This window comes from Oryx dammah, unplaced genomic scaffold (genome assembly GCF_014754425.2).
Source record: "Oryx dammah isolate SB20612 unplaced genomic scaffold, SCBI_Odam_1.1 HiC_scaffold_19, whole genome shotgun sequence".
Lineage (NCBI taxonomy): Eukaryota > Metazoa > Chordata > Mammalia > Artiodactyla > Bovidae > Oryx > Oryx dammah.
This window is the reverse complement of record NW_024070203.1, coordinates 33,978,002-34,102,854: the sequence shown is the minus strand read 5'-3', so window position 1 is coordinate 34,102,854 and position 124,853 is coordinate 33,978,002. Positions and strand designations below refer to the sequence as shown.

At 44.4% G+C, this 124,853-nt stretch overlaps 4 protein-coding genes across 8 annotated transcripts; 2 read left to right on the top strand and 2 right to left on the bottom strand.

Annotated features, from left to right (window-relative positions):
* Nucleotides 1-7,740: 7,740 nt before the first annotated feature.
* MRPL15 (mitochondrial ribosomal protein L15) lies at nt 7,741-13,862 on the bottom strand. Its single transcript, XM_040261227.1, has 5 exons — nt 13,119-13,862; nt 12,429-12,583; nt 11,739-11,904; nt 9,441-9,564; nt 7,741-9,014 (listed from the first exon to the last, which is right to left on the bottom strand). Exons 1-5 carry the CDS (start codon nt 13,227-13,229, stop codon nt 8,677-8,679), a joined length of 894 nt encoding a protein of 297 aa, XP_040117161.1. The 5' UTR covers nt 13,230-13,862; the 3' UTR covers nt 7,741-8,676.
* A 6,255-nt stretch (nt 13,863-20,117) lies between these two features.
* LYPLA1 (lysophospholipase 1) lies at nt 20,118-37,794 on the top strand. Of its 2 annotated transcripts, XM_040261225.1 has the most exons (9): nt 20,118-20,310; nt 21,269-21,300; nt 26,523-26,588; nt 28,085-28,132; nt 29,889-29,959; nt 31,157-31,230; nt 33,165-33,266; nt 34,153-34,329; nt 36,025-37,794. In XM_040261225.1, exons 1-9 carry the CDS (start codon nt 20,242-20,244, stop codon nt 36,076-36,078), a joined length of 693 nt encoding a protein of 230 aa, XP_040117159.1. In that variant the 5' UTR covers nt 20,118-20,241; the 3' UTR covers nt 36,079-37,794. The 2 variants fall into 2 exon arrangements, with proteins under 2 accessions (XP_040117159.1, XP_040117160.1); XM_040261226.1 differs by lacking the exon at nt 33,165-33,266 and having other exon boundaries at nt 20,131-20,310; nt 36,025-37,787.
* Nucleotides 37,795-44,387: 6,593 nt separating this feature from the next.
* TCEA1 (transcription elongation factor A1) lies at nt 44,388-69,447 on the top strand. Of its 2 annotated transcripts, none has more exons than XM_040261223.1 (10): nt 44,388-44,641; nt 54,621-54,683; nt 56,177-56,282; nt 59,935-60,022; nt 60,892-61,037; nt 62,217-62,273; nt 63,232-63,386; nt 65,520-65,666; nt 66,302-66,373; nt 67,933-69,447. In XM_040261223.1, exons 1-10 carry the CDS (start codon nt 44,579-44,581, stop codon nt 67,939-67,941), a joined length of 906 nt encoding a protein of 301 aa, XP_040117157.1. In that variant the 5' UTR covers nt 44,388-44,578; the 3' UTR covers nt 67,942-69,447. The 2 variants fall into 2 exon arrangements, with proteins under 2 accessions (XP_040117157.1, XP_040117158.1); XM_040261224.1 differs by having other exon boundaries at nt 44,406-44,641; nt 60,895-61,037.
* A 5,500-nt stretch (nt 69,448-74,947) lies between these two features.
* Nucleotides 74,948-122,754, bottom strand: RGS20 (regulator of G protein signaling 20). 3 transcript variants are annotated; one of them, XM_040261219.1, is made up of 6 exons: nt 122,582-122,754; nt 102,604-102,913; nt 81,036-81,184; nt 78,315-78,401; nt 76,873-77,107; nt 74,948-75,832 (listed from the first exon to the last, which is right to left on the bottom strand). In XM_040261219.1, the coding sequence occupies exons 1-6, from the start codon at nt 122,752-122,754 to the stop codon at nt 75,644-75,646; spliced, it is 1,143 nt and encodes a 380-aa protein (XP_040117153.1). In that variant the 3' UTR covers nt 74,948-75,643. The 3 variants fall into 3 exon arrangements, with proteins under 3 accessions (XP_040117153.1, XP_040117154.1, XP_040117155.1); XM_040261220.1 differs by having other exon boundaries at nt 102,604-102,903; nt 122,590-122,754; XM_040261221.1 differs by lacking the exons at nt 102,604-102,913; nt 122,582-122,754 and adding an exon at nt 101,234-101,434.
* Nucleotides 122,755-124,853: the final 2,099 nt, after the last annotated feature.

Here is a 124,853-nt window from a genome sequence, read left to right as displayed (position 1 = left end):
GTACATGTGGTGTGTGTGTATATGGGGGGTGTATATTTAGAGGGTGTATATATGTGTGGGACATGTGTGGTGTGTGTGGTATGTGTGTGGTATGTGGATGTGTGGTGTGTGTGTGTATATGTGGGGTGTGTATATGTGGGGGGGTGTATATGGGGGGATATATATGTGTGTGGTACATGTGTGGTGTGTGTGTGGTGTGTGTGGTGTGTGTGTGAGGTCTGCAGCGACCTCTCCCAGGTCTGGACACATACCCTGTCTCGGAGACCACAGCCACGGGTGCACACCAGGGGCCCACGTGGAAGTGAGACAGGAGCTCTGACAACAGCTTCTCCAACTTCAAACAATAGCCGGCAGCGCCTGGGCTTTCTCTGGAAATCTTCCCTCCATTCCTGGAGATGCGAGCATTTTGGATGCGTTAGGACGGCTCCCTTTCCAATAGCAGGGGATGAGTTTAGTTCCAGTCAATGTGACTCCACAGGGGGACTGGGCTCAGGACCAGCATCCCCAGGGGGTTGGGCTGGGGCCTAATTCTTCATAGAGTCTTAAAAAAAAAAAAAGACAAGGAGGAAATACTGTCAAATCATTCTATTTGCCCAGTATTATACTGATACCAAGCCAGACCAAGACATCACAAAAATCATGAACAAAATACTAGCAAACTAAATCTAAGAACAAAAAAGCAAGTAGGGTTTATCAATGATCTGCAAGGCTTGTTCAATATATCTGAAAATCAATGTGACACCCCCCAGATAGAATAAAATACAAAAACCACATGATCATTTCGAAGACACAGAAAAAGAAATGGACAAAATTCAACATCAACTGATGATGAAAACACTCAAGAAAACAGCTGAGGTTTCTTTAACTAATGCCATAAGACCTATTACAAGAGTCAGAACTGAACAAGCTGGCCCTGCAAGTGGTGAGAACGAGGAGTACATGGGATCTTGCTCAGGGGTGGGAGGGGGATGAAAAATGGTTAAAAGACTTTAGACAACAGCCTGCTATGTGATGTAGGCGTTTACTCATGAGCAAAGGAAGCACACACCCAGAGACTGGTACACAAATGTTCGTGGCAGCTTGATCTGTGATAGACAAAAACTATAAACGAGGCAATTACCCTTCTCCAGGTGGATGAATAAGCAGATTGTGTAATGGAACACGTGTGCTGCAGTGGGAAAGAATGCACTACTTATACACACGTCAGCGTGCAGAGGTCTGAAGCTTATCATGATGGTGGCAGGCCATGGCACAGCCACGAGACGGAGAGGCACTCAGCAATCAAAGGGCAGAACCACCTGCAGAAACAGTGGCATGGCTAAGCCCTCCACAGGCCTTGTGCCAAGTGAAGAAAGCCACACTCAGGATGCTCCAAAGCCCAGGAGGGAAATTCTGGAAAAGGCAAAATCATGGGGACAGAAGTCAGATCACTGGTTGCCACGCGTTAGGATATGAGGGAAGGAACTGATTAGAAATGGACAAGCGGTAACCATGGAGAGGGTAGTTGAGTGTATAAATGTGTCACAACTCAGTTGGACACCTGAACACCTTTCCTGGACATAACTCATGTCTCGATAAGCCAGAGTTCTTAGGAAAAGACATTGGCAGTATTTATTGGAGAGACACGGGCGTCAGCCAGGCCACAGAGGAGGAGGACAGAGTTGACTCTACAGTGGAAAGGGCCCTGTGGAAAGTTTTGCCAGCAAGTCCACAGCTGTGGACTTTGGCCACCTGATGCGAAGAGCCAACTCATTAGAAAAGACCCTGATGCTGGGAAAGATTGAAGGCAGAAGGAGAAGGGGAAGACAGAGGACGAGACGGTTGGATGGTATCACCGACTCAATGGACATGAGTTTGAGCAAGCTCCGGGAGATGGTGAAGGACAGGGAAGCCTGGTGTGCTGCAGTCCATGGGGCCACAAAGAGTTGGACACAGCTGGGTGACTGAACAACCACAGCGGTGGGAAGAAGGCAGACGGTACACACAAAGCTGTGAGGACGCCAAAGGAGAGGCGTGAAGACTGATACAACACACACACCACCCCCGACTGGCCTCTCCCGCTGGGGACGAGAATTTCTTTCCTGCAGAGGGACTGTGCAACGCTTTGAGCCTGGGTTTACAAGGATTAGCAAGATCATGGCTACTTCTGTGATTGATTCAGAGCAGTGAGCGCTGCCAGGCTCTGACGAAAGCATGCATTGGGGCTTAGGCTTAGTGGATGACAGACGTCTTATCCCAACCCACTTAACCCACCAGGTTCTGCCTTTTGGTCTCAAAAGGATTTATTCTTTGAAAGATGCAAGTGTCTAGAGCTCACTAAAACAAACAGAAAAACCTCCTCTTTAAAAACCTTTTAAAATGCTTTCAATGTGAAAGTAAGTATTTAAAAAATGTAACCTCATAAAACCTAGACTAGTAGCATTCAAATTTATTTACAAGATAAGAGACCAGAAGGCAAAACCTAGTATTTCTTGATGTCTTCCAACAGTACCCAGGTTATTCTGTAATTCACAAGGAACTTAAATCCTGAGCCAGAAATGCTGACAACTGCTCTGCACAGTAAATGTGTTTCCCATTTCACATCTGGGGAAACTCAAGTGTCAATACATCCTCTGTGGTGACCAGCACGGAGCAGCATGGGTTAGAAGGTCAAGTGCAGTCTGATCTCTGCCCTTTGGCCAAGTGAGCAGGTCAGGAAGATCCCCTGGAGAAGTGAATGACTAAGTAATATATTTATATAAAAGAAATTAAAATTACTTTGATGCTTATAAAACTATAAGATATACACAGGGCTTCCCCGGAACCTCAGAGGTAAAGAATCTGTCTGCAATTCAGGAGATGAAGGTTCAATCCCTGGTTCAGGAAGATCCCCTGGAGAAGGAAATGGCAACCCACTCCAGTATTCTTGCTTGGGAAATCCCATGGACAGAGGAGCCTCGTGGGCTACAGTCCAAGGCATCGCAAGAGTTGGACCTGACTGAGTGACTGAACAATAAACAATCACATAAGAGGTGGGCCACGTAAGATGCTTAATTCATGAACACTTAAGAGGCACTTCTGTACCAGGCGCAGTGGGAAGTGCTTCACACACTGGATATGTTAGGATGTCATTATCCTGCATTTTTCAGATGGTGAAGTGGAGGCTCAGAGAGGTTAAGCAGTGATCACATAACTAGTACTAGATTCTGAGCCCAGGAAAATTCTCCTGACCAGTTTGCACACTGGCCTCTGTGCCTGGAGCCTCTGCCCAGGTAACTGAGTGAGTCTCCTGCCCAGGTAACCCAGTGAGTCCCTAGCCACAGGAGACAGGAGTGAGTGTTGCAGTTAGAGGATGCGCCCCAGGTCAGCTGGCTTCCGTGAAAGCCTAGATCAGCACCGAGGTTCACAGACGTAAGGCTGCGCCATGCACGCCATAGCCAATCCCCCTGACACAGCACAGGATCTACGCTCACTGACGCCAGGGAGTGTGCTTTGTTCTGACACATGCTCAGCAGCTGCTGTCGGACACTTGCTCTGCCACTGCAGTCTACCCACAACCCAAAGAACAAAGGGACATTAAAAGAGGAAAAGGGGAAATCCCTGATGCGCCAGTGGTTAGGACTCCATGCTCTCACTGCCAAGGGGCGTGGGTTCGATCTCTGGTCGGGGAACTAAGAACCCCCAAGCCAAGAGGCATGGCCAAAGAAAAGGAAAATAAGCCAAAGCAATTCACAGTAATTACTTTCAGGCACTAAAAGATCTTTTCTAACCCATATCAACTGAAGACTTCTCTGCAGACACGCACAGGCCACGTCTGGTGAGAACAGGCTTAAGTCACACCAGGCAGGACTGGGATGTAGACGGAGGGCATGTGGCTTTCCTACTTAGATCTGCTGCCTTGGAAATGGCCTGGCACAGGGCACTGGTACATAACGCGGCTCCAGTCTCTCTGCTGACCCGGATGAGAGCAGAGTGGACAGACTCTGTGGAACGTGCCTGCGCTGGCTGAGAATGAGCTGCGGGACTACGAGATTAAGGCCAGGATACAGCTGTTTGTGACTAAGCCCCGTGCCCCGAGCAAGTGCTCCCCAGCGTGACGCATCACCAGGCACCTGTTTCCTGTTTTCATTCTTCCCTTTATCGTTCTCTCCTGACTTCCCTCCACCTGGAGGGCCCAAGACCACCAGCTTCAGCAAGTCTGGTGTCTGCCTGCCTCCTCCTCCACTCTCACTGCGGCTCCGGGTAGCTGAGTCATTTACGGGCACGGGGGACACTCTAAGGGCCTCTTGAGTACTTCCTGGGGCTGGAAGCTGAGATCCCATCATCCACTTGCCCGTGATTACTTTCTCCCTTCATGTCTCCTGAAGAACTGCCTGTCGGGGCCCCTCCAACACGGCTGTGAACTGAATCACAAGCCAAGCTCCGGCAGCACGGCCAGGGAGTGGGGGTGGGTGGTGGTAGTAGCCCACCCACAGCGAGGTCCACTCTGCAGAGACAAGTGGTCCACTCCAGATGGACACAGGACAGGATGTGCTTAAATGTAAGGAAGTTCATTTCTGCACAAAAGGTTGAGGTCATAGAAGCCTTCCTCAGCCCAAGACAACTCAATCATCATGGTATTTGAGCCTGTGCTACAAACAGTACGTGTCACCACACTTCAGCCAGGAAGGTGAAGGGACTTATCTAATGGACCCTGTATGAATGGCTTGTTAGTTAATCAGTCCTGTCCGACTCTGTGCGACCCCATGACTGTATCCAGCCAGGCTCCTCTGTCCATGGGATTCTACAGGCAAGAACACTGGAGCAGGGTGCCATTTCCTTCTCCAGATCTTCCTGACTCAGGGATCGAACCCAGGTCTCCTCATTACAGGTGAACTCTTCACCATCTGAGCCACCAGGGAGGGCTATGTGAATAGCTTAGTTAAGAATAAGAGTAGACATCATTTAGAAGTGGACATTTAATTTCCAAATACATGGGGTTTTTGTTTTTTACATGGGGTTTTATATGTTTGATATTAATTTCTCATTTAAATGCTTTCTTCTCTGCAATCACCCTGTGTTTTTTTTCAGTCTAACTTCAATGAGGCCTTCAACGGCTGAGTCAAGTATCTCTCTCAGTAAAGGCCACATTGCACTTGAAAATATGTGGGTTATTTTCAAGTTACTTTTGATATTGATTTCTAACACAATTCCACAATGATAGGAGAACAGACTGTAATGTTTCAATACTTTTAGACTCTCACACTTATGCACCTTTGTCTATGTCCCTGGATATGTTCCAGGGTCTCCTAGCTTATAGTCTAAGGAAACTTCAAATTTGGATACTATTGTTGTGTGAAAACTGTACAAACCTTAAAAACAGACTGGTTCCAAATAGGAAAAGGAGTACGTCAAGGCTGTATATTGTCACCCTATTTATTTAACTTATATGCAGAGTACATCATGAGAAACGCTGGACTGGAAGAAACATAAGCTGGAATCAAGATTGCCGGGAGAAATATCAATAACCTCAGATATGCAGATGACACCACCCTTATGGTAGAAAGTGAAAAGGAACTAAAAAGCCTCTTGATGAAAGTGAAAGAGGAGAGTGAAAAAGTTGGCTCAAAGCTCAACATTCAGAAAACAAAGATCATGGCATCCGATCCCATCACTTCATGGGAAATAGATGGGGAAACAGTGGAAACAGTGTCAGACTTTATTTTGGGGGGCTCCAAAATCACTGCAGATGGTGAAATTAAAAGACGCTTACTCCTTGGAAGAAAAGTTATGACCAACCTAGATAGTATATTCAAAAGCAGAGACATTACTTTGCCGACTAAGGTCCGTCTAGTCAAGGCTATGGTTTTTCCACTGGTCATGTATGGATGTGAGAGTTGGACTGTGAAGAAGGCTGAGTGCCAAAGAATTGATGCTTTTGAACTGTGGTGTTGGAGAAGACTCTTGAGAGTCCCTTGGACTGCAAGGAGATCCAACCAGTCCATTCTGAAGGAGATCAACCCTGGGATTTCTTTGGATGGAATGATGCTAAAGCTGAAACTCCACTACTTTGGCCACCTCGTGCGAAGAGTTGACTCATTGGAAAAGACTTTGATGTTGGGAGGGATTGGGGGCAGGAGGAGAAGGGGACGACTGAGGATGAGATGGCTGGATGGTATCACTGACTCGATGGACGTAAGTCTGAGCAAACTCTGGGAGTTGGTGATGGACAGGGAGGCCTGGCGTGCTGCGACTCATGAGGTTGCAGAGTCGGACACGACTGAGTGACTGAACTGAACTGACTGTTGCATGAAAACTGTACAAATCTTAATTATGTTGAGTTGGTTCATAGTGCTTAAGACTCCAAACCAACCAGTGGTTCTCTCACCTCTGGAAGTAGGTCAGGAACCAGTAACAGTAAGACAATATTAGACTTCAGTATTACATAATTTCAAAACAGGCATTGGCTGTTTTCACGATAGAAAGTTTCTGAGGACCTTTCCCCGTGACTTTAAAAAATGAAAATGTATTCTCTTAATGAATCACTGTAATCATCAAAAACATGCTTTCTGTGTACCTTGCTGTTTGCTTTGCAATGTATCACCTCTCTTCTTCCACATACAGTATTCCAATATAACTTTTAGAATCTAACACAGGCAGCCTAAGACGATTTGATGGTCAAAATGTTTAGAAAAAGGAGGCATGGAAAACAGTAGATGGTGTCTGGTTCTTTATCATTACTCTCCTTCAAAAACATCGTTCTTACCCAGCTTGATGAATTAATCACTTAAGTTTTATAACTTATTGAACAGAATAGTGAATATACCATTAAGCACATGCTTTTGTATGTGACTTCATGGACTGCAGCCAACCAGGGTTCTGAGTCCATGGAATTCTCCAGGATAGAATACTGGAATGGGTTGCCCTTTCTCCCTCCGAAGGATCTTCCTGACCCAGGACTCAAACCCAGGTATCCTGCACCTCCCTGCGTTAGCAGGCAGGTTCTTTACCACTGAGCCACCTCAGAAACCCCTACTATTAAGCACAGAAATAATGAATTCTGCACTTCTTTTGATGTTTGTCTAATTAAGTCAATTAACCTCAGGGTTGAAGTTTGGTCAATACCAGAGAGGCATCAACCCCCACTGCTGGTTGTTAACATTCCCACTCGTGATTCACCCATCACAACAGGGTTTTTCAGCTGAGAACACAAGCTGCCAAAGAAAAGACTTCAGCCCCTTGTGTTAGAAAAGGGCTGTAGCCAAGCTTTGGCCAGTGTAGTGCAGGTTTTATGTGGCAGCTTCCAGACTCGTCTTGGGGAAAGCAGCTCCGTGTGGGTTCTATTTGGGTCATAAAGATGCACCTCTCTCTAGGACTGGGGGAAGCCAGCGACTGAGAGACCAGTCGACCCTACAATGACTGCCACACTTCATTTGAGAGAACAAGAAACATGATCTCATTCAAAGCCACTGAGACCTGGGGCTCCAATCAGTGGAGCCAAATCTAATCCCAACACTGCCAGCTCTGGTCACTGGGTGTCCTGGAAAAAAAAGCGTGTTTTACAATTGTTGCCTATCCTCTGAAATTCACAGGTGACTATCAGAGAAGGTAATCCTAGTACTGATTCTTATGAGTTCTGGATACTATGAAATGGCTTAATAACAAGCCAAACTAAATAATCCTGCATAAACTGAAATATCCTCTTGGTACATAAATTACTTCATCAATTTAATACTATACCAGCAATATCTGAGGTAGATAAATTGACAAAATAATGCACTGTTTAGGTTTTTAAAAAAAATTTTAATAAAATAAATAGGAATCATTTTAATTCTACTGTAGAATTACCAGGAATTATTCAAGATTTAATTGCATCAGGATAAATTAAGCTTCCACGTGGTTTAGATACAACAGATCTTTGCAAAGCTAAAAAAGTTCACTGACTGCTAAACCTTTTACATTAACAGTTTAATTTTCACGTTACCAACTGTTCTTATAGCTTATATAACCACTGACCATTTTCTTCAAAATCATTTAAAATGATTGCAAAACAAAGGTTTCCAAAGTCTAGGAAATAAGTAAAATTATATCAATTGGAACATTTACCTTCTTCAAAGAAAAAATGTTAATGGCTTGATCATTTTTGACAGCTTTGTCAGAGTTGAGAAAAATGAATTCACTTGGAATTTTCATTTCAATCTTGCCAGCAAATACTGCAATACTTAGAAACTATTCACCAGCCTTACACTCACATCCAGCATCTTCATCAGTCTGGGTTGAAGGCTTACTGTCTCTACTCTGGGTAAGAGGTTCCTCAGGGCTAACCAAGAGGCACACCAGCTCATCAGCAGCCCTCGGACTCCAACCGACCGAGAGGACAACAAAGCAAGCCCAGCCCATCTGCATTCATTCTGATTTGCAACAATAAGACAAGACCTGAATGGGAAGATGATGGAAAACTCAAGAGGAAATGGTCTAATTGCTGCCCACTCCCTCGGGCAGTGTGCCAGTGAGCTTGGGTTGCTGAGACACACACAGATCCACATCTTCCACGCAGTTCTTGCTTACTATATTTTTAATTTTGATTAAAAAAAAAAAAGATGTGATTTCACAGAAAACATCATCCTCCTCAGAAACACAAACTGAGCCGATGCAGTGCGAGACACGTGTCACCGCCCCTTCCAGTGCCCTCCTACCACTGGCTCCCCTGGACGGAGCTCAGGAGCTGTAGTACTCAAGCAGCTTCTCATCCGTAGGTTTCAGAATCTTCTTGTCTGCCATGTTCACCACCCATCCGGGAGCCAGACCAAAGAAAATCTGCCGTGGATCTTTTCGAGTACTGAGCATTTTGAAGAGTTCGTCTTTAGTGATGTCGGGTAAAATATAGCCATACTTCTTGGCGAGCTCCAGTCTCGCTTCGGGAAATCTGGCGGGATCCGCCAGGTAGCCTCGATTCCTCGCGTCAGTGTAGTAGGGGACTAATGCCTCAGGGGGGAGCATCCGCTTGGGAATGGGTTGTCCACGGAGAAAGAATGGGATGGGTTTGCACAGAATTTCTAAAAAACATTTTTAATAAAGAGAGAGATGCAAATACTGGTGATATATATACTGGTTTTCTCTTAATGATATTCTTTTAATTATTAAAGTATTTCCAAGATGAGAGCTTAATTCCAAAAACTTTAACTTAGTAGACTTAAGTAAACAAACGGAAACACTTGATCTTCAAAAGTTTGCATCTTGAAGGTCAAAGTCACTCCTGGGTTACCAACAATTAGTGAATTTCTAAACATAGGATATTTAAGCTCCAGGGTTTTTTTTTTTTTTTCTAAGAAATTTTATGACATACTAGCTGAGGTGTATCAGAAGACAGAGCCCCACCAGCCACACCACTAGCAGAAATTCCCAAAACAGGAACCTAGGTGTCTGAACAAGTCAAACCCTGGTGAGGCAGTCGACACAAGGCCCCAAGAGGACAAGCTTACCCAGGCTTCGTGGGTCGTAGAAGGCGGTCGTGACGACACCCCCGTTCTTCTCAATGGCAGCGATGGCCAGCTCAGAAGCCAGCTGAACTTCTATGTTAACTTTTGCCTTAAAGGTGTCAGCGCCCTGTCATCCGTCAAAACAAAGTGTGTGAGGAGATGCTGGGCTGCCAGCAAACTAATCATTAGGGCCTCCTCCCTGCCCTGTTTTCTCCTCTGGAGTGCCTCCAGCCCAGCAGCTACTCCTACTTTAACATCTCTGCTTTGAGGTCCTATGAAACACCACCAAATCGTTCCTCATTTCTTTAGGCCACCCTATTTTCCTAGTTTTCATTCCCTAAGAGCAGGGATGATAAGACTTCCATCTTACATATTCAGCAGGCATCATCGTAAGCACCCATTCCCAACACCTCCTTAATAGCAGATTGTTTAGCCCTCAAAACAACTCTAAACCAACAGAATTACTGTGACTCCAATGCCATAGATGGTGGCACAGAGAGCCTGGGCAACCTGCCCAAGAACATAAAGCAAGGGAGCCTAGTCCCAGTGGCTGTGTTCCTAACCACAACATTATGTCATGTGATACAGACAGACACTTACCGGAAATTCCTGACCCACAAGTAAGCAAGAGGCCAAGAGATGGTTTAAACAGGGGGACAAGCACGCTGAAGCCAACGGAAGAACAAAACAGCTGAGCTCTGGAGGGCCAGCCCTCTTGAGCGAAAGAGGCAGAGACAAGAGAAGTAAAAATAGTTCTGAACTTTTTTAAAGTCCTGTCTTTGGTCACTTTCACTAATTTCAAAACAGAGTCCAACAAAAATAAAGAGATAGTGGCACTACCATTCTTTTTGCAGTGGTAAAAAGTTTTCTGCTATTTTCATGTGGTTGAAACAAGGTGGTTCCCAGTTTCAAAATATTCCATCAATTGTAAGACACATTTCTCCCTTCTCTGATACTGGTAGAGATTTTTACAATCAATGGGACCTTTGACTCAATAAAACAAGGTCTTGCCACTTTACATGACATTTCTCATTACTATCCATAGACTGCTTAACCATTTCCCTGTCTCTGGACACTAGTGTTAGTTCCAGCATTTTCAGTGCTGTAAGAAGCCTATTCAGTATTTCTTTATATCAATTAAGTTTCTTTTATCTTGTTTTACCTTAGGACACATGTTCCTAAATTGGTGATTTTATGCTGAAAAGATCAAAACCATCTTATTACCCAATACTGACTGCAAATCTGAAATCCAGAAAAGGGCAACTGGTTTACAAAGATGTAAATGATGAATAACTGTACATACTCAACCAACAGATTTCAGAATGATTTTGCTAGTTTAATAGACCTATGTCCAAAGCTGTTGGGATGTGCAGTTTAAGGTCTCATGAGGTCATGGGTTTTTCTGTATGTTACTTTATAACCGTGTTCCTTGATATGCCTAAAGTAGAATACTGAGGCTTAATCCTGTATTTGGTATTCTCTCTTCAAATAATTTATTTGGAAAACTTTTATCGACAAGTTTACTTTTTCAAAGATCTGAAAGGTTTTCCCATAAACTATGCTTCCCTCTAGTGGACACTAAATTAGTCACTTACACAGCAATCAACTGTATCATTGACACAGAAGAAAAAGGGGGTGGGGGGCATTAGTTGATTAGCAATGTACAGGTTCATTTGCCTATAAAACTCCTGGCCAACTTCTCTAAATAGAAAACCTCTTCCCTACAATCAGAACTGGCTTTCATTCATCCCTTTCTTCCATAAATACTGAGTGACTATCACAAGCCAGTATTTCCAAGGTTGAAAATACAGCAATGAGTCAAAGCACCTGCACTCAAAAAAACTGACATTACAGTGAGAAAGACAATGAAAAATGCCTGCACTGCTTGGTAATAAATATCAGGTGTTCATATATTCAAAGAAAAATCCTTTGGGGCACAATAAGGCAGACCGTCAGATACAAGAGTGTTCCTTTATAAAGAACATCTCCATAATAAAAATAATTTAAGCCTCAAATAATTTGGAAGGGGAAAAAAAAAGTTAAAAAGATCCTCCTACTAGGATGACATCTGAACAGAGAACCAAAGAGAGTGAGGGAGCAAGCTGAATGGATACACAGGAAGAACACCCAGGACAAGGGAACAGTGGCTTTCTAAAACCACAACTGAATATAACACAATCAACCACTACATAATGGTTACAACTCGAAAGAGATAAAACTAAAGGAGGCACAGTGTTGATTATATGGAAATCAGAAACAGTCATCTACGAAACTTACCAAAAAAATTTAATTCAGACCTACCTCCTCTACCAGCTGGACTCCATAGTCCCTTTTAGATGGCTGGATGGTAACACCTCGCCCGTTGACCAGCTGGGTTAAGTCAATAGGTTGTGTGGGATCGACGCGGCCCAGGTCAATCAGGTACTGCAGCCTATTGAGACTCAAAGGCTGATATTGGCGTCTGAAGCTACAAAAAAAGCAGCAACAGATGGAAAACTCAGCCAGACTTATCTTCCTATAAGACCTCCAGATAAACACAGAGCTCTGTCCCGTGCTTTCCTGCATCAATTTAGTTGGTTTAAAATAAAACTCCTACATTTACTTCACTCATTTATACAAATAAATACGTGAAAAATTTAACATACTATCTGAATTATGCATTAATGGATCTCAAAGTAAGAGCAGTTACCATTTACTGGGTGACGACAGTGGGCCAGAGTTTTAAACATAAAATCATTCTAAACCTCCGGAGCACGCACCATTACGTCCATTCTGCAAGTCTGGGTGTAACCTCTGGCTTTTTTCCTCTACTAAGTCAAGCTAAACTTCATTACCAAAAATGGTTCAAAGGAAGGGTAGCAAAAGTTTGCTTTAAAGAAGTGGATTTAAATTTCTACCAAGCTATCATTTGGTGATTCTCAGAATCACAAAATTTTACACTAAGAAGCAAAGCAAAGCAAAAAAATTAAACCACAAACAAAGCAAACTTACCTGTGTCCTTCATTAAACCCGTATTTTGGGATTCGAAGGTAAAATGGAGTCTGGCCTCCTTCAAAGCCCAGCCGGGGCCGGGTTCCTCTCTGCCGTTCTCCTTTGTGGCCCCTGCCACACTTCCTACCTCTTCTCTGACCTCTTCGCCGTCTTTCCTGGAGAGAAGAATGTTTTATGAGCTGCAGATGCACTTTTTAAAGTATATTTCACCTCTGCGCTGTCAGTTGGTAAGGCCCTCATTCATCCTTCCAGCCAGCAAAGAGCCAAACCCACTACGTGCCAGGCACTATTCGAACTGCTCTGAGGTCAAGACACCAAATTATAAAGAAAACTTTTTTCTTACTTGGCGAAAGCAACGAGTTGATTTTTAAGGTGACAGTATGCCCATAACAGCTCGTCTAGCTGTGTTCAGTGACTTGCAGAACGTAAAATATCTTTCCCCTGAAGATAAAGGTATAATAGAAAAGCACTTCATGCTAACCCAATATTGAATGAGACAACCATCTGCACTTCCTGCGACCTCGCTCCCCGCCCAGGTTAACGCGATTACTCCTCTAAACCTGACCTGAGAGCTGGGACTACCGGGGCAGGCTTCTCGAATCACTCAAGAGCAGGGGCTCACAGGCCCCTCGTTCCCGCAGCGCCTCTAGAACCGCGACCCCAGGACTCCCGCGCCATCCCCAGCCTTACCGGTTTCCTGGAGCCCGGGTTCGGCCTCAGGTTAGACAGGCTCACACGAGGTAGGGCCCGAAGCAGGTCCAGGGCCCAGGGCCCTGCTGCGCCCCGCACCGGACCGGCCATGACCCGCTTGCAGGAGACGCCGCAAGGGCGCCTGGCACCCAAACCCACGTGATCTCGGGCGCTGCTTTACGGCCGCGGCCCCGCCCCCGTCGTGCAGCAGGAGTGCAGCGCCGCCGCCCTCGGGGCACGCCGGGAGCCGGTCTCCATCCAGGCGGCGGCGGGTACGCTAGGCTATCTTCTCCGAGCTGAGCTGGCTTTGTGTTTAGTTCACTGGGGATGAGACCATATTTTGAGAGATCGTGCCTTGTTCTTGGCTTGGAATGTGCTGCGTTTTCTTTCGCCGCACAAACACCTGTTGAAACGCTGCGCGTTGTAGGCCTTGGTATCACTGCTGTGCTGTCTCACAGTCTGATGCTTAGAGAGGCAAGGTCTTCTCCAAGCGCCACGTGGAGCCCAGAATAGTATACTCGGAGCTGAAGTTCCGGTTTGGAGCTGGGAGCTGGGCTGATTATACGCCCTGTCAACTGAAAAATTGTACAACACAGAGCTGTGAGTTATTTGGGGCAAAATGAGAGCTATAGCCTAGAAGACAACCACTCAGCTCTGAGAAACAGTTCCGAAGAGGGTGAGGGGAGGTCGGCTTATATGTTATTTTAGTGAAGTCAGGAGTCATTGGAAAAGATCCTGATGCTGAGAAAGGTTGAAGGCAGGAGAAGGGGACGACAGAGGATGAGATGGTTGGATGGCATCACCGACTGGATGGACGTGAGTTTGCGCAAGCTCCAGGAGTTGGTGATGGACAGGGAAGCCTGGCGTGCAGTTGGACACGTCTGAGCAATTGAAATGGAGTCAAGCACATTTTGCAGAGGCTCCTGCTAGTAAGGAGGAGCAGGTGTCCCCATTAATGATTTCACTGCTTTTCTAGACACAAGGAAAGTCAAGAATTTGGGCTTGTAAAATCTGAAATATCTGAATATATGAAGGCCTGTTCTGTCAGTTTTTCCCAGAACACAGATTCCTCACTCCTGATCTCAGACCTGAACTCTGAGGTGAGGGAGGTGTTGAAAGACAGGGGCTGCAGTGGCTCCTGACTTCATCCTTGTAGAGGCAGATAGTGCCTTTCAGTTGGCAACTCTGAGATATAATAGTACCCAGAGTGGAGCTATTACCACTGGCTGGCTGATACCAACCTGTGCTTGAGTCAACTCTGCACCTCACCCAAGTGCACTTGGTGCTCTGACCAAGTCAGAGATGCTGACTTCACTTGCTGTTAATGAAGGAGCCACCCTGGCTTGGTTCATTAACTAAACAACCCCTTGTTGGGTAGATGTTATTACCTTTGACAGACTTGGCAAGGCTGGTTCACTTCAGTTCAGTCGCTCAGTCGTGTCCGACTCTTTGCGACCCCATGAATCGCAGCACACCAGGCCTCCCTGTCCATCACCATCTCCCAGAGTTCACTCAGACTCACGTCCATCGAGTCCGTGATGACATCCAGCCATCTCATCCTGGGTCGTCCCCTTCTCCTCCTGCGCCCCCAATCTCTCCCAGCATCAGAGTCTTTTCCAATGAGTCAGCTCTTCACATGAGGTGGCCAAAGTACTGGAGCTTCAGCTTTAGCATCATTCCTTCCAAAGAAATCCCAGGGTTGATCTCCTTCATATTGGACTGGTTGGATCTCCTTGCAGTCCAAGGGACTCTCAAGAGTCTTCTCCAACACCACAGTTCAAACGCATCAATTCTTCGGCGCTCAGCTTTCTTCACAGTCCAACTCTCACATCCATACATGACCACAGGAAAAACCATAGCCTTGACTAGACAGACCTTAGTCGGCAAAGTAATGTCTCTGCTTTTGAATATACTATCTAGGTTGGTCATAACTTTTCTTCCAAGGAGTAAGTGTCTTTTAATTTCATGGCTGCAGTCACCATCTGCAGTGATTTTGGAGCCCCCCAAAATAAAGTCTGACACTGTTTCTACTGTTTCCCCATCTATTTCCCATGAAGTGATGGTAGCTTAACCAAATTCTAATAGTAAGCAGCCAGGATTCATACACTGCCTCTTACTACGTAACTAGTATTTTTTTTAAAAATAGTATAAAGTTGAATATCTGCAGCCCAAAGTACATTATTTTCACTCAGAAATATCAGCTTCCTTATTTTTGTCTTAAGTGAGTGTGATACAGACCATGCCCCGTTCCTGTACTGTTTTTTTTTTTTTTGTTTCACCCTCTTGCTGGGGGTTTGTTCCTACTGGTGATCACAAGTAGTGAAGGTGGAAATAAAATTTTGGAGGGCAGCTATTTCTATGTTTAGCTAAGCCTTTTTGAAGTTATTTTAAATCAAGTGTAAAAAGCAAAAGGGGATTCCCTGGTAGTTCAGTGGTTAAGATTCTGAGTTTTCAACTGCTGGGCCTGGGGTTCCAGCTTTGGTCAGGGAACTCAGATCCCACAAGTTGTATGTGTCAGGGCAAAAAAAAAAAGACTACAGAGAAAGTTGCATTCATTCCTTTATTTGAGCAATATTTGAGCAAGCTACTGAACTTGTTACAAAAATATACACGGAGGAAGTCAAAAGTTTTGTTTCCAGATTATTTGAAGGTAAGGGAGATCTTCCAAAAATGAGTACTTTTGAAAAGTTAAAAAAATCCTTTTGTAAAGCTAATAGCACAAATACTTTCAAGAGGGAGCGGACATATGTATACCTGTAGCTGATTCATGTTGATATGTGGCAGAAAACAACAAAATTCTGTAAAGCAATTATCCTTCAATTGAAAAATAAATTAAAAAAAAAAAGAAATACAAGTATGTGAGTTCCGTAAAACTGTGAAGATACAAGACTAGACTCTATTTAGAAATATAGAAAGAAATACAGTGAAAAAATAAAAGCTAGTTCCTGACCTTAAGGCTTCTCAGTTCAATATATTTCATCATCTTTCTGTTAGAAATTTCATACTTCTGGGAAGAAAACTGCAAAATATGTTGCAAAATGTGTCCTAATCTCCAGAAAGAAGCACAATTTTCCCCCTTATCTAGAAAAATCATAGTTTTCACTAAGTAATGAGCTTCTGGGTGAGTGTTCATTTCCAATATTGTTTTTTATCATCAAAAAAATTTCTATTGAATAAATGAGATATAGTAACCATAAAACAGTGTGCTGCACTTCTGGGAAGTAGACGCTTTCTGTTGTATAGGTTATGTAATGTTATTGGTGGACATCGGTTAATAATAGTATAAGTAATAATTGTTTGTGGTTAGCTGTAGACTCCAATTTATCCCATAGCAACATGTTGACCAAGCATATAAAAGTGAAAATAATTTGATGAGTCTCACCTATGTTTTAAGAATGTAAAATTAAGGGGGTATGGTGAATAAGTTATAAGTCATTGATCTTTATGCCTATAGAAGTTTTACATCATCATTATCATTGCAAGAAAATGTTTATGAACTACCCACATGCTTGGGGTGTTGTGCTACCCCTGTTTAAACCACATTAAGGAGACCTTATAATAAGAAAACACCTCAGCAACTATTTAAGTTCATCCTGACTCCAGCCCTGGTTAATAGTGACCATTGAGTCATGTAAAAGAATGAAGTGGGACTTCCCTGGCAGTCTGGTGGTTAAGACTCCATGCTCCCACTTCAGGGAGCAAGGGTTTGATTCATGGTGGGAGAAATAAGATCCCACATGATGATCATTAAAAATTAAAACAGCATTAAATATGGATTTTGAGGGGATAAATTTGACAAAATATTAGGCCAATGGGGCTTCCCTGGTAGCTCAGTTGGTAAAGAATCTGTCTGCAATGCAGGAGACCCCAGTTCGATTCCTGGGTCAGGAAGATCCCCTGGAGAAGGGATAGGCTACGCACACCAGTATTCTTGTGCTTTCATTGTGGCTCAGCTGGTAAAGAATCCGCCTGCAATGCGGGAGACCTGGGTTCGATCCTTGGGTTGGGAAGATCCCCTAGAGAAGGGAACGGCTGCCTACCCCAGTATTCTGGCCTGGAGAATTCCATGGACTATACAGTCCATGGGGTCGCAAAGAATTGGACATGACTGAGCAACTTTCATGCTATTCAGTTCTATATGGTAAAAAGTATAAAACATTACTGACAGAAATCCAACATTACCAAAATTAATATCTATCAGTTCTTAGATCAAAAGTTTCAGTTGTCAGATTTCCTCAAATTGGTCTGTAGACTCATGAGCCTCTCAATGAAAATCCCAAAAGCCACACACACCCCTTTTTTAAAAATCAGCATCAATTTAAGAGTTTTGAGAGCCTACAAAATTTTAAGCACTCAGATTCAGGACAAGAATGATTGAAAAAACAAAAAAAAACCATGTATAAGACCTTCAACTTTCAGCATTTTGGCTATCATGTGAGTAATGTGAAGTTTTTTGGTTTTTTAAAAAAATCTTTGCTCACATCTTCCTTACCCTGGACTCCCTAAGGACTGTTAAAAACAAAATTCAAACTGGGGCTCCGTAACAACCTAGAAGGCTGGGATGTTGGGGGAAGGTGGGAGGGATGTTCGAGTGGGAGGGGACATGGGTAAACCTATGGTTGATTCATGTTGATGTTTGGTAGAAACCAATGCAATACTGTAAAGCAATTGTCCTTCAGTTAAAAAAAAAAACACATAACTTCAACTGAGTAAATTAAAAACTAATGGCTTTATGCAACCATTCACAAATTGGGCAGCATCCCATATGGCAAATAGAAAGGAGGTCTGAAGAGCTGCACAGACAGAGGACTTTTAGAGGTAGAAAGAAGGTGGGAACAAGAGTTCAGTCGCTCAGTCGTGTCTGACTCTTTGTGACCCCATGGACTGCAGCATGCCAGGCTTCTCTGTCCATCACCAACTCCCAGAGGTTGCTCAAAATCATGTCCAAGTCAGTGCTTCATCCAACCAACTCATCCTCTGTCGTCCCCTTCTGCCTTCAATCTTGCCCAGCATCAGGGTGTTTTCCAATGAGTTGGCCCTTCACATCAGATGGCCAAAGTATTGGAGTTTCAGCTTCACCATCAGTCCTTCCAATGAATACTCAGGATTGATTTCCTTTAGCATTGACTGGTTGGATCTCCTTGCAGTTCAAGGGACTCTCAAGAGTCTTCTCCAACACCACAGTTCAAAAGCATCAGTTCTTCAGCGCTCAGCTTTCACATCCATACGTGACTATTGGAAAAACCATAGCTTTGACTAGACGGACCTTTGTCGGCAAAGTAATGTCTCTGCTTTTTAATATGCTATCTAGGTTGGTCACAGCTTTCTTCCAAGGAGCAAGTGTCTTAATTTCACGGCTGCAGTTACCATCTGCTGTGATTTTTGGAGCCCCCCAAAATAAAGTCAGCCACTGTTTCCGTTGTTTCCCCATCTATTTGCCATGAAGTGATGGGACCGGATGCCATATTAGTATTTTGAATGTTGAGTTTTAAGCCAGCCTTTTCACCCTCCTCTTTCATCAAGAGGGAGCAGATTAACTCATTTTTGGGGGGAGATGGAAGGGATCCTATCAGGCTCTCTAACACCCTCATGCCCACCAGGAAACTCCAGACTGATTCTGACATCTTGCCAGAGACTGAAACAGACAAGTTCAGGTAGTGAGTTTCGTTTGGTGATGAAGTGGGCTTGGCAGAAAGGGCTTGGTTCCATTTGGGGCTGGTTGTTACTTCTGACAGATTGCGTTTATCTTTCAGGGCTTCCCCGATGGCTCGGTTAAAGAATCTGCCTGCAATGCAGGACACACAACTTCGCTCTCTGGGTCAGGAAGACCCAGACCTCCTCCTTAGAGGAGGAAACGAGCAACCCACTCCAGTATTCTTGCCTGGAGAATCCCATGGACAGAGGTTCCTGGCAGGCCTCAGTCCATGGGGCCGACTTAGCATCTAGACAACAACAATATAGCTTTAAATTTCTCCACTAGATTAGGACAATGTCATTTGCCGTCTGGTTCTACAAGAATGAAGTCAACAGTCCCTGACCTTCGATACCCCCTGAAAGGAGTTCAGGGTGGAGATCAAGAATGAGGCATCCAGGGACTTACCTGGTGGCTCAGACAGTAAAGAAGGAAGCATCTGTGTTTCAGGAGAAAACTCGAAGAACAGGCCTTCAGATAGTAGATACTTCGAGGTGAAAATTTTTATGAATCCAAACTAGTATCCTCCCACCTTCAGAAAAGCACCAAAACCGTATTTTCTCCTGACTACCAGCAACCTACAGAAATGCTGCTTGACCGTCTCAACGCTTGGACCAAAATCGTATAGATGATGACCTCGCCCACGCCCCCCATTCCAGAGATGCTCCTCAGCGCTCAGAGGCTGTGTCCCAGGGTACAGTCCTTAGTGAGCTCCCAAACAAAACGGGACCATAGGTCACAAGTTGTGGCTTTTCACCAGTGGTCAGTCGTAACCTTCCGAAGGTCAGGGCATTCTCACTTTTAAGTGTGCCCGTCTCTGCTCCTCCCAGACCCCACCAGGTAGTAGAGAGGCATTGGGCCCCCTCCCGTGGTCGGGTGCCTAAATCAGTATTAACTCCACATCCGCCCACCGGTGAACCGTGGAAACCCGGTGACAACCGTTTCCCTCTCCAGCTGCAGTTTAGAGGAGGAGGGGAGCGGACCCCCGAAGTAAACAGTGGAGCGGCCCCTAAAAGAAACGCCGCGAAAGCTGCCCCAAGTCCCCACCTTCGCAGGGCGGAGACGCGATGCCCGGGGTCGGCAGTGACCGCGCGCCCCGGCCCGCCAGGCCCTCCGCCCGCATGGAGCATGCGCGGCCCGCGCGCGGAGGTCAGCTCTGGCAGCCCGCGGCCGCAGCCAACCGGGCGCCACTCGGCGGGACATTGTGACGCGCAGGCAGCGGCGCGGAGGGCGGCAGGGACGCGCGGGGCCGGAGGGCGGTGCGGGGCCGGAGGGCGGTGCGGGGCCGGAGGGCGGTGCGGGGCCGGGGGGCGCGCACGCGCCGGAGCGCGCGCCCGTGGGCGGGCCCGACTCGCCGCTCGCACGCCCTTGGGCCCGGCCGGGCGCCCGCTCCGCCTTCCGCTTCCGACGCGCGGCCGCTGGAGCCGGTGTATGTGCGGCAATAACATGTCGGCTCCGCTGCCCGCCATCGTGCCTGCCGCCCGGAAGGCCACCGCCGCGGTGAGTGCGGGCGCGGGCGCGCGCCGGGGAGCCCGCGGGCCGGGAGGAGGGGGTGGGACGCCTGGCCGGTGGGTCGGGTGCGGTCGGGCGGGGGTGATAGACGCCGCCTGGCCCGGGTGTGTGCGGAGGGCGCGGGGTCACGGCGAGCGGGAGGCTGTTTTCCCACCCTCGAGCTCCCATCCCCATCCTGAGCCCCCGGCCCCGTGTACCCATTCTGAGCTCCTAGCCCAGATCCCCGTGTCCCCATCCTGAGCCCGTGCCCCGATCCCCTTGTCCCCAATCCTGAGGCCCCAGTCCCGATCCACTTGTCCCCATCCTGAACCTCCAGCCCGAACCCCCGTCCCATCCTGAGCCCCCCGCCCACATCCAGAGTCCCCCACCCGCCCCCGGCCCCAGGACCTCCCCCACCCCGCCCGGCACCCCACTCCCAGGCCCCCGTGTGAGCGGACGGCGCCCCAGCCCCAGGCAGCTCTGGAGCAGGTTTCTGCCTGTCTGTGGATGGGAAAGGCCTTAAGCCCCCAGGAACAGGACTTTATTTTCGCACCTCAGACCCCTTATCTCAGAGTTTGAAGGCTTAGTGTCGTTTCCGATCAGGGGTGCCACTGCTTAGGAAACTTGTGCGTGAGGATCTCAAACTTTTACCCCGGGAAGCTCCTTTTTTGTGATGGAAAAATTCTGCCGTGTAGGTGAGACTCTCACGGTCTGACCTGAAAGAGACAGCTGTGTTCTGTAGAATGTGATCGTTTGCCCAGAAGCATGTCTAACTGGAACCTCAAGAAGTGCTAAAACCCCACGTAAGTTAAGTATTTTTGCCGCTTCAGCGAGGTCTGTGGAGATAATTAACTTGCTGAAGGCAGTGTTCTGTGACTCCTGGTATCCAGCTTAACCAGAGCGCCGGGCTGTGACATTCTGGTGGTTTCTTGGGGTGTTAATCAGTCATTGCTCTCTTCTCTTCTAGGTGATCTTCCTTCATGGATTGGGAGACACAGGGTAGGTACCATCCTTAGTACCCTGATGAACGAGGTCATGCACCCCTACAGGAGCAAGAATTCACTGTTGAAGAACTCTAGGATTGTATAAAAAAAACTGCTAGTTATATTTCTTACACTTGGATCATGAGATAGAATCCTGTCTTTTTTGATTCCCAGCCCTACCCCCTGCAGTTTCCCCCATCCTCTTAATTTGTCATGCATCAACTCCTGTTTCTGGAACATATTAAAACTGCAAACTCCTCCTTGAGTTGCCATGGATACTGGATGCCAGAGTTGGAAGGTATGTTTGTAGAGCTTGCACTTGAGAACTTTCTGGAGGTGAAATTTCAAGGCAGTTTGAGAAGAACTGGTGGATTTTGTGTAGTGAGATACTAGCAATGTGAGTATTCTGAGTGAAATCTTAGATGTTCTGTTCAAAAATCAGTTGAAGGGCAGAGGATACAGTTTAAAGATTTGTTCGGAGGCTTATCAGACACATGGCTTTAGCCCTGTGGTTTATCTGTCACTCAGCTTTTCTCTGTATTGAGAGCTTTTTTGCAGGGGAAGCCGGGGAGCTACGCCAGGTCTTAGTTGCGCCGACCCAGGATCTTTGTTGTAGTGGGCAAGATCTTCCTTGCTGCATGAGGATCTAATTCCCTGAACAGGGCTCAAACCCAGGCCCCCTGCATTAAGAGCTCCCAGTGTTAACCCCTGGACCACCAGAGAAGTCCTGAGGCTTTTTAAAATTTAAATCCAGGATTATCTGTTTGAAATGTCAGTCAAATTGTTGTTATAAAATTGTTACAAAATTACAGAATTGGAGGGAAAGTGAAACAAATAAATTTTGATAAAGGAGCCAAGACACTATTGAGTCTTTACAAGGAGGCACTGAGCTAGAATTAGATTGTCTTAAAAGCGATTGATTCCAAGTATCCTTTTAGGCCTCCCAAGTGGAGGTCCATGCCTTACATGGAGTTATGGGAAGGGTTATAGGGCTTTATGGTCAACAGGTAGTCCTATGAAAAAGACTTGTTTTCCTCTTTATTTACCCATCTATCTATCTAATCCAGAGGTTTTTAGAGAAGCCCTATTTTATTACCTGACAGAGAGCATCTTGGTCCCCTGCAACTTTACCAATAAAGAGTTTTGAAGCTTGAAGAATCAGGCCACGAGAAAAAAGCTTTATTTGGAGGAAGGTTCTGTGTGGACCCCAGTGTAGCCAGATACTTTAGACAGAAGTTAAGAGTGAGATGGTGATGAAAATGACCACCGTGAGATTATAAAGGCTGAGAGCAGCTGTGACATCTTGACTAAGAGTGAAGTTTATATAAAAAATTAGAAGTCTGAAGGACAAAAATTAGAGGTCTCAGTTCTGACAGTGCTTGGTGGGGTGGCACCAAAGAAAGCTGACATTTAACTGGTTCCATTAACACGAGAAAATTCGGCACCAGCCTATCTGACAAATGGTAATTCAGTGTTTAAGATAGTTTTTGGAGAACTGAAGTTCTTTTGTCAGGTTGACTTGCAGGGTGAAGAGGATTAAGCGATTCAGTTTGTTGCTATAAAAATGGGCAGTTTTTTTTTTTTTTTTTTTTGGTTAAGGTTCTTTTTTGCAGGGCCAGCCAAGGTGTGCTGTCTTAACTTGAATCTAGCAGTCTACGTCCTGTAGATTCCTCATGAAAAGTGTTTGGTGGCCAAATGAGATTGGGAGACCCTGTGTAATTCCATATTTTCTCAATTCCCATATGTCATTTTCCCCACATTTTTATGTTTCTGAGATTGGTATTCATCTTATATGTGTTTATTGTGATGGTGATTTTTTTTTTTAATAAAAAGATTTTTTTCAGTGGTGCCACTTAGATTATATCTTCATGTCAAGGGAATATGATATGGCTTATTCTCCCTTTGAAGCTTTACTGTATGGGCACTAGCATGTTTAAAGCTCTGAAAAGTTCTGCAAGAAACACATCTGACCACATGTTCCTCTGCATAACCTGTGTAATAAAATGTGTTAGTCCACACTATATTGCCTGAGATCAGTTTTCCTTCCAAAATAAAGATAGCTTTTGTTATGATTATGGAAGTGTTACATTTGTCTTATAAAAAAATTCAGATTCAGATATATTTGAGAAGAGAATGAAATCAGTTGAAATCCTACAACACAAGAGATAAATACTTTTGAAAGTATTTTTAACTTTTTTTTTTTTTTAATACGTTCAAAGGTATAGAAGAGTTGCAAGAATAAAGGGGCTTCCCAGGTGACTCAGTGGTAACTGAGTGACTCAGTGGTGACTCAGTCAGGAGTCAGTGATTCCTGACTCCACCTGCCAGGAGAGGAGACTGGTTCGATCCCTGGTCGGGAAGATCCCCTGCAGGAAGAAATGGCTATCCGTTCGAGTATGCTTGCTGGGATAATCCCATGGACAGAGGAGCCTCGTGGACTCCAGTCCATAGGGTCGCAAAGAGGTGGACACGACTGAGTGACTGAGCATATGCTAGAATAAAACAGATTCCTCGATTCCTTCTACTCAGATTCACTGAGCTCTCTCTAACATGTTACTGTGTTTGCCTAAACTTGGAAAAGTTGTCAGTACCATGGTTCTTTACTTCCCAACTTTAGCACTTACCTCCTAAGCACGAGCACAGTCTCCTGTATAACCACAGAACAGTGTCTGCTTCAGGAAGTGTAGCACTTCTTTAATGTTCTTATCGGTCTACCCTGTTACCTAACAGACCTTGGCAGCTGCCCCAGTAATGTCCTTTGTAGTAATCCTCTCCGCTTGCCCTTCAGTCCCTGCCGCGCTGCCCTGAGCAGCTGCAGCGCTTGAGTCTCTTTTAATCTGGGACAGTCCCTCTGCTCCTCTCTGGTGTTCAGGATGTCTACCTTTCTGCACGGATGGGACTGGTCCCTCGTTTAGGTTTGTGTGGCACTTCCTTACATGGAGGTTCAGCCACATTTATTGCCTCACGCTGGGAGCCAGATGGGGTCCTCTGTCCCATTACTGATGCCGCCCCGGGTCACTCGGTGAAGATGGTCTCTTCGTTTGGGGCTTCTCTGCCGCCATGTTTTCCCTGTGTGGTAAGCGCAAGTCGTGAGGAGGTGCTTTTAAAGGATGCAAATCGTACAACGGACTTTCACCCAGGGCTTTTTGCGTGGGTGAGTCTCACTGGAGGCAGGTGTTAGTGTGACGTGGTTCTCTAACTGCCACTCCCCTGGTGTTTTTGGCTTGACCCTCCTCACTTCTGTCATGTGGACTCATAGAATCACTTAACAGGTTATGTTCCATCATTGTGTAAAATTTTAGCTGCTTCTATTAAAATAACTTTACAGTTACATGAAAGTTACAGAAGTAGTATTTAGAGGTCCATGGCAACTCACTCCAGTATTCTTGCCTGGAGAATCCCATGGACAGAGGAGCCTGGTAGGTTACAGTCCACGGGGTCGCAAAGAGTCAGACATGACTGAGCGACTTGACTTTGCCCTTCACTCAGATTACCCAGTTGTTAACATTTCTCACACATTCAAGAATAAAGTTGCAGGCCTGTTGCCTCATTACTCTACAGAGCTGCAGTGTGTTTTGTAAGCAGAAGGCACGGCCATGTGGCCACAGCATACCCATCAGTCAGGCCATTCGTGTTGAACCGAAGCTCCCGTCAAACCCACTGTCCACAGTCACATCCCTCTGCTCTGACCAGCAGTGTCCTTTGTGGGTCCAGATCACAAGTGAGTTAGTCAGGTTGAGCTGTCAAATCTCCTGAGGCTCCTTCAGTCTGGATCGGTCCATCTTCTTAGCTTTGGTGACCTGGACCTTTCTCCCCGACGAACCAGTTCCTGGGTGGGGTGGCCCTCGGTCTGGTTTATGTGACTTCTCGCTTTTGGTAGGGACACCGCAGAGGGTGCCATGCGGGTCCCGGGCCCACACTGGGTTGATTTTTGTGCCTCTGACGATAATTTTATGTTTCACTACCTGGTTAAGATAGTGTCTACCAAGTGTCTCCAGAATAAAATTAGTAAGTATAATTGCACTTAAAAAGTATTTGGTGGGGAGATGCTTTGATTTCATAAAAATGTCTGTTTCTCATCCATTTTTCACCTTTGGATTTAGCATCCATTAATGATTGCTGTCTGCATCTGTTATTGTGATGGTTGCCAAATAGTGATCTTCTAAAACATTCCTTCATTCTGTGTGTATTCACTGGCAGTCTACAATATCGTTTCAGCCCTCTCTGTGTTTGCCTTTTCAGTGAGGTTTCTGTGTCCTTAACCCTTTTGGGGAAGGTGGATTAAAATAGAGAAGTAGTTAACAGAAAAGCAGTTAATGTTTATTTCAAAACCATTTTATCCAAAAAAGGCTTAAGTTACTTTTATTTTACCCTTTAGTAGAGGTAATGGGGCTTCCCTGGTGGCTCAGTAGTAAAGAATCCGCCTGCAATGCAGGAGCCACAGGAGATGTGGGTTCAATCCCTGAGTCGGGAAGATCCCCTGGAGGAGGGCGTGGCAAACCCATTCCAGTATTCTTGCCTGGAGAATCCCATGGACAGAGGAGCCTGGCAGGCCACAGTTCATAGGGTCACAAAGAGCTGGACACAACCTAAGCAACTGTGCACACAGAGGTAACATGTAGAAAGTACCAGGTGTAACGTCAAGTGTAAGCAAGTAGGGACCTGTGTGTTTGTAGTGCGATCCCATTCTTGTTAAATCTGTGTTTACCTCTCCAGAGATAGCATGCAGAATTTGGAAAAAAATATGTTAAAAGATTAACTGTTTATTTCTGGCTGGAAGGATTTTGATAATGTTTATATTTTTCTAGTTTTTCTGTTACTCCATTTTGAACATACATATGTCCACATTTGCACAAGGAGCGAATGTTAAAGTTGTTTTACTTTTGATGGTGTAGTAGCAAAAGAGAGATAGCAGACAGTTGCTTTACCCCTCTGATGGTTTTTTCTTCGTATAAAATGAATTATATCATCTATCTTGGCTATTTTGTTAGGCACATGGTTGGAAGATTATAGAGTTTAAAAAAATACACTTTGTAGATTTGAAAGCCCAGTGAAGTATATGAAAGAGAAAACAGTGCTCTCTGGTAAAGCTGAAATCACACGCTTTGGGTTATTTCTAGGTTGGCAGTGCTTTTTTAAGGGGTGAAAATTTATCCTTACAAATGTAAGTAACTATTTATTCTGTTACTAACTAACAGGACTGTAAAACAGTATCTAATGGCGTTACTTCTCCACCAGGCATGGATGGGCAGAAGCCTTTGCCGGGATCAGAAGCGCTCACATCAAATACATCTGCCCGCATGCGTAAGTGTTTTCAGTTTTCAGACTTGCAATTTGGAGTCCAGAGAAGAAGCATCATGATAGCTGTACTTTTCCAGAAAAGCATTTGTATATGTTCAGCTTCAAACTAAAGATTAGTAAGTTCTTTAAAACATAAATGTGACCTGGTTACCTTGAATTTTTCTTCCTTTTTTTTTTTTAAATTGAGAAATTTAAAATAATGTTCCCTTGGATTGAACTCACAGCCAGGAAAATTCCTGTAGATACACAGATACCTGTTAAGCTCTGAGGATATCCGTGAACTGTCTCTGAAGGGGATTTACCTGTCAGGTTTGTGACTAACTTGAAAACCCTTTCAAATTCCATCAACTAGAGACAGTATGATGCAGCACGGAGAGAACACATACTTTGGAGTGTGTAAGATACGGCTTTGAATCCTGAAAGTATTTGTAGGTGTCCAAAAGATACTAGTAAGTTTTGAGCAAATTCAGAAAGTCCCTGAGATGAGCAGGTCTTAGATCAGAGGGTGCTGAGGAGTGGTAGCCGTGGAGAAGCCAGTGGGATGAAACAAGTGCTGACGGGTCAGTAGTTCGGCCTTGGAAGTGGTCATAGCAGCAGAGTGGATAAGTACGAAAGAGGAAGAATATCTGAGACTAGGTAAGAAAAGGTTCCCTCCTCTTCTTATCCTGTAATACAGGCTTCATCTTAACCGTTGTCAGCAACAGCTGCATAATGTGGCCAGAGTTGCTGTGTGCTTCTTAATGACTCAGGCCAGAAACAGGATTCTTGATGCTGCTGGAATTTCTGCTCTTGTTAATTGGCCCCCAGATTGAATTTGGTATAAACCTATCTTTGAACCTAGGGAAGCAAGTTTATGTCCTCAAGGAAATTTCACTGAGATTTTGTGACATCTAAGGTGGACTTGTTTCTCAAGTAAGAAGGATGGTGGTGAGATACAGTTAGAGTGAGTCTGTTTTCTCCTTTGGTACCTGGCTCCAGGCGGGTGGTCCAACATTGTCAGCACAGAACTGAGTTGGGTATAGTGGACACTCAGGCAAAGCTTATGTTTTCCTTATTTATTTAGAGGTCTTGTAAGCAGGTAAGAACTAGAAAATCAGCACACATGTCATTTGAGCCTACGAGAATCGACGTCACCTTTTCTGTGCAGTAAGTTGCTTGCATCCCTTCCCCACCCTTAGCCAGTCTGACATTTCCAGCCATGTTGGCCACTGTTTTCTTTCTCACGTCTGGTCTGAAAGTATCGAGTAAAGGTGTAGATAAAGAAAGATATTTCTTTGCCAACTTTAGTCCATCCCAGTGGCCGCTCTTGTCTCAAGAACCATTTGGAGAGTGTGGAGCAGAGAGTTGTACAGGTGTGTGTGCAGCTAAGCAGATCATCTGTTTAAAATTGCACACTCTATGTTGTGTGAGCCTCAAGTAATTATCTGCAAAAGATGATGTTGACTAGGTTCTGTGCTATGGTGTATTATTCTTGTTTTTCTTTTTTCCTCCCCATGTAGGCCGGTTATGCCTGTAACATTAAATATGAACATGGCCATGCCATCATGGTAAGTAAGACTTCACTAATTTACTAAGAACTTTTTACTTAGGGTTTTTTTTGTGTGTGTAAATTTTTCTTGTTTTTGTTTTAATTAGAATTGCTTTTGCGTACATCAATTTTTAATGAACTGTCTTTAAGTTGCAAAGTTCTAAAGTGAAATGTAACCTTTATTTCACTGTCTTGGTTCTCATGATTTAGATTCAGGGGTAAACTTAAGGAGCTGCGACAGCAGGTAGAGGAAGAGGAGGGAGTGGGTGGGTACAAATGCCGCAGAGTCTCAGCACTTGACACACCTTTGCTCACTGCCGTGACCAGACGGGGTGTCCACCTCCTGCCTCGGCTTCTTGGCAAGCTGGTGGGTGTGTAGGGAGACCACTTCCTGATGAGCCCTCTGGGGGTCTTCAGGGTGCCAGGTGTTCCCCGTGTGCTTCACAGTCGCTCCTTTGTTCTCTGAGCCGCGTCCAGGCCACGTGTTCTTCCTGCTGCTCTGAGAGCCCTGCCCTCAGGTCTGCTCAGAAATGACGACTCCGACCCCCGGGTCCTGTTTTCCTTTTTCCTCCAGCTCCTGCCGACGTCTTACCTTTCTGGTGACTGGGGGATCCGATGTCCGTAGCCCATTCACAGCCTTGAGTGGCTGTTGCTTCCAGGACTCTTCTTTTCCCGCTGACCTTTTCCTCTCTCAGCCTCAGGCACCCACATCTCCCCTGGGCTCTGCCATCTGGAGCTGCCCCATCTCTGAAGGCACTTAGCCCAGACCTAACCAGCAGGCATACTTGTTCCTGCTTGTTTGCTCCCCTGTCTCCACACTCCTGTCAAGACATCGTGGGGACTCTGGTGTGTTGCCACCTTATCCTCTGCTTGTCCCCACCCCCTCTAACTCACCTGAACGTTCATCTGTGTCTATGGGAGATTTCTTGGCAACTCTCACAGGTTCCTGCCCACGATGGCCTCTGATTCTTGTGTCTTCCCTCTCTGACAGAATCCCTGTCTGGCATCAAGACTTCCACCTCACATTGCTCCTGACCGTAGTCTGAGCACGTAGTAGATAGCGGGGCAGACCCAGATTCAGGGCCAAGTGGTGATAGGCTCTCCAGACTGTGGTGGAGGCGGCCTGAGGGCCTTGTGCAGCAGGTGCAGGCCTTGTGCGCGAGGTGCCGCACTGGTGCAGGGCTCTCCAGCCAGTGGACTTAGGATGACTAGGAGGGAAGTGAGGAGATGGCATCTATTCGGGTGTCTCAAGGGCTGAAGATTCCTCCCCAGGTGTCAGGTTAGCCTGGGTCATTCTGCAGGTGTTTCTAACTTTAAATTATGTGACAGTGACTTTCTAATAGCATCTGCATCTACTTAGTGCAAAAGGAACTCACAGGATGTCAGATTCACACATTTAAGTTGACTCTTTGGCCTGCAGAGACAGTTGTTATTTAGTCATTAAGTTGTATCTGACTCTTTGTGACTCCATGGACTGTAGCCCACCAGGCTCCCCTGTCCTTGGAACTCTCTAGGCAAGAATGCCGGAGTGGGGTGCCATGCCCTTCTTCAGGGGATCTTCCTGGTCCAGGGATCAAACCCACGTCTCCTGTGTCTCCTGCATCGGCAAGTGGATTCTTTACCATCTGAGCTATCTGGGAAGCCCAGAAACAGTTTAGTTTGAATTTAATGTTCTAGAGAATATTTCTGGTTAGCATTTTTTCTCTGAAGTTACCATCAAAGGTAGATATTCTTAGAATCAAACAATTCTTTTAGGACTTTGCTTTGTTTTCCAGGTTTGACATTATTGGGCTTTCGCCAGATTCACTGGAGGATGAAACTGGAATTAAACAGGCAGCAGAAAATGGTAAGTAAGGAAAGTTTTATAGTAGATTCGGTTGTTATATTGCTGATGAAAACTATGCAGCTGTCTAAACTCAGGTGGTGGCACTATGCCACTCTTTTCTGATCACTCTTACCTTGTTGGACTGTTAATTATGGTCCATGAAGATGAGGTGGATGGGGAGGAATGGCGTTTTATCAAACTTGAATGCTGTCAGATGCATCATTTTGCTTTCATTGATGTAGGCAAACAGAGAAAGTCACAGAATATTTCATACTTGTGGCCAGTTAAATTTGGAAATTTTCATCTTAAAAAGGTGAAACTCCTACATATATATCAAAAGTGAAAGGAGATAAATTTGTAAAAAGGTGCAGTTATTCTCATAGTATTATAAAGAAAAATGGATCTATAGGGAGTTACCGAGTAATATAGTTAGTGATATGTGTTGAAATATTTTGCGGAAACAAAAGAATTCATCTGTTTCCCCACCTGCCCCCCCCCCACATTATTTATGGCTATAGGGAAAATTAATACTGTGTTTGGGGGTTTTAAATAATAAGGCAAATTATTCAAGCACTGTAAATCACAACCCGTGTAAAGTACTTAACTATCTATGATTTTAAAATAACAGCTTTTAGGTACAAATGCCCATGGACGGAGGAGCCTGGTGGGCTGCAGTCCATGGGGTGGCTAAGAGTCGGCCACGACTGAGCAACTTCACTTTCACTTTTCACTTTCCTGCATTGGAGAAGGAAAGGGTGACCCACTCCAGTGTTCTTGCCTGGAGAATCCCAGGGACCAAGGAGCCTGGAGGGGTGCCGTCTATGGGGTCACACAGAGTCGGACGCAACTGAAGCGATTTAGCAGCAGCAGCCTGGGGTTCATTGGAGAGAAAGAACTATAGAATGTATATGAGCAGAATGGACCATGGATAAAGGAATATTCATATCCCTCTACACTGATGAGAGAAAAAACTGCTTTACAAGTCACGTAACATAATTGAACAGTTTAAGCAGTGCCTACAAAATTGAGTTCTAGAAAATACATTCTAATTTTGTATTTTAAGAGAGTGCTTCAAGTTGTTCACTTCTTTTGACCTTTAATACACTGATACAATTTAAATAGGAAAAAATTAATAATGGAAAAGCACATCAGTGGACTTATCTTTGAAAGTATTGGTGATTTAATTTTTGGTGATTTTATTTTTTATGTTATTTTTAGTAAAAGCTTTGATAGATCAAGAGGTGAAGAACGGCATTCCTTCTAACAGAATTATTTTGGGAGGATTTTCTCAGGTAAGATAAAAGTTTGGGTGGTGTGTCATTGGTGTATTTGTCTAGAGGTCTCAATCCTTTATTTTATGGGAGTCCTGTTTTTGGAAGATGTTATAGAATATGATGTACTCCTTACCTTTAATGCTGAATTAAGTTTGATTGGACTGGGAAGTTCTCCTTTTCTAGTTTTCTCTGTCAGTGATAGGCTTTACTCTAAAGATTACGACTTGAAAGTCAGTTTATTTAAAGAAATCAATTGGAGCCTGGAATGTGTTTTTCTTGAGTAACCACAGCGCACACGTAACTATCTGTTAACAGTGTGTGCCCCTCTAGATAAAACTGCTGAAACACAGGTATGAGGCCCTGTCCCAGGAGGAGATGACTGATGGGAAATAAGGTCAAAGAAAAGAAAAATCCCTTCCTTCTTTTTCTCACAAATTCCCAGCAGTCGAGCCCCACAGACCCCCTGGAATCCCAGTCGGGTGGGATCAGAGTAGGGGCCCCGACAAAGGAGACCCCAGTTGGGGGGCTGCGCCAGCCACTTGCTGACCACCCCTGCGTCTGTGCTGGTCCCAAGGTCAGGGCTGCTCCAGCCACACCCCGTGTTCGAGAATTCCTCTGTGGTTCCCATTCTGGAGTAGATGGTTCTGGTGAGGGGAGCCAAGTCAGTCTTGGTGATATCATTCTGTCTTCTTTTTTCTTGTTATGCAGAACAGGTTTTAGATAAAAGTGTATGATGTTTACTTTTGGCATCTTTCTTCTCTTCCTGTACTTTTTCTCCCACCTGCAGTACTTTTTCTACAGTTATGACATACTGATGTTTACATCTTAATTTCAGCTCATCACCTGTTTGCCATGTCACCCCCCACCACCCCCTCAAACTGCCCTCACTGCCAATCTGTAAATCCTCCAAGGCAACAGTTTAGCATCCAGACGACCTGAATTAGGGCAGTGTCGGAATTATGGAATCATTTAGAAGTTAGAATTGAGTGGAAACATAGGTTGTTGATATGATACAATAAAAAGACGCGCTGTTGATGTGGTATTTGTTGGAAGTCACGGGCAATGTACATTGTAGTGCACACACTGTGACATAAATGTGGTTCTAGGAATGAACACTTGGTTCAGACAGGAGTCTGTCAAGGAGATTCGTTGATTAGAGCAGGCAGAAACTAAATCCTAACATCTTAGGCAAGAAAGAGTAAGTTACGAGTCTGGGGTCACATCCCAGAAGCCAGCGATGAGAATGAAGCCAGGCTGTCACAGGCAGCTCAGACTCAGGTAGCTCTCCCCCGGCATCTGCCTCTCTGCCCGTCGGCCTCACTTGCCTCGCCATCTGTGGTTGGCCTCTGCTTCCTCTCGCTTTTCCCATTCTTGAGCTTACATATTACGTTACAGTTCCAGCCACATAGAGCGTGACAGTCACCGAATTTCTCAGATGAGAAAGGCTCTTACCTCCTTGTGTGGCCCTGGAAGCTGTGGGCCAGAGTGAATACAGGCTTCAGGCCTTGGCGGGGGGGTTGTGAGCTCCTGGTCAGTGCTCCCGAGGTGTCCTCCAGACAGTCCTTATCATCCGGAATTCTTGTTTTGGAAAGTAATACCAGTTTAAGACCAGATTTGATTTTCTATCCAAGACTTTGCAGAGAGGATAGTGACTATAAATTTGGACTACCCCTCAAGCATTGTCAGGGCAGCCATGAACTTTGCTGTTCAAACTGCGTCTTGGCTGGTTGGGGCGTCACTGGGGTCTCATGACTGTCTTCAAGGTGGAGAGTCAAGTCCTGGAGGACGTGCTGCTGGGGGGTGCGTGTGTTTTTACCAGTTTGCCTAATTTCATTAGATGTCAGCCATCCAGTGTGACTTTTTTCCTAACAGATGGTATTGATAACAAGAATCACTCCCACCGCTCTTGGCAGCAGATCCGCCCCCACTGACTCTGCCTGTTGTCTCTCCAGGGAGGAGCTTTATCTCTGTACACGGCTCTGACCACACAGCAGAAGCTGGCCGGCGTCACCGCTCTCAGCTGCTGGCTGCCACTGCGGGCTTCGTTTCCACAGGTGCCTGACGCATGCGTGCAGCGGGGCATTGCTGAGCTCTGAGATGGCAGATATTGTTGAGAACAGCCCCATATTAGTAGTAGTAATATACTTAAATTTTTAGGGTGGTTTTAGGTTTACAACAAATTGAGCTGTAAGTACAGAAAGTATCTGTTTACTTTGTGATGTACTTATTTAGACTTTATCTGCACACCACACTGCCTTTACTGTGGATTGCAGAAAATGGAAGAAATGAGTGAGTCCTTAAAACAAGAAAGAAAGACGTCCCTGCTGTCATGAATTCTATATTTGATGTCTTTGATACACTGTAAGATTTATATCAAAAATTAGGGCTATTTTTAATACATAGAAATAATGTTTTTGGAATGCTCAGTATGCTCTGTGCTTAATAGCAGAATTTTGCCAGAGAATGTAGTTTTTAAATACTCAATATGTAAAGCAGTACATAATACACACAAAGGATAAGGACATTTTCAAATTCATCTTTAAATCTAGCGTTTTCTTTTTTCCTTGTCACTATATAGTAACTCTTTGGTGTCTTGCACATAGTGTTGTTTATTAACCTTCTTATTTAAATCAAGTAAGAGCTGAGAAGAACATGATTCAGCTAAAACATACTGAGTCCAGACACTGGACATATGACTAGGATACAATGTGCTTCGAGGAACTGATTCATTAGGAGAACCTTTAATACAAGCAGGGTGATCCTGTGTCCTTTAAATGAGGAGGTGGGGGGCACAGGGATGGAGGGCGTCTCATTTCTGTGGCCAGATGTCACCTGTGATGTCAGAACATGCCGTGTGATCCTCGCCCGTCTCTGGTTGTACGCACCTGACACGGCGCGCCACCCCTTTGAGTGAGTAACACAGCTCTGTCCTGTCTGCAGGGCCCTATTGGTGGCGTGAACAGAGACATTTCTATTCTTCAGTGCCACGGGGACCTGGATCCTCTAGTCCCCCTGATGTTCGGTTCTCTCACTGCTGAGAAGCTGAAGACATTGGTGAATCCAGCCAATGTGACCTTCAGAACCTACGCAGGCATGATGCACAGTTCGTGTCAACAGGTAAACGACGGGAAGCAGCGATGACAGGCATACCTCTGCAACTTTTTGCATGTGATATTTTTAGGATAAATAACATTTGATGGCTTGGGGGTTTAAAAGAAGTTAATGAATGAATTCACATTGAACCATAGGTAGTAGGACTTAGATCAAAGTTTATTTTAATTCAGCATTCTTTCATCAACTTCCCACTTGCAAACATCGTACGTAATTCAAGGACAAAAAACATTCCTTTATTAAAATCTAAAGTAGATTAAATCAAATGAGAATTTTTAATAGGGAAGAAGAGTATATATCCAAGTGACTATATAGTGAGCAGACTGTGATATATGTTACATTAGAAGTTTTTTACCGTGGTGGATTCATGTCAATGTATGGCAAAACCAATACAGAATTGTAAAGTAAAATAAAAAATAAATAAATACATTAAAAAGAAAAAAAGAAGTTTTTTAAAAGTTCTCTGAAAAGCTGAGAAGGATGAGCGCTTGTTAAGAATGAAGGACGTCAGGATAGGTTCAGAGGCTCTAAAAGGCCGAGACTAAAAACTGACTGCTCAGCACCAAGGCAGTCCAAGTTAACATTTTTTGCACCTGTCAGCCTGGCTAAATCATGTACTTTAAGGGCAGAGAAGGCAAGTAGTTAAGATTTATCCAGAAGGACGGGGGACCTAGGACTCTAGGTGTGACTGAGAAGGCAGTTGAACCCCTGATGACGTATCAGATTTGGCAAGGCTGGCAGCCAGATCCCAGGAGGGAGGGGCTGCAGGTCGAAGCCAGTGGTCTTCACAGCAGGCATCCTGTCACAGGTGCCCTGAGCTTAGCACACACACCCCCAAGCCAGGACCCCAAACTCAGTGCCTCTGGGTCAGCACACTGAGGACTCGGGGTGCACCTGGGCACCTGTGTTTGTGTGGAGGGGACCTCTGCACTAAATGGGAGGACAATGGATGGACGGCTTGAGGCAGAAAGTGAGAGGCGGTGGGGCTGGAGGAGGTGGCATCGCAGGGACCTTTGGGACCACAGAGGATGTACAGTAGGCTGGAGGTGATACCGGTGAAGGGTCTCTGTGTGCTGGGGTGTGGATCTGTGAGGTCAGACACCGGGGGTAACAGCAGGGAGCCTGTTCTGGGCCAGTGATAAGGTGGAGCCACGGGTAGGAGGCATGGAGCCACGTCCTCGGGAATGGGCTCACTTCCACGGCTCTCTAGGCCTGTCTTGGGCACCTGCCCTCCCTCCTTCAGGTGGCTGCTTGTGTGTGATTCCTCATGAAGGCACAGAGTGCTTGGTGCTACTGGTATAGCATCGTCGTTTTAGTGGGGGGGGGGTGTTAAAAGCTGGGCACTGAGGCTTAGCTGACAATAGTTGTGTGTGTGTATCATGTCTTCTCCAGGTGGTTATTGTCACTTCTCAACCCCCCTTCCCCCTGACCCCCAGCAGAACAAAGTGCATACCATTTTCCTGGGACTTCATAACACGAGAGCAGTCATTGAACGTATTAATACAATCATCACTATCATCGTAGAAAGTATTCCCAGATTTCTGTTGGTGCTTCATTTCTCTGTCACCGCTTTTTATGTAACTGTAGTAAAACTGTGGTTTCACCTTATCTGTGCACACCATGGATTTAGTTAGCAGAATTTAGTAGGGATTTCATTTCTGATTTGTGTAACTGCTTATCAGACCTCTTCATTCCAAACAGGAAATGATGGACATCAAGCAGTTCATTGATAAGCTCCTACCTCCCATTGACTGACGCCGCCAAGAGGCCTTGTGTAGAAGTGCACACCAGCATCGTCCAGTGGAGCACACACTTCTTCCTGTGCCCGACCTTGAAACCTCTAATGTTTGCAGTGTTAAAACGTTTTGCAAATATACACCAATGACACAGACTAAATAAATCTCCTCGTGGGAAATGTATGATCTTTGACATTTCTCTATATGTATTTGTATGATATGATCCAGGATGCACTAGTATTAAAATAGATGAAGCAGCCAGCTTCTTTCTCCCAAATGTAATTCAGCAAAATCATAAAATACTGCAACCGGACTTTTTTTTACTACATCACTTGAAAATTACTAGTATGCTTAATGAAAACTTGTTCAAGTGTAAATGAGCATTTAAGACATAAAGGGTTTATACGTGCTGTGACTTAGGACTATGGTCATATCCCCAAATTACATAGTCACCATGCAGTATCCATATTTTTATATATGTGTTCTTATATACTTAATGATTATAATATTAAGAATGAGGTGTTATTACATTATTCCTTATAAGAGGGATAATGCTTCTAAGTGTCCATAAAGAGTAATATTGCTCTCTAGAATTAATGGCCCTTTTATTTTGGGGACCAGGTTTTTCTTTGCTGAATATAATTTCTGTTCTATTTATCTTTTTTCCTCTCTAGAAATATGTTCTTTCTTCTTTTTATCCTTCATAACAGACCAAATAATTGCCTCCTTGCCATAGACACCTGCAGTCAATATATGCTGTAATTTGACATTCTGAATCACAGAAGTGGTGGAGTAAAAATGTATTGATACTTATCGAAAGAAACCTGACATCCCTTCAGAGTTTGTACACTACTTCCTAAACTGGAGTTTAGTCCACATTTTGGACCTTTAGAGTTACTAGAATCTTCAGTGCAGGAAATGAAAATAATTCTGTGGTTGTATTTTCCTGTAATTAACTGAAAGAATAGTTAGTTCATATTCTAGTATGTTCTGGAATATTTAAAACTGATCTTAAAATCTGTAATCTCTAAGATGATTTGCTCTAAGGTGATTCTCCTCATAGCACAGAATTTACTTATTCTGCACATATGTTTGAAACTGACTGCTGTAGGAAATGAGCAATCATTTCAAAAATTTTGCTTTATTCTTCTCTGCCAACAGACTCATTTAAAATTTTCACTGTAGTCAAATGATATTTTTAAGTTAGCTTTTGTGCAAATGTAAAAATAGCAATTATTTGATTTTAAATAATCAGATTTTTCAAACTATCGGTTAAAATTACTTGAAAATAAATTTATGGGTAACAAAAGTCAGAACTCAATACATGTGGTGTAGTTACCACACAGTTTAATACATACCAAAAGTGTACACTTGATATTTCTGAGCTGGTCATTTTTCTGCTGTATTCCAGCTGACTAGGAAAGTGTTAGGATGGCATCTTCATAAATGGGTGCTATTTGATGATGGAAATGACTTGGTATGGACTATACAGAGCATGTGAATAATGAAGCCATATGTTTATGTCTGGATTCACAGTTTTTAAACAATCATTTACTAAGTCATTTTGCTTTACCTTGAAGAATATAAACTGTTGTTTCACTGACACAAATCAGCAAGATCTAACTTATGGCAAGAAATATTCCATTGAAATACTGTGCTGTAACGTGGAAAAATGTAAATCTTTTTCACGGTTTCTATCAATGTGAAATAAAATTGAATTCTGACTTTGCTGTGACTGGCTCTTTGGAATATCTTTGACTTTTGAATTTGCCTTGGAATGGCTGTACAGAAAAGGAGGAAGACGATGATGCAGTTACAGGAATACAGGTGGAGAGAGCAGATTGATGGTGGAGTGGAGTCAAGTGGGAGCCAGTGTTAATGAGCTAAAAAAATCTCCAGTTTGATCTTAAGGGTTCCTGGCCTATTGAAGTTTTCTGTGGTGTCTCCTTCTGTCTTCTCCTTTCAAATAGTTCAGGATTTTAAAATTAGTGTCATAAATCAGTTATCCAAGTGGTTTTTTCTCCTTTTATTTCACTGCTATTTCTTTGTTTTCCCTGTAAAGGAATCCTGTCTGCCTTTTAAACAGTCCTTTGGCTTTTGATTTTGAATCAAGTGACCAGCTAACCTTTTTGTGAGGCTGCTTGTTCCAGTTGAGGGTGGCCTTCCTGCTTAAGAGAGTTCTGTGCTGAAATCTTGTCTCCAGCTTTAGCTCTTAGATTTATCCTTCACAGCAGTGGCTTATTTCATGTGATAACCTTTGATTTCACCATCCTTTTGAAACTCTTGGTTCAAAATAGGTGTGGTCCAAGCATGATTTTGTTTTAAGTCTGTCTACAGATAACAACAGTGTCTTACTAAAACTTATGTGCTTAGTCCATTCCAGGCAGACACTGTACTAGGCATTTTATATCCTTTAGTCATATAGTCCTCACATCAACCTTATCTTCATTTTCCAGAAGAGGAAACATACTTGGAGAGATGAAGTGTTTGCCCCCGGTCCCAGAGCTGATATGTGTAGAAGCCAGGGTTCAAAATGATGTGTTTTCCTTACCCTGTAGTCCCCTGCCATGCTCTGTGCCCCCGGGAGGTAATTCAAATACTTCTAAACATTAAAAAAAAAAAAAAAACTTGTTTCATATCATTCAAAACACCAAGTAATGCCGAATAGACGGATAAAATTCAGCTTGCCCTAAATAAATTGCATCCTCCAAAGCGCAGAAAGAACAGAAAAGGAACCTAAACCCCACAGGCCACACCTAATTTGGGGGCTCAGAAATAACTCACCATGATGAAGCAGGCATCCTTTCAGGGGCTCCGTTCTGTCACAGGGTGAACCAGAGAAAAATCTGACTCCTGGGAAGGGATAGGAGGAATTTTTCTGTCTTGGCTTGGGCTCTGACAGCAAAAAAGTGGGGAGCCTTTCCCTTGAAACCACAAGCTTTCCTCACAGATACTTGGATTCTGAATTTGTACTGTTAATATGGCCTGGAAACACATAAGCTTCTAATGAACAAGAATTTCCCTGGAAAGGTCCATGGTGGTTCAGTGGCTAGGGCTCTGTGCTTTCACTGCCAGTGGCCAGGGTTCATTCAAATCCTGGTCAGGGAACTACGATCCCACAAGCCTCAGGGTGCAGCCAAAAAAAAATTTTCCTGGGACTGTGTCTGCCCCTCTGGTACCCGGAAGAGGCAAACAGATTCTCTCATAGACAGTGATGTATTCTCAGCCCAGGTTGGTTAGTTAGCCCTGCCAAAAGTGAGCTCAGCACCCCTAAAGGACAAACCTGATGAGAAAACTACCTGCACAGGTGAGTACCAGGTACACAAAAGGCAGAGGGATCACTGGGTTCTCAGGAACGTGAAGAGACTGATGGTATGAGAGAGTTCAACCAACCAGAGGGAAGGACAGACAGGTGAAAGCACACAGTATCAGAAAAAGCAAACTTGTAGACACACAACATAAACACTCAAGTGAGAAATCTTCATGGAGAAGGACTATTTATGATGGTATTTATGATGGGGTAAAATACGTGAAACAACCCCATGTGGAATAAAAGTCGCCCAGCTAAATAAATTACTCTTCACTTGTACAATGGCTTGTTATACAGCTGTTAAAAAAAAATTAATTTGGGAAAGATTCAGAATACATTACTGATAAAGAAGTATGAAACACAAAGGGGTGGAGAAAGTAACACCCATATATTTCACTTGGCTAGGATTTGCATGAAAAAAAAGAAACCCATATGTGAGAAGGATGTGAAGAATCTGATAAAACAGGTTACACAGCATGACTGGGGCAGGGATGCAGCCGGTAAGGACAGGAAGGGAGCAGGCCAGGCTTGGATATACTTTTTTTTATTCTTCAGATTTTTTTAAAAATTGTGGTTAAATATAACAAAATTTACCATTTAAACCACTTTCAAAGTATACAGTTCAGTAGCGTGTGCAACCATCACCACCGTACACCTCCAGAACTTTAATCAGCTTCCCAAACTGAAACCCCACACTCCTTGAGTTTAAATTGTAATATATGACCTACAAAAAATACTCAAATAGATGAGTTAAACTGCATATTAAACACAGAAGACTTGTATGCATGAAACTGGTATGAAAGAAACTCATTAGAAGAAATTCGAGGGAGCAAAAGCAAGCGTGAGAGACTGGAAAAGTAAAATGAAAAGGTCCAACCTAAAGTTTCATGGAAGCTGCAGAGCACAGAATGGCAGAGAAGCAATACTTGAAGATAAAATGACTTGACATTTTTCCAGACTTCAGGAAAGGTAAGAAATCTTAGATTCAGGAAGCAACATGAGTTACTAACAGAAGAAACAAAACTAAGGCTCTAGGGGCTTCCCTTGTGGTCCAGTGGTTAAGAATCCGCCTTTCAACGCAGGGGATGTGGGTTCCATCCCTGGGCAAGGAGCTGAGATCCCACATGACACACGGCCTGCCTGTGTGCCACAACCAAGACCCAGTGGAGCCAAAAAAGAAAAAAAAATTAATTAAAAAAAAAACCCAAAGTCTCTAAAGAGACATTTCATGGTGAGAAGCAAAACTGAATACCACAGAAAAAGATTCTTTTTTAGAAAAAGATCTTAACAGCAACCAGAGAGAGCCTACTTGAAGAGTCGCATCACACTTTAACAAAAACACCACCAGAGGTCAGAAGATAAAGGAATAACATAAAAGTGGAAGAGAAGGATAACTGATAAACTTAGAGGTGAACTCATTTTACAGTGAGGGCAAAAGAAAACCACTTTGATATAGAAAGTTTATGAGAATAAAGAAGAAAAAAGAATTAAAGGAAAGGAGAGATGCAAAGAATGGGCAGAGTGATAAACATTTGGGTAACTCAACAAGCAATGGCTACATGAATCTAACTAACTTGGGAGCTGAAACATGGTTAAAAATGACCTAAAAGTCAAGGAACTAGCAAGGAACATGTGAAAACCAAAATTAAAAATACAATACTATTTACCATTGCCCCAAAGAAGAAAGAATACCTAGGTGTATACCTAAGTAGAAATCAATGATGAAAAGATAATTTTAAATCTAAAATGAAATAAAGAGAAAAGGGCATGGTTCAAATTACTCTTTCACCCAAATAACTGAGCTAGAACAATATCTGACATCCTAGTATAGAGGAAACATTATTAGGTGGTGAGTTTTGATTAGTGATGGTTAAATTGGGTGTGGGGTATGTCTGCAAACTGCACGAGATGGTTCAGTTCAGTTCAGTCGCTCAGTCGCGTCCAACTCTTTGCAACCCCATGAATCGCAGCACGCCAGGCCCTCCCTGTCCATCACCAACTCCCGGAGTTCACTCAGATTCATGTCCATCGAGTCAGAGATGCCATCCAGCCATCTCATCCTCTGTCGTCCCCTTCTCCTCCTGCCCCCAATCCCTCGCAGCATCAAAGTCTTTTCCAATGAGTCAACTCTTTGCATGAGGTGGCCAAAGTACTGGAGTTTCAGCTTTAGCACCATTTCTTCCAAAGAAATCCCAGGGTTGATCTCCTTCAGAATGGACTGGTTGGATCTCCCTGCAGTCCAAGGGACTCTCCAACACCACAGTTCAAAAGCATCAATTCTTCAGCGCTCAGCTTTCTTCACAGTCCAACTCTCACATCCATACATGACTACTGGAAAAACCATAGCCTTGACTAGACAGCCTTAGTCGGCAAAGTAATGTCTCTGCTTTTGAATATGCTATCTAGGTTGGTCATAACTTTTCTTCGAAGGAGTAAGCTTTAATTTCATGGCTGCAGTCACCATCTGCAGTGATTTTGGAGCCCCAAAAAAGAAAGTCTGACACTGTTTCCACTGTTTCCCCATCTATTTCCCATGAAGGGATCGGATGCTATGATCTTCGTTTTCTGAATGTTGAGCTTTAAGCCAACTTTTTCACTCTCCTCTTTCACTTTCATCAAGAGGCTTTTAGTTCCTCTTCACTTTCTGCCATAAGGGTGGTGTCATCTGCATATCTGAGGTGATTGATATTTCTCCCAGCAATCTTGATTCCAGCTTGTGTTTCTTCCAGTCCAGTGTTTCTCATGATGTACTCTGCATAGAAGTTAAATAAGCAGGGTGACAATATACAGCCTTGACGTACTCCTTTTCCTATTTGGACCAGTCTGTTGTTCCATGTCCAGTTCTAACTGTTGCTTCCTGACCTGCATACAGATTTCTCAAGAGGCAGGTCAGGTGGTCTGGTATTCCCATCTCTTTCAGAATTTTCCACAGTTTATTGTGATCCACACAGTCAAAGGCTTTGGCATAGTCAATAAAGCAGAAATATATATTTTTCTGGAACTCTCTTGCTTTTTCCATGATCCAGAGGATGTTGGCAATTTGATCTCTGTTTCTTCTGCCTTTTCTAAAACCAGCTTGAACATCGGGAAGTTCACGGTTCACATATTGCTGAAGCCTGGCTTGGAGAATTTTGAGCATTACTTTACTAGTGTGGGAGATGAGTGCAATTGTGCAGTAGTTTGAGCATTCTTTGGCATTACCTTTCTTTGGGATTGGAATGAAAACTGACCTTTTCCAGTCCTGTGGCCACTGCTGAGTTTTCCAAATTTGCTGGCATATTGACCTTTTAGAATTAACACCCAAAAAAGATGTCCTTTTCATTATAGGGGACTGGAATGCAAAAGTAGGAAGTCAAGAAACACCTGGAGTAACAGGCAAATTTGGCCTTGGAATGCGGAATGAAGCAGGGCAAAGACTAATAGAGTTTTGCCAAGAAAATGCCCTGGTCATAGCAAACACCCTCTTCCAACAACACAAGAGAAGACTCTACACATGGACATCACCAGATGGTCAACACGGAAATCAGATTGATTATATTCTCTGCAGCCAAACAAGACCAGGAGTTGACTGTGGCTCAGATCATGAACTCCTTATTACCAAATTCAGACTTAAATTGAAGAAAGTAGGGAAAACTGCTAGACCATTCAGGTATGACCTAAATCAAATCCCTTATGATTATACAGTGGAAGTGAGAAATAGATTTAAGGGCCTAGATCTGATAGAGTGCCTGATGAACTATGGAATGAAGTTCGTGACATCATACAGGAGACAGGGATCAAGACCATCCCCATGGAAAAGAAATGCAAAAAAGAAAAATGGCTGTCTGTGAGGCCTTACAAATAGCTGTGAAAAGAAGAGAAGCGAAAAGCAAAGGAGAAAAGGAAAGATATAAGCATCTGAATGCAGAGTTCCAAAGAATAGCAAGAAGAGATAAGAAAGCCTTCTTTAGCAATCAATGCAAAGAAATAGAGGAAAAGAACAGAATGGGAAAGACTATAAATCTCTTCAAAAAAATTAGAGATACCAAGGGAACATTTCATGCAAAGATGGGCTGGATAAAGGACAGAAATGGTATGGAACTAACAGAAGCAGAAGATATTAAGAAGAGGTAGCAAGAATACACAGAAGAACTGTACAGAAAAGATCTTCACGACCCAGATAATCACGATGGTGTTGATCACTCATCTAGAGCCAGACATCCTGGAATGTGAAGTCAAGTGGGCCTTAGAAAGCATCACTATGAACAAAGCTAGTGGAGGTGATGGAATTCCAGTAGAGCTATTTCAAGTCCTGAAAGATGATGCTGTGAAAGTGCTGCACTCAATATGCCAGCACGAGACGGTAGTCCAGGGTATTAACTGGACAAAGATCTACGGAAGGAGCCTACACTCTCCAGAATTGATTATTTCGATTTTCTACCTCGGTTTTGGGTTGTTAGTCATAACTTTTTACATTTCAACTTCCTCACTTATCTTCAGAGCAGGTGAGACGCCTTCATCAATTTCCTTGATGAGACCGTTACTGTCAACGACTATTCTACTATATTCAAGGTACAGCGACCAACATTCTGAGTCAGGAAACAAGATTGGGTCCCCGTCCTCACGGCGTTTACAAACGACTTTAAAGAGGAAACTCTTACAACGGCCACATCCTTACGATACAACGATCTATTGAGGGGGATGGAGAATCCAATTTCCAGGCAGCGGTCGACGGCGGGAAAAAAGCTGGGGTTCTCACCACGTTCCATCCTCCAAAGCCGCCGGGGCTGGGGGACCCCAGGGGGTGGTCTCTGCGGGCGCCACGGCTCGTGGACGGGAGACCAGCGGGACCCGAGCACCAGGAGACCGCGGTGGGGCGGGGTGGGGGCGGGGCCGCAGGGCGCGCGCGCGAAGGTCGGCGGCACAACCCGCCCACTTTCACGACAGCAGGCGAAGACCTGCTGCCCGTCGGGCCTGTAGCCCAGCTGGTCTCTGTCGATTGGTGACGCCTGCTCGGCGCGCGCGCCGTTCGATTGGCTCTGCCTGCGGGGGAGGAGCGCCGCCGCCTCTGCCGCCGCTGCCGCTGCCGCCGCCGCGGGCTCGGTCGGTGAGGAAGCGCCTGGGCACGGCCTGCTGAGGCGCCTCGCAGACGCCTGGGCTCGCCCGCCGCCCGCCAGCTTCGCGCACTTCCCGTCCCACACGGCCGGCGCGGGGCAGGCCCGCCGGAGCCATGGAGGACGAGGTGATCCGCATTGCCAAGAAGATGGACAAGATGGTGCAGAAGAAGAACGCGGTGAGCGCGGCGGGCGGCGCGGGCCGGAGCGAGGCCGGGTGGCGGGCGGGGACCGGACGCGGGAGCCTGGCGGCCTGACGGGGTTTGCGGCCCGCGCCGCCCGCCCTCCCTGCGTGACACCAGCGAGGCCTCGTCCTGGGGCGGGGGCCCTCGAGGGAGTCCTGACCCGCGTCCTGGGGAGAAAGTCCCGGGGTAGGGGTCCTGTCCCGCGTCCTTGGTAGGGGAGGCCTGGGGGGCGAGTTCTGTCCCACGTCGCGGGGAGAGGGTCCCGGGGTGGGAGTCCTAACCCGCGTCCTTGGGAGGGTGTCTTGGGAGCGGTGTCCTGCCCCGCATCGCGGGGAGGGGACCCTGGAGAGGGAGGTCCTGGGGAGGTGTCTTGTCCCGCATCCTGGGGAGGGGTCCCGGGGCGGGAGTCCTATCCCGCCTTCTTGGGAGAGGGTTCTGGTGGAGTGGGGTTGTCCTATCCTACATCTTGGGGAGGGGGTCACGGGACGGGAGTCCTATCCTGCGTCCTTGAGAGGGGTCTTGGGAGGGGTGTCCTGTCCCGCGTCGCGGAGAAGGGGCCCTGGGGTGGAGTCCTGGGGGGACCCACGTCCCGGGGAGGGGTTCCCGGGGCAGGAGTCCTATCCCGTGTTCTTGGGAGAGGGTTCTGGTAGCGGGGGGTGCTCTGTCCCACATCCCGGGCACGGGGTTTCGGGGGTGGGGAGTTCCATCCCGCGGCCGAGGGCCCGCTCGGAGCGCTGAGGCCCCTGGGGCTGGGGCAGCCGGGTGAACTTCATCGAGGCGTTCTCACTATAAACTTGACGGTGGCCGAGCCTCTTGGCTTAGCCCAAGAGTACAGACAGCCCTCGCTGTTTGAAAGAATCCGTTCTCATTTTCCGGGCTTGTTGGCTAAAAACGAGAAAACTTCGAACAGCGGTTTGTGATCTGTTTCAGACACGAAGCTGATAAAGCAAAACGTGAAATTCCCGGATCATTTTTTTTTTTTTGGAAAGGGCTAAACATGCCGTGGATTATCTCAACTGTCTTCCATGTTTGTTTAGCAATTAAAAAGGTAAACGATGCCAGTGTGTTTGGCAAGCTGCTAAACTTTTTTTTAAGTGGATCTCCTTAGGCAGTAGAGTGCAGAAGGGCTGTGTCTAAGGCACACACCCTGACGAGAGTGTGCTGCTGGGCGGGTTTGCACAAGTGTCCTGGCTGGGCCTCTCTGGGCGCTTTACTGTTGATGCCAGCAGCGTTTTCTGTCACTGATAACGTGTTTATGTGGATGTGTTCTCTTGTGGTTTGTATGAGATGTCCCAGTTTCTGCATTTCTGTCCACCTGCCTGTGCCACTTTCAGTCCCTTGCTTCAGAGCTGTCTGTTGTTGTGTCGCTCAATGGTGTCCGCTCTTTGTGATCCCATGGACTTCAGCACTCCAGGCTTCCCTGTCCTTCACTGCAAAGCCGTCTTTTTTCAGCTAAACTGAATTCTCAAACTAACTGGAGAGAGGAAAGGGGTGCTCTGGTTTGTATAGCACTTTAGAGGAAAGCACTTTACAAAGCATCTGTGCAGTGGCATTTTGGGAATCCAGACATAGCTGTGCTGCATCCATTTTACAGAGTAAGAAACCAAGTCAGGCCAAGTAGTTCCCTAGCTTCCATGAAGGGTACACTGTAGATTAAGCCAGGAGCTGAGTGTTCTGCTGGACTGCATGCCAAAGCAGGAAGCAATCTTAAACACCGAATTCTTCAGGCTTCAAACTTAGTCTCTTCCTCTTTTCCTTTCACAGGTGCATTGCCTAGCATGTGATTTCATAGCCTGTTAATCTGCATTTGCAATTTTAGACTTTTAAAGTATTTCCTGTTTGTTTTCTGTTCTAGACAGTTGCCTTTGCTATTTGTTTTTTCACAGGCCATTCATTGCCTGATGCAACTGATGAATTCTGGGTATTTCATTGGCTGAACATTTCTGTTATTTTGCTTAAATTGGCAAGTTTTTTTCTCTGTCTGGGGAACGCTCAGTTCAGTTCAGTCGCTCAGTCGTGTCTGACTCTTTGCAACCCCATGAATCGCAGCACGCCAGGCCTCCCTGTCCATCACCAACTCCCAGAGTTTACTCAGACTCATGTCCATCGAGTCAGTGATGCCATCCAGCCATCTCATCTTCGGTCGTCCCCTTCTCCTCCTGCCCCCAATCCCTCCCAGCATCAGAGTCTTTTCCAATGAGTCAACTCTTTGCATGAGGAATTTCAGCTTCAGCATTAGTCCTTCCGATAGGGAATGCTGTTGCTGTTAAGTCGCTTCAGTTGTGTCCAACTCTGTGCAACCCCATAGACGGCAGCCCACCAGGCTCCCCCATCCCTGGGATTCTCCAGGCAAGAACACTGGAGTGGGTTGCCATTTCCTTCTCCAATGCATGAAAGTGAAAAGTGAAGTCTCTCAGTCGTGTCCGACTCTGCAACCCCATGGACTGCAGCCCACCAGGCTCCTCCGTCCGTGGGATTTTCCAGGCAAGAGTACTGGAGTGGGGTGCCATCGCCTTCTCCGACAATAGAAGCGTAGCCTAGGGGAAAAGGCTGTTAGTTGGATAATTTTTTTCTCTAACTTGGGCTATATAATGTATCCTTTAATCATGTAGTGATGCTTGTGTTTGTTTCCTTTCCTTGTAAGATATTTCCTAAAAATGAGGAATTTCCTAATGAGCAAGTATTGAGAAGACCAGTTTATGCTTATCTGCAGTTCTCAAATTATAAGGACATAATGCGTCAACAGAAGAATGAGAAGTATCACAAATAAGCCTCAAGTCTCATTTTTCTTCTCACATCTTCTATTTTTCTAGTAGTACAAAACTTTACCAATATAAAAGCTTGCCCCCCCGCCCCACCCTCAAAGGTAAAATTGACTGGCTCTTTTACGTTTTTCCTTCTCTCTTTTCCTGTCTGTGTTACAGAAATTCAAATAGGCAGATGAAATAAAGAAAGGGAAACAGTCTAAATGACTCTCCCTCCCGGCCCACCAGCAGCCCATGAAAGCTTTTTAAGTTGTTCAGTAATTTAACAGAAGCTGTTCTGAGGAATTGTAGGATTATGATAGATTTGTTTCTTTTTCGTGTGTGTGGCTTCCAGATTTTCTCTACAAGCTATTTTTTATACTGTTTTTATACTATGAAAAAATGAACTTTGCTAAAAAAATAATAGTTTTCCTCTGAATTGAAGTTTAAGTGCCGTTGTTAGTGCTTTACTATCATAGTAAAAATCGTAGGTGTCGCTTTTAAGTAATAATAAAAACAGCTTCCATTTATTGAGTTATCACTGTGAGCTAGGAATTCTTCTCAGTACCTACCTTATCTGATTTATTCCTCAGACAGTTTATTGAGCTAAGTCTTAATCTCTATTCTAAAAATGAGGAAATTGGGCTTCCCTGTCGGTTCAGTGGCTAAGACTCCATGAGTTTGATCCCTTTTGGGGAATCTAAGATCCTACATGCCATGCAGTGCAGCCAAAAAATAAATAAATAAAAATATATTAAAAAAAAATAAAAATGAGGAAGTGAAGTATTTAGACGCTTGAGTGAATTCTCAAGTCTAATAGCTACAGAGTGGCCAAATGAAGATATAAATCTGAATCTGTTTTGCATCAAAGTCAGTACCACTCTGTTCAAGCATCTACCACTCCAAGCATCTCTCTAGAATCTGGGTCTTGAACTTTATCTGGGTACATTGGGCAACCAGGGTGTTTGCTGTTGTGGGGCAGACAGGTTTCTCTAAATATCCCCACAATATCCTGACCCTGGTGCTGCCCAGAATGTTGCGCCGTCTGTGCACTTGATCTTAAACAGGGTGCACTTTGAGGCCATGATGAATCATGTGAATTAGTTCTAAATTTTCAGATATTAGCAATTTTTTACATAGATTTTCTTTTTCTTGCCATTTTGACTTAATGTCAGTAAGCAAGTCTGTCTCCTAATCTTGGTTCAAATTCTGACTCTTCTGAACTTTAGCTGTTAGGGTCTAAAATGTTTTTTTGGTAGTAAATTGGATACAATTTAGTAAAGATTAGATGAATATAAAACTCTTGGCAGTACCTAGGATATGAAGGACTGATGTTGAAGCTGAAACTGCAGTACTTTGGCCACCTGATGCGAAGAGCTGACTCATTGGAAAAGACCCTGATGCTGGGAAAAATTGAAGGTGGGAGAAGGGGACGACAGAGGATGAGATGGTTGGATGGTATCACTGACTCAATGGACATGGGTTTGAGTAGACTCTGGGAGTTGGTGATGGACAGGGAGACCCAGCATGCTGCAGTCCGTGGGATCTCAAAGAGTTGGACATGACTGAGCAACTGAACTGAACTGAAAAACATCTTCTGGTTTATCTTTGTAAAGGATTTGTAACACTAGACTTAGAGGAATCAAGTGAGAACTTAGAATTTTCAAGTTCATGGACACATTTAATGCATGATGTTGAGATTTGTTTATTTTTTTCTTCACTGAAGGCTCAGGGCTGAGTAGAATTAAATTGCAAAGAGAGAATCTCCTAGGTGCAGGGATACCTGAAATATGTACATTTCTAAGTCTTGATCTTAGCTGGGTTGGGGAAAAAAACAAACAAACTGTGGTTTCCATATCAGGGTTAGATTAATTAGCATAAATCAGAATTTAGAATGACTACACAGTCTTTGTGCTGCTATTCATGGGGTCGCAAAGAGTTGGACATGACTGAGCGACTGAACTGATATGAACACAATCTTTTATAACAGCTTTATATAGCTGTACAATACAGTTCACCCTTTAAAGTATACAATTCAGTGGTTTTTAATATATTCTCAGATTTGTACAGCTATCACCACTGTCTAATTTTAGAACATTTTCATCACTCCGGATGGAAACTATCTATTAAATAGCCCCTTACATAGTCACCATATCTCCCCCCAACCACTAATCTACGTTCTTTCTCTCTTGATTTGCTTATTCTGAACTTTTCGTGTAAATGAAATCATACAATAAGTGGCCTTTTATTTTTTTCGCTTGGTGTTTTCCAAGTTCATCTGTGTTAACAGCATGTCAATACTGTGTTCCTTTGTGTTGTTGAATAGCATCCCTTTTTTCTGATGGATATATCACATTTTGTTTATTTACTCATCATATAATGGACATTTGGGCATTTTCCACTTTTTTACTATTATGAATAATATAAGCACATTCTTGATCAAGTCTTGGTGTGGACATATATTTTAATTTCTGTCGGGTGTATGCATTTCTATAGGAGTAGAACTGCCAAGTCGTCTGATAACTGTGTCTATGTAGCCTTTGGAGGAACTTCCAGACGGTTTTCCAAAGTTGAACTATTATTCTGCATTATCACCAGTAGCGTGAGGGTTCAAATTTCACCACATCTTCATCAGTACTTGTTATTACGGCTTTTTGATTATAGCTTTTGTATTGAATATAAAGTGGTATCTCATTGTGGTGATTTGCATTTTTCTGATGACTAATGATGAACATTTTTCAGTACTTGGTGTCCTTGCATATTGGAGAAATGTCTGTTCAGATCCTTTACCCACTTTTTTAATTGAGTACTTGTATTACTAAATTGTGAGAGTTCTTTATATTCTGAATGCTGCTGCTGCTGCTAAGTTGCTTCAGTTGTGTGCGACTCTGTGCGACCCCATAAATGGCAGCCCACCAGGCTCCACCATCCCTGGGATTCTCCAGGCAAGAACACTGGAGTGGGTTGCCATTTCCTTCTCCAGTGCATGAAAGTGAAGTCTCTCAGTCATGTCCGACTCTTCTCGACCCCATGGACTACAACCCACCATGCTCCTCCGTTCATGGGATTTTCCAGGCAAGAGTACTGGAGTGGGGTGCCATTGCCTTCTCCATTATATTCTGAATACTAGACCCTTATCAGAGATAGGGTTTGCATATATTATCTCTCATTTTGTGGGCTGTTGTTTCACTATCTTAATAGTGTCTTCTGAAAGATAAAAACTTTTGTTTTTCTGGCTGCATTGTGTGACTTGCAGTATCTTATTTACCCAACCATAGACTGAACCCAGGCCACTCCATGAAAGCACTGAATCTTAACCACTGAACCACTAGGGAATCCCCCAAAGCTTTTAATTTTTATAAAGTTGAGTTTATGTATAAATTTTGTATCTTACCAACCATCTCTCGTATGTCAGGCACTCTAATTTGATACTTCTTAAGTGTTATGTTACCTCATTTGATCATCTTAACTAAAGTTTAGTGTAATATGCTCATCTACACATGAAGAAGCTGAAGCTTGAAAAGGCAAAGTAACATGCCCAAGATCTGACAATTGGGAATTGACAGAGCCTGGATTTTAATCTAGACCTACCATGTACATGTATGCTCTTTGTGTTCTGTGTTGCTCCTCCCCTCTTCCTTGAACAGAAGGCTGTTTGGATCCTGTACAGTCTTGTATGTACTGGGTTCTCATCATACCATATTTTATAAAGCACTTCTCTCTGATGACAGGTAGTAGTACCAAGGGTGTAATAAAGTAGTCTGTAGCTGTTTATCTTTCAGCCAGTACTGTGAACTAAATTTGACTCTGGAAGTTGAGGCAGACTCTTTCTTTCTCTTGCATCATTGTCTGTAGGAGATGCTGCAATCGAATAGACTTGACTTTTAGAAGCAGGTGATGATTAGGGACTGTTCAGTAGTGCTGTTTGCTGGAGCTCACACAGAGCAGAACTGCCCCAAGGGTGGGGCTATAGAATGGACAGAGCAGTGAGGTAAGGCCAGGAAATTGGGCTCTTGTCCCTTTGCAGTACCCATCAGTATTGCCTCGGGCAAATTACTTACCTTCTCTGAATTCAGGGTTTTGGTTTTTTTTCTTAATTGAGGGTTTGAAGTGGAGGCTCAAAGATTTCTGCTTATTTTTAGATTTCTTGAGGTCAGAAAGGGTTTCTGTTTTGCCCATTGCTGTGTCCTCAGCACAGCAGAGAGCTTGGCATGTGGTGTAAATGGGTGTTTGTTAAGGGGGAGTGTGTCATTTGACAGAATGGGGTAAATCTCACTTTTTCTGGTTAGTAGATCATGTGACCTTATGCAAGTTTCTTAACTTCTCTGGGCTTTTAATTTCTCATCTGTAAAATGAGGATAATAGGATTCCTGCTTCCATAGGATTCATTGTAAAGATGAAATGAGATACTCTGTGCAGTGCTTGCCACATAGTAACTCTCAAAAAAGTTTAATTTCCTCATCTGTAAAATGGGGATAATAGGATTCCTACCTCCATAGGGTTCCTTGTAAAGATGAAATGAGCTACTGTATACAGTGCTTGGCACATGGTAACCCTCAAAAAAGTTTTTGTCACTGAATTAACATATAATTGTCTCTTTTTTGCCCTTTTCACCCATCCAGATCATCATATTAATAGTTGTTTAATTCCTAAAGAACCTTGATTGAAATACACATCTTATTTGGTTAGAACACACTGTAATTCTGAGAAAGGTCATACTTTTATCCCATAAGTGTTATTTAACTTTTCCTTCCTTCCATAGCCTATGTCTCTAACCCCAGTCTCACCAAAGAGATCCGAGTGAAAAAGGAGAGTGTGATGAAATTAATGCAAATCTGTTGCTTCCTTCTGTTTGAAAAACAGCTTAGACCTTAAGCCACATTGCTGATGTGTTAGAAAAGTCAACTTTATATGCAACCCAGCTTTATGTAAACCTGAGGAGACCCTGTTTTTTAAGGGACTCTTAGAATTGTGATTCTCTTCACTTTTAATTGATCTTAGGTCAGAAATTTTTCAAAAAGACCACAGAGACTTGAGTAGAAGAAAGATATCTACGGTAGATAAGAGTGCAGGCAAACAGTCTCGTAATCAGAACCTTCAGAGTCTTTAACGTATTTTAGAATTCCAAATTTTCCAGGTTTATAAAGGTATTGGTATAGTACAAACATCACATATTTCATCGTATTGTCAGTGGGAGCTGGGCAGTTCCCGGTAATCAGACATAGGCATTTCTATAGTGAAATGTAACATTCACAGATTAAGTAGGATAAATAGAACTAAATAGCTCTGTACATCTGTTGAGATTAGATGTTACTGCCAAATGAGTTTATTGAAAATCTATGGGAAATCTTTTGTTTTTGAAAGGATTTTGGTTTGGGGATTTGCAGATACAGGATTAAAGACACTTGCTCACAAAAATGGCATGCATATAAAAATTCTTGATTAACAGTAAATTTAAAGTCAGTGTTTTATTTTTTAACAACTCTAATGTTTTACAATTTTTAGTTGTCTCTAAATAAAAAGAAATTATAGAATTTATGGTCAGGAGGAATCTGTAAGAGGTGGATCCTTAAAATCCTTTATAATGACCTGTTTCATAATTTCTATTGAACTTGTTTTTAGCTAGGAGGTTCTGGGTTAAATTAAAGGGATGTATCTGTTGCCAGAAGAAAATTTAATCCTGTTTTATTCTCCAGGGCCATGTCTGTCAACTTTAAGTGGAAGAATTATCTGGCTAGAAACCTTTGCTTGATTTTAAACTTAAGAAATATGGTGATACCATGAGGTTCCATGCTTGTTCCGTGCTCTGGGCTTTCTGTTTTCCCAGGGTGTGGTATGTTTCACTGGTTCATGGAGTACCTAGTTTTCATATTTAAACATTTCAGAAAGCAGAATGAGTTACACGTGTTGCTGGCCAGATGGATGTTGAGATGTACTTTCACAGACAGAACATCCAGCCCAGCCATCGACATCGTGGAGCAGGTGTCAGTGACTTGGAAGGAAATCAGAGTAGTCGGGTGCTCTTGGCCCCCCGAGAAGCTAGTGGGAGAAGAGCAGTTCGGTAAAGGCAGCAGGCTCACACACCCAGAGCCCACCCTGGTGCCTGCAGAGAGCTGATGGTTCAGAGCTCAGAGCTCTTTTATGGATTCTTTTGTGAAATGTTGTGTTACTAGTGTTTTGACACAGCTTTTTGTGGCCTAAAATCCGATATTATGGAATCTGAGTCAGTAGGCAATTCATAAGTGTTAGACTCTGCAAAATAGTTTTAGAACCACCACCTTAGCTAGTTTTGATTATATTTTTCTAGTAAAAGGTAATATGACAAAAATTCCAAGTCTAAAGGAACTGCAAAAGTAAAAAGAAGTGATAAGAAAAGTTTATGATAGTTTAGTAGTTTTATTAGTGGTATGTAGAATAATGATCTGTCCAAATATAGTACATTAAGTCACTATTAGACTAAATGAAATATGATTGATTAAGTTAAATGTATTAGATGAACTGAACGGAACTGAATTGAAATGTGGTTGATTGAATGAGTATCACGTTGGAACGTTGGCCACAAGCTGTAGGTGGCACTGTTGCCTCTCGTGAAATTCCAGCCCCCTTAGCCACAGTGCTATGTCTCATGTCATCGGCTGCATGGGAGCCTTTGATTCTAAATGGGAATCAGAGCCCCAGCAGAAGATGGGCCTGCGAGCTTAACAGAGACCTCACTTCTGGATTTCCTTTCAGAATTTGCTTCTTACCTTGCAAGAACCAGGTAGACAGCACTGTCCTTGAGTCTGAGCTGTGAGGTGCAGAGGCATGGTGAGAATTGTAGAGAAGCATTGCCCCCACCACCATTCTCCCACTCATGCTTCCATAGCTAATTGCCCTACATGGAAGTCTGGGGGTATTATACCACCACAGTGAGAAACATTGCATATTTCTAGTTGGGACACATAAACAAATACTACTGAAAGTAAACTTTCACACGACAACACGTAGTTGCTGGTTGTAACCCAATAAATGGATTTTATGATCCTCTAGTGAGTTGCAGCCTGTTTGGAAAACTCTTTCCTCTCTGTTCTTTTCCTCTTTCATCTATGTATCTGTATCTCTGTATACCATTCTCCTCACATGAATAAATGACTCAGTGAATTGTGGATAGGAAAATACACATTTAAATCTCTGGTTACTCTTTGCTTTACTCTCTGGAGAACTTAGTTTGAAATTATTTTATTTTATAGGCTGGAGCATTGGATTTACTGAAGGAGCTTAAGAATATTCCCATGACCCTGGAACTATTACAGGTATGTGCTAACATATGTCATAATTTTTGAATAGGTAATTGTCATAAAATAACGGAAACATCTTCAATACCAACATAAGTTTTTTGTATTTTCCTCTTATAGTGTAAAACATTATTAACTTGTTTTTGTTTTTTTAAAGATGGTAACATAAATTAGTAATCTACTGAGTTACCATCATAGAAAAATGCTGCCTGCTTTTTTGAAAGGTTTTCTGCATTCAAGTGCATGCCCCACCGGCTGAGAAGGCAGTGCTTTAGACAAGTTGTAAAGCATTCTAAAGTTCTAACAGTTTTTCTTCACTAAGAAAAGTTCTTAGAACATACTATCTTCTACAAGAAAGGAACCACTTTCTGTGGGGAAAATGTCCCCCAAATGCTGATCTCAAACCACATTGGGGTTTTAGAGTGGTGAATCCCCTGTCTGTGTCTGCTGTGGAAACTTCCCCTGCTGTGCTCCACTCTCCGAGAGAGAACACAGGACAGTCCAGTCAGATACATATTCTAGATTCTTCAGCAGCTGCCCCACATCTCTTTGTTGAGTGCATTGAATAATTTAAAAGCAAATCTTAAGGATCCATTTATTTCTCAGCTTTAAAGTTTATAGCAGGGGCTCCCTTTTGTATCTCACTAACAGTTTCTTTTGTTATTTTATTTCTTCCATAACCATATTTTTAAAGATTGTCTACTGACAACCTGAATTTACTAATTAAGTCACCATTTTTTATCTATCATCCATAATTGGCCATCAGGGCCTTTATGTTCTCTCAGCACAGTTTGAAGACAGTTGACGTGTGGGAAAAGAGCATGGATTTTGGAAGCGACAGACCTGGATTAAAATCCCAGTTTTGCCATTTAGTAATGGTGTGCTGCTGGCCAGGTTATTTATTGACACTTCCAGTCTCTTCATCTTTAAAAATAGGGATGATGATCTCGATTTTAAAGGATCTTGGGACGGTTGATGAATATGGGCGCTCCCAGCACGCCCCTGAGCACGTATGCCACCGCAAGTTAAGTTTTCTGTATTCTGTGAAGTCCATTTTTAGTATCTGTGATCGTGTGCTGGTGTTTAACCTCGTGTGGACGGTGGTATTTGTTTAGGTGTCCTCCTTACAAGGTGCAGCACGTGATGCACATAGTCATCTGTACAGGAGAATGTGAAGAAGCAAAGTGGGTGTGTGTGTGAGCCATGGTTGCATCTGCCTGCCTTGCCTACACACACAGACACTCTTTGTTCTGTTCTCTTGTGAGAGAGACCGACTTCATCTTACTAGTTGACCAGCCTCACTTCAGTAGTGAGTTAACATGCCTGCAGATCTCGGTGGTGAGACCCTTGATGTGTGTGTCTTAAGTCGACAGTCTACTGCTAAAAGAATTGATACAGTTGATGTTTTTTCTGTTCTAAAATGAAGAGGCATCTGGAAAACAAGAAAATCAAACAACGAATTGCCTGAAATAAAATTGCTTGTATACATTTTTTTTGTCATTGCCTTGCAGTCCACAAGAATTGGAATGTCAGTGAATGCTATTCGCAAGCAGAGCACAGATGAAGAAGTTACATCTTTAGCAAAGTCCCTCATCAAATCCTGGAAAAAGTTATTAGGTATCTTCCCTTATATATTTATGATCTGGTTTATTCAGACACTGAGTTGTTGAATTTTTTTTTTCTTTTAATGAATATAGGTGTTTTTAAATCTGTACTTTATAATCTGGGCGGGGGCTTTAGTCTGACCTTGAGGGTTCTGCTTTTTAAGCTAGTCAGATTTAACTTTCTTGGCTTTTTTTAATACTTATAATTGGATGGCCTTTTTTTCTTTTTTTGCTACTATTTTTTAATTGAAGGATAATTGCTTTACAGAATTTTTTTTATTTCTGTCATACATCAATAAGAATCAGCCATCGGTAGACCCATGTGCCCTCCCTCCCCATCCCACCCTTCTAGATTGTCACAGAGCCTCCATTTGAGTTCTCCAAGTCATACAGCAAATTCCCATTGGCTATCTATTTTACATATGGTGTTGTAAGTTTCCACATTACTCTCCATACTTCTCACCTCCCTCCTCCCCTGGATTGCCTCATTAAGAAGAAAATTTTTCCCCGAGGGGAAGGTGTCTCACTTTTTGAAAAAAACTATTTCTAACTTAGAGAAAGTTTTCAAAAATAATAAAAATAATTCACGTGTCATTTTTCTAGAGCATTCATCTTTAATATTTGCCATGTTTCTTTTGTCATAGTCTCTCTCCTCTTTTTCTCTTTATGCTTACACTTTATTTTTTCCAAACTACTTGAGAATAGGTGGATCTCTCTTCTTTATTGACTCTTTAAAACTTAAGTGTGTGTTTTCTTGGAACAAGTTTATTTTCTTACGTAATCCTAATACAGGAAATTCGGGCAATTTAACATTGGTACAGTTAATCTGTAGTGCACTGTCATTCCAGTTTTGTCAGTTATCCCAGTAATTACTTTTCCAGCTTTTTTTCTCATCCTTGAGCTTTTTTATGTCTTTTAGGACATTGACTTTTGAAAAACACATGCCCCCTCCTCCTCTCCCTCTGTTGTTGTGTGTAGGGGGCTTGTCTGTTTTTGGCCTGCACAGTGCATGTTGCAGGCTCTTAGTTCCCCAACCAGAGACTGGATCTGGGCCCACTGCAGTGAACGCGCTGAGGCCTAACCAGGACCGCCGTGTTCCCTGTTCGGGCTTTATCTGTCATTTTCTCCTGACTAGATCCGGTTGTGTGTCTGTAGTTGGGGTACTGCGCATGTGTGTCATGTCCTTCTGGGGTGTGTGGTGTACAGAGATAGGACGGTGTTATTTCTGAGACTCAGCCAAGGTGTACAATGCATCACTGATGATTTTTCCTCGTGTCTAATAAGAGTTCTGTGAGAATCATTTTAAGACCCTGAAACTATGGTGCTCCCTGTCAGACCTTCCCCCACCCCCATTTGGTATCCCCCGATTACTGCCCAAACCATTCTTTCCAGTGACAGTTGGAAAATTATGATTTTCTAGTTTTTCTAGTTTTTCTGTTTTCACACATCCTCATTCTGTAAGAAGAACCCTCCTCTTGCCTCCCAGTTCTTTTTCTGTTGTGAATGTGGACGCATAGGTTCCTGTTCTATATAATGGATTATAATCCATTCCTGCTCATATTTATTTTGATATTTACATTGTCCTAGGTTTGACCAGTGGGCACCCCTGCAAACTGGCTTCTGTGTCTCTTTGACAAGCTCCTTGCTTTTTTTTGTTGTTGTTTTTTAACCTCTTTCCTGCATTCTGGCACCACAGAACATGCTGGGCTCTTCTGTCCCAGCCCTGGAACCAGCCATCTCCTGAGCAGTTACCATTCTCATGTGGAGGAGAAAATAAAAGAAGTGAAGCTTTTAAAACTTCATAGATAGAAGCAGTAATAATAAGACCTATTACATATAAGAGCTTGGAAACTAGTAACCAAGAATTGTAAAGCCTGTGAAATTTAGAAAGTTCAGCCTTAAGAAAACTAACCAAATAGACGATCCTGTATTAGATTCCAAACCAGAAAGCATTGCCGTTTAGGTTGTTAGCTAGATTTCTGGGAGATTGCCTACTGCTTCTGGTTAGCACAGTTCTGAATACTTAAGACACACTGTGTGTGGGCCTGTATTAGTGCCCTTAGTCCTCCCAGCTGTCCCGCGTGCTTGGGGCTGCTGTAACCCAAATTCGTGCTGAGACAGTCGAGGGGCTGCTGTAACCCCACTTTGTGCTGAGACAGTCGAGGGACTGAGAGATCAGGTGCCTTGTTTGTGCACAGTAGGAGGGGTGCTGACTGGCTGAGCTAGGGAGTGGTCTGAGCCCTCTGAGCCGGGCTTTGCTGCGTGGCTCACCACCCTCTGCTCAGAGGTTGAAGTGTTTTTACGACCGTTCCTGCCTCTTACTGCCCTGCTTTTTCAGAGGGCCACCCTAGTGCATACTGCACCATGGCAGCGTTACAGCTCCCCCACCAGCACTGGACCTTGTTAGACGGTACTGCCTGATTGTATTACCTGTCCCTGGTGGCTCAGATGGTGAAGAATCCACCTGCAGTATGGGAGACCTGGGCTTGATCTCAGGGTCAGGAAGATCCCTTGGAGAAGGAAATGGCAACCCACTCCAGTATTCTTGCCTGGAGGATCCCATGGACAGAGGAGCCTGGTAGGCTGTACGGTCCATGGGGTTGCAGAGAGTCGGACACTATGCATCATGTGACCTTTCTGAAGCCTTCTACACATCTTGGAAACACGTCTTGGTCCTTGCTCTGTTCTGAAATGTCATCACTGATCCATGGTTTCTTCCTCACGATACCATAGCATCTTCAGGCCTTCCAGGGAATTATAGAGTAAAGGGGACAGTACAGTTGGTCTCTGAGAACTGACGTGTCATGAGGACTGGATTCCCATGATAGTTCTGGAGTTGTGCTTGGGACTGTCTTCTGTCAGTCAGTCCCATCCAGAGTGGCATGTTAGCGTCGTCTGGGGACACTCAAGCCCCCTTCTCCTCTGGGAGCTGGATGGAGTGTTGGGGTGGGAGCTTAGAGCTGCCTGGGCAGTCCTGCCTCAAGGGTGAATGTTCTTCCATGTTCTGTACAGAGGGCAGTGGAGAACTGAGTTATTCATGCAGCTCTAGGACTCGTGTATGGATCAAAAAGTAGACCAAACTAGGGTAGTTCAGGGGCCAAATATTTCTGAACCCAGCTTCATAGCTGTTTTGGTTGATATAAACGTGAATATTTCTTTCCAGTGTTGCCTTCACTCAACCTATTTTATGTACTTTATTTTCCCGTGTCTGATGACTCACTTCTTTAAGTCTTAAAGCTTATGCTTTATTAGTATTAATAACCTGTATTAGTTTTCAGATTATTTAAGATAGAGGAGATGCTAAGTAGGCCTAACTCATGATCCTGAAGTATATTCTATGAAAATCTTCTTTGTTTACTATCTCTGAAATATTTATTTGTATTTTGAGTACCACCTCAAATTTTTTTACTTCATGAAAAATTATCAAAACAACATTGTTATATATACTTTGCACTTTAATTTTCTTAATGTGCAAATGTTTTTTCCATGTACATTTGCTAATAGAATAGCTTGCGTAAACTTCATTTACTTGTTAAAAGCTTAGGATTTTATTGGGGTTTTGTTTTCTTTTTTTGCTTGCATAAATAGCTTGATAACATGTAGTAGTCCTGTTTTTTGTTTTGTTTTAACAAATGCTGAAACTTAGGAATTTTATAAATTTTCAGATGGACCATCAACAGATAAAGACTCTGAAGAAAAGAAAAAAGATACTGCAGTTACATCACAGAATAGCCCTGAAGCAAGAGAGGAAAGGTATTTCACTTCATGGAAGCTCGTGTGTTTTGGGAGACAGGGGTCATGGAGGCTTCAGAAAACACAGGACTGACCTTAGAAGGCCTGTGGAGTTGCCGCCAGGTCCATGCAGGCTGTGTGTGGAGGCCGGCTGGGTTACTGGCAAGGGCAAGGGGCTGCCTACTGGTAGGGAGCGCCAGGTAATGTCCGTGGAGTGAAAGGCAGGATTAGTTTGGCAGAACTAATTGGCGGAAATCTTTACTGTGGTGAAAGTTAACTGAAACTAGTCCGAAAATATTTCAGTAAGAATCTAACACAGCAAGTTAAATCAGGAGTGTTTGACTGGAAGAGTTATTAATTGTTGCAATGGTATTGATGTTTTTAGGGAGAAATTAAGAGATGTTTGTATTTTCATGACTCCTCACTCCATGTGGTTTTTATCCTGAAGCGGTGTCTCATGTATAAGCCTCACTGGTTGTCTGATTGGAGCAGGGTTTGCCAGTGTTTCTCTCTGGTTTTCGTTGAGAGCAATCATAGTCTTTGTGCCCTCCCCTCCTGCCTCTGCTCATAACTGAGGTCCCGTCTTTTCATGTGCTGTATTGAGGCGTAACGTGTGTTTTCTGTATTAAAAATATTGTTTAACGTTTAAAAGGAGGATCAAAGTTAAAAAAATAAAAGACTTGTCTCATCTTTACTAAAAGTTTTAACTTCTTTTTAATCTATATACAGGCAGGTTTTTTGTTTTTCCATTTAAGAGTCACTAGAATACTATTTCATTTATTTAGGCCCAGAACTACTGTTTTTAGAGAGTAATGGTAATGATACTCACTTTAAGAGAGTTTTCCTGACTTCTCTTTTTGTTTTTTTGTGTGTCTGTGTGTATATTCTAGCAGCTCCAGTGGCAACATGAGCAGCAGAAAGGACGAGACCAATGCCCGGGACACGTACGTCTCATCTTTCCCTCGGGCGCCGAGCACTTCTGATTCTGTGCGGTTAAAGTGCAGGGAGATGCTCGCTGCTGCTCTCCGAACAGGAGGTAAATGTTGTTGCTCAGTCCCTTGACCAAGGCCGCCGCTGCCCTGTCCACCTCGTTTCATCCTCTGGGTGGGATCCCGATGGTCGTTGCCCCTCACCGCCCAGCCTAGGGAGAGGCTGTTGTGCCGGACATTACTGAGAGCAGTGAGGCGCAGGCATCCAGGCCTCTGCTTAGTACGTGTGATTCTTAGAAACAATAGGTTCCTTACTTCTGGTTACTGTTCCCCTGAGTCGTAGTTATTTAAACTCTTTTTCACAATCCTTTTTCTCCTCACATTTAATCTGCAAACTCAGTATCCGCCCCCCCTCAGATTGAGAGTTAATGATACATATTATTGTCCTGTTGTTAAATGTTACTATGACATATAATAAGTTTTATATTCATAATTTCATTTCCTGCTTTTTTAAGTGGGAAAGAGATTTTGGTTTATATATGGGAGCTTTAATTTAATCTGGAGGTATTCATTCCTATGTAAAATTTGGCTTTAAAGTTTCATATATAGGAATATGTATTTATTGTCTTCTAAAAATGCATCCTTTTCTATTATCCTGAGCCCTAGTTAGTATGACCTATTTTTCTTCTTACTCTGCCTTTTCTTTACTCTGATTCCTTTATTATCTCTTTATTTTTTCTGGAAGGTATCCTTTGCTTGTATATTCACAATGGTGTCAAGAATCCACTAGATTATTTATCTGTATATTTTCTTGTTTCTTCCTAGTTTCTTTTTGTTCCTTCTGTCGCTTTGAATGTTTGCCTAGAAGTCTTCTGAGTGTGTCCATATATGTGATTGGCCGATGAAATGAATGGTTTCTTTGTGTGGAAGTCTGAGGCGGGAAGGAGACAAGACAGTACTTTGCATAAGTTTCTTTGCTCTCTGTGGGAACAGCCAAAATTTCTGGAGTTGTGAAATGAGGGGTTGCCTGCTGGATGCATGACTCCCCGATTCCTGAGGGATAAGGTATCATCCATGCAGGAGCCCTGTGGACACTATCTGAATCCAGAGGAGGAGCCGAGGGAGTCACAAAGACCAGATTCTAAGGAAACTATACTGAAAGGATTCTTTGTACAGGGCAAGTGGGGCTGAAGAAATAGGAATACAGTTTAATTGGCTCTGTACTGAAATTTCTTTTAATGTGTTGTAATGATTCATTCATGACACTTCTCTGTGTCTGTGTTTAGATGACTACATCGCCATTGGAGCTGACGAGGAAGAATTGGGATCTCAGATTGAGGAAGATATCCTTTGCTTGTATATTCACAATGGTGTCAAGAATCCACTAGATTATTTTTTCTTTCTGTAAAGAAGAGAAAATCTTATTCTACAGTTTCTGTCTTGATTGTTTTGGTGGGAAAAGGAAAGGCTGTCTGTGACATGTTATTCTTGTTTTCCTCTTATGCAAAAGTAAGACACGTAATGGTGATAGTGCTTTTATTTTTCCTCCTTGCAAATTGAGACTAACGTCTCATGGACACGTGCTAGCGAGTGTAAAGTGGGGTCTCACCTTGTGGAGAGGGGGGCCCTCAGCAAAGCATAGAAATCCCTGAGCTTGTCGTCCTGTGCATTCATGCTGGGTGCTTCAGAAAGAGCTCTGGTTGGGGAGAGGGAGTCTTGCACGTGGGTCCGGCAGCAGGGCCATGTGGTGACAGGTGACAGTGTACCGCAGGCCTGTCCTGGCTGAGGGGTGGCTGCTCTAGGGCTGGGCCTCTGCTGGAGCCTGTCCCATTGAGAAAAACCGCCTGCTAACCTGGCTTCTTGCTGAGCCGGAAGGAGATGAACCTCCAGGCCACTACGAACTGTCTTCTATCAGAAGGCCCTCAAGGGAGCTGTGTGGTCTTTTTGAGGCTTTTAGGACCCTTGGCGGAATGCAGATTTGGGCCAGGGAAAGCATGTATAAGTTCAAGCTCTTTTTCTAAAGTTTTCTTACTCAGATTGAATACCTGAGTTACATTTTTAAACCCTTTTAATCTGTGTCACTTGGCATTAAACATTGATAAAGTTTAATAGCATTCATAGCATAAAATCACATTTTTTGCCAGGTACTGATCAGGAAATCAGGCAGAAACAGTGCCTTATTAATTTAATCTGAATTGGAAATACTGCTTAGAAATTTCAGGAATTCTTATCGTGGCAGAATTTGAAAAAAATGATCTTAGGACCTTTATAATTTAACCTTTTTCCTTAATGGCCTAGTACCTATCTATCAAGAAATAAGGAATACAGACATGAAATACAAAAATAGAGTACGAAGTAGGATATCAAATCTTAAGGATGCCAAAAATCCAAATTTAAGGAAAAACGTGCTGTGTGGGAACATTCCTCCTGACTTGTTTGCTAGAATGACAGCAGAGGTGAGTGTATTTGAATAGAACATTTCTGTGGCGGTATTCCATGATGTCAAGTGTAAAGTCTGTTTAAATCATGAAGTACTGAATAAATACTACATCTGTAATAGCTATCCTAGTATACTTTTATACACAGTATATACAGTATACTAGACAAGAACTTAGGTGATTGAATCTGTTAGCATTAGTACTTTGTCCCTTTCATAACTGTACCATGATCTTTGAGTGGTTGCCTTATTAAATTATTGTCAAAAAATAAAAATGTTATTGCAGATTCATGTAGAATCAGAATTAAATTTCCAATTGCAAACAGACTTTGTAACCTCGAAGCTCTTTTCTTGGTTAAATACTATAAGATTGGCTACATCTTATTGACTATCCTTATATTTATTTAGAAAGTGATGCAGAAAATGAAATTCATTGTTTGCTTTTTTAGATGTAGCAGTTCTTAGATATAAGCTGAAGTGTGTCTACAGTCTCACTGTCTTACTGAGCATCCAAGTGAATTTGTCTTTCTATATAACTAATGAAAACTGTTATATTTTTAAGATTCATTTTTCTTAAAACCTCATTAGAATAAGTTTAAACTTTGACAAAGTACAGAGCATAGTGTAATGAAGTCCTATTATCTACCCATCACCTAAGCTTCAAGTATATTAAGTAATTTGTCACTTGTTTATCATCTGTCTCTTCTTTGTTTTCTTTCTTTTCCCCTGAATTATTTTCAAGCAAATTCCAGACATTATATCTTTCCACCTCTCTATCCTTCAGAGAAATCTGTAAAAATCTGACATTTTTATGTAACTACACTCATAGCATCACTGCATCCAGCAAGTCTAGTGATGATTCCTTGGTGTATCTGATATCTGGTTTATAGTCATTGAATGTTCCCGGTTGTACATTTACTTTGTATCAGGATCTGAAGTCTAGATGTCACCTTAAGCTTGGTCTCTTAAGACTGTGTATGAACATAGTTAAGTCTCCTTTTCCAGCCCCCTTTTCTTCCATGACATTGACCTATTGAAGAAACCGGTTTATCTCTTGTGTATCTCACACTGAAATGCCCATTTCTTCCTCATTACACTAATTTTTCTGTCTCCATTCTTTTCTGTGAACTGGAAGCTAGTTTCGTAGGCTTAGATTATATACAGGTTTAACTTTCCCTGCACAAATGGTTCATCAGTGGTCCTTCTTACTTCATACTGCATCACCTCAGGAGACATGTATCTTGTTCTCTTCGGGTGTGGAAATTTATCAGGGACTTGTGTACAGACAGTCTCATCCCTTCTCTGTGAGGTTCTCCACTGGCCTTTCCTCTGCTTGTTCACCCACTGATGATCCTTGCCTGAACTGGTGATGTCATTAGGAACTGCAAAACAGATTTCTAGAATTCTGAAAGTCCTTTCACCTTTCTTAGCTAGACTTCTTTGATAAAGGAGCACTTGCTCTGAGTTTGAGGCCATTGGTTAGGACAGGAAAGGCAGGTGAGTGTGTAATTCTTCCCTTTGGTTAACAGTTGTCAGAAGGAGTCGTTGGCACCCCACTAAACCCCAATGGCGGCTTTTATTGCCATTTTTGCATGTGTTTGTGCTCTACTTTTTAAAGTGTCATTACAGACTTGTGACTTATTTATCCAGTGGGGTTGGTCTTTTCAGTGATTTATCATGGTGGCTGAAGAAATTATCCTCTGTCTGGTCAACGGAGCTCTGTCACGTAGCCCCTCTGTCCAGTGGTGCGCTCACAGTGGTCAGGCAGCTCCCACACTTCCTGGCACAGGACGATACTCTGCCTTTCTTGTGCATTTCTTGACTCAAAACTGGAACCAGACATTCCTCTGAGGCCCCTGGTTCCTTTTCCGGCGGAGGAGGTGGGTGCAGTAGTAGAGTCCATGGTCTGGATACTCCCATCACTGTAGGATTGCATTAAATGCAGTTTTCACATACAGACTTCTGAGTGTTTGGGAAAAATGTAAGAGTAAACAAACTGATGAGTCCTTTGAGGAAAAATATGATATTTCAGTTTCAAAACTTTAAAAGTTGATTTTGATCCTGTTGTTGTTTAACTATTAGAGCATAAACAGCATTCTGCATGTGTGTAGAAGGTGCCTGTAACTGGGTGGTATTGCTGTCCTTGTGATAGGAGATGGCTAGTGATGAGCTCAAAGAGATGCGGAAAAACTTGACCAAAGAAGCCATCAGAGAGCACCAGATGGCCAAGACGGGCGGGACCCAGACAGACTTGTTCACGTGCGGCAAATGTAAAAAGAAGAACTGCACTTACACCCAGGTTTGTGACTGTTAATAGACAGGCTTTCATACTAAGAGGCTTACAACTCCTGTTTCAAGACAAATACCAACTTATTTTCAGTTAGCTGGATTTCTTAGTATTAAGAATGTATCCTTCTACTTGAGATCTCTCTCAAAACTTATCAAAATAACTTTGTGTTTCTAGTTACAGTCTTGTATTAGAGCAGATGTCAAGTTCCTCAGTCACAGAGGATGGGTATTGAAGGCTCTTCTTGCTGTCTGACTTTTAGAAAGGTTTTGGCAGTTTTTATCAGAATGAAGTATTTGTAATTTTTACATTTTTGCAAATTTGTAAGAAAACTGAGAGGTCTTTTAATTAGTATTTCTGTGCTTCTTATGATTAAAATTTTTCATATTTGTTAGCCATTTATCAGTAGTATAATGTGCGAGTTTAGATGATTTTCCCACTTATCTGGGATAAAGATGAGAAGACAAGGACTTTTGTTTGGAAATGTGTGTTCTTTCCTTATTATTTCGCTAATTTGTTAATAGCTTGTTTTAGACTGTTACACATTTTATTGTGCTACCATTGTAGTTGATGTAGGGTATCCTAATTTAAGTTGGATTTTCTGTAGTATTGTGAAAAGCAGTGTTTTTCACCCAACTTTGCCATAGGTACAAACGCGGAGTGCTGATGAACCCATGACAACGTTTGTCGTCTGCAACGAGTGTGGAAACCGGTGGAAGGTAGGGTGCCCGGGGGTTTCCCATTTCACCCGGCTCTGTGGGGTGGTTTCTCCCTGGGGTGGTTACACCGGCTCTTCTCTGGGGGCTGTCCCGTGTGGCCCACGCTCACACTGCCCCATGCTGGGGAGGCTAGGGCTGGCGTCTGTCGTGGATCACACTGTTTGGTACTCTGATAGAACTAGGCAGTGACTTCAGACACTGCCCTCTGCGTGGTCTTGGTGCAGGAGTCAAGGTTGGACCTTAGAGGTGTAGCTCCTGTGTTGCCATCCTGTGCGCACGCTGTCCTTTCAGGCGCTCCCATGCTTGTTCTTCCGGAACACGTACATGTGTGTATGGTTGCATAAATGTTTATCCTGGAAAAACTGCTGTACCTCGTTGAAGTCCAGCCCACTGGTTTCAGTGTTTATTCTAGGAAATCCAGATGAGCACTGCCATGATCTGGTAGGCTTCTCACGAAGCCTTTTGTGCTGCCTGTGTTCTCCTAAATTAGCCCCACACAGGCAAATAATGTTACATGAATGATCCATTCTTCAGTGATTTCTGTGAGCCACAGAAACATCACACCTAAAACAGAGGTGGGGACACGAGGAGTGTGTGACTGGGGGCTCCCACAGGAGGAAGGTGGGCTTTGGAGCCAGACACGCTTTGGGCTCCTTTGCTCCTTACTGTTGCTGAACTGTGATATTCTAACAGACAAATATAAATAAGACCCACATTACAGGTCATGCTGAGTAGTAGAAATGATATATTTAAAAGTGCCTGGTCATTGTTGATGCTCCAAAAATGCTTTATATTTGTGATTAGTTTTCTGTGTGTGTGTGAAAATTCTACAAGCTTCTTTTCAAGTAACAGTCACAGAGGTTAAAGCATTTCCTGAAATTAGAAGTGAACAAAAAAGACAGTGGGCGGAGGGCTCCAGCAGTGTTCCAGGGGTGAGGCCAGTGCCTGTTTTGTTACACACAGAGATTCTGTTCTTGGGCCTGGAGGTTATGGTGCTGACAGTGTCTTCATGGCTTGAAGCAGTGTCTCCTGTCTGGAGCTGGCAGTTTCTTTAACTGGTCTACGGGAGAGATGTTCATGCTGTTCAGTCCTGTTGGGCAAACCTGGTTTTTCCAGCGCTCTCCTGGATTTGTTTAGCATCATGAGGAGGAGGAAGACTGAGTATATCACAGTTTGTATTGAATACAGGCAGTTTGCTGCAAAGTGCTGACACAGTTCCTGTTGGATTTAAGAAAATTCAATGTAATGTAGAAAGCTGATGCCTATGGTGGCTTACTCTGGAGGTTCACATTTGGAATTAATTTTTTTAACCTAAGAATTAAGGAGAGAAATGCTTAATAAGATACTTTATACTATTTCTTTATATATGCTTAGCAGTTCTAAATTGGAAGAGTCAAACACAATATAGGTGACTGTTCATGTCTGGAAACTACAGCATATTTTTAAAAACGTCTCTTTGTTTAGCAGTGTCGTGTATATGCTGTGTTGAACAGGGGAAGGAGGTACATCCCACTGTCTGCATTTAAAGGTCTCACAAAATATTTCTTCTTCTTTGACAGTTCTGTTGAGTTGGAAGCATTGGCAAAACATCTGGACCATTAAGAAGATGGATTTTGTAATTAGCTTTAAAGACTAGGTCAACTAGCTAGTTTTCCTGCAAATCAGATTTTTAAAGTAACTTGCCTCCCTTGGGTTAGTCTCTGGTTTTGACATAGTGTCCCTTCCTTAAATGCCTTCTGTAGTTTCAGGTCAGTAGGGAGACCACATAATGGTATCTGTTTCAAAACTTTTTTTTTTTTTTTTTCATTTTTATAAACCTTTGGCAGTTAATTTTTACCTTTTTTTTCTTCTTAAAAGAAAATGTAACAACTTTTTTACAATATAAAACATACGCAGTAGAATGTTACTCTTCTCAGTTAACACACAAGTGGAAATTACATTTTTTTTCCCTATATTGGCATGTACCTGCAAATATTAAAAAAGGGTAAGAGGCAGTGTAATTATAAGTTTATCAGACATGGTGTGTATTCAAGTAATACTTGACCAGCTTATCTAAATTGTATATAATATTTGAACTAGCATATGAAATTGATTTTAATTATTCTGTTCACAAGTCTGGGATAATTAGATATTATTTTGCATTTGTAACTAACTGTGATCCTCATTTCTTGTAATTTCTTGTACATGTGTATTCTTTGTTCTTAATAGATTTTAGCTTTTGGAAATATGACTTGACTTTGTTGAAATCAGTTTGGTTTGTTGTTTATTTACCTGTTTGACTTTGTAGTGTATTTTAGTTTTGCAGAACACCGTCATAATTTGGTATGCTTTTCATAAATCCCAGACAGGCAAAGAGTGGAAAGTTTGGACCATTTTTACCTTTTGTAGGAAGACACACTGGGAGGAAGATGTTAGCATTTTAAAGTAGTGTGGTTCCTGTGAACAGTTCCTGACTTGACTTTGATTTGGAAATCTGTCCTGACTGAGGACTTTAAGGCTTATATAGATCATTAAGATGTGGTCTTTCCATATGGAGACTGATGGAGCACATTTCTGTCCTAGCTGACTTGCTGCCTCTGTTACACAGGAGTAAGGCTGAGGGACAGACGAGTGCGTGGGCTATAACATGGCCCATGTTTATGGGATGGACCTTGCAGTTACGTGTGTGCCATCTGCTTGGTTGGAAATAAGAATGATCTTACTGGCTGTAGCACATCTTGAATCCCCAGTTACGAGGACCACATCTCATCCTGCTCCATCTCCACTCTCCAACCCCTATGGAAAGACTTCAGCACCAGCTTGCATGCCTCTCATCCCTCCCTTTCCCCACTGCTCACCGCAGGTCAGTTTGATGCAGTAGAGAAGACATCCAGAAGTCCACACGAAGACCCCACATGTAAGAATTGGCCACTGGTGCCATCCCACCTCCACTTTGTCAGGTCACAGAGTAACCTTTTATCACTTGGAAAATAACATGAATTTTTGAAAGAATGAGTGTAAGAAGATTAAAATAGTCCCACTTTTAAGTGAGCCATTTTTAAATTTGTAATTCAATAAAGTTTCTTGTTATTAAACATGTATCACATTTTGTCATTTTATTTGGATATCTATACTTGCTTTATTTTTTGTTTAAAAAGTTCTGCTTTCCCAACTACTAAGGTGTTTTTAAAGTGCAGTTTTAACTAATGGTTGCCTGGTTGTAGGTATGAAGGGACTGTTATCGAGCAGTGGTGCAGAGCACGTTTGCTGTCTCCTCCCTGGACCCCGGAGAGGGATTCAGGCTGGTTCAGAGCAGAGTACATGCGTGCATCCTCTGTGTGCACTCAGTGTGATATGAAAAACCAAACAGGGAGTCTTAGATTGGAAAACGCCAGCCAGTTATAAAGTGACTGGAAGTAAACAGTTCTCAAGGGTAGTATCTTATAATGTCTATTTCTAGGACAAAGCAACTGTGTTAAATTAACATAGAGGAAGTAAGATGTTGCTCAGTCGCTAAGTTGTGTCCGACTCTTTGTGACCCCATGGACTGCAGCACGCCAGACTTCCCTGTCCTTCACCATCTCCCAGAGTTTGCACAAATTTATGTCCATTGAGTCAGTGATGCAATCCAACCATTTCATCCTCTGTCACCCCCTTCTCCTGCCTTCAGTCTTTTCCAGCATCAGGGTCTTTTCCAATGAGTTGGCTGTTCGTATCAGGCGGCCAAAGTATTGCCGCTTCAATGTCAGTTCTTCTAATGAATATTCAGGGTTTATTTCCTTTAGATTGACTGGTTTGATCTCCTTGCTGTTTAAGGGAGTCTCAAGAGTCTTCTCCAGCACCACAGTTCGAAAGCATCAATTCTTTGGAGCTCAGCCTTCTTCATGGTCCAACTCTCACAGGAAAGCTATAACAAACCTAGACAGCATATTATTGAAAGCTGAGACCTCACTTTTCTGGCAGAAGTCCCATATAGTCAAAGCTATGTTTTTTTTTTTTCCAGTAGTCATGTACAGATATGAGAGTTGGATCATAAAGTTAGATGTAGTGACAGTTAATGAAGAACCATCCCCGGAAGGCAGAAAATCACCACCTTGGTTTTCCAGCTCCCCTGAGAGTAATGAGTGTTCGTGTAAGTGTTGGGAAGCCATGGCAAGAGTTCTGACACAAACACATGTGCATCAAAATCTACATGCCTCACAGATGGAACAACATTTAAAGTATTAACATTAGACTTCCACAATGATTGCCTCTAGTTCAAAGTATAATTTGGGGATTTGAGGTATCAAAAACAACAAAGTGATGAGATTTAAGGAGTTTTAGTCAACAGTTACTCTTTCCTGCTCCCTGCAGCCCTCCACCTTCACCCCATTTAACTGTAGGTAGAAAATTAGCCATTCAGGAAGAATTGAGGGACTTCCCTGGTGGTCCAGTGGTCAAGACTTACCTTCCACTGCAGGAGATGTAGGTTTGGTCCCTGGTAAGAAAATTAAGATCACATATGCCATAGGATACAGCCGAAAAGTGAAACAAGAATGTCCCACCAGGAAATGTAAGGTGAATAGTCACTGACGTAAAAATCCACGTGTTTCTCCAAGTTTCAGAAATAAGCAAAGTGCCAACATTGAAGATGCTACTTCATAGTGAGTAGGACAGAGGTACTGCCTGACGAGTTCCTAGGTCACACTGGTTGTGGGGGCTCCCCTCACCCCCTACATAGTTCCTAGGATGAATGACACAGGTGAAACCAGTCCAGTGCAACAGCTGTGATGAGCAGCTGTGAGTTGGGGAAGGTGGAGCCCATGCATTTCTGTGAGAAACTTGTTCACTGCTGTGTTCAGCACCTCAGAGAATGGGTGCACCCAGTGGGGGCTCATGGAATAGTTTTCTTGCTTCTGTTTGTGTTTTATCTCGACTGGGGGAGCTGAGCCATGAAGGCAGTCCCAGGACTGGACCTGGGGGAGGGCAGCTAACCACTGCCGGCAATGTTGTGGACTCAGTTCCAGGAAGAAGTAACAAGCTCCAGCCTTGGGAGGTCTCTTCTGGTGCTCTGGTTCTGCAAAGTGATGCAACAGGTTTATTATTAATTAAAATTTTTATTCAAATCAACCTGTGTACTCTGGTGCTTGTTTATCTAAGTGGTGGATGGAAGGTGAGAGCACAGATGACTGCCTCCAATGACTTCTGATTCCTCTCCCCAGTGCTATAAAAAGACAGCTAATTTTTTTTTTCCTTAATGGCCCCAACTGCAGAGAGAAACAACACTTCATATATGATGTGCCAGAGAGTCTGATTAAATTAGCCCAGGTGTTTCCATAATTGGAAGACAGCTGCTTTGACACGAAAGCGCTTTTCCACTCTTATATGCAGCTGACAGTGTGTATCCAAGTTACCTTTGTAATAATGCTGTTAGAAAGTGTAGCTGATAAAAAAGCAGAATTGTGAGAGCCCTGGGAAGGGAGAGCATTGCTGTATCTCTTGTCTCTCTGGTGCTAGTTCCCAAACGTGATTCATTTAAGGGATACCTCATCCCCATGTGACCTTGCTGGATCTGTCAGTGTTCTGGCCCTCCTCACCTGTGCTCCTCCCTGGGGTTACTGTATGAAAGATGGGATGATAGACAAGTGCTTCCACTGGACAAGCTGAGCCAGGAGGAGCTGCCCCCGGGCTCCCTGTACTTTCTACCCGCTGTGTGCAGAGACCCTCTGTGTGTGATGAGCCAAGGGAAGTTGAGATGGGGAAGGGAGGTCAGGTAGTGGCAGGCATTGCAACTATCCTGGACTCTGCCAATGGAAGCTGGTCCATTTACCTGACGCTAGTTTAAGATAGACTTCTGTAACAAGCAACTGAAAAAAGAAAGATGTTTTCATATTAAATGGTTTAGGATGAATAGTTGAATTCAAAGTAAATGAATGATTCTAAGTAAAAGTGAGATAATACAACATCAAAACCTGTGGGAACACTGCTAAGATTTCCAGTTAAACTACAGAAGTGTTTTTGATTCAGAAGAAGCATTGAAGTCCCAGGTTAATAGCAGGCTGATTTATCTCAAGATTGTTGCATGTACACAGATGACCCTACAGATTCACACACTGGATTTGTTCATGGTGGGCTTCCCTGTTGATGCAGACAGTAAAGAATCTGCTTGCAATGCAGGAAATGGGCATTCAGTCCCTGGGTCAGCAAGATCCCCTGGAGTATTCTTGCCTGGAGAACCCCATGGACAAGGGAGCCTGGTGGGCTACAGTCCATGGGGTTGCAGAGTCAGACACAACTGACACTTCTGGGAGAAATGGAAGGGGCGCTCAAGTGAACCCAGGGAAGAGCTTAGGGTGGGCGGCACATGGGTCGTGAGGGCCAGGTGGCTGGGTTCAGAGCAGGAAGGTAGCACTTGGACATGAGGATGCTCCCCTGCGGATTCTCGGGCGCTGTCAGCCAGTACCAGGTTCCCAGGTGAGAAGGGGTGGACCAGAGCCTGGCGGGAGCTCGGGTCATCTTCCCAAGCTCCCTGTCGCCTAGAGGGCTTCCAGAGCTCAGCTCCTCTCTGGACCAGTACTCACGGCGGCTGCTGTCTCTGCCCCTCACATCTGTCATCCTTACTCGGGTGTAAGCGGCTGCAGGGCAGTGTCGATGCCTCGATCCCTGACATGCTCTCTGTCTAAGGAGAAACATGAGACCCTAGGAGATGGAGTCAGAATCAAGATGCAAACTATCATTATATAGGAAGGATAAGCAACAAGATCCCATTGTAGAGCACAGGGAACTCTATATTCATCATGCTGGGATAAACCATTTGTTGTTCAGTCACTAAGTCCTGTCCAACTCTTTGTGACCTCACATATGCCAGGCTTCCCTGTCCTTCACCATCTCCCAGAGCTTGCTCAAACTCATGTCCACTGAGTCAGTGATGCCATCCAACCATCTCATCCTCTGCCACCCCCTTCTCCTGCCCTCAATCCTTCCCAGTATCAGGGTCTTTTCCAGTGAGTCAGCTCTTCACATCAGGTGGCCAAAGTACTGAAGCTGAGGCTTCAGTATAGCATCAGTGTTTCCAATGAATATTTGGGGTTGGTTTCCTTTAGGATTGACTGGTTTGACCTCCTTGCTATCCAAGGGACTCTCAAGAGTCTTCTCCAGCACCACAGTTTGAAAGCATCAATTCTTTGGTGCTTAACCTTCTCTATGGTCCAACTCTCACATCCGGATAAACCATAGTGAAAAAGAATATACATAGGTACAACTGAATCACTTTGCTGTGCAGCAGAAATCAATTAACACTGTAAATCAACTGTAACAACAACAAAAAAGGACACGAGAGGGTTTAACGTCTTGGAAAGGGGGAAAGAGCACCTTCAGTGGGGCTGGGCTCAGGGGAGGGCATGGATGCTGGTCCACGCAGATGTATAGGTCGTCAGGGCGATGGAGGCTTGGGGGCGCCATGGTCACAGTAAAGGAGGAGGGGAGGTGTTTGCTGAGAATGAGGACCAGGGGCTTGAAGAGTATAATGAAGAAATCTTCAGACTGAAGGGCCAGGGAGGGGGTGACCAAGAGGAAGGCCATCCTGTGAAGGCTGAGGCGCAAGTGTGGTTCAGTCGCTAAGTTGTGTCCAACCCTTTGTGACCTCAGGCTCCTCTGTCCGTCAGATTCTCCAGGCAAGAAGAATACTGAAGGGGGTTGCCATTTCCTTCTCCAGGGAATCTTCCTGACCCAGGGGTTGAACCTGGGTCTCCTGCATTGCATACGGGTTCTTTACTGACTGAGCTTCATGCAAATTACGTTCTGGATGCATTTCTTCCCCACTCATTATAGTGATGGTTTAGATCTGTAAGGCTGTATTTTCACCTGTGAACTATGAATTTATTCTGTTCACCTGTGATAAAAAATAGTGGGCTCTAAAGATGAAATCCTGGTCTGGGAACTAAAAGAGAATCTTGAGTGTGTCTGTACTTAGTTAATCTTCAGTTCAGTTCAGTCGCTCAGTCGTGTCCGACTCTGCGACCCCATGAATCACAGCACACCAGGCCTCCCTGTCCATCACCAACTCCCGGAGTTCACTCAGACTCACGTCCATCAAGTCGGTGATGCCATCCAGCCATCTCATCCTCTGTCGTCCCCTTCTCCTCCTGCCCCCAATCCCTCCCAGCATCAAAGTCTTTTCCAATGAGTCAACTCTTCGCATGAGGTGGCCAAAGTACTGGAGTTTCAGTGTTAGCATCATTTCTTCCAAAGAACACCCAGGATTGATCTCCTTTAGAATGGACTGGTTGGATCTCCTTGCAGTCCAAGGACTCTGCAACACCACAGTTCAAAAACATCAATTCTTCGGTGCTCAGCTTTCTTCACAGTCCAACTCTCACATCCATACATGACCACTGGAAAAACCATAGCCTTGACTAGACGGACCTTTGTTGGCAAAGTAATGTCTCTGCTTTTGAATATGCTATCTAGGTTGGTCATAACCCTCCTCCCAAGGAGTAAGCCTCTTTTAATTTCATGGCTGCAATCACCATCTGCCGTGATTTTGGAGCCCCCCAAAATAAAGTCTGACACTGTTTCCCCATCTATTTCTCAAATAGTTACATGTACAAAAAAAAAAAGGCTGATATAAAACCCTTGTGCTTTATTTTTTTAGAGTGAAAATGCCCATGTTTCTTTCAGTACTAAAAAAGGAAATATGCTTACTTGAATGTTTGTGATGAGTGCCACTAAGTTGAAAATTCATTCTTTAGGTTGGCAGGCTCTGGTAATAAAAAGTAAAGGTAACTTGTCAACAAAAGGATTTTCTAAACACTGCTTCTCTTACCAAACTTTTGAGGCTGATCCAGTTAAGAGCACAGCGTTTTACATCAACCATGTAAGATACACATGAACATATATACGCATTTAGCAATACATACATGTATCCTAAGATACAGCAGGGTACCAATTTTACAAGTAGTGGTCACGTTTTTATAAAATGGGAATCTGGGTCCTGTTTGTTCCCATGATGTACACTTTGAAGGCAATGTGGCATCTTCTTGTGATCCTTTGTCACTTGAGAACACACTACTGTCACCGTAAATGTAACTACACAACCTCTCTACACAGCCATACCCCAGTCTTTCCAAAAGGATCAGGAAAGGTGGCTGCAGTTTTCTTGGTGCATGTATCAGTTTTCTGCAGAGAAAGCGTCTGTTATTAAAACAGCCCGAGCACAACCAGCAGAAGACACTACCGCCTCTAAAGTCCCTGTCCTAGACGGAGCCCACGAGTTCTTGGATTATTTTATTAATAATAAATATCTTTGATATCCTAGGCTTCCACTGCTTTCTCGGATAAGGAGCGGAGCAGGTCTTTGTAAAGAGCGGAGTTCGTGAAGCGGGGGTATGAGTCCCTGTGCATCAGCGTGTAGATCTGCAGCTGGGCATCATCGAAGATGTTCTGGGAGGGCTCAGCCATGCTCCTGTTGATGGTCTCCCGCACGCGTGAGTCCAGGCTGACCTGGCAGAGGCGGGGGAAACACCGGGCTCGTCAGACATGGTCCTCTCTGGACATCCACCCCCGGCTCCCACAGCTTGTTTGGCTTTTTAAAAATCCCAACCAAGCAAGATCATCCCCAGTGCTAAGCTACCAAAGGAGGAACTGAACAGAGAACAGGGATCCCAAACTTCAGAGGTGTTGGAAGCCCCTGGTGGGTTGGTTAAACCGGGTGGAGCCCCTGCAGAGCTTCTGGCTCAGTGGGTCTGGGTGCAGGTGAGAATCTGCATCTCCCATGAGTTCTCGGCGATGCTGGTAAAGTGATGCTTATGGGCGTTGTATTTCTTTTTTAAAAAAAGTTATTTATTTTTAATTGAAGGATAATTGCTTTGTGGTATTGTGTTGGTTTCTGCCAAACATCAACATGAATCAGCCACAGGTTTACCTATGCCCCCTTCCTCTTGAACCTCCTCCCCGTCTCCCTCCCCACCCCACCTCTCTAGCTGGTCACAGAGCACTGGGTTGAGCTCCCTGTGTCATGCAGCAAATTCCCACTGGCCACCTGTTACACATGGTAACAGATATATGTTTCCATGCTACTCTCTAGACTTGTTCCACCCTCTCCACCCCCTGGAGAAGGCACTGCACTCCACTCCAGTACTCTTGCCTGGAAAATCCCATGGACGGAGGAGCCTGGTAGGCTGCAGTCCATGGGGTCTCACAGAGTCGGACACAACTCAACGACTTCACTTAGACTTTTCACTTTCACGCATTGGAGAAGGAAATGGCAACCCACTCCAGTGTTCTTGCCTGGAGAATCCCAGGGACGGGGGAGCCTGGTGGGCTGCCGTCTATGGGGTCGCATAGAGTCGGACACGACTAACGCAACTTAGCAGCAGCAGCAGCAAGGGCACTTGGCACCCATTGGTGGGACCACTGCCCAAGTCTATGATGAGTAGGGGGCAGGGGGGCTCCATATTCTGGAGCAGCAGTAACCGGGCTAGGTGACCAGACACTGAAGGGGTCCTTTGTGCCCATGGCCTCGACCTCTGGCGGGCACCTACCTCCTTAGGAGAGAGGATAGAAATGTAGTCTTCGTATATGACCCTCGCTTTCTCTTCAATCATGGCTTTATTCGCTTCTTTCTTCAGCTCCTCACACGCCATCCAGAAGAGCATGTTCTCCTCGCTGAACTCGGTCCGCAGAAACTCCCGGAATGCGTTCCTGCCCGCGGGCGTGAGCATGAGCTTGTCGAAGGACTGAGCCCAGGCGCTGGCCTCCTCCAGGGTGGGACCCGGGCTGCGGGTGGGAGAAAGGGGTGTGGGGAGCTGCGGGATAGGGAGCTGATGGGAATTCAGCCCTGGACAGATGTCTTTTTCCCTCTGAGAATGAAAATGTGCACCGAGGCCCTTTCAGGCTGAGAAAGACTTGTCCTCATTCCTAAAGCCTTCAGCAAAAATATGGGCATGGATTGAACTGTGTCTCCTAAAAAAGAGATGCTGAAGTCCTGACCCTGGACCTTGTGTTAGAAGTAGGATCTCTGCAGATTTAACCAAGTTAAGATGCGGTCATTAGGGAGGGTCCTCATTCAGTATAACTGGTATTCTTATAAAAAGGGGGATTTGGATACAGACAGACACATGCAGAAAAGGTATGAGTCGATAAGTGAAAATAAGTCCATTGATAATACAAGAAGAAAAAAGGCACTTTTAAATTTGGCATTATGGAAAGTAATTTATATGTTTTTTCCAACTTAAAAAAAAAAAAAAACTTCAAAAAATAATATATTAGCTAAAGCCTAAAAGAAGAGTTAAGAAAAAATGGACCTTTAAAATTTTCCTGAACCTCAACATGATGTGTATTTCATTATGTTCTTTTATTTAAAAAGGTGAATCACATAAAAATAAAATATATCACATGTTTTGCCAAGAAGCATCAATTTATATTTGTGGTTAACAGTCATTAGGTTAATAAATGGCACTGACTTTTCTCCCTGTCACACAATAAATTGAAAGGAATTTGCTGGGATTTCCCTGGTGGTCCAGTGGTTAAGACTCCAAACTCCCAATGCAAGGAGCACAGGTATGGGTTCAATCCCTGGTCAGGGGACTAAGATCCCACATGCAATGTGGTCTAAACATTTTTTTTAATTAAAAAAATAATTAAAAGGAATTGTGCAGAGTGAAAATGTGATGCAACATTATTAAACTGCAGTTAGAGAAACTATTCTGGTGACACATATAATGCAAAACATCAGAAAATTCCAGCTGGGCATCCATAGGATGATGGATGTTCACTAAACTTACTGTGATCATCATTTCATGAGGTATGCAAGTTAAATATTTACGTTGTATGCCGTAGGATTATACAGTGCTGGATGTCAACTGTATCTCACACACACACACAAAAAAAAAAAACATTGGAAGAAGAAAAAATAATAAGGAATTAAAAATAGTAAGGCTGGCATTTCTGTCTATTCAGCAAGCTAAACACTATGAGATTTTACCTTTCTTCACAGGTGGGAAGGTCTTCTGTTCTGACTTCATAGGAAGTCCTTCTAAGTCTTTGTTCCTCCTGGTTTCTTACAGTGAGACTGCACGAAAGGAGATGAGGGTTGAGATCATTCTGTATCAAGTAACAAGTTCCTTGTTTTCTTGACACAAATGACTCTGCTTTGTTTTCTTAAGAAAAGCAAAAGTATGACAAGCAAGTATTAGCAAAATAAATTCTATATATAATACTCTGGTCTACATGAATGAGGGACAGTTGACATTTAGAATAATAATGGTTTTCGTAAAACAAATGAACAGTTAGGTTGTATGCACTTTGGGGCTATTTGTAGTCATTTTGTGTGGACGTCTGTTTTTATTTCTCCTGAGTAGACACTCAGGAGTGGAAATATTGTCACATGGTGACTCTATTTTTAACATTTTGAGGAAGTCCCACACTGTTCTCCTCCAAAGCAGCTGCACCGTGTCACGTTCCCACCAGCAATGCTGGCGGGCTCCAGTTCCTCCACACCCAGACTAGCCCTTACTATTGTCTGTCTTTCTAATTCTAGGCATGTAAGTGGGTATGAAAGGTATCATGCTGTGTGTCTGATTTGCATTTTGCTAATGACCCATGACATTGAGCATCTTTTCAAGTATTTACCAGCTATTTGTCCATCTTCTTTGGAGACATCTTCTTGAGTGATAATTTGACTAAATTTTCTGTTACTTTGCTCCCATACTTTGAAGACATTGCTCTCATCTTTCACAGACGCACATACCACGTGATACTTAGTTTCTGACTGTGATGATGATGTCCAGGCATAGATTTATATTTTATTCATCATAGTTGTTACTAGTAGGAGGAGCCTGCTTTGAGGCCCGACACCACCTGCCCCCCCCCCCCACATACCATCAGTCCCAGACTTTATTCAGGCCACAATCCTGCCTCCTATGCCTCCCAAGGCAGCAGATCGGGGACTGGATAGATAGGATAAATGCCAGCGTCATTCCACTTTCAGGGGACATCTCCGAGCATCTTTCAGGTACCATCTCACTGAGCCTGATGAGCAGAGTGAAAAGTGCAGGAAAAGGGGCTTAAATGTGGTCTTCTTCCCACTAGGGGGTCCTGGACACACGTGGTGCAGGGGCTGCCAACACACCCTTTCCTCCAGTCCCCTGCTGGGTCCTCTAGACTTCTACTCAGGTCCGTAGGCTGGCCTCGAATGCCAGGCCACTCAGCCCTGTATTCCCACCAGAGTCTGGGGTTCTGTCCCGAATAGACAGACCTCCCAGCATTGAGTTCCATCTGTTCTCGGAGGGTCGCACTTCTAGGCCTACCCACCGGAGTGGAGCTTCTTGGAAATTAATGCCAGCCCGAGGCAAGCAGGAGCAGACCAAACAAACTGTCCTGGACTTTTCATTTTCAACCTTCCGGTCCCCTCATCACTTCGTGTGATTCTGTCACTGATCTATCCCAGGGCTGCTTCTTCTGCACGGTCTGGATTGAACTTGCAGTCAAGCCCAAGTACATTACAATGGTTTCATTGACTAAAGCTACACGCATATTTGGTTGGCATGAGGTATGTTTCATATACAAGATTTCAGAGATGCAATCTGATGCCCATGTGATTTCTGAGTGAAAATCATACTCCTTCCTCCAGATCTTCAGCAGTGACTCAAACAGTCAAGTTGTTTCTCTTTTTTTAAGCAATGAATGTGTATCTTCCTCTTCAAGTAAGTTAGCCTATATTTTTAGCTTTTCCTCTCTCTGTCCAGCATAAATTTTAACAATTTTCTTTATTAAAAACAGTATTAATAGAACAGAAGCAGCAGAATATAAAATGTAGGCTCATGCTCTTTCATAACCCTAATCTTTAAGACCCAGATTAAATTGTAACTCCTCCAAAAACTCTATCTCCAAGTAGAAGGCCTTGAGTTCACTCCTTTTTGACAATATAGGCACCATTTTTGCCCAGATATTAACATTCAACTATAAGCTAGCTTAGATTGTTCTTCAGACATTTGATATATATTAGTTAGCCTGATTTCAGGGACTGGATTTTGTCCGTTCAGAGGTAGGATGTCTTTTTTTTTTTTTTAATATTTATTTATTTTCTAAAGTTTAGCAGTGCTGGGTCTTCATTGCTAGGCTGGCTTTTTCTCAAGTTGCGGTGGGTGGTGGCTTCTCTTGTTGTGGAGCACGGACTCTAGGTGCACGGGCTTCAGTAGTTGAGACACACAGGCTCAGTAGTTGCCTTATTGGGGACCCTAGAGTCCATGGGATTCAGTAATTGTGGTTCTCAGGCTCAGCTGCCCCATGGCATGTGGGATCTTCCCAGACCAGGAAACAAACCCGTATCCCCAGCACTGGCAGGCAGATTTGTAGCCACTGGACTACCAGGGAAGACCTTGTGTTTTTAATCACTTGGCTGACCCCAGGCTTAGCTGTAGGAGGCGGGCTCTTTCAGCTGAGGCATATGGGATCTAGTTCCCAGACCAGGGATTGAACCCCGGCCCCCGAATTGGGAGCACAGAGCCCCAGCCACAGGATCCCCAGGGATGCCCTTGTCTTGGTTTTTTGTTTGTTTTGTTTTTGTGGTCCTTTACAAAACCCACATCAGTGTCAGCCATGCAGCAGTTGCTTACAAAGCATTTACTGAATCATCATAAGCTGGCACTGTTCAAGGTACTGTTTTCTTATCAGGAGCATGGTCATAACAAAGCCACCAGCTTACCAAGAACAGCTGCAGCAGCAGCACCAGCAGAAGCAGCAAGCGTTGGACCCCTGGTTCTCTAATCCAGGCTGGCCAGGGGCGCAGGTTGCAGGCTCCTGGGCTGCGCACACCGGCCGCTTCCGCATCTCCGTCCATTCTGACCCCATTGGCTGCCACAGGAGAAGTGGAGTGGAGGGGCAGAGTTAGTATCAGGGAAGCTGGAGATTCCACTGTTTGCGTCATTGAGAAGATGCAGTGTGACTCTATCCTGTCATCTCTGCTAATTCTGGTAAAAGTTGGTCCTTTGAACCTATTCATGCATATGTGTTAAGTCACTTCAGTCATGTCCAACTCTTTGCGACCCTATGGACTTAGCCCGCCAGACTCCTCTGTCCATGGGATTCTCTAGGCAAGAGTACTGGAGTAGGTTGCGATGCCCTCCTCCAGGGGAACTTCTCAACCCAGGGATTGAATCATGTCTCCTGCATTGGCAGGTGGGTTCTTTACCACTAGCGCAACCTGGGCAACCCTTAGAATCCATTCATTTACCATTTATTCACTGTCTAGAATCTGCCATGTGCTGTGATAAATTCTAGTAGCGAAACAATGAATGGAGGTCCCTGTGCTAAACTGCTCACAGTTTGGTCAAGGAGGTGGACGCTGACAGGACATCTCTCGACATCACAGTGAGGACCTCCCACAGGTGCGTTTCCCAGTTTGAGCACCCCCCAACCCCACCCCTGCTGGACCAACATTACGGGGCACGTGGGGGCAACTGCACTGACTGGATCACAGTGGCGAAGCTCTTGGAGCCACGCCTGTGTCCTGCTCAGTGATGCCCTGGGCACACCCAGGAGACGGTGACGCCCCCTCCACAAACGTGCTGCCACCTGCAGAAACGATGCCCTGGCCTTCCTCCCCGGACATGGTGCCACCAGAAACCCCTTCAACCCTCCCCTTTCCTGAGAACTACAGGAATGGCTAGAGGAGAGAACAATAAAAGCAGCATAAGAAAGAGAAATCGCTGAATCCATTTTTAACTTTTGATACAGTGGTTAAAAAATTGTTGGCAGAGTAAAAGGAAAAAAAATTTTAAGTCGTTAAAGAACCTTAAATAGGTCTTTGGAATTAAATTCTGTATTTGTTATTCCATTCCAACATTAGATTTATCTATTCTTACTATTACTTATCTTTTTATGTTATTGGACTTTGTTTTAATTATCATAGTTTTATTATGTATTTTCATATTGAGTAGGCTAAATTCTCTTTATGAATTAAAACTCATTAACAACAGCTTTGGATTAGCCCTCGTCTTTTCATTACACGGGGATGTAAGTTCCAGGACGGAACAAGAGACTCATCAGAGGGTTGTACTGTCCCTCATCCACAGGCAGAACAATGCTCACAACACCTGTCCAGAGCACCAGCCTGGGCAGTCCATCCTCCCAGGTGGACCCAATTCTCACCGCATCAGTGGCATTTCAGTGGAGCCAGAGACAGACAATGCTTTCACTTCATTTAGGATGTGGAGGGGCAAGGACAAGCCAGCACAGTCTCCAGACTAATCAGCTTTGAACCACAGATGCTCTGGGTGACTGTTATTTTCTCAAAGATACTGATGCAACTTGCCTCATTAAAAACAAAATCCCAGGGCTTCCCTGGTGGCTGGTCAAGAATCCACCTGCCAGTGTAGGAGACACAGGTTCAGTCCCTGGTCTGGGAAGATCCCACATGCCGTGGAGCAACTAAGCCAGCGCGCCACAACTACTGAGCCTGTGCTTCAGAGCCCAGGACCTGCAATTCTGAGCCCATGTGTTCTAGAGCCCGTGCTATGCAACAAGAGAAGCCACCAAAATGAGAAACCTGAGCACTGCAACTAGAAAAAACCCTGAACAGCAACAAAGACCCTGCACTGCCAAAAATAAATAAATAATTACATATTTTTAAAAATCCCTCTTGTTTCTCAAAAAAATAAAAAAGGATTTGTGATGTGGTCCTGTCAGCAGGCTTCAAGAGATTCCTGTTTCAACATCTTTGCAAGACTGGGTCTTAAAGTTTGATTTCTGTTCTCTTCATACTTTTCTCCTCTCTTTGAGTCAGTATGGGTATTTTTCATTTCCTGAAAAATAACCCATCCCTCTCATTGCATTTTCAAATTTACTGGGACTTATCATTATAGGTTATCTTAATTATTTGATCAAGACGCTTTCAGGCCCCAGCAACTAGCCTTTGTTTGAGGGTCCAGAGGCTTAGAAGTTAGATGAATGTAAAGCCAATGTCAGTGACCTCAGAAACTGTTTCTATAATTTATGGCAGCCTGAGGCAATGCTAAAAAACAGGTTGGCAGTTTATTAAATGTTCTGTAGTCCACTGGGCTCCTCTGTCCATGGGATTTTCCAGGCAAGAATACCGGAGTGGGTTGCCATTTCTTTCTCCAGGGGATCTTCCCAACCTAGTGACTGAGCCCATGTCTCCTGCTTGGCAGGGAGATTCTTTACCACTGGGCCACCTGGGAAGCCCTATTAAATATTTAGATCTTAATTAAGAGATCATCCTACTCAAACATGGCTTTTCCACTCCCAGGAACCCAACATTTAAGAGAACTCTTTTCAAGATCAAGTAAAGAAAAAAAAAAAAGTAAATTCTTAATCTTGATCAAAATATTTGGTAATTTGGAATTGAAAGGAGCTGCTGCTGCTGCTGCTGCTGCTAAGTCACTTCAGTCGTGTCCGACTCTGTGTGACCCCATAGATGGCAGCCCACCAGGCTCCCCCATCCCTGGGATTCTCTAGGCAAGAATACTGGAGTGGTTTGCTATTTCCTTCTCCAATTGAAAGGAGCAACTAGTTATAAAAAATTTAGCCTAACAGTGACTCTCTCAGAAAAGTTATTTTCTTGTAAACTTCAACTTGGCGGTTGGATTCCATGAATAGATATTTATTTTCATTATGGTTTCCAAATTCTGAAAATAGCCATTATTCAATTACACATAGGGAATATGATGAAAGAACAAGCATTGCACAGGGAAAAAAAAAATCTTCTCTCTTGAAAAGGCCTGATTCTAAGCTGCAGAATCATAGACAAGGGCCTGATAAAGGAGAACCAAGAACCTTCAAGGACACAACATTAAAACCATCCCCAGCGATCTTTAGAAGGATGACCTTACCATCAGTAAGAAGTGATGGGCCCTGAAAGAGTTAAGCCAGAACATAAAGAAATTTGAGAGACAAACTCCCCCTCAAGCCGAGAGTGCTCTCTCTTTATAAGGACACCCTTTATAAGGACAACCTTTACAAGGACACCCTGGTCTTTATAAGGAGACTCTGGTCCAGTGTGGCCTCATCTGCACCTGATTACATCTGCAAAGGCCCTTTTCCAAATAAGGCCACATTTACGAGTGTGAACAATATTCAAGGCTAATTAAGAGAACAATGCTTCATATTTTTATGGGGCTTCACAGATTACAGGAGACTTTCATATATATTACCTCATTTGTATTTTTCCCCACATTTCCATGAGCCAAGAAAGACAGTTATTAGCTCCTCTTCTCAGGTGAAGAAACCAAGGCTTAAAGAGGCTTACCTCATCCCTGAGGTGCCTCGGATGGACCTGTAGCCCAGGTAGCCAGTCTTTCTTCATGCCAGTCTGTCAGTCCAAGGGCCTTCTTCAGAAATTTGACAGCTCAGCACAAACACATGCATTTTTCTTTTTTTCAGATGCCTGCATTTTATAACACACTAATGTGACAATATTTCTAGTTATGATGTTTACTTTGACCTGTACGTGATCTAATCTACTTAATTTTTAGGCCAAGGGAGCTAAGCGACTTTTCCATGGCCCCTTGGCTAGTTGACAGTGTATAAGCGACTAGAATCTACAAACAGCTCACACACACATGCACACACACGTGACTCATGTTATTTCTGATACATTATGCTTCTTCCCTTGAGACTGTACATATTTTACATTTTTAAAAAAAACTGTAACCATTTTTAAAATTGAAGTATAGTTGATTTACAATGTTGTGTTTGTTTCAGATGCCCAGCAGTGATTCGGTTACTTTGAATAATCTTTTCCAGATTCTTTTCCATTGTAGGTTACTATAAGATACTGAATATTGTTCTCTGTGCTATACAGTAGGTCCTTTTTTCCTATTTTATATCCAGATTCTTTACGATCTGAGCCACCAGGGGAGCCCATTTTATATACAGTACTGTGTATGTGTTAATCCCAAACTCATAATTTATCCCTCTCCCCGATCCCATAAGTTTATTTCCTACATCTGTGACTCTATTTCTGTTTGTAAATAAGTTCATTTGTATCATTTTTTAAGATTCCACATGTAAGTGATATCATATGATATTTGTCTTTCTCTGTCTGACTTAATATGATATTTTTATAAACATTAATATATACTTAGGTATTTAGATATTCCAATCAGTTTTTCATTTCTTTTGGCCCCAAATGCAGTTTGGCCCCATTTGCAGTTGCAAATGTAATTGCAGATATAAGATTTCATCAAAGGCAAAACTTTAAATCTGAATTTGAAAACAAAACTTTTTTTTTTTGCCTTGCTGAGCGGTATGTGGGATCTTAGTTCAGCAACCAGGGATCCAGCCCACACCCCCTGCAGTGGACATGTGGAGTCTAACCACTGGACCACCAGGGAAGTTCCAATAAAACTAATTTTTAAAAAAATGAAAATCCCCAATGAAAAAGGGAATACATGCTGATGAATGCTCAACCAGGCTTCCATGCTGAACACAGAGAAATCACAGCTCTGCTGAACTCTTTAATCCTTCTCCCAGCCCCAGAAATAACCATTATTAAGATTTTGATGTGATTCTTTCCAAAACCATTTCTTTATCTCTTTTTTTGGTTGTGCCACGAAGCATCTGGGATCTTAAGTTTACCAACCAGGGATCGAACCCTCAGTTGGAAGTGAGGAATCTTAACCACTGGACTGCTAGGGAAGTCCCTCCAGAACCATTCCTATGATTATAAGAATACATAATTAACTTTAGTTTAAAACACAGTCTTAGTAATGCTTATCTAAACAGCCTCGGATGCTATGTATGACTCTGTGCCTTATGGTTTTGGCTTTAAAAATATATCAGAAGTCTTACTGAATAGGACATGTAGCTCTGACTCCTTCATTTAATAGGTGACTAGGCTCTCATACTTTAGATGCTTCGACATATCATGACACAATTACTCTTCCCCCTAGAGACCATAAAAGATTGGCAGATTTGACTATATAAAAATTCTAAACTTGGGAGCCATGAGCTAATATAAACAAGGCTGCCCCTGCCAAGTGTGGGAAAGTTTAAGTATCAGAAAGAAAATATTAACTGCAAGGAAAAAAACATCAGATGTGTGTGAATCTGTGATTTCACAGTGATGCAAAAACACTCACTGTTACTTTTAGAAAATGTTAGGGAACAAACTGATTTGGAAAACTGGTAAATACTGACAGAGAATCAAGATTTTATCTTATCTTTTCCAACACAAACATGACTCCAGGGTAACCTAAGAGTTGATAAGGAGAAATTTCTCTTTACAAAAGTTTGCTTGTTGTTTAGTTGCTTGGTCGTGTGACTGTAGCCTGCCAGGTTCCTCTGTCCATGAGATTTCCCAGGCAAGAATACTGGAGTGAGCTGCCATTTCCTTCTCCAGGAGATCTTCCCGACCCAGGAATAGAACCTGAGTCTCCTGCATTAGCAGGCAGAGTCTTTACCACTGAGCCACCAAGGAAGTCCCTTACAAAAGTTTACTAGCTAATAAATGGAGATGCTCCCGCCTAGACCATAGTATCTGACCACCTCTCATACACGTTATGGGGCTTCGCTGGTAGCTAAGTGGTAAAGAATCTGCCTCCCAATGCAGGATACATAAGAGACATGGGTTGATCCCTGGGTAGGGAAGATCTCTTTGAGGAGGGCATGGCAACCCACTCCAGTATTCTTGCCTGGGAAATCCCATGGACAGAGGAGCCTGATGGGCTACAGTACATGGGGACGCAAAAGAGTCGGACACGACTGAGTGACTGGGCATCGGCAGCACATTAATTGACTGGGTTTCCTCTCCTAATATTTTATGTGATGCTGGGAAAGATTGAAGGCAGGAGAAGGGGGTGACAGAGGATGAGATGGTTGGATGGCACCACCGATTCAATGGACATGAGTTTGACCAAACTCTGAGAGATTGTGAAGGACGGGGAAGCCTGGTACACTGGAATTATGGGATCTCAAAGAGTCAGACATGACTGAGCGACTGAACAAATACTTTTTAAAAGATTTTTTTTAAGTGGATAATTTTTGAAAGTCTTCATTGAATTTGTTACAGCACTGCTTCTGTTTTTGTTTTGGGTTTTTTGGCCCCAAGGTAGGGTGTGAGATCTTAGCTCCCTGACCACACTCCCTGCACTGCAAGAGGAAGTCTTAAGCACTGGACCACCAGGGAAGTCTCTCCCAGTATTTCTTGGAGCCTGTTCAAAGGGTCAGGTTTTTGTTGCTTCTCTGAATTCAGAACAGAGCTCCTCTCCTCCAAGGCCACACCTGTTCATTTCCCTTTGGCTGTTTCCTAAGCGACTCTCAAGAGGTACCAACATCATCAAGAGAACAGTCTTCCAGGAACATTCTCTGCATCCTCTCGAGACACTCTTTCCCTTGCTCTCTGCAGTAACATTTCTGAGGACTTAGCCCCATTTGCTCCTAATTTTAGCCTCCTTTCGGTCTTTCTGCCTTCTAAGTCTTCCCAGCCTGGGAAAACTCTTTCTATTAATAACATCCTTCCCCCACATGCAGGATGATTTTTCGCAGATGTGTGTTAGTTCTAGGTTCTGCTCCGACCCCGCCTGCAGGGCGAGTGCATCCAGGGAGTGCTCAGTGGTGGTACCTGGTAGAGGGTGGGGTAGGGCTGCCACAGGTTCTCCTTGGGGTCTGGCACTCAGACCCCAAGCAGTGGGGTGGGGTGGAGGAAGCTGTGATCAGGACCCTCTCAGCCCGAGCCCCTCACTCCTGGTAGAACTGGAAAAAATCTAGGGCACAGGCTGGGGAAAGGAACTGTTAGACATCCTTACTCAGTGAGGGAGGAGAGAGCAGTCTGGTATGCCAGGCACGCAGGCTTCCAGAACCCAGAGGAGCTGTTTCTAAGGATGAGTGGCTCTGAGGCTGATGAATCCGACAAGAAGTCTTTTTTGGCTTCTTGTTGTCTTTCATTGAAGAATCTACACAATGGGACTTTCCTCGTAGCTCAGTGGTTAAGAATCCGCCTACCAGTGCAGGGGACACAGGTTTGACCCCTGGTGCAGGAAGTTTCCACATGCCCTGGAGTAACGAAGCCCAGTGTGCCCCAGCTGCTGAGCCTATACATCCGAGAGCTCCACAACAAGAGAAGCCCCTGAAAAGAGAAGTCTGTGCACACAAGTAGGGGGTAGCCCCTGCTCACTGTAACTAGAGAAAACCCTCGCATAGCAATGAAGACTCAGGGAAGGAGGGAAGGAGGAAGAAAGAATATACACAACGGATAGCCAAGGTCCTGCTGTAGAGCACAAGGAACTATCTTCAATATCCTGGGATAAACCATAACGGAAAAGAACATACAAATGAATCACTTTGCTGTACAGTGCAAAGTAACACAACACAGTAAATCAATTGAAAAAGGGAATTTACACAGTGGGGTTTGAAAACCAGACCAACTGAAAGTAGAGGGTGGATGGATCACACAGTGCAGAACTCTCCCTGGAGTTAGCTGCCTACTCTGAAAATAGCAACAGGTGAAGGTGGCTTTCTCTGGATGATATACTCCAGGCATAAACACCAATCAGCTGGTGCCAATTAAGTCACAAACAGGCCCTCAGCCTGCCCAGGGCTCCCACCTGTTGTTATTATTAGCGGCTGAGAAATAAGATGAATCCTATCAACAACGGTGTTTCTACTGTTTTGTGGGATCTTGAAGTCAGCTGATTTTAAGTGTGAGAATCCTGTGGTCTAGTCATCACCAGAAAAAAAATCCAACTCACTCTGGCTCATGAAATGTTAATGAAGAGCTAGAATTACTTGCACTGACTTCAGCAGTTAATAGACCAAAAGTCAAATCAAATCTGTGTCTTCCACTTCACAGGACACAGAAAGCTATCAATGTTTAGTAACCTACCAGTTTTAGCGAAAGATCTTAATGTGTCCTCTAGTTTTCAAATTTTTCTGCCTTTTGGTTTTATTGCCTGAATTATTTCGATCTATTTTAGGGAAAAGCTGGTTCATTATTTTAGTAGGGGAAATCAACTGAGAGTTAAATAATAGACTTTTTAGAATTACAATTACTTCCAGATGGATGATCACATCTGTCCTTACCTTCTAAAATAACTACTTAAGTGACCATCTGTTTTTCAGTAACTTTGAATGGAAATCTTTACTCTTTTGTTTATCTGGTTGTCACCAAGTTTGTAACTTGAACCACATTGAAGGTTTTTAAGACTAGGATAGTGATGTGCTTTTCTTCTGTCATTATTAAATGAACATATTGTATAAATCAACTTTTGCAACTGCCTTTGGGAAATTAAAGTATGATCAGAAGGAAATAAATGAATTATACATGCTTTTACTTGTTCTTTCTTAATACCAATCAACAGTTACAGTGTATTTTGCAAGTACTGATTGAAATGTTGACCGTGGGCATTCCTTACCCCATGAGGCCATGGGATTTCTCAAGGAGACTATAGATGACTGCTTAGCCCAGGGCACCTCTGAAAGAATTCAGCATTTACTAAATCTTTGTCTCTAGGGCTGTTTTAGGCAATCTTCAAACTGGTAAAGAATGTGCCAGGTTTGGGTAAGAATTTCTGCCAACTTTTACCACTTCCTTTCAAAGCAAGGAACACGTGCTTGGTTGCATCCAACTCTTTATGGCCCTGTGGACTGTAGCCCGCCAGACTCCTCTGTCCATGGGATTTCCTAGGCAAGAATACTGGAATGGGTTGCCAGTTCCTCCTCCAGGGGATCTTCCTGACCCAGGGATCAAACCCGAATCTTGTGCATCTCCTACATTGGCGGGTGGATTCTTTACCACTGAGCCACCTGGCTCTCTAAGAATTTCTGAGCAATCATTGCAAATTACAGAAAAAACAGGAATAAATATTTTCAACACAGACAAGTGAATGTCTAAAATCGAACGGGGTTGCAAAAGAAAGGGACTTGGTGGGTGACAGCTGACAGAGGTGGCTTCCTTCTTGAAATGATGCAAATGTGAAAATGTTCTCAAGCGGATAACGGTGATAGTTACTCACTCTGAATCTACTCACAGTCCTTAAACTGCACATGTCTAATGGGTGTCATCTGACATAAGTCACTTGCCTGCACTGTGCTTCTGGTGGCTGTCATTCCTGCTTCCTGTTTCATCAAGTTCACTCAACTCAGGTATAGTAACTAACTGGGCTTCCCTGGTGGCTCAGTGGTAAAGAATCTACCTGCCAGTGGAGATACAGGTTCGATCCCTTGTCTGGGAAGTTCCCCTGGAGGAGGAAGTGGCAACCCACTCCAGTATTCTTGCCTGGGAAATCCCATGGACAAAGGAGCCTGGAGGGCTATAGACCATGGGGTCGCAAAGAGTCAGACACGACTTAGCGACTGAACAACAGCAACGACAACGATAACTAACCGGACAGTGTTCATTTGGTTGGAAATGATAAAGCCATCCCATGACTGAAAGTTGAGACACATCAGAAAAGGAAAGAAAAATATCCAAGGACGAAGGGAGAGAGAAGATGGTAGTGACTAGTGCCTGTGCTGTGCTGCTTGGGGGTAGTGGTGATGCCAAGAACAAAGGTGATGCTGAGGAGACAGGAATGGAGCGTCCCACGGCACTGGAGCATGGTCCCTATGGGGACCAGAGCCTGGCTCCAGAGGGAAATGCTACAGCACAGTCCAGAACCATGGTATCTATCACAAATCTTTAAGTGTGTATTCTGGGGGAAAGTGCCATGGAAATCCTTTCCCTGCATGTCATGTTACAGTGGGGAGTCCAGATGAACACGCTGGGCCAGTGAGATAGCATCCCTGTGCTCTCCTTTATCCACACAGGTTAGCACCGAGGTCAGGAATGCAAGCTCTTTCTTGGTTAAAAGCACTTGAGTGCTCTTTGGCCCAGAGAATTTCGATATTTATAGCCTTTCCTACAATCAACACGGAAGAAGTGGGTTCCCAAAGTGCACCCTGAGAAACAAAAATGAACAGAATGTAACTAACTACAATTCAGATTTTACTTAATAGGGAAGACAGTGGGTGAGCGCAATGAATGCCATATAAGTCCTGATTCTGTTCAGTCTCATATGTATTTCATCTCTACCTCTGGCTTTAAAATCTAAATAAAACCAGAGCCTGGGAGGGTATCATGGATTACGTGTGCTTCAATGAAACCCTGAGAATGTGAATAGAAACTTCACGTGAATGTAAAGCCTCTACAAGTCCACACTTCTATGAAAGTGCCTGAAATGCTGATGAAAGCAGAAGAGCATTAAGAGAGAAACCAGTTTCATCAAGAAGACAAGAGACAATAGACGATGCCAAGGCGGTGAAAAAGGAAACTCGACGCATGGTTAGTGGGAATGTAAGTGGTGTGGCCACTATGGAGAACGATATGTAAGTTCCTCAAAAAACTAAAAATAGAACTACCAGATGATCCAGCAATTCGACTTGACTCAGGTAGATACCCAAAGGACATGAAGACAAGATTTAGATATCTTATCTGCACACCCATGATTACTGCAGTGTTATGCACAGTAGCCAAGATGTTGAAACAACCCAAGTGGCCGTTGAGGATGAGTGGATAAAAAAGAGGTGGTATATATACAGGACTGAATATTATCCAGCCACAAGAAAGGAAGATATTCTCCCATTTGGGAAAAACATGGATGGACCTTGAGAATATGGTGTTAAGTGAGGTAAGTCAGACAGAAAGAAAAGTACTAGATTGTATGGCTTACATGTGGAACCTAAAAAAAGTTCAATCTGTACAAACAGAGACAAATGGTGGTTACCAGGGAAACCCAGAGGGTCCTCCGGAAGCTCCCTTGCAGTCTTGTAGTTTGGTCCAGTCTGCGGGCTCTCCTGACCCATTTGGTGTTTACTGAGCACAAACCTCATCTACATCAGGCCTGGAGGAATATTTGCTGGTTGAAGAACTTCTTTTTCACCAGTTACAGCAGATGGGTTATGAAATGTATTCATGTACATGCAAACCAAGGATAATAAAAGTTACAAAAAGGTGTGTTCGTAAGTCACTAAACCAGGCTTTTCTACTTTCAGTTCTGTCTAGGCAAATTTTTTATCTCTTTTTTTTCCCCCACAAATTCTACTTGTCACCATAGGAAATTCTCCGCGATCTGTGACTAGATGGTAGGGCTGGCTAGTCAGACTTGGCCTCTTGTACACTATCAGTGAGAATTCTCATCTGTGATGACAATCCTATTATAAATGATATGAAATATTCCGTCCCATCCTGTTAAAGTTTTCAGGCTGTAATCTGAATCCCTAAGAGCCGTCACAGTCTGAGTGCCCATCCACAAAATCTTTGTGTGGATCATTTCCCTCTCCTTTCTTCATTATGACTTAAAAAAAATATTTTATATCAAATTTAATAAAATATTTGTACTTAATTATTTCCTGCATCAATTTTTTCTGCATCAATTTTAAAAATTATGTATTTATTTAGGGCGAATAGTTTACAATGTGGTGTCAGTTTCTGCTGTAAAACAAAGTGACTCAGCTGTATGTATTCATAAATCCACACTCTTTTTTTGGATTTCCTTCCCATTTAGGTCGCTGCCTTAGTACTTTGGGGACTTGTTAACTGTCATTACATTTTACCATTCATATGAAAATGCTGAAATGGTGGATACCAAAAGGAAACTTAAATTAGATCCTTTGATTTTATCTCCTATAGGAGATTGTCTTTCACCGAATTCGTGGTCTGTCCTTCTGAATTTTTTTTTTCTTGAGAGTGCCTTATCACTCTAAGAAATGTCATTGTTATTGGTTGAACTTACTTTTTTAGAGGCCGTTTCCTACAAGATCCTGGTAGTGGTACTCCACACTGACATTTAGATTATGGATCAGAAGTAACACTTTGTCTGTAAAGGACTAGAGAGTAAGTCCGGTGGCCGGTGGGCAGTCCGTCTCCAGTTCTCTCCCCCACAGATTTTAGGGGCAGTGACAGAGTTGAGTAGTCGCAATGGAGACCACGTGGCCCTCAAAGCCCAAAATATTTACTCTTTTTATCTAGAATCCAGTCCTGGTTAGTCCGCCTCCTGTGGCCATTAATGGTAATCCTTGACACCAGAATCAAATCTTAACTCCTTATCAGGGCCTGCTTTCTCTCAAGAATTTCCAACCTATGTGCAGTTTCCTCTTTGTCTGAATGAGCAGATGGAGTAGTAAGCACATCTTACTTCTCTTTACTCCGTGGGGCAGTCTCCACACTGACTCATATCTACACCATCCACTCACAGAGCCTCACTCTTCACCCCACAGCTGTACACGGGCCACCTTTAGACAGACTGGGATTGCTTTTTGATGCCCATCAATGGATGCCTCCGGAGTCCTTTTCCAGCAGGTCTGCTGCTGCTGAGAACGGGCTAACAGATACACCAGGACACCTTCACCTCAGTTCCACACTGCCTTCCTGTTCCCAAGACAGTTCTCCAGGGGCTGAGCTGTTGGAATGTTTTTGTCTGCTGTTCCTAGGACGTGTGTGACAGAATCTCTGTTTTGGTTTTCTACAGTTTGCACCAAAATATCTCCTGAATTTTAGGTTCCCCGCCACCCCACACCCTGCTGGCATGAAGTATTAGATGGCTAGATATGCTGAACAAGCAGATCCAAAATTGCAAAAATTCTCACTGAGTTGGAATGTTTAATGCTTATGCATTTTAGACTGTAGGGAACCATAGCCATTCATCTCTTTTTGTGTGACCACATAAAGCAGTCAGACATAGGGAACTAGGAATAAAACCCCATCCTAAAGGATGCATAAAAGGCTCATAAAGGAACAATTTCCATTAAAAAATAATCTCTATGCAGTCTCCTCATTCTCAGACTACATTTGATATATTTTAACAAATAAGTGCTCTATCACAATTAGAACTTATAGCTTAATACCCTCAAGATTTTGAATACATCACTAGAAGATAACAGAAGAGGTATCTTTTGGAGGTTTATGATGCGTTTAACCTGAACATGTTATTAGATTTTGCGCACGTTTTTCATAACTCTTGTACCATTTTCTTCACCCTTGTTTAACCCACATTTATTCCACCTGGTCTGGTATGCTGTTCAGATATTTTTGTTCATAAGCAAGTACTTTATTTTGCCAGAAGTACAGTACAGAACTTCCAGGTCATTTAAAGGTCTAGAAATGCCTTATTTTCTGTAGCAGAGACTTAGCTCTAATGAGAATTTGATAAATTCTAGGTTGTTGTAAAACTAGATCCCATAATTCTTTTTTTTTTGGCTGCACTGCACAGCATGTGGATCTTGGTTTTCCGACCAGCAATCAAAACTGTGCCCTCTGCAGTGGAAGGCAAAGGACCCTGGACCACCAGGGAAGTCCTGAGACCCCACAGTTCTCAAGCCTTCACTGCTGTGAGGAGGGCAGACCTCTTGGAGTCTGGAGGCTAGAGCAGCAAAACCAGCTCCAGTGGCCCCAATCACACTGAGCAACCGAACTCTGAGCAGGGCCTTTGGCCTCAGGAATGTAGGACCACAGCGCTGTCCCCCTGGCCAGGGGCTGAAGAGGCAGGCAACTCTGGAACCGCCCAACGGCCCCCCAGGACTACTATTTCCATCTTAAGCTCAGTCACTCAGTCATGCCTGACTCTTTTCAACCCCATGAACTGTAGCCCACCAGGCTCCTCTGTCTGTGGGATTCTCCAGGAAAAAATACTGGAGTGGGTTGCCATTTCCTCCTCCAGGGGATCTTTCTGACCCAGGGATTGAATCCGTATCTCCTGTGTCTCCTGCATCAGCAAGCAGATTTTTTACCACTGAGTCACCTGGGAAGCCCTAACAGGAAACTTAATGTAAAAATTATTTGTATTTTGGGACTTCCCTGGTAGTCCAGTGGTTAAGAATCTGTCTTGCCATGCAGGGGATGTGGGTTTGATTTTTGGTCTGGGAACTAAGATCCCACATGCCGCAGAGCAACTAAGCCCAAGGGCTGCAACTACTGAGCCTAGGTGCCACAGCTAAGGAACCTGTAGGTGGGAAGGAAGGTTCCCACATGATGCAACGAATATTCCATGTGCCACAACTAAGACAGGACACAGCCAAATAAATACAAAACCTTAAATCTCATTCATTAGCAACCTCCTCCCCCAAGACATGAAAGTCATCTACAAGGGTTGGGTAGGGTGTGGGTTGAACAATTGTTTCCACCAACTTGCATCAGAACAGCAATACAAGCTTGCATGGACCTAGTCAAACAGCCCCAGAAGGCTTGGGAGCGCTGCATGTATTGCTGCAAACTCGTGTTCTGGCTCTGGAGCAAACAGCATCCAGTTAGCATCAGATGTGACAGGCGCACAAACAGAGAAAAACCAAGAAAACAAGGTGTTTTCCTCCACTTCACTGTGGGACTGAGGTGCACACAGTCAACCCAGGACATTAGGAAGTCCAACTTCAAGGTGACTTTGCATGAGATGCCATTGTCTAAAATCCAAACACTGATACGTACTTGAGAAGGATTTTATAGTGTAAAGTTTATTAATAACTGGAAATTGAGCACTCCCAAACCAGCAAGGTCAATCAGCTGTAATAATCATTGAAATAACTCCAGTGAAATATCACTGCCGGGTAATGGAGCATATTGCTCACTTTTCACAAATGACTCCCCACACAAATAGCTAGAGTGAAATCAGCTGGGTTCAATGAATTTGTAATTGCAGAACACCACCTTGAGCACTCAGTCACATCAGACTTGGCTGTGAACAGCTGCTGCAGAAGCCCATTCAGTCGTACCACGAACTAACTCACGCCGGGCAGTGCTGTCTCTTAAAGTGGCTGCTCAAGGTAACATTCAGGGACCATCTCAGAAGTGCTGCGGAGTCAGTGACTCACATGTAATGTACTGAATGCTAGGCTCTGATTCGACTGACCCCTATTAGCTTTTGCTGACACTATACAAATCTGAATAGAAGCTCACCCTATGAGTCACCTGGTGTAGCAAACCAATCTGCTATATTCCCAGTTGGACCATGATTCACATGATAATCATAAGGGGCTGACTTGATATATGTGATTTCAACTCAGTTCTGCTGAACTGACTTAGGAGCCTGCTAGAAAGTCACTCCTTGCTTAATGCCATGGATTTCCATCTATGAACAAGTGTACAGAAATGCAAAACTGAGGGTAAGATATCCAGTTCACAACTGGAGAGAACCATGGTCTCCTTCAAGGATGCAGATGCAGTTCCTAGAAGTACTTTCCGTGTAGATACATCATTCCTGTGAATAACTTTGCAAGACCACTCACTTGAAAGGCTCTGCCACGTCATTTTAAACCACTTATGTGAAGTCTGGGGGCTTCTCAGGTGGCACTAGTGGTAAAGAAGCCACCTACCAATGCAGGTAAACTTAAGAGACGAGGGTTCGATCCCTGGGTCAAGAAGATCCCCTGGAGGAGGGCACAGCAACCCACTCTAGTATTCTTGCCTGGAGAATGCCATGGACAGAGGAGCCTGGCAGGCTACAGTTCAAGGAGTCACAAAGAGTCAGACATGACTGAAGTGACTTAGCATGCACACACGTCATGTCATTTCTAAACCACTTATGTGAAGTCTGGACCTGTAAGCGGCATCTGTTAGTGAAAAGTGAATGTCATGAGCCAGCTCCATGCAGAAATGAAAGAACACCAGGACTTTGGGAACTGACGTTCAAGTGTCTGAAATGAAACCAGCCATCCGGGCCACTGTATTAAAATAAGAAAACTTCTTTACCTCTCTCACTCTTGTTTGTCTACATAATCTGGAATAATAAAATCTCCTTGTATGTAATCTAAGTTGTGTATGACTCTTTTGCAACCCCATGGACTGTAGCCGGCCAAACTCCTCTGGATCCATGAGACTGCCCAGGCAAGAATACTAGAGTGGGTTGCCACTTCCTTCTCCAGAGGATCTTCCCAATCCAGGGATCGAACCCATGTCTCCTGCACTGGCAGGCGGGTTCTTTACCACTGAGCCACCTGGGCAGCCCAATCTTGGAAGACTTTACAGGCTAAAGACTTTCAAAAGCCAGAAGAAAGGGGATTAAAAATCTAAGAAAAGGTCAAAAATGTTTTCTAATGTAAAACTGCTATAAGGGATTAATCAATCAAATGTGTTGAGTCCTGCCCCGAAGGCCACAGGGGCAAGGCCTCGCACCAAGGCCACAGAAGCGAAGCCCAGAATCAAGGTCACCTCTGAAGCTGACTGAGCCACCGTGTAACCTTGCCAAAAGCCCTCTGATCATCACTGACAAGCTTCCTGACTCCCAATTAGGCAAAGATGCCCACTCCAGTAAACACTCTATAGCACCCCAACCAATTACCTAATGCCAAACTTCCAGAAGGAATTTTGTCTGAGGCTGTAAAAATTTACTATTAACCCACAAACACTGTCGGCTTTCCCTGGTCTATTAGGTGGTCAGACCGCTGTGCTCACAGTGCCCACTTTATCTCTGCTCTTTTTTCTTAATAAACTTCTTCCTTCTGAAATGCTGTGTCTGGAAATTCTTTTCCAACCCATGCTCAGCCTGCCTCAGCAAAATGTGGGATATGAAATTCTAATGCTGTCTCTGCTTCGATCTGACACCTCTCCATACCTCGAGCAAGTCACGTGGTCATATCTTCTGGTGTGAGGGACCACGATTAAGGGGTCTGACTGTAGTAACAATATTACTGCCTGGCCTTTCTTAATGTTGAAGATAACTCATGCTTGTATATTTCTTCCTTCTGGTTTCCTATTTGTTAGAGGTTCATGAATCTGCCAGGGTTTCCCATGTGGCTCAGTGGTAAAGAATCCGCCTGATTCAATACAGGAGACTCAGATTTGAACCCTGAGTTGGGAAGATCCCTTGGAGAAGGAAATGGCAACCCACTCCAGTACTTTCCTGGGAAATCCCATGAACAGAGGAGCCTGGCAGTCCTGGGGTCTGCAAGAGGGACTGAGCACACACATGCATCAATCTGCAGTCAACAGAAAATCATGTTTGGTGTGTAAGAGCCCTGGGCATCGAGTCCAATCTAATTCTAATCTCATTTTGGCTTCTGTTTAGCTGGAAATGTCTGACAAGGCCATTAACCTCTCTGAATGTTTCCACTTCTGTAAAGTGAAGTAAGTGAGTAATCTGACTTTTATCATTCTATACTTTTGATAGCGGGCTTCCTTGGTAGCTCAGCTGGTAAAGAATCCACCTGCATTGCAGGAGACCTGGATTCAGTCCCTGGGTTGGGAAGATCCCCCAGAGAAGGGAAAGGCTACTCTCTCCAGTATTCTGGCCTGGAGAATTCCATGGACTGTATAGTTCATAGGGTTGAAAAGAGTCAGACATGACTGAGCGACTTTTGATTGGATTTTAGGAAAGTTAGCATTTCTAGCTACCAAGTTTCCACATTCTCTTAATTAAAATGGACTCTGTAGTATTTTAATGCAGACATTGGATTTTCCAAATATAGCATGACCTAAAACATAGTTTTAATGCGTATTTGTTTTACAAAGTGAAATATTTTGAAGTTCAGAGATAATCTTCTTTTCTTCTTTTTAAAAATAATTTTATTTATTTATTTGGCTGCACTGGGCCTTAGTTGAGCCATTGGAACTCTTAGCTGTAGTATGTGGGATTTAGTTCCCTGACTAGGAATTGGACCTGGGGGCCCTGCAGTGGGAGCACAGTCTTAGACACTGGACCACCAGGGAGGTCCTGAGATAATATTCTTAAAATGCTATTTGAAGTTTATAAATAAATAAAATCATTATTTGAAATAAAAGGGTCCTTATAATGCAGAAATGTATTGTTTTTAAATTTAGATACTGACAGAAAACATTTTATATTTTCCTAATTTTGATGGACATCTATTTCATTGAAAGGACTGATGCTGAGGCTGAAACTCCAGTACTTTGGCCACCTCATGCGGAGAGTTGACTCATCGGAAAAGACCCTGATGTTGGGAGGGATTGGGGGGCAGGAGGAGAAGGGGACGACAGAGGATGAGACGGGTGGAAAGCATCACCTACTTGATGCACGAGTTCGGGTGAACTCTGGGAGTTAGCGATGGACAGGGAGGCCTGGCGTGCTGCAATTCATGGGGTCGCAAAGAGTCGGACACAGCTGAGCTGAGCGACTGAACTGAACTGAACTGAACAGGGCTCTACTGCATTAATTTACTGAATGTGTGCTAAGACGATTCAGTCATGTGGGACTCTGCGACCCCATGGACTGTGGCCCGCCAGGCTCTTCTGTCCATGGCATTTTCCAGGCAATAATACTGGAGTGGGTTGCCATTTGCTTCTCCAGGGAATTTACTGAATGCTGGCAGTCAAGCCATGGCATACCTACTTTTCTTATCTCTATTTTACAGACGATAAAAACTATGGCACAGGGAGGTTGAGTAACTTGCCTGAGGTCACACAGCTAAACGGAGATCTGAATCTAGACAGTTCCTGAGTCCAGGACTTCTACCTATTACGAAATATTGTGCCTCCTACACAATACTGATACGTGATACAGAAGATGCCACTAACTGTACAGGACGAGGCCCAGTAGAAAACCAGGTCGTGAGCAAAAGAAAAAAAAAAAAGGCTAAGACTTTACAGGCAGATCCTTTTCATTACAATTTCCTTTGCCAAGTCTGGGGAAGAAGTCACAACCATTTCGTCAACTCGGACCTTCGTTTGGTCACCTTTGCGATCTGGAACCACCAGAAGGGAACTGAAGCCCAGCCACGCAGGGGCCCTGCGCTCCAGAAGAGAGGAGCTGACGCCGGAGGGTGACGAGAAGATGCCCCCGCCTCCGGGGACAGCGCGAGCCCCACGGGCGAATGACTGCTTCGGCCCGCTGGTGGCCGAGGGGCGTTCCGCCGGCGCCGCAGGCATCCGCTGCGGTAGGGAGACCCGGCGCCCTCTGGCCAATAGGCTCGGCGGGGTCAGACAAAGAGAGCTCGGCCTCGGCCGGATTCTCGGGAGGAAGGGAAGTCGGGGTGAGTTCCCCCGGAGCGTCGTCCTCCTCACGGACTGAAGCTGGGCCTCGGAGCCCACTCCTGCAGCCGGTCAACCGCGGGGGGCGCGGGGACAGAGCTGCACTCCCGGCCTCGGCCCCCTGCCCGGTGCCCAGGCTTTTCCCGATCGCTGGCCAGTCTCGGGGGCTCGCAAGCCACTCGGGCCCTCAGGCCCTACCCTAGTCGGCTCCCGCAGCATCGAGACCACCCCCACACCCGCTGCCCACTCCTTCCAGCCCGCTGCCCCCACCGCTGTAGGGCCCCGGGCGCACAATCCAGTCCAGCCGGCGCCCCGCCTCCTCCGCGACCCCTCCCTTGCCCACTCCTCCACAATCCAAGGAGGGAAGTAGCGGCGCCCACCGACCCCCCAAAGCCCACTCCCTGCCGCGCGCCACTGCCCCAGAGGTCCACTCCAGCCCCGGGCCCGCTCAGATCTCCGCAATCGGGGCGCCAGACTCGTTCCAACTTCCGAGCGCAGCCGGGATAGCGCGGGCGATTAACCGCGCGGTTCCTGCAAGTAAAACACCCGCCGCGCCGCCTCTACGTCCTCCGCGCGGGCAGAGGGTGCCGACAGTTCTGTCCATTGGGTTTTCAAGAGCTTCAGGAACGACACAGAGTCAGACCCCTGGGGCTCCGTGGAGGGCGCCCGCCGGAGTGGAAGTCTCCACTTCCTCTCCACCTGGGCGCACTGCCCGCCTCCCGCGCCCAAAGTTTCTCAAATCCGCTTTGGGTGTCAGTAGCCCACCCACTCACTGACGCCCGGCCACGGGAGTCGTATCCTGCGGACTCCCCGGCGGAGACCCTGGAAACGCGGTCACAGTCCAAGCCCAACACCCGCTGCACACTGACTCAGGCCTGCTCCCGCCACCGCCGTCCTGCCCCCTGTGCGCTCCCCGCCTGGCCCCCGCCGCCCGGGTATCCGAGGTCTGAGCGCGAGTCCGGGAGGGAGAAGGAGCCGCTGAGCTAGCGGGTACTCACGGTTCCTCTGTCCACCCGGAGAGCCGGAGGGGTGGCTGGGGCCAGCTCGCCTCCGTTCTCTGTGCGCATGCGTCCCGCGAGTGCCTTACTTTTATTATAATTCCAAGTGCAGCCCTCGTTAAGCCCGCGATCGCCCTCCCTGGCTTTCCTCTGTCTTTGGCTCTCGGCCTTTCCAGTCGCCCTCTTCTCTCGCTCTTTCCCTCCCTCGGCCCTGCCTCTCCCCGCCCCTCTCTCCCCCTCCCTGGCTCCGCGATCCCAGGGCTCGCCTCCGGCGGCGCGCTCCTCTGCGGCGAGAGCTGGGGGTCCCCATCCACGCCCGGACCTTGGTCCCCTTCTCCAGCCCCTGATTAGGAAGTACGGAGAGTGGGCGCCGAAGAACCCCCTCGGCTATTCCTTACGCTGGGGTTCGCGGGGACTGGATGGGACTCCGGCGTGCGGGAGAAAGAGCGTGGGACCTTTTGAATGGAGCGGTGTGAAGGAGGAGCCAGTGTGCGCGCAGGGGTGGGCCGCGCGCCCAGATGCTGCTACCTGGGAGAGTCCGGCCGCCGACTGTCCGCCTCGGGAGGGCAGTCCCCACCGTCTCCTTTCCCCCGAGTGCTTCTCCCAGCTCGCCCCCCACCCCCTCAGGCTGCAGCCTCAGCCTCCAACGGCCCGATACTGAAAAGGGGTTCCTCACCCCCTCCCCACCCGCCCGAGTGAGTCGAAGGCCCCACCTGGCTGGATTGCGGGGAAGGTGGGGGGGGGGCGAGCGGGGGATAACTAACTCCTGACTGGAATCCGAGGAAGGAGGAGACCTGGAGGGTGGGGGGAACCCGCCGCCCAGCTCTGCGGTCGCGGAGGCCTTAAGACCGCGGCGCTCCCTCGGGATCGAGACGCAGTCTGACTGCCGGGGCCGTGCGCCCAAGCGCGGAGAGCTGAACTGAAGCTGGAAGCAGACCTGACCCTAAAATAACATCACGTCATTTCCTCCCTGGCCACCCGAGCCCGCTGTAGCCGGGGGCTGGGGAGTGGGAGCGCGAGGAGGGGGCGGAAGCGTGTCCCGGGTTGGCTTGGAGTAGCCGGAGGAGAGCGACGCTTAAAGGAGAGTTTGAGAAGCCGCCTCGCAGACGGCGGGGGCCCCCTCCCTCTTCCATAGACTCTGGAAGGAAGTGGTCCGGGAAAAGTAGCCTCGAGGGTCTCCTGGGGGGAGGGGTGTGAGGCGGGCAGCCGGGGTCTTTTCCTTGACCGTGCGCTGCCGGGTCTGACCTTCCCGCTTGCCCTCCCGCTCTCCCCTTGCTGGCCCCACATGGAGTGGGTCAGTCCGAGTTAGGGAGGAACCCGGGATGCTGGCGTCCCGGTGAGGTCGCGGACTGTGAGACCACAGTACTCACGGGTATGGGCGAGCTCTGCCCGGCGCTGGAGTCCACTTCCCGAGGCAGACGTCCCCCTGAGGGTCGGCCAGGCAGTGCCAGAGCTGCCCTGAGCAGGAGCGAGAGGCGGCCCGGCCGCTCCTCTTGCCCCGGCGAGAGCCCGGCGGCTGGCAGGGCGGGGATCAGGGCGGAGAAGTCTCGGCGCCGCAGGGGAGCCGCAGGAGGGGGTCGCCGAAGGAGGAGAGCGAAGAAGCGCACGAGGCCGGAGAGCGTGCCGGAGAGGAGGCTGAGCAGCGTCGGGGCAGCGGGCGAACCTGGGAGCTGTGCGGGGCCGGCGGGCAGGGCGTGAGGCGGGGGAGGAGAGAGACAAAACCACACCAGGTCATTGTGGGGTCCTGCTGCAGACCGAAGAGGAAGTGCAGAGTGCCAGTCTGCGGCATTTTGAAGCGTTACTTTGGGGGTGCAAGAGAAGTCGGTGAGAGCAAGAGGAAAAAGACTGCTTAGTTTCTCCGTGCTGCTAGTCTTCCCCTCTCTTCCCTCTCCGCCTCACCGCCTTCTCCTCCCACCCTCTTCTAACTGCCTGCTACTTAAGGTGTGGTCCTTGGACCCGCAGCTTGGATAATACTTAGGAGCTTGTTGGAAAACCAGAATCTCAGACCCTATCCTGACCCACCGCATCAGAATGGGAATTCTGAGACCTGTTCCCTGTGAGGTGCAGTGCACAGCAGTGTCTGTGTTCACCTCTCTTGGTTCTTTCGAATATGGTTGAAAATCTCCTACCTCACTTTTGCCTCATCCTCTCACTCTGCCTCATCCTATCATCCTGCCTCTTTCCCTCTGTCTTGCTCCACCTTCCAAAGTGCCCAGAGCTCTACTAGACATAGATGAGGTCGCCAGGGCCTGTGAGAAGAGTCCAGGGGAGGCCTGGTTACAGGCAGGAGACTGAAGGGCCTTCAGGCTGGAGGAAAATGCACTGGCGATTTGATTTCGGTTGTGCTGGGTACTGGGGTCAGGAGAGACCAGAACTCAGCACAATCTACAACCCCCTTTCCACACGCCCTGTGTTCATCTTATCCCTCCAGCCAGTGCTGGAGGCAGGCCTCCAGCTGAGAGGCGGGCCTCTCACCTTCCACTTGTTGCGTGGGAGATCTAAGAGGCTAAGGTAAAGATAAACTTTTTTCTTGCTATGTATGGGTAAACAATTTAGAACTCAGGGGTTCAGGACTCTATCTTGCTACCAACGCGACGGCTAACCTTCGGAAATTCTTATTCTTTGAGTTCATCCGATTCATTTACGCAGTAAAGGGATTGAACTTTGGCTTTTTGAGGTCACCCTCCTTGTTCAGGTTTTTGGAGCTCTCAGAGCTTCTTGATCCACTAACATTTAGTGAAGTTACAAACCGGAACCTAACTCAGCCAATCCAAACAGCCCCCGCAAGCAAAGTGAAAAGACAATTTAATGTGTGTGAAAAGCCAGAGCTAGTGGTTGCCAAGAAAAATAAAGGTGGAGGCGGGAAGCATCGAATACAGGCAACCCGGGGGCGTGGCGGGCGTCCTCGGGGCTCGGCGACCGCTCTCCAGGGTCCTGAAGGCGGGAGCGGCCGCGTGGGCTTGGCCGCGCGTCCCCGCTCGGCAGTGGCAGGGCTAGGCCTGCTTCCTTCCCTCTGATGGGAAGCGGGTGTCAGAAGGGAGCGAGGAAACCTAGCAACCCATTCTCATTCATGAGGCCCTTTCTGGGAAGCTGCCGGGCTCTCCGGCTGATTCGTCCTTCGCTCGTTGGTATGCGCCCGGCGAGAGTGGAGCTGGGTTTGCATTTCCGAGCAAGTTCACTGTTGAGCTTCTCTCATTACCTTTTCCTAGAGAACGGGGTCGTTCTCATAGTGTTTTCATTCTCCGCGTGCGGACGCTTCTCTCCCCTCCCCCGCTTTCTGGACCTCCGCAGCGTTTATTTTAGGGGCTGGACCCGGAAATCCCCGAGCCTTCTGGAGGCGCGCCAACGGCTCACTCGAGGGGGAAGTGAGAGATGCCGAAGAGCCCAGAGCCGGCCTCGGCGCCCAGGGTCTGTCTCTCGAGGAGGGACGCAGGCGACCAGCCCCTGGGCGGGGGGTGGGAGAAGAGCTCGGGCGCGGCTGCGCCCCTGGATCTGGACGGGATGCCGCTAGCCCCGGGCGCACCTGCGGGGACCGTGGGCCAGCGGCCGCGGCAGCTCCAGAGCGGTGCCCGTGGCCGCAGGCCTATGCCACTATGCTAAGCAAGTCAAGAGAAAACAGGCCTGGTTCCCGGAGACCCGGAATTGGCAAGCCCACCCCGCGGCCTTCCCAACCGGCTTCAGGCAAGCGCTGGAACAGAGCGGAGAGCGCAGAACCGGAGCCTCAGGCGCACTTCTGCCTAGCGCGCCCGGCTGCCGGGGCCCCGAAGGTCGCTCCACAGGCCTTTCGTGGGTCCCGGATTTTGAGTCTCTAGATCAGATTTTCAAGTGGTTTTTCGAGAACATGGAACCTGTAACCTGACTCTTCTCCCGCCCCAGCCCTTCTTCCCGAGTTGCTGGACGCCCCTTCCTCGGCACGCTTCATTAGGCATTGCGCTGCGGTCCTGTGAGCCCAGACAGAGACGCTTGTGAGGGAAACCGCAGACATGTGCAGGCAGAATATAAAAGCCCGGCTCCTTTGGGCCTCTGGAGAAGTTCACCTCTTCCTCTTCTCTAGAGTGGTGTTTTCCCTAGGGCAGCAGTCCGCTCCCCCAGTTCTGGCTCCTGTCTTGTGAAGGACCGCCGGCTTCTCCAACTAGCGGAGATGTGAAGGCTGGAGGCATCGGGTGCTGAAACCCAGCCACTTCCTTTGCTCGTTTTGGCAAGGTCAGAGCACGGAGTATTAAAGCAGCCACAAAATTCGATCCGAGAAAAGTTACCCGAGGAGAGACCTTCAGCCGCAGGCGGTGCCGATCACGCCGAAAAGCCCGGTCTTCCTTTTAGGCCAGGTTCTGTATGACAGTCCAAGAGTTTAAGAAACAATTCCAAATGGAATCATCTTGGAATCTGTATTCCTAAAAGGACTGTTCCCAGGGACTCCAGAAGTCTTAGGGAATCCCTGATTCTGATGGGGAATCCACTTTCCTAACTGTTCATGTTGCTTACTGAACTGCAGAGTCAATATGAACAGAGTCTCACTCCTTTCAAAAGGAAAATTCAGAAATGTCATTCACCCCTAAATAGTACATTTCATAAAGGAAACATCCACGGTGGAATTAAACTACTTCTTTACCAAAAATTTATGAGAGCCTTTAAAATGAAAATCACAGAATGGAATTTGAAGTTAGATTTAATTTTTTGAGCTGACCTATTTTTCCTGAACTTTATTATTTTTTAAATTTTATTTTGCTGTGGTTTAGCCATACTATATATTTTAATTTTCTGTCATTGGTAGAAGTCGTTTTTCCATGACCACAACAATCATATTAGTTCACAACTGCAGGGTTGCATGGTTCTAATTTTGAATATTTTAATTAAAAATGTAAATGAACTGAAGCATTTGTAAATGATAAGAAAAAAAGGATCCATGTACCAAAGTCCTAAGACTTCCCTCCCCCATCTTTCTTATTTGTTAGCTCATTTAAGAGGATGGAAAAGAAAAGTAAACTAAAGCCTGCACTCTGTCTTCTGTACTATTCCATATATCCAGAGATCAAGAGGGAATTTTAAAATTACATATCAGAAAATTAAAAAGAAAAATTCAAAACTCATTTTTGAAGCTTTAGTGATTTTTGGGGGGGTCTCTAACTCTATAAAAATTACATTTGTCTACGCTAGTAGAGTTTTTAAAATTATGAATGATTACAATTTAAAAATTATATATATTATGTAATATATAATTATAGAATAATTATATATAATATAATGCTATATAATATTTTATAATATATATATATATTACACCAAACAAGCTATTCCTAAGAAGGAATAGGCAGTCGCCTAATAAGATTTCCACTATATTTTGCACACTTACTTTTACCATAAAAAAGATTGACTTTTTTTTACCCTGATGTACGAGCATTTTCAAAATGTTCTCATGTATGTTACTCGACTAATCACTACTTCCCTGCCCCCACCGCCCCTTCTATTTAATGAGGAAACTGCAGAGCAGTGAAGTTAGATGATGTTTGTTAGGACAAGTAAAACCATAATTCTAAAAAACACATGTTCCTCAGTGTTCACTGCAGTGCTGTTTACAATAGCCAGGATATGGAAGCAACTTAAATAGCCATTGACAGATATGAAGATGCAATATGTATATATAATGGAATATTATTCGGCCATAGAAAGGAATGATATTGGGTCATTTGTAGAGATGTGGGTGGACCAAGAGTCTGTCAGACAGAGTGAAGTAAGTCAGGTAGAGCAAAACAAAAACATATATAAACACATATGTGTGGCATCCAGATAGAGGTGCAGACATAGAGAACAGGGATGGGGAGGTTAGGATTGACATATATACACTCAGTCAGTTCAGTCGCAGCACGCCAGGCCTCCCTGTTCATCACCAACTCCCAGAGTCACCCAAACTCATGTCCATTGAGTCAGTGATGCCATCCAGTCATCTCATCCTCTGTCCTCCCCTTCTCCTCCTGCCCTCAATCTTTCCCAGCATCAGGGTCTTTTCAAATGAGTCAGCTCTTCAAATCAGGTGGAAAAAGTATTGGAATTTCAGCTTCAACATCAGTCCTACCAATGAACACCCAGGACTGATTTCCTTTGTGATGGACTGGTTGTATCTCCTTATAGTCCAAGGGACTCTCAAGAGTCTTCTCCGACACCACAGTTCAAAAGCATCAATTCTTCTGTGCTCAGCTTTCTTCATAGTCCAACTCTCACATCCATACATGACCACTGGAAAAACCATAGCCTTGACTAGATGGACCTTTGTTGGAAAAGTAATGTCTCTGCTTTTTAATATGCTATCTAGGTTGCTCATAACTTTCCTTGCAAGGAGTAAGCGTCTTTTAATTTCATGGCTTCAGTCACTATCTGCAGTGATTTTGGAGCCCAGAAAAATAAAGTCAGCCACTGTTTCCCCATCTATTTGCCATAAAGTGATAGGACCAGATGCCATGATCTTTGTTTTCTGAATGTTGAGTTTTAACCCAAATTTTTCACTCTCCTCTTTCACTTTCATCAAGAAGCTTTTTAGTTTCTCTTCACTTTCTGCCACAAGGGTGGTGTCATCTGCATATCTGAGGTTATTGATATTTCTCCCAGCAATCTTGATTTCAGTTTGTGCTTCTTCCAGCCCAGCTTTTCTCATGATGTACTCTGCATAGAAGTTAAATAAGTAGGGTGACAATATACAGCCTTGACATACTCCTTTTCCTATTTGGAACCAGTCTGTTGTTCCATGTCCAGGTCTAACTGTTGCTTCCTGACCTGCATATAAGTTTCTCAAGAGGCAGGTCAGGTGGTCTGGTATTCCCATCTCTTTCAGAATTTTCCACAGTTTATTGTGATCCACACAGTCAAAGGCTTTGGCATAGTCAATAAAGCGAAATAGATGTTTTTCTGGAACTCTCTTGCTTTTTCCATGATCCAGCAGATGTTGGCAATTTGATCTCTGGTTCCTCGGCCTTTTTGAAAACCAGCTTGAACATGTGGAATTTCACGGTTCAGGTATTGCTGAAGCCTGGCTTGGAGAATTTTGAGCATTACTTTACTAGTGCGTAAGATGAGTGCAATTGTGCGGTAGTTTGAGCATTCTTTGGCATTGCCTTTCTTTGGGATTGGAATGATAACTGACCTTTTCCAGTCCTGTGGCCACTGCTGAGTTTTCCAAACTTGCTGACATATTGACTGCAGCACTTTCACAGCATCATCTTTCAGGACTTGAAATAGCTCAACTGGAATTCTATCACCTCCACTAGCTTTGTTCGTAGTGATGCTTTCTAAGGCCCACTTGACTTCACATTCCAGGATGTCTGGCTCTAGGTGAGTGATCACACCATCGTGATTATCTTGGTCGTGAAGATCTTTTTTGTACAGTCCTTCTGTGTATTCTTGCCACCTCTTCTTAATATCTTCTGCTTCTGTTAGTTCCATACCATTTCTGTCCTTTATTGAGCCCATCTTTGCATGAAATGTTCCCTTCGTATCTCTAATTTTATTGAAGAGATCTCTAGTCTTTCCCATTCTATTGTTTTCCTCTATTTCTTTGCATTGATTGCTGAGGAAGGCTTTCTTATCTCTCTTTGCTATTCTTTGGAACTCTGCATTCAGATGCTTATATCTTTCCTTTTCTCCTTTGCTTTTCATTTCTCTTCTTTTCACAGCTATTTGTAAGGCCTCCTCAGATGGCCATTTTGCTTTTTTGCATTTCTTTTTCTTGGGAATGGTCTAGATCCCTGTCTCCTGTACAATGTCACGAACCTCCGTCCATAGTTCATCAGGCATTCTGTCTATCAGATCTAGTCCCTAAAATCTATTTCTCACTTCCATTGTGTAGTCATAAGGGATTTGATTTAGGTCATACCTGAATAGTCTAGTGGTTTTCCCTACTTTCTTCAATTTAAGTCTGAATTTGGCAATAAGGTGTTCATGATCTGAGCCTCAGTCAGCTCCTGGTCTTATTTTTGTTGACTGTATAGAGCTTCTCCATCTTTGGCTGGAAAGAATATGATCAATCTGATTTCGGTGTTGACTATCTGGTGATGTTCATGTGTAGAGTATTCTTCTGTGTTGTTGGAAGAGGGTGTTTGCTATGACCAGTGAGCTCTCTTATACACTGCTGCTACTGCTGCTAAGTCGCTTCAGTCGTGTCCAACTCTGTGTGACCCCATAGACGGCAGCTTACCAGGCTCCCCCCTCCCTGGGATTCTCCAGACAAGAAGACTGGAGTGGGTTGCCATTTCCTTCTCCAAGGCATGAAAGTGAAAAGTGAAAGTGAAGTCGCTCAGTCATGTCCGACTCAATGACCCCATGGACTGCAGCTACCAGGCTCCTCCGTCCATGGGATTTTCCAGGCAGGAGTACTGGAGTGGGGTGCCACTGCCTTCTCCCTCTTATACATTACCATGTGTAAAATAGATAGCTAGTAGGAAGCTGCTGTATAGCACAGGGCGTTCAGCTCAGTGTTCTGTGATGACCTAGAGGGGTGGATGTGGGGAAGGTGGGAAGGAGGGTGGTCCAAGAGGGAGGGGATATATATACATATATGGTTGATTTACTTCATCGTACAGCGGAAACCAACATGGCAATGTAAAGCAACTATATCCCACCCCACCCCCACCCCCTGCAAAGAGAAAGCAGAGCTGGGCCCCATCCTACAACTCCTGGCTATAATGCTCTGTGGCCCCACATCCAGGACATGTGCTTATTATTTACTGACACCAGTGACAGTAATCTGTGACAGCAATGGTGTTAACTCATAGTCTCCAACTGAATATGATAGTTTCCAGTTGTAATTAAGTACATCTGACCACACTGATCCTCTATGATCAAAATTCCAATGTCTCGTTCTTCTCATACTCAGTAGTGAAGATTCCAAGACTAGTTATGCTTCCAAACCTGCAGATGAGATTGAATGACTGAGTTCAACTCTATAGGTACTAAGTCAATTCATCACATGGCTGTTAATTCTCTATTTCCCTACTAAATTGTTTAGTTCTCTGAGGTCCTAAAATAATAATAAAGGCTATATAATAGCCTGATTTACCTGAACTTTAGGAATAGTATTTGGGGGCATCTGGTGGCTCAGTAGTAAAGAGGCAGGGAATACAAGAGATGCAAATTCAATCCCTGGGGTCAGGGAAGATCCCCTGGAGGAGAAAATGGCAACCCACTCCAGTATCCTTGCCTGGGAAATCCCATGGAGAGAGGAGCCTGGTGGATTACAGTCCATGGGGTTGCAGAGTCAGATGTGATTGAGTACGACACAAGGAATAGTACTTTAGGGCCTAACAGAAAAGCCTCTGATAATTTAGTTAGTGAGGGATTTACACCAAAGCTTTAGGAGAGTTGGCCTCATAGAAGTCAGACACCTTTGGTAAGTTAAATCCACGGAATGCAGAATATTGTTATTCTGAAATGAAATTCAATATAGTTGACTCTGTGTGATGTCCAAAGTTTCTATTTACTTATTTTTTTTGCAAGAAAGCTTTTAGTCTTAGAAAATTTAGAAGCGGCAAGACTTCCAAAATGATTGACAGCCATAGTCTAATGTAATTGTAAGTCATGCATTTCTTTTTCACTTCATATAAAGTTTCTCTTAAGATAAAGGAGCAGGTCAAGAAAGATTTATATAAAATTCTGTAAAGCAATTACCCTTCAATAAAAAAATAAATTAAAAAAGGATTTATATTGTGATATTTCATCCCAAGACTTTTCAAGATTTGATGTCAGTAACTTCAAGAAATGAAAAACTCTTTTGTTAAAACCCTAAGAGGTTGACTGGTGCAGGTGACAGAGATGCTCACGATCATCAGTATTCTCTTTCTTCACTGTGTTGTTGTTCTTTTAGTCTGCAAGTCGTGTCCAGCTGTTTGTGACCCCATGGACTGCAGCACCCCAGGCTTCCTGTCCTTCACTATTTTCTGGAGTTTTCTCAAACTCATGTCCATCGAATCCGTGATGCCATCCAACCGTCTCATCTTCTGTCGCCCCCCTCCTCCTCCTGCTCTCAATCTTTTCCAGCATCAGGGTCTTTTCTAATGAATTGGCTCTTTGCATCAGGTGGCCAAAATATCAGACCGGTGTGTATGTTTATATGAAGTTTCCAATGCCGTTGTCATTTGAATCCTAAACACACATAACACTAACCCCAGACCCAAACCTTGGCTCTGCCTTATAGTGGAGACCCAGGGACTTCTCTGGTGGTGCAGGGGTTAAGAGTTCCCCTCACAATGCAGGAGGTGAGAATTTGATCCCTGGTCTGGGAGAAAAGATCCCACATGGCTCCAAGCCAAAAAACCAAAACATAAATCAGAAGAAATATTGTAACAAATACAGTAATTATTTAAAAAATGGTGCACATCAATTTTTTCTTTTTTAAGTGGCAATGCAGAGCAGAATCCACAGAGGAAGCTCTAGAGCCTGCGGGCCTCCCAAGTGTGCACTTCAGCATTCCCCATGGGACTGCCCAGCTCGTTAATTAAATTACAGCTGCCTCCTTCACAGGTCCCGCCTTGGCGTCTACACTGAGCTTCTGTCCAGTCCAATCCACTCCCACCTTGCATGAGGGGTGATCTCTCTGCTGGCAAATGTGATCATGTTTTCACTCTTTCCATCTAACAATTCAGTGGCTCCTGGTGTCTCTGCAGGACTCAGTGGGGCATAGAAGACCTTTCCTGATTTGTTGACACTCTGCTGACTCAGCCAAGTTTCTCACTGTTCTTTTATACTCGAAGTTCCAATCATTTTAAGATGCCTTCAGTTCCTAAAATCCCCTTGTTCATTCACATTCCTGCTCTTTGTATAGACTGTCACCTCTACTGCAGTCCCTCCCCCTTCCCCATAAAGGCCTCCTTTTCTCTCCAAGGGCCATCTCCCACTCACCTTAGATGCCATTTCCTTGGGATCTCACCCAGGATGGGTTAGCAGTCTGTCTGCTTTCTCTAACCACAGTACTTCCTGCCCTGTGTTGTAACACTGACTGTTCATTTCCCCTGAGTCTTCAAGCCCAGTGTGTGTCAGAACTATGCCTTACTCAGACCTGTGTCTCCAAAACCTAAAGCCGTCCTGGGATGGAATGTGTATCCGATCATTTTTGCCTAAATGAATGAACTTGGGAATGACATGACCTGGGTTTGATGATTGTGGAGGCTGGGTAATGGGTTGCTGTTTAGTCGCTAAATTGCTATAGTCGTGTCTGACTCTTTGTGACCCTATGGACTGTAGCCCGCCAGGCTTCTCTGTCCCTGGGAATCTCCTGGCAAGTATACTCGAGTGGGTTGCCATTTTCTCCTCTAGGGGATCTTCCTGACCCGGGGATCTAACCCATGTCCCTTGTACTGCTGGCAAATTCCATACCACTGAGCCAGCTGGGAAGCCCATGGGGAATGGACACAGGGTTTTATCATGCTATTTTTCTCTGCTTTTAGGTATATTTGACCTTTTTTTTGTAACAAGAAGATCTTACAAAAGACATGGTGTTTAACTTATCAAGGATGTGTCTCACATCTTCTTAAATTGTAGAAGACCAGAAACGATGGTATAGAAGCAGTCCCAATTCCCTGCACACACCTCAAGGATGTGATTTTATGAAATGAGTGTTTGGAGAAGGCCTGATGCAGAAGGGAACACAAACCAGAGCCTGCACTTCATTTGTCCCCATCGATCAGGCCGGATCCACCAGTGTCACAGCAGAGGACACGAAAGCCAACAAACAGGACGGCAAGAACAAGAGCAGCCGTTGTTCCATCCAAAGTGGACAGTCTGTGACGGCCGGGAAGACTGCTTGCGCTTGTGCTTCCCCACTGGTTCCTTGTGAACCAGGTTTTGTGTGAGCCACTCAGGCTGCACGAGCTCCCTCCCTCTCCGCCTGGCTGCCTGGCTGCCTGAGAACTTGTCAGCTGGCCCTGATTTCTTTCAGTTGGACTCACTGGATGGCTTTACCCGGCATTTTAAAAAGACTGTTTTTCTTGAGGAAGCTGGAGGTTGGCACCTACTTGAAATGACGCATCTTGGGGCCATTCAGGATTTGTAACTATCATTAATTTCCCTCGGGACATAAGACATTGGCTGAAGAAAGATTTTAACAGTGACCTCACCTGATGTGAAGAGCCGATTCATTGGAAAAGACTTGGATGCTGGGAAAGGTTGAAGACAAGAGGAGAAAGAGGCGACAGAGGGTGAGATGGTTGGATGGCATCACCGAGTCAAGGGACATGACTTTGAGCAAACCCAAGAGACAGTGAAGGACAGGGAAGTCTGGCGTGCTGCAGTCCATGGGGTTACAGAGTCGGACAGGAAAGCGGCTGAACAACAACAAATTAAAGAGTTCAGGAGAAAACAACTCTGATTAGGGTCTTAGGAAGCAGAGCAATGGTGCAATTCTATTTACTAATCCATCAGCCAATTAGTATTGACTAGGCTCTTACAATGTGCCCAGCAGGTGGAGGCCCATTTTGTAGAGGGAAATAACCAGGTTAACAACTGGTTATTGCAGACTGTGTGCCTGCATGCTCAGTTGTGTCCAGCTCTTTGCGACCCCATAGACTGCAGTCTGCCAGGCTTCTCTGTCCATCAAATGGGCTACAAATCAAACATGTGGGTCTGGGGAGTTTACCAGGATGGCAGGGCTAATAGGAAACCTGGATCCTTGGGTACAGGTTGTTTTTTTTTTTAATTCAAAGTATCTGATAAAAAAAGAACCAATCAAATGAAATTCTATCTGGCAGGTATTACTGTCTTGATTTTATAGATGGTAAAACTCAGAGAATTAAAGCTAACTTGGACCTGAATTCAGACCCCATTCTTGACATTCCAAAGACACTGCTTTAGGTCCTCACTCTGGTGGCAGCTTGGCTCTGGCCAGGATGCACAGAACAGGACACCTGTGGCTGGGATAAAGAGGTCTTCAATTTATCAGACTCCAGTTAGTTATTAATACTCCGGAGCCTCAAGTTTCACTAGCTTGAGATCCTGCACTGTTTGAATTTCCGCCATTCACCGTTCATCACTCCCTTCAGTCTTTTACAAAACAGAGCAGAGCCATCTTGCTCTTGGGATCCTCAGCGTGGTCACTGCATCTGTGCCTGTGATGGAGGGCTGGGTGCCAAGAGAGCAGCTGAGTGCTGAATCCTGACTCAGCAAGAAGGCATTTGAAAATGCAGTCAGCTTTCTGCTTCCATGATTACCAAAGGCACTCTATTTTTTTCCCTTTTTTGATGTCATTTATGGAAAAAGAGAGCCTGTTTCTGACAGATGAGCCCAGCAGAGTTCTCCTGGCCTTTGGTCAAGACTGCGCAGAATACAGGAGGTTCTGAAGTGAAGGGGTAATGCACGGCAGCCGGCTTCTTTGTAACCAGAAGTAGAATCTGGTGCCTGATGGGTCTGGGGCTGGACCAGGCTTCAGCATGGCTTCGGGGGAGGCGCCAGAAATAGCCACACACACCAGGTCTCTCTCATGCTCAGGTTTTATTTGCCCCAGATTATGCTATTGGGATTTCACACTTGTGGACCTAATATTAGCAGTCCATGCACATTTTGTGATGGGAACAATATGTTAGTTCATTCATATCTAAGGAAACTTAGATGAGCAAACTCCAGGAGATAGTGAAGGACAGGAAGCCTGGCATCCTGCAGGCCATGGGGTCGCAAAGAGTTGGAAACGACTTAGCAACTGAACAACAACAACACATCTAAGCACCAAATGAACTTGAACTTTATTTTCTTCCTAATGGGAGAAGTCAGGCCAGAGTGAGAGGATGAGGTGTCCCAGGTGTGACTGGGGGTGTTGGGGAAGGTTTGAGGTGAGGGGTGGGCGCAGGCTAATGGCCATGGTGCCTGGGAAACCTTCTTAGCTTCCTTCCCTCACATCCTCCCCTCCTCACCTGCCTCCCTCTGTGTTATCAGGGTGCATGAGGGGTGAAGAGGGGCCCCCAAAGCCTGGGCTTCTCCAGGGGCCAAAACATGGTGGACAGGTCTGGGGCTGGCACCCTGGGAAAGGGGAGACCTTGATGACACTAGTGAGTTGTTAAAAAGAGTTTGCAGCTATTTTTAGGAAAAGACAAGAACAGAAAAAAGGCAGTGCTAGGATGTGGCTCTTAGTTCCTGATTAATATGCTTATAATCCAGCAAACTTGTTCTGCAGCGAAAGTGTCCACGTAATTAAGTACATATCCTCCTATGATGGCGCGGGTGGCAACACTCTGAGCTTTCCATTGAAAACTTCAAAAAAATATCTCCTTCACAACACACAGCTTTCCAGGCAAACAGTCACAGACAAAAGACTTAAATAAACGCAGCTTACAGAAGCAGAGAGAGTATACTTACTGCAGAATTGGGAAAGGTGGTGTGAAATTGCTAATATCAGAAGCTTGGATCATTTCTTTCTAGCAATGTTTTATTCATTCCATGTGGTCCTATTTTGCTCAACTATTTTTTTTTTTTTTTTTACATAACCTCCAGCAACCTTTCCTGCTAACAGAAGTAAAAACAGTCATGTCTCCATGTATCTGAGTGGTTAGGTGACCCACACTGGATCCATCTGGTCTGACTCAAGACAGCAGAGAGGGTCACATGAAGCCTTCACCATCCATTCCGGTACTCTTGCCTGGGATATTCCATGGGCAGAGGAGCCTGACAGGTGACAGCTGATGAAGTCACAAAGAGTAGGACACGACTGAGCACACACAATGGATAGAGAGATGCTAGAACTCAAACACAAGCAAGTCTGTCTCCTTCGAGTACCTGGGTGTTCTGGGAGGGCCACATGCTGGTTCAAAGTTACAGTCATTCAAAATGTGTGCTGGACAACCATTTAAGGTTGTCTCACAGCCGACAGGCCTGCCAGGACCGGCTTGACCCAGGGGTGGGTACCAGACCCCACTGGACTCGACTCTCCTGGGAACTGGCTTTGAGAACTTGGAGAGCAGACTCTTCCACAGACCCCTGGGGTCAGGTTCCTGAGCTGCCGGGCTCCTTTTATCCTCCAGTCAGGTGCAATCTGAACAGGCAGCTGCAAACAAATGTTGAGACTAGACATATGATATTTAAATCATTCCTCAGTCTGTTTTTGAATAATAGTTCTTGGAATTGTCTCTTATTTGAGAATTGCTGTGTTGCTATGCTCAGTAGTGTCTGATTCTTTGTGACCCTATGGATTGTAGCCTGCCAGGCTCCTCTGTCTGTGGAATTCCCCAGGCAAGAACACTGGAGTGGGTTGCTATTTCCTTCTCCAGGGGAGCTTCCCAACTCAGGGATTGAGCCTGCATCTCCTGCACTGGCAGGCGTGTTCTTTGCTGCTGAGCCACTAGGAAGCCCTGCTGCTTCTGCTAAGTCGCTTCAGTCATGTCTGACTCTGTGCGACCCCATAGACGGCAGCCCACCAGGCTCCGCTGTCCTTGGGATTCTCCAGGCAAGAACCCTGGAGTGGGTTGACATTTCCTTCTCCAATGCATGAAAGTGAAAAGTGAAAGTGAAGTCACTCAGTCATGTCCAACTCTCAGCGACCCCATGGACTGCAGCCCACCATCCCTCCATCCACGGGATTTTCCAGGCAAGAGTGCTGGAGTGGGGTGCCATTGCCTTCTCCGCTAGGAAGCCCTACTTGAGAATAAATCCTGGTGATTATTAATGTTGAAAATTCAGCCTCACATAAGCAAAATATATTCCTTTGGAAAAACATATTTGGTTACATCACTAATGTCAAGTTAAATTACATAGTCTGCAATTTGGGTTTTACTCTTGAATATCTGAATATATTCCAAGGTTTAAACTATTATCTTTCAAAAGAGTTGCTACATTTTAAAATTATTTTCTTCAGTCCTTTTAAGTGCAATAATTATAAAGCCATTCTGTAAAGTTTCTAACTCCAGGCTACAATGCCTCCCAGGCTGCAGAGAAGCCCTGTGTGGCTTCTATCACAGCACCCGGGAAGTAAAGACATGTTTGAGAATCCTGAGACACCAAGGAATAAGAGGCTTCTTATCTTGTGCCCTGAGTCCGGTGTGATGGGTAAAGACAGGAAGCCCTACAAAGCCATGGATTTTAGAATCACTGTCATTTGTTCATGTGTTCAGAAACTCTAGGTTTACATTCTCAAGAACAAAAGCAAACTCAGGCTAAGTTAGAAAACTATATAATGCAATACACTCTTGATTCTCATTCAGAAAAAACTTCATAGGAGCGAAGAAATCTGTTAAAATGCTGTCCACCTTTGCTAAAACAAGCCACTTGGTGGCACCGGTGGAGACGTTTGCCTCTAAAAATATAACCCAGTGGGAAAACCCAATTTTTTATTTTTATTTTTGGAGCAAAGCAAGGTTTACTACAGGGTCCTATAAGGAGATGTGTTGCTCGTGCCCTGAAAAGCTCATGACCTGAGCTCCCAGGAGAGTTTCAGCAAAGCATTTTTAAAAGCCAGGTTGCTGGGAGCAGGTATTGGGTGGCAGGGTGTGAGATGAGCTGGTGTGCAATTCTCTGATTGGGCTGATGGTAAGGTCACAGGAGGTGTCACGGGCTCACAGGCTCACAAGATCAGTCCTTAGGCTCCCGGAGGCCTGGGGCTGTGTGCTCACGGTCCTCAAGTAGTCAACATCTTCCATTTGATGGAGGGTTTTTACATCTGTAAAACAACTCAGGAAATGTGCTACATGCAGGGAGAAGCTACAGCAGAGGGCAGGACTGAAGGCCTGTCCCTGCTTCCCAAAGCCCCACAGCTGGGGGCGTGGAGGGGGAGGGGGTGTCCTGCTCTGTTAGAATTCCTCCCTTTTCTCTGATGCTTCTCAACCTTGAGGAAAACAAAGAAAACCCAATCTTTAATGTAAAACTCTGAAAGGCAATTATTTAAGCATTAAAAAAAATTGTAAACATGACCAAAACTTTATTTAAAAGTTTTTATCTAAAATGTTGAAGAATAGGACTGATGTGGGTCTTTTTTGTACACTATTATTTTCAGAGTAGAAAAATCTTTACTTCCACTGTGGAGAATAGAGAGGCTGACACTGGGTTTTAGGAAGCAAACAGTTGGGTTTTCCATGATATTCCCAGCGGAGGAGAGAATTGCATTTTCCCAGCAGCCTCCCTGATGATAATTAATGGAAAACAGTTAATGACCCAACTCTTTAACCTCAGAGGACTGACTTTTTCAGGTCAATTGAAAAGTACGGATTATAATTGTACATTTTTTAATGCCTGTATTGTGTGTGTGTATATATATATATGTATATTTTAAAGGTATGCATTCTTTTAAAATTGAAATACAGTTGATTTCCAATATAATGTTAGTTTCAGGTGTATAGCAAAGTGATTCAGTTCTGTATATACGTAAATATATCCTTTTTCAGATTCTTTTCCATTGTAAGTTATTATAAGATATTGAGTAGAGTTCCCTGTGCTAGGTGTGTATTTGTTAATCTGAGACTCCTAATTTATACCCCTTCCCAGCCATTCACTTTGAAACTGAAAGTTGATCACTATTTCATTGATTACAGTGAAAGGCATTAATTGGTATCTTAGATGCTTCATCAAGTTAAGTTAAGATAGAGTCTAGATTAACTATCTAAAACTCTAGGGTGATAACACTACTCTTTTTGACAGGCTGAAAATGGTTTTGCTCTTTTCTTTTTTTTTTGTAGCACCATGCACCATGTGGCATCTTAGGTCCCTGACCAAGGGTTGAACTTGAGCCCTCAGCTTTGGGAGCAAGGAGTCTTAACCACTGGACTGCCAGAGAAGTCCCCAACAGTTTTGCTCTTGAAAGTGAAAGTCACTCAGTTGTGCCCGACTCTTTGTGACTGTATGCACTGTAGGCCCGGAGAAGGCAATGGCACCCCACTCCATTACTCTTGCCTGGAAAACCCCATGGACGGAGGAGCCTGGTGGGCTGCAGTCCATGGGGTCGCAAAGAGTTGGACACGACTGAACAACTTCACTTTCACTTTTTACTTTCATGCATTGGAGAAGGAAATGGCAACCCACTCCAGTGTTCTTGCCTGGAGAATCCCAGGGGCGATGGAGCCTGGTGGGCTGCCGTCTATGGGGTCACACAGAGTCGGACACGACTGAAGCGACTTAGCAGCAGCAGCAGCAGCAGCAGCACTGTAGGCCACGGGGCTCCTCTGTCCGTGGCATCCTCCAGGCATGAATACTGGAGTGGGTAGCCATTCCCTTTTCTTGGGGATCTTCCCAACCCAGGGATTGAACCTGCATCTCCTGCATTGCAGGGGGATTCTTTACCACTGAGCCACCAGGGAAGATCCCCATAGTTTTGGTCTTAATGCCACACCACTGACCTGGCTTCTGTGAGGCAGAAACTGAGCAGCGGGAGAACTCTTTACACTTTTCCAAGGACGACACCACACGCTTTGTTATGGTCCCCATAAAAGGAACACAATGTAGCTATGGTGACTGAGAGCTCAGAGTCCCTGGGTCGGGAGCCTGGGGAACCCTCCTCCTTCTGCTCACCTGGAATCACCTGCAGGGGGCCCCGAGGATTGCTTGCCAAGGATGGAGGATGTAGACTTCCAGATGAGCCTTTCCTTAGGCAAGTTTGTGAGCCTCTCAGTTGTTAATTAAGACAGAATTCTTTTCAGAGGGCCTTCACAAAGGGAAGAACCAACTCTGTCCTTGGGGAACTCGTTCTTTCACAACTGGAGGCAGGACAGGATAACTTTGTCTTCTGAATACATCGATATATATGTATATGGTGCTGGATATTGGAAACCTAATTTCTTTCTTGCTAAGAGATTTTTCCTTTCTTCTTTCTGCTCCCTGCTTTTGCCATAAAAAGCTCCATTGTCTTGGTAGGTGCCTTTGGGGGCCTTGGAATTTATCTCTCTCCTTTCAGTGTGTAATGTCTCACAGCAAGGGCTTTTATGGGCTTCTCAAGGGGTCATACACTTGGACCAGGAGAGCACCTAAAAGTCTGCACTCTCAGAGGGACAGCAATTAAAAGGACATGAAAAATAATTTTATGTAGAAAATTTTCTGGTCTAAGCTCTGATCACTTTTATTACTGGGAAAGAATGCATACATGTGTATGCATCTATCTGTATTGACAGATGGATGGGTAGATAACTGCTCACCAGGGTGGCTGTAAAGTTTCCTCTCTCTCACTTTTATCACTAAAAAGAACGCCTGGTCCAGGGAGTACCCCGTCTCCCACTTGGTCTCTGTGCTCTGAATGGAAGGAAGCAGAAATCCTGGTGGAGAAAAAATAATCCCGATGAAGTCAAGTTCATAAGTGTGTGTCTATCTGCGTGCATGTGTAGGTGGAGGGATGTTAATTTATTTTGTAGTAAATTAGCAGTTTTGTTGGGCTCTTTGGGCAGAATGCACAGATAAATCACTACTGAGGAGGCTGGATTCCAGCCTGGGAAATTATAGCCTGCTTCTAAAGCACAGCCAGAATCTATTGACTTAGTAACGAAGTCAGTGTCAGAAAAAACATGGGTTCGAATCACCACTTAGCGGACTGCACACGTAACAGTGTTTTTTACAAACATGCTTTCTCATCTCTAAAAAAGGTTTGACCACCTCAGCACTTCTGACCTAATGAAATCGGTTAAGAATCCAAATAAAAAAGAACAGCAAGAAGAACCACAATAGACAACACATTTATGCAACACAAATGAATTGTTATTTTCAGTCTAACCTGCCTTTGGAAGGATTTTTTTTACACATTTAATTCTGAAATTATTATAGATTCACTGGAAGTTTCACAAAAGAATGTACACACAGTGGTCTCATACACTCTTGACACAGTTCCACCCAATGGAAACTGCATAAATTGTACAACATCAAAGCCAGGAGACATATTGGTATAATTCTAAGAGCTCATTCAGATTTCATAAGTTTGTATGCACCTGTGTGTGTATGTGTGTGTCGGGAGGAGAGGTTGCCATTTTCTTCTCCAGGGGATCTTCCTGACCCAGGAATGGAACCCACATCTTCTGCATTGGCAGGTGAATTCTTTACCACTGAGTCACCTGGGAAGTCCGACAGATGAGTGTAGTTCTATGCAATTTTAACACATGAGAAGGTTCGTGTAACCACTGAAATCAAGTGTAGCTTCCTATTGAACCACTGAAATCAAGTATTTTCCTATTGAAAAAGCTTCCCAATGACTTAACAAACAAACAACTTCTCCTTGTGCCAGTTGGTTAAAATAAGACTGGGGAGGAACTTCCTTGGTTTTCCAATGGTTAAAACTCCATGCTACCAATGTGGGAGGCCTGGGTTCCATTCCTCGTCTGGGAACTTAGATCCCGTATGCTGTATGGTGCAGTCAAAAGATAAAACAAAAAACTATGGGGAAAGGGCAGATCTAGATAATTAGAATCTGCAAATACGTGATTATTATGAGGATATGAGCCAAGGCACAGGCACAGTTTCCAGTGCTGCAGAATCTGGACAGGTCTGTGGTTGTAGAATTTATCAGCATTTACTTCTGAGCTCTGATCACTATTTGTCACAGGCATTAACACATGTCCATCCCCCTCCATACTAAATAGCCTTTTAAGAGGTGCTTCTATTAATAGTTAAGAGGATTGACAGACTTAAATTGTACTTTCTGCAAAGATACACACAACGCTGAGTAGGAAAATGGTTACTCTTCGGGGAAATCACATTGTCCAGTGATAGAAATTCATGCTTAAGAAATTCAGCTAGGAAACTAACTTTAGGAAAAACACCCTTAGTTCCTAAATGGTCTTTCATGCCTGTATTAGTTTTACCAATTTTTTTTCCCTCAAGCAATTTTGGTGGAAAGCAATCTATACTTTTTCATTGGTCATGTTTTAGTCACTCAGTTGTGTCCAACTCTTGCAACCCCATGGACTGTAGCCTGCCAGGCTCCTCTGTTGATGGGATTTTCCAGGCAAGAATACTGGAGTGGGTTGCGGTTTCTTTCTCCAGGGGATCTCCCCAACCCAGGGACTGAACCCGGGGATCTTATATCTCCTACATTGCAGGTGGATCCTTTACTGACTGAGCCACAAGGGAAGCCCATTTTTTTTCATTACTATATGGGATATAACTTTTATGTCAGAATATCTAAGCATTGATAGTAGCCATAGAAATCTATGGCTAGGTTTTCTGCTTCTTAAGACATTACTTCCTGAAACAAACAAAATGTAGTCATTTGCTGTTGTAAAGGGAAGCTGTTTAGGTTGGAGAAAACTGGAAGAATCAGGTTGTTATTAAAGTTCTAGTTTTTCTCTTGGGTTTAGTTTGGAAGCCTTTTTGATAAATCTTCAATAAGATAAAGTGAGCGCTGACACTAAAGCTTGCTTATGGTTTTGTATTCTTTCTGGATAAATCCTTTCCTTGCCAAGAACAGTCATGGACTGGGGAGATGGTCTTACCTTGACATTGTGCGTGGCTGTGGCACATCCTTCATTTTCCACGGTTTGGTGAACATTCACATTATATGCCTCAGCCCACGGCAGAGGCAGAAATCGTATCCGCCTCGATGGTCTGGAGAAATGTTTCTGGTGGCTCTGTTGGTTGTCTTGGGAAAGCCTGGGCATGTTTTTACAATAAAGCCTCAATCCAATCCTGTAGCTTGATTTTAACGGTACCAGCCCAGGGTCCACTCTATTTCTCTTCCTTTGGCTGGTGCTGGGCCATCGCTTAGTCTGCTGGGGGCCTCCCTGTAAAGCCGCATCCCTCAAAGCAAGAGGATTATCTGTGTTGCGGGTCAGCAGTTTATCCACAGTCCGTGGGCTCTATTCCAGGATGAGAGTCTAGGTATGTTCTGACTGCCCTCTACCGGTTGCAAGTGAAGTGAAAGTGAAGTTGCTCAGTTGTGTCAGACTGTGACCCCATGGACCGTAGCCTACCAGGCTCCTCAGCTCTACAGGTAGCAATGTCCTCCTAATTCAAACTTAATGCTAAATCAAAACTGAAAGAAATGATTCAAGTGATACATTGCTTAGTATATCGTGATAAAGGAAATAAATCATGTGGTAATATTCTGCATTTGTAGTGTGTGATATGTGAAAAATGTGGACCATACTCTCGAGAGGCAGAGGAGCCATTTTATCTCAGTCTCTTAAAAGGTCCTTCTAGTAGCAGTCGGCTTTGTGGCTGGAAATGCTTGCTAAACTCATAACCACACTTCACTTCAAGGATTATTACTTTTTATTTATGTCTTGTAGAATTAATTGAGGACTTCCTTGGTGGCTCAGATGGTAAAGAATCCACCTGCAGTGCAGGAGACCTGGGTTTGATCTCTAGGTTGGGAAGATCCCCTGGAGGTGGTCATGGAAAACCACTCCAGTGTTCTTTCTGGAGAATCCCCATGGACAGAGGAACCTAGTGGGCTACTGTCCATGGGGTTACAAAGAGTTGGACACGACTGAGTGACTAAGCACAGCACAGCACAGAATTAATTGAAGTAATTTCCTTATGCGATAGTCATCTAACCATGAAGTCAAAACTTGGCTTCTACATCATACTTCCTTTTTGTAAAGTGTTTTATAAATATCAGATTATTGGACTTTTCCTGGTGGTCCAGTGGTTAAGTCTCTGCGCTTCCACTGCAGGGGGCCTGGGTTTGATCCTTGGTCAAGGGTATCTAAGGCCCAGGTAGCTTCTGCTGGGTCTGGAGGAGTACAGAGGTAAGGACCCCAGGTATGCATTGCTGGGGACTATGAACTGAAGAAACTTCCTTTCATAACATAGTGCCCCCAAAATGGATATATAAAACTAACATAAGTTGGACCACACATCATGTTAAAAAATTAAGTCGAAATGAATCACAGACCCAAGTTTAAGAGTTAAGACTATAAAACTTTTAAAAGAAAACTTAGGAGAAGATATTTATGATCTCAGATGAGGCAAAGCCTTCTTAGACATGATACCAAAAAGCACAAGTGACAAAAGAAAAAACAAGCAAACTGGGTTTCATCAAAATGAAAACCTTTTGTTTTTCAAAGGACATCATCAAAAGAGTGAAAAGACACCCACAAAATAGGGTAAAATATGGCAAATCATAAATACATAACAAGGGACTTATATTCAGAATATATAAAGAGCTCTTAAAAAAAACTAGAAATGGGTGAATTATGTAAACAGATGTTTCTCAGAAGAAGACAGGCAAATGGCCAAAAAGCATATGAAAAGATGCTCAGCATCTTTGACTTCCAAGTCAAAATCACCAAGGAGATACCAGTAGGTAGGCTTTAATCAGAAAGACAGACAATGACAAGCTTTAGTGAGGATGTCAAGCACTGGCACCCTCACACACTGCTGGGGTGAATGTAAAGTGGTACCTTCCCTTTGGGAAACAGGGTTATCATTCAATGCAGCAGTTCCCTTGTAGATATCCGCTGAAGCCAGAGAAGTGAAACATGTTTATCAAACACTTGCATGCTAGTCTCCAGTGCTGTAAATCAACCCACATGCCCATCAACTAGTGAAAGATAGACAAAGGTATAGCCGGACAATGGAATATTTATTCAGCTGTAAAAAGGAATGAAGTACTGATATGTACTGACACACGAATGAGCCTTGAACATATATGAAGTGAGAAGCCAATCACAAAAGATCACGTGTTGTATAATGCCCCTCCAAAGATGTCCAGAATCGGCCACTCCTTAGATACATAAAGTAGAGGAGCGGCTGC

Coding starts and splice junctions, on each gene's coding strand:
- MRPL15 (XM_040261227.1), bottom strand. CDS start 13,229: ATGGCCGGTCCGGTGCGGGGCGCAGCAGGGCCCTGGGCCCTGGACCTG. Junction 11,905..12,428: donor GGGTTTAATGAAGGACACAG/GTAAGTTTGCTT, acceptor CTTTTTTTGTAG/CTTCAGACGCCAATATCAGC. Junction 9,565..11,738: donor GAGTCCAGCTGGTAGAGGAG/GTAGGTCTGAAT, acceptor GACGGATGACAG/GGCGCTGACACCTTTAAGGC.
- LYPLA1 (XM_040261225.1), top strand. CDS start 20,242: ATGTGCGGCAATAACATGTCGGCTCCGCTGCCCGCCATCGTGCCTGCC. Junction 28,133..29,888: donor AACATGGCCATGCCATCATG/GTAAGTAAGACT, acceptor TTTGTTTTCCAG/GTTTGACATTATTGGGCTTT. Junction 29,960..31,156: donor TAAACAGGCAGCAGAAAATG/GTAAGTAAGGAA, acceptor TGTTATTTTTAG/TAAAAGCTTTGATAGATCAA.
- TCEA1 (XM_040261223.1), top strand. CDS start 44,579: ATGGAGGACGAGGTGATCCGCATTGCCAAGAAGATGGACAAGATGGTG. Junction 44,642..54,620: donor TGGTGCAGAAGAAGAACGCG/GTGAGCGCGGCG, acceptor TTTATTTTATAG/GCTGGAGCATTGGATTTACT. Junction 60,023..60,891: donor CCTGAAGCAAGAGAGGAAAG/GTATTTCACTTC, acceptor TGTATATTCTAG/CAGCTCCAGTGGCAACATGA.
- RGS20 (XM_040261219.1), bottom strand. CDS start 122,754: ATGCCCAGGCTTTCCCAAGACAACCAACAGAGCCACCAGAAACATTTC. Junction 81,185..102,603: donor GGCAGAGCTCGCCCATACCC/GTGAGTACTGTG, acceptor CTCCTGTGGCAG/CCAATGGGGTCAGAATGGAC. Junction 75,833..76,872: donor CTATCCTCTCTCCTAAGGAG/GTAGGTGCCCGC, acceptor CGCCTCTGCCAG/GTCAGCCTGGACTCACGCGT.